General features: G+C 37.7%; 2 protein-coding genes across 6 annotated transcripts; one reads left to right on the top strand and one right to left on the bottom strand.

The window, feature by feature from the left end:
• The first annotated feature begins 1,915 nt into the window (after positions 1-1,915).
• Positions 1,916-45,889, top strand: CLGN (calmegin). Its single transcript, XM_007189334.3, has 15 exons — positions 1,916-2,070; positions 12,821-12,973; positions 15,500-15,573; positions 16,244-16,302; positions 19,503-19,644; positions 23,583-23,664; positions 25,075-25,267; positions 28,225-28,414; positions 36,879-36,992; positions 37,114-37,264; positions 38,835-39,050; positions 40,208-40,333; positions 40,554-40,713; positions 41,758-41,858; positions 43,658-45,889. The coding sequence occupies exons 2-15, from the start codon at positions 12,830-12,832 to the stop codon at positions 43,736-43,738; spliced, it is 1,833 nt and encodes a 610-aa protein (XP_007189396.2). The 5' UTR covers positions 1,916-2,070; positions 12,821-12,829; the 3' UTR covers positions 43,739-45,889.
• A 2,706-nt stretch (positions 45,890-48,595) lies between these two features.
• SCOC (short coiled-coil protein) lies at positions 48,596-92,203 on the bottom strand. 5 transcript variants are annotated; one of them, XM_057546384.1, is made up of 4 exons: positions 92,097-92,203; positions 53,952-54,023; positions 53,498-53,581; positions 48,596-48,784 (listed from the first exon to the last, which is right to left on the bottom strand). In XM_057546384.1, exons 1-4 carry the CDS (start codon positions 92,164-92,166, stop codon positions 48,603-48,605), a joined length of 408 nt encoding a protein of 135 aa, XP_057402367.1. In that variant the 5' UTR covers positions 92,167-92,203; the 3' UTR covers positions 48,596-48,602. The 5 variants fall into 5 exon arrangements, with proteins under 5 accessions (XP_057402367.1, XP_057402368.1, XP_057402369.1 ...); XM_057546385.1 differs by lacking the exon at positions 48,596-48,784 and adding an exon at positions 51,415-52,054; XM_057546386.1 differs by lacking the exon at positions 48,596-48,784 and adding an exon at positions 51,415-52,054 and having other exon boundaries at positions 53,498-53,578.
• Between the last annotated feature and the right edge of the window lie 29,693 nt (positions 92,204-121,896).

Here is a 121,896-nt window from a genome sequence, read left to right as displayed (position 1 = left end):
GCCATTGAGGATCTGGTCTCAGATAAGTCTCTGCACCACTGAGAACCTGAACTTCCTTTGAGCTGTACCAGACCCAAGAACACCACCAGCTGTATTCAAAATGACACCTGCCAGCTGCAACCTTATGGTCTCAAGTTCTCCCCTTGTCACTATGCAACCATTTGGGATCCCAACCAATCCTTACTTAACAAGCACCCTCACTTCTTGCCAGGTCCAATTATAATTCTTGATAACAACTCATGTAACTAATTATAACCCTTCGGTCTTTGCCTTTCTAAGCCTCCCTCATTCTGTAGTCCAGCAAAACACAATTCAAATGTTTAGTTTGTTAGGAGTCCTAACAAACCCCAAATAAACACCTTTTTATTTCAGTCAGGTCTCTTTCTAAAATGTTGGTTAGCAGATTATATGTCTATTTTTCTAACTATATTATTAGCTATTTGAAAGCAGGGCTCATGTAGTTGTCATCTTTGCATTCCCAATATTTTCACACACAGCATACAGAAGATAAATTGCTCAATAAATGTTTCATAAGACTCTCAGTAAGAAATACATGAAAACACTTGAGCTTTCCATTCTGAATTCCTGTGAAAATATCAAAATAGATAAATAGGTAGTCCCTCAAACAACATTCTAAGCTGAGAATAAGAATTAAGCATGTATCAGAATCTTGGAGTTTTAACAAATCTTCACATCAGTGGGTCAGGTTAATGGCCCATTTAGCTTAGATTCTCTGTTCCCAAATTTTTGGCTTTCAGCTTCCTCATTGCAAACTTTGAGTGGATCCTTCAGAAGTTTTTTTCTAACAAGTTAAATGTATTTGTTTTGAGCCACAGAATTATGTTGAATAACAGAAGTTGGAAAGCCTAAAAAAAGAAATTAAGAGGATAATACTGTTACAAAGTACCTCAAATAACTTTGCCCTTTTTAACCCATAAATTAAATGCTATCCAAACATGCTCCAGAAGATGACAGCGTCAAAAGTCTAGAAATGGTGGCCTCATCACAGATGCAATGTGAAAAATGTTCAATGATCTTGACATCTAGCCAACAATCACATCTTATGCATGGAGCACCATCAATTCCCTTAAACTGAGGCTCTTTAACGGAGGTATCACAAGTCAAATATTTTATTTTACCAATAAAATTGAAAGCGTGATAATGCCAAAATCAAAGTCAAGATTTACTATCAAATATAAGTAGTAAGAGCTGCATGACCAACACCTGTGGGGCAAAGAAACGTGATTCAATACTACGTTTATGCTGTTATTTTTATTTTTAGTGTGAATTAAAATGACAGGCTCTGAGAGAGACAGACCTGGATTTGAACTCTATTTCCACCATTTACTAGTCAAAGGCAAGTAATTACCTTCAGTTTCTTCACCTGGGTTGTTGGGACAGTTCGATGAGATAAGGAATGTAAAGCCCTTAGAGCAGAGTGAGCACAGTAGAAGATGAGCAATTCTTATCAGTAGCATTTCGAAAAGAAACCATATAGTACATTTATTACGTTAACATTTAACATATCTATATCATACACTGTCACGAAATAGCCTCCCTGCCCGTCACAATGACGTCTCATCAGAACATCTAGAACTCTACTACTAACTGGACGCTGCTCAAATGTGATTTACTCAAAATTCAGGACCTAATTATGTGCATTAGGAAGCAGAACCTCACAGTTTGCAGAGGGCAGGCGCTCTGCGGGAGGGAAAAGTTTTCGGAGGGGTAACGGTAAGGATAAGGAGGAATTCCAGGCCAGCTCCGGAGCCGGATCCACGGAACGATTGGCCGGCTGCGGCGGCGCGGGGCGTGGTCGGGAGGGTGCGTCCGACCGCGCCTGCCTCGCCCAGCGGCGCCCCTCTGCGGCCGTTGAGCCCCTCGGTGCAGGTGCGCGCGGCACTCGCCTCGGGCCGCCGCCTTCTCCCCGCCCACGGCCGCACGCGCATGCGCAGTTAGCAGTCGCTACTGGGCGGCCGCCGGCGGGATTGCTCTAGGGAGACGCGGGGACCAAGTGGCAGCGACTCGGACATCTGAGCTGCCACTGCCGAAAACGGGCCCGCAAGACAGGTGCGTGGGCAGTAAGCCACTTTCCCGCGTCCCTTTGCCCACGGGCTGCGGTGAGGAATCCGCGTCCTGGCTTCTTCCCTCGGGGCGGGGGTTCCTGGGCCGCACCCCTTTCTTTGGCGAGCCGCCAGAAGGAACCGGTAGGGGCCGGTGAGGGGGTGGGTGTTGAGTTCGGGGATGGGGATGCAGCCAGCGAGGTTCTTGGGCGGCCTCTCCCGGCCTCGGGAGTGGGAAGGCCGGCCCGGGCGGCGGGCGCTGAGGCCACCTCCGCGTCCGTTGGGTCCGCCGGAACTGCTGTGTCCACCGCCTCGCTGGGGCTGGCGCGGGGAAGGCCAGGTGTCCCCCTCAGCCCGGCCTGTCCCCGACGGTTAAGGGGCCCCAGGGAGCCGAGTCCGTTATTCCAGCGGTTGCCATTTCAGCCCCGTTCCACGCTCGATCCCCGGTGCTCGCCCCCGAGGGATGGAGAGGGGCCCCGGTAGCCTCTCGGCGCTGCTCCCTCCGCCGGCTACTTCTCACAGAAACGCGAACCAAACCAAAACAGGCTCAGCTTACGCCCTCCCCGCCTCTGTAAAGGCGAAGGGACCTAACCCTCACAGCGGCGTGTCCGGTGACTCCCGGCCGCTCCGTCGAGGCGCTGCCTGGAGCCCGGTGCGCGCGGATGGGGAGGGACCTAGAGGGTTGTGTTGAATCCCACGAAGCCCTAATGACTCGAGACTCATTATCGCCGAAAGCCTGTTTACAATGATCAGATACTTGAGCTGATTTTATTTATAGCATCTGCCTGAGAGACAAAGAGGATGGAATCTTAAAAAAAAAAAAAAAAGGTCGTGAAGAATCTAGGGGCAAGACGGGAATAAAGACGCAGACCTACTAGAGAATGGACTTGAGGATACGGGGAGGGGAGGGGGAAGGGTAAGCTGGGACAAAGTGAGAGAGTGGTAGTGTATATATGGACATATATACACTACCAAGTGTAAAATAGATAGCTAGTGGGAAGCAGCCGCATAGCACAGGGAGATCAGCTCGGTGCTTTGTGTCCACCTAGAGGGGTGGGAGACGGAGGGAGACGCAAGAGATATGGGGATATATGTATATGTATAACTGATTCACTTTGTTATAAAGCAGAAACTAACACCATTGTAAAGCAATTATACGCCAATAAAAATGTTAAAAAAAAATCACTGTAGAATTAAAAAAAAAAAAAAAAGCAAATGACAACAAAGCTCAGAAGGGAGAAAGTAAATCGAGTGGCCATGGGAAGACCTCTCTAATTAGAAGAGAGTTATTTTATACTGAAGCTTTTTGATGCATAAAAGCCATCAAAACCCTGATCTAGCCTTCTGAATTTGCTTGCTTTAAAATTTTTACGTCACTCTAGGTCTTTTAATCACTCTCGGTAGCCCTCCTTTTGGTAATTGTTTGACTTCTTTTCAGTTTACAGTTTTGTCTTTATATCTAATTGGTTTGATCTTCCAGTCACGTTTAGACCTTATCTCTAAATCCTTCGAAGATAGTCTTTATCTAGTTAATAAAGTTAATTATTGTGTGTGAATGATGTATGTTAATGGATCCGTAGAAGCTGAACAGTGCTATAAATTAACCTTATTGCTTGTTTTCAGTACCTAATAAGTCTTAGTGCTCTTAACTGCAAAGCTAGAATTGCTAACTTTAATGGACCTTTAGATCATCCAGATTAACCCTTAAACTTGACAAATGAAAAAAAGGTTTAGAACAGTTTGAAGCCCTTCCCTTTTTAATATCAGAACAGTAAACTTGGTGCCATGGTGCAAAGCTCAGTGTACTTTCTATTATGTTATTTTGTAGTTGAGCTCCTGAAGCTGCATGACAACTGAAACTTTAAATAGTGATTTTTCAAACACTACTTTTGAGACATAGTGGTGTTGGTGAGTACTCAGTCAGCCATTAAAACCGAATAGCAGAAAGGCATTTCAGTTGTAAGAAGTAGTATATAGAAAGCATGAATGTGTTAGTAGGTGAGTGTTAAGAGTAAGAAATGAGTCTTAAAAGGGCAGAATTTATACTGAGAACTACAGACAACTATTGAACATTTTTATAAATAGCTAGTAAAGTAAGACTTGTTCTTTTTTAGAAAATTCATGCCGGAGAGAAGGTGGCAGATAGATTGATTGGGAAGGCTGGAAGTGAAGAAGCAAAGTGGAAGTTTACTGATCCTTTTCGGAAACCTTGGATTCCCACATTAAGGCTGTGGCATGGATATAGAAAGATACGTTCAAGGAATATCCAAATGCACTTAGTTACCAATGATACAGGATATCAATGAGAAAGAATAGTCTTAAGACAGTGGCAAAGCAACTTGGCTGATTTGGTTGACTGGAGGTGAAGTTAATGGGAGAAGGGAATTGAGGAGATAGAGAACAGGTTTGGGAGGAAAGACCAGCCTCAAATTAATGGAGGCTTTGGTACATCCTTGAAGATGGATAGTGATTTGAAACTAAAGAGTGGCCTCTGTGCTGTGGAGATAACATTTGGGAGTTTTTAGCTAGCTTTTATAGGTAGAAGTCAAGAGTATATGAAATGTAAGGAGAAAGCCTGGGGGCAGAACCCTAACGAACAGCAACATTTACAGGAGATTAGAGAAAGAGCCCGTGAAGGTGGCAGAGCAAATGAAGAGAATCAAGAATCAGGAATAGCATCATAGAAACCACGGGAGGAGAGGGCTTCAAGGAGGCAGTAGCAAGGTCAAGAGAGAGCAGTAGGCAATAGGAATGAAAAATGCTATTTCATTTACCAGCTGAGACGTGGTTGGTAGAACTGTTTCAAAGAAGATAGAATCAAGTACAAGAATGATAAAAGTATTAGTTTTTCATTGTTGCCATACCAAACTTAGCAGCTAAATGCAGCACAAATTTATTTTCTCACAGTTCTATAGGTCAGAAGTCTGACACAGGTCTCACCGAGCTAACATCAAGGTGTTGGCAAGGCATCATTCCTTACTAGAAGCTCTGGGGAGATTCTGCTTCCTTACTCGTTCAGGTTGGTTGCAGAATTCAATTCCTTTTGGTTGTAGGACTGAGGTTCCTGTTTCCTTGTTGACTGTCAGCTGAGAGTTGTTTTCAGCTTCTAGAGACCACCTACATTCCTTGGCTCATGCCCCTCCTTCTTCCGTCTTCAAGATCTCTATGGTGGGTGGAGTCCCTCTCACTCTTCAAATCTCTTCTGCCCTCTCTCACTGACTTCCTCTTCCACTTTTAAGGGCCCATGTGATTATGTTGGGCCCACTTGCATAATCCAGAATACTGTCCCTATTTTAGGGTCAGCTAATTAACAACCTTAATTCCACTAAAAAGCCCCCTTTGCTCTGTGAGGTCACGCTTACAGGACCCAATGAATAGGGTATGGACATCTTTGGGGGGTCATTGTTGTAGCTACCATAGGAAGTTAAAAGTACTAACAGTTTATGGATACATTCTTTCTAGATGCTTTTGTTAAGGAAAGGTGATACCTAGAAACATTTACATTATCTAGCATGTGATAATTATAGTCAATAGTAAGCCTTACTGTTTATCCTTGAGTTTTGTAACTAAGAAATGCAAGTATCTTCTTAAATACCCTGAAATTTGTGTGAACACTATAAAATTGTAAAGTCTCATAGGAATGTAAGGTAATAATATGAAGTTGTTAGTTTTTATATTTTTATGTGGCCTTAAGCTGCTTTAAAATCTTTGCTGGAAAGATTTTAAAGGCCATTTAACCAGCTAACTAGATATATGTGCATAAAATATAATTTGGATACACATCAAAATATGGCTTTTAAAATATAAAGCCCACAGAAACTGGAATGGATGTCTAAAGGATGGAACATACTAACAAAATATTTAACCTTGTATTTTATAGGCCTAGAACCTCACTGCCATTTAGTGAGTTAAATTGTTAAACCTTCTAACCTTAGAGCCTTAATGAAAGGAATGTAGAGTTTGAATAGACCTAACTTTGAGTCTTGCCTTTGTTGTTTAGTAGCATTCTGTATTCTTGAGTAAGTTACTTAACCTCCCTGAGCCTTGCTTTCCTTTTGTATAATGGGGTACTAATACCTTCACTGCAGAGTAGCTGTAAGGATTGGAATTAACATGTGTGAAACACAGTAAATACTTGAAACAGCACTTCCTGTTCTCCTTGTTCCATTCCTCCCTTTTCAGTTCCTTTCTCAAGTGCAGCTTCCTTTGCCCTTGGCCTAGAGGAATCAGTCCTTTGTATCCTTTACACCTCATTTTGAATGTAACTTTCTCAAGGAGGCTTTCTCTGCCCCTTCCCCTACCCTGTAAATTCAGTTCCCCAATTACCAACTCTTACAACTTCTTTACTTGTCTGTCACTTGTTACAGTTTACGTGATATACCTGGGTTATTTGCTTAATGTCTGCTTTCCATCCCAGACTGTAAGCTCTTTGCGATCAGGGGCCATGTGTGTTTTGCTAATTACTGTAAATTCAGTGTCTAACATCATGCCTGGCACATAATTGACAACCATAGGTATTTGTCAAATGAATTTGTGAATGATGAATTTTATTATCTACTGGCTAACCTCTCTTGAATTTCTGGAAACATTAGCCACCACAAAATTAATAAATCCCTGGTGCAGCTTATTCTGAAGGATGCTCGTTTCTTCTGTGAGAAAGTACCTGCATTTCGAATGGAGTCTTGCAGCTTCTTTGGAAGAAGGCTGCCTCTTTAAGATGCCACTATTACCTACCTCTCCACCTTATTTCTGATCCTTCAAAGTGAACTTTCTATGTGCTGCATAGCCTACATAGCCAGATAATTCCAAGAATACCCTTTAATTTTGGTGAAAATTTGTCCAGTTTTATTTTTCTGATGTGGTAACCCAAAATTTTTTCATCTAATTTTTTTGTTTACTGTCTTTTCTAGTAAATTATGAATTGAGTTGTTAAAATGCAGCATGTCTACAGCAAGATTCTGAAATAACTCACAATGAGATGTTTCTTCATAGATGTAGAGTAAAAATGAAAAATATGTTTAATTCCCCCATATTAAATTAGAACATAAAACTGCAAACTTTCTAGATTATTATCTCCTTATCTATAGGAAAGCTTTAACTATGTTAAGTTTTAACAATGTTCTAAAAAACTTTAGAGGGCCATTGTTGGAAGCATTGACATACCCATTTCTCTGACATAAAACCATAGTTAAAGACATCTATTATATAAGGATTCAGTCCATGAATTTTTCTAGGAGTTAAATTCTAAAAAAGGATTTTTTCCTCCAAGGATCTTGTAGACTTTTATAGACAGTGAAAACTCCTTCATTTTATTTCTGGCCTTCCCCTAATTGCCTGGAAACCCTTTTGCCAAATTTATTGTTGCAGTGCTGCCACAACAATAAAGTCATTCTAGTTTGTTGCTTAGTAACATCTATTTCTGTCCACCCATAACCTTTTATTCTTGTCATTTATGCATTCATTCATTCTGTGAACATATATCTTTCTCTATTTATCATGTATGAGCACTCTTTGGCTAGCACTGTGAATACAGAAGTGAGAATTCTGGCTCTCGGTGGGCTTATATTTTTGTCTGTTTTCTGCTGCAAGTTTCCTCAAGCAATTCTTCTGGAACTATGTAGAAGTAGTATAAATCCTAAATAAATAAATGTATCATTATAATGTTTATATAACCATTATTTTGAAAATGATGCTATTTGGTCCATTTTAACTTTAGTGTGTAGCTATGTTTTTAAAACCCAGTGCAGAGTTAGTTCATTCTTTCTGTAATTACTGTGACCAAATACTATCCCCATATCCTGGATTTCAGCTCTGATCAGTTCACTAATCTCAGACCTTCAGTAGTTTCTGAATTTTATAGGATCAGATCCAGAATCTTTGCAACACTTTGTAGGTCTTTGCCTAAATCACCAGAAAGTTGTATTTTCAACTATTATTTCTGCTGTTATGGTTCTTTCCCCACTTTTTACTGTATTTCTTGAGATATTTTCATTGTTTCTAAGCCCTTCTGATTTAGGAAAAAAATACCCAGTTTTAGTTAACAGTATATATTAGATAAGATAATGCTCACATAGAAAATTTAAAAATCCCAGATGCCTAACATAATTTCTGGTTGCTGGTGTCCTGAGGAGTAGATGGCTGTGATGGTTAATTGTGTCTGTCTACCTGATCGAACCACAGGGTGCCCAGATATTTGGTCAGACATTATCTTGGGTGTGTCTGTGAGGGTGTTTTTGGATGAGATTAACATTTGAATGGTAGGCTGAGTAAAGCAGATTGCCCTCCCCTAGGTGGGTGGCCTTCATCCAAACAGTTGGAGGCCTGAATAGAACAATAAAGCTGATACTCCAGTGAGGAAGAGGGAACTCTTCCTGCCTGACTGGCTGAGCTGGGACTTCAGTTTTTTTCCTACCCTTGGATTTGAACTGAAACATTGGCTCTTCTTGGGTCTTGAGCCTGCTGGCTTTCAGACTGGAGCTTATAGCATTGGCTCTCCTGGCTTCCAGGCCTTTAAACTCAGACTAGCACTACATCATTGGCTTTCCTGGGTCTCATTTAACTCCATTCACCTGAGTCATGCTTAACTCCAAGAAAAATATAGTCTAGTCATGTCTCCTGACAAAAGAGAAAATAGCTTGGTGATCAGCCAGCAATCTCTCCCAGATATCTCATACTTGGCCAGAGTTACTTATATTTCAATTTGTTATTGAACCAGCCCAGAGGCAGTGCAGAGAACATAAATGAGATCAAAGATATATGCAAATGGATGTGCTTCTCCAGTGCCTCCTTTCTTCTTCATGAAGGCACAAATATTTTGTGATTTCAGCAACCTGTGTGGAGTGAGGAATACACAGGACGCTTAGAACCATGGGCTTGCTATCTTTTATACGTTTGTAAGGAGGCAAGGAGGTGGTGTCAGCACTAAAAGTTCTGTATTATACCATATAAACAAATTCTTGCTGCACTAAAACTGTATAACTTAGGACAACCATATAGCTCAATAAGGAATTAGAGGACTTGAACAACACTATAAAGCAATTGGACTTAATACACATACACAGAACACTTCACCTAACAATAGCGGAAAGAAAAATTAATGCCAGTCTTCCTCAAACTCTTCCAACAAATTGAAGAGGAGGGAATACTTACAAACTCAGTCTATGAGGGCAGCATTACCCTGATAGGAAAGCCAGACAAAGACACTGTAAGAAAACTACAGACCAATATCCCTAATGAATATTGATGAAAATACATATTTTTCTTAAGTGCACATGGAATATTCTCTAGGATAGACCATATGTTAGGCCACAAAACAAGTCTTAACAAATTTTTAAAAGTTGAAATCATTCAAAGTATCTTTTCCAGTTACAGTGTAATGAAACTAGAAATCAGTAGCAGAAGGAAAGCAGGAAAATCCACAAATATGTGAAAATTAAAAAACACACTTTTAAACAACCAAATGGGTCAAAAAAGAAATCACAAGGAAATTAGAAAATATCTTGAGATAAATGAAAAAAAAATCCCACAAGAGACCAAAACTTATGGTATAGAGTGAAAGCACTGCTAAGAGGGAAATTTATGGCTGTAAACACTTACAGTAAAAAAGAAAGATCTTAAATTAACAACCTAACTTTACAACTTAAGGAACTAGAAAAACCCAAAGCTAGAAGAAGGAAGGAAATAATATAGATTAGATAAGAGATAAATGAAATAGAGAATAGATTAACAACAGAAAATGTCAGTGAAACCAAGAGTTGGTTCTTTGAAAAGATCAACAAAATTGATAAACCTTTAACTAGATTGAATTAAAAAAAGAAGACTCAAATAATTAAAATCAGAAACGAATGAGGGGACATTACAACTGATTCTATAGATATAAAAATATTATAAGGGAATGCTATAAACAATCATATGCCAACAAAATGGATAACCTAGATGAAATGGATAAATTCCTAGAAACATACAACCTATAAGACTAAATCATGATGTTGTAGGAAATCTGAACAGACCTGTAACTAGTAAGGGAATTGAATCAGTAATCAAAAACCTCTCAACAAATAAAAGCCCAGGAGTAGATGGCTTAACTGGTGAGTTCTACCAAACACTGAAAGAAAAATACCAACTCTCCTCAAGCTCATCCAAAGCACTGAAGAGAAGGGAACTCTTCCAAACTCATTCTGTGAGGGCAGTATTACCCTGATACCAAAACCAGACAAAGAAATGACAAGAAAACTACAAACCAATATCCCTGATGACTTGTTGCAAAAATCCCTACCAAAATATTAGCAAACAAAAATCAAAAGCACATTAAAAGATTGGGACTTCCCTGACAGTCCAGTGGTTAAGACTCTGCGCTCCTACTGCAGAGGGTGCAAGTTTGATCCCTGGTCGGGGAAGTAAGATCCCACATGCCATGTGGTGCGGCCAAAATGTGCGTTCATTTTGAAGGAGAAGATATGGGGCTAAAGTGATATTAATGTTCATTATTACTGCTATTATTATTTTATGCATTTCTATTTTACTCAAATGTTATTGATAGCAAGTCAAGAAAAACACCTTTTGCTTTGTTATATGTCATGGAAGGCTCTTAAACTTTTAGAATAATGAAGCTTTTAGGGTCGTTAACAGTTAATAAGCAATGTGTAAATGTACTCATATCTGTGCCAATAAGTGAAAATTTTAAAAACCCCTACCTTACTGTTATTAAGTCAAAGTGATCCCTTTATATTTACTTTCTATCCCAGTTAACCTCTTTTTCATGACTCAAGAGAGAGTAAACTCTTCTAATTAAATTATGATTAGTATGCATCATTTTTTGTGTTGTCTTTGTAAAAATGGTGGTATTAACACACCTTTTAATATAGAATGTTCATATTATGGTAGAATAGTGTTGATTTTTTTAAACCTGCATTTTCAAAGTAAACTTTAAAGTTGTACCCAGTGGCCTTTAGAAGAAATTAAAGCTAACTGGACCATACATTCATGTAGAGTTTTGATCTCATTAAAAAGGGTTAGTTGAGCTAACCAAATGGAAAAATGCTTTTTATAGTCTGATGCTTCTTTTTTGAAAACAGCTTAATTGATATATTTTTTGCATACCTACAACTTGACCTGTTTAATGAGGGTAGTTCAATGGGTTTTAACATATTTACAGTTATGCAGCCATTACCATATTCCCATTTTAGAATATTTTCATTACCCTCAAAAGAAACCCTGTGCACGTTAACCCTTTCTTCCCACTTCTTTCCTTTCCTTAGGCAATCACTTATCTATTTTCCGATTCTATGGATTTGCCTATTTAAATGTGGTCATACAATATGTGGTCTTTTTATGACTGCCTTCTTTCACTCAGCATAATGTTTTTGAGATTCATCTGTCTTGTAACACATCAGTACTCCGTTCTGTTTTATTGCTAAACAATATTCCAGTGTATGAATATTCCACATTTTGTTTATCCATTCATCAGTTGATGAACATTTGGGTTGTTCACACTTTTTTGGCTATTATTAACAATTTTTTTTAAACATTTACATTCCAAGTTTTTGTTTGGACATCTGTTTTCATTTCTCTTGGGTAGATACTTAGGAGTGGAATTGCTGAATCATAAGGTAATTCTATTTTTAACATTTTGAAAAACTGCCACACTGTTTTCCAAAGCTCATTTTGTATTCCTGCCAGCAATGTATGAGGATTCCAGTTTCTCCACAGCCTCCCAAAACTTGTTATTATTATCTCTCTTTGATTATAGCCATTCTGGTGAGTGTAGAGTGCTATCTCATAAATTCAGTGTTTCTTAGGCAGACCCATATAGGTCTGTAGATGAGTTCTGCAGAATCTAAGAGTTCTAAGAATATACTTTTTAAAAAAAATTTTCATGTTGATGGTAATATAACTATACTCTGGATCATCTGAATGACTGACCACCTAATAACCAAGACTGCCACACTATTTCAGTATTCATATTTACTTGTTTAAAAGTCCACTGGCACCAAGAAATAAAACTTTCATTTTTAACATGCTAATGGGAATAGAGGGGGCTGTAACTATATAAATTATGTATTTCTGCCAAGAGGCAGCCAAATAATATTGGCTTCTACTCATCTCAATTAATGCTATAAGGAACAGAGGTTTTGCAGTATTTGAATAGAGAAATGGTTATACAATTGACTCATCATAGTATTATGGGGATGATAAATGCAAAAGAACTTAATTCATAGCACTCAACCTGGTTGCAATAAATCCTGTATTTGTTTGAATTTCCAGCTGTGATTTGATTTCAGTAAAATACTATCACATTTAATTGTGATAAAATTATTTTTCTGTTTTTGGTGTTTACATATAAATATATTTTGTTTTTATAATTGTAAAATTTCCACTTGTATGGTTATATACACTTCAGCAACATTATAATAAAAAAGTAACTCAAGCGAACATTTAGGAATCACAATCCTTTTTTCTTTTTTTTAGAGGGGTCCACATATTATGAGTTCATTGGTCACTGTTATCTATATCTTTAGGTTCGTGCCTTTGGCTCTTTGCTTTTAGAGGCAGGCCTTCAGCTGTAGACTCCTGTGAGATTTTGAAGTTTGTGTTATCACTTGTTCAAAGCATAATTTAAGTAAGTTTGGTAATGATTTGTTTTAAAAGCCATCCGAGAAAAAAAGAGGTATTAAGGAGAAATTCTTTCTTTGTAAATATACTTACACATATTTTTCACGACTTTGTTTTGTTTTTACTGATTACTGTCAATTTCACAGATAATCAATATGCGTTTCCAAGACTTTTGGCTATGTTTGGGTCTTCTTTTCATCTCAATTAATGCAGAATTTATGGATGATAGTGTTGAGATGGAAGACTTTGATGAAAATTCAGAAGAGATTGATGCTAATGAAAATGAATTCTCCTCAGAGGTAAGGTTATTGAGAAACAAGCTATAAATTATTCTTTTAGGGACTTCCCTGGCGGTCCAGTGGTTAAGACTTCACCTTCCAGTGGAGGGGGTGCGGGTTCCGTCCCTGGCTGGCGGGGAGCTGCTAAGATCCCACATGCCTCGCAGCCAAAACACCAAAACATAAAACAGCAGCAATATTGTAACAAATTCCATAAGGACTTAAAAATTAGGTCCACATCAAAAAAAAATCTTTAAAAAAAGTAATAAAATATTCTTTTACATGATACATAGGGGTGACTAATTTCTTAAGATTCATTTCTATTCAAATAGTCTTTAGTTTCAATATAAATAGAAAAAACATTGCCTTTTTCCAACTATTTGTTGCTGTGTTTTTAATTTGTGCATGGCTCCTAGCACAGTTTTATTACCAAATAAATATGGGGAAGATCTTTACTATCAAACTAGGAGTTCATCACTGGCTAAAGAGGACTAAATACTTTAGCTAAGGGAAAGATTTTTAGTCTTATTTCTGACACTGCCAGCCCTTTTCAGATAAGAAAAGGTAGTATAATTTTCTCCTACAAGTAAGGAAAGTAGTGTTTCTTTATTTCTCTGAGGAAAGAAAATGCTAAATAAGATGAATTAGAAAGGGGAGTGATGATGAGGTAGGCATTTAGTAAGGCTCACAGTGTTTTTGTCTCAGCATTAAGATGTGTGTCTTGAGGTAGTGACTGATAGGAGTCTGGAAAACAGGAGTCTGGAGGTTTTTGTACACTTTGACAATCCATAAGAGCTTTCACATTGAGAATATTCATATCTAATATTGAGACAATCAGAAAATTTTTTCAGAAATAGTTTTGGTGAGGAAATATCAATTATATTGTGCTAGACACTGTTTAAAGGGCCAAGGAGGATAATATATAGTTGTTACAGACTTCCTTTTAGAGTTTTTTATTTGCAAATGCAAGTGTTATTTAGCTGCTTAAGGTGAATATTCTTTCTCCTGGTAAGTTTTAAGCTCCACAAGGACATTTCTTTTAAAACCTGGTTCTGTGATCCACAGAAACTAAGTAGTAATCAAAGTGTTTATGGCTGACTTAGATACAGCTACTACGAGGGTTTTGGAGGTTAATACTTAAAAGAAATTTCAGATACCTATGACTCTTAACTATATTTGATGATAATTTGAGAAGATGATAAGAAATGGGAGGAACAATTTTTGATGCTTCTAATTTTATAGCATGAGTAATCTAGGTATGGTAAAGTACAAGTAAAGTATAAATAAAGCGCAAAATAAATTGCTGGTGATTTAAAGGGTCGTCTAACAGAAGGAAGCCTCTTGTAACACCATTGCCCATTTTTGCCAATCCATAAAAATATAGAGAACAGTAAAGTTGTAAGTTGTAATTCAGAAAACTTCATAGGAGATTGGCAATTTGGGTAGCAGAATATTGACCTGTTAGTAAGTGTGTGGGATTTTGTTTAATTACTGATTTTCCTCCCTTAGACAGGAAATGTACTATTAGGGAAGGGTAGGGACAGTGAAAAGAGTAAAAGTACTTCTGCATCCTTTTCTCTTAAGGCTGAGAGAAGAAATCTCATAATTAATCATATAGGTAAAATCATAAAGGCTGATTAAGGACCAAGATTTATCTATTACTGTAAGCAAAGTTTTATTTATTCATCATCAGTTCAAATTATCTTTTGACAATTTGTCAATAAATTTAATTTAAATTATTTTATTGGTGCATTCGGTATAGTGTAGTGGTTAAGTGTATAACCTTTGGAACCTAGGCTCATATCTTTTAAGTCCTGCAAGTGTCTAACTGTATGACAGTGGGCAAATTATTTTGCCTGTCTCCCACAGTTTCATCATACGTAAAATGGGAACAATAAAGTACTTCCCGCGTAGAAATATTATGAGGATTAAAAGAGCCATCAAATCACACCCCCGCCCCCACCATCATTATCATCATAGCAGCTAACACTTACATGGCACTTGAAACAATGCTTTGAGATAATTGCTTTTCAGTCCTTTCTCTTTTGAATCTTATTTTTCCTCTGGGTTTCTAATTTCTCAGAATGTTGTCATCATCCTCTAGTCACATAACAGTGAAATTTAAGAGTTAATTTTAAACTAACCTATGTGCTTACTAAGTTTTTCATCTTATATGTTTTTCATCTTACATCTTTTGCTTCTAATGATTTTTTATCCTCAGATATTGTCACCTGTTAGAATCCTTTCAAAGCCACGTCCACTGCGTCATGAGACCTTTGCTAATTACTTCCTCCCATCTCTCCTGTGTTCGAAGGAGTCAGTGTATTCTGTTTGCGCATAGAGTTTTTTTCCATCATGTATCTCTTATATTCTTCTGTATTTTCTTACCAGTAGAATACAAAGTTTTGAGGCCAGAGACCATGTCACCTACCATCTATCTATATTACCTATATGTGCATTCCATACTAGGTTCTTAATTAGTGAGATTATTTAATTAAAATATTTGTGAAGGTGAATAACTTTAGATTTTTAAAATCTGTTTTCTAGATTAAATATAAGACACCTCAACCTATAGGAGAAGTATATTTTACGGAAACTTTTGATAGTGAAAGGTTGGCTGGGTGAGTATTCATTCAGGAGAATTTCTTCCTTGATTTGATTAGCTTTTTGGGAGTTATTGGTTATTAGCCTATGAAAATTGCCTCTACCACAGTACCTTAAAAAAGGGTTAAAATACTTTATTTCACGGTGTAAACCAATACCTTAACACATTTTTATTATTGATATAAGTATTTAATTTGAATTGTTATAATTTATACAAAGAAAATATACAAATGAATCATGAATGTACAGTGAAAACTTACATTTCTTCATTCCTTAGGACAGATAATAATAACGTAATTTCAGATGACAAATTCAAGTTAATGTTTTATCCTAAATAATGGTAAAAAAACAATACAAGTTATTATTTATTGATCATTATATGCCAAACACTGTCCTAAGTAGGTGGGTAAGAACTATCTTTATCTGCCTTTTACCAGTGAGGAAACTGAGGCTTAGTGTACCTTAGCTATGATCATACAGCTAGTAAATTGCAGATTCTAAATTTAATTTAACTCTAGCTTTACAGGATTATGTGTAGACAGACTTCTTTAGCCTCTAAGTATTCATTTATCTTAGAAGGAAAAGTGACTATTGGGTAATCTTATGTTGTATTTCTGATATGCATTGTATCTATAAATTGTTAGTTTTATTTTTAATGATATACATTTCTTTCAACTTTATTTATAGGTGGGTCTTATCAAAAGCAAAAAAAGATGATACAGATGCGGAGCTTTCTATATATGATGGTAAAATATTTATTTAAATATTCAACATAACCAGTATGACCCAGAGTTCACTAGCTTTTGAGATTATATTTTTATTAAATATACCTGAGGCCCCATCCTGCTTCACAACAGAATCTTGTCAAAAGACAAATAGAGTCTTTTGTCTCCTTTCCAATATTTCTGGAAGTCCAGGTAATCCATACTTAAGCCACCATCCAGTTTTCTAACTCTGAACAGTTGAATTTTCACTCCACTGCGGTTAGTCTCTTGCAGGATTTCCCAGGCTACTGCTGTTCTCTACCGTTTTATCTCAAGCATGGGCCGCCTAGATCGAGTTACAGCTTTGGGCAGGGTCCTCCTAGAGGACATTTATGAGAGCTGTGGGAAATGTGGCTGCTCCTGGAGCCCACACCTCCAAGCCCACAACCATTATCACCGCGTCTCTGATAGGTTCTCTTCAGGCTTCACCGTGAAGGAGAAGTCCTGTATGCAAGGGTCATCTTTTCTTCCCCAACAGGACTCTCCGGGAGTGTGACGGAAGGATTTCTTCCTCCTCTTAGTCTAAAACCAGCCTCCTCAGTTGTTACATCCTAAAGCAGGATCAGCCTCAGTTAAGGTGACAAATAGTGGGAATTTCCTCTCTCTCAGAGGACCTCAGACCCATAAGGATGTGACCTCACACTGAGACTACAACAGGCGTTACATGAGAATAACAACAGAACAACTAACAGCATGTATAGGATGGCAGCTGTCTACTTCCGTTTCATAGTGTCTGTTTTAGTGTGAGATAAAGATCATGCCTGGATGTCTTCCTTTTGTAGTGTTCTCCATCCCAGTGTATATGCTTATGTACTCCAAAAAGAACTCTACCATATGCCCAGAACAAGCAATACTGCATTCAGTCTAAATCCGTTTAGAGAAAAGAATAATTTCCCTCGAAGAAGCAGCAAGTCTGCAGAGATAGAATGCTACCTAAAATAATACCCACGGAAATACCCGCCATCGAACAGAATGCTTGACTTAAAACATCTATGTTTAGCTTACTTTACAGTTTTTTTAGAACAGCATTGGGTAGATATTTGCTTTATGTTTGTGTTTGAGAAGTATCTGTTGATGGAGTTTTCCTAAAATTAAGATATGGTCTATTTTAGGAGTGAGTTTGTCTCTATTTCTTGCTGGACAAAAGTGACTTAGTGTTTAAATGAGTTTTTCCCCCCCCCCCAGTTAAAATTAGAACTCAAGCAAGCAGAAAACAAGCTTCTTAACACCTAAGTTTGGTCTGTAGTCTTATTAAAGAAAATTATCCGTGAAAATAATTTTTTAGCATATTAGATTTGGTATGTTTGGTTGACTGTTTTCAATTTCTTGAAAGCAGCTTTGAAAAATACAGAATCTCTTAAAGTTCCAGGTCCTGAAAATGGCATTTTGTATATAAATATTAGCAATGTCGTTTATATAGTGGTTAGTTGAGACCAATATCAGTTTCTTTGCAGGAATATTTAGTATTTCTAGTCGTTAATCACAGCTTCTGTCAAGTGCCACTTGAGTAAAACTAATTCCTATATTTTCAGGAGTAAGCAAATCTGTGTGAAACATTATGTGCTGGGTAACAGGGTTTGCATTTGGAGAAGACTTATTTAAATTTTTCAGATTAAGTTATTAATAAAAGTATAGCTGTTTAAAAAATCACCAATTCCTTAAGTGACCAACTTTCAGGATATCTTATAAAATTTTGTGAATTCTTTTTGAAATTATAGTTACATCAGAGTTCATATTACCTGGCACTGTATAGAATTTGAATAAATGATTGGTTAATGAAAAGTTATTGTTGATTTGAAGTTGGGAAAAACCTCTTGTCCTTGAAAAATAATCACCTTGTCACAGTTTTTCTAAAATTAAAGTAGTACTTTCAGATAGTACCTTTTCATAGCGGATAAATGTATGCATGTAATTATAAAAGAAGGCAACATAGTTTAAAAAATCCTTTACTATCAGTATCCTAAAATCCCTAAGATAAAGTTGTTACTTCTTAAAAGAAGACCTTTGTGATTTGGTCAAGCCACAGGTTAGTAGTGATAATACAGTTGCTCATCAGTGTGAGAGAAGAAAAACCAAATGAATTCACTTTTTTTAGAAAAGTATACTATAGCCAAATTAGGGGACAAAAAGGAAAAGAAACTTGAAAACTTTAAAAAATGAATTCTTAAATACCCAATAGTGTGTGCACAATGATAGACCAAAATATACCCCTCTCTGGTTCATGAGACTGTCAGGTTCTTGCACTGTTGTTTTTTTAGAAAGAAAAGAACGTATATAAAGTACATTAGTAATTCAAAAGTGCCCATTAATATTTCAAGTTGGCACAATACTAGAAAATAGCCAGTTTTCGCTAAATTGAGTTTTCTTGGAATAGGTGATACCTCTAATTTTCAAAACTAGAACATTTTATACAAATTAATATAAATTAGTTATTTTCTGTTTTAAAAAGAGTAAAGGAGGAAAGTCCAATCCATAACTTTGGGGCTGCAGCTGACCCATCTAGCTTTGCATTATATGCTGCCTGTGATCTAATTGCAGGAGCTTCCTGATCTTAAACATGGGAAATTCCAGCCCAGAGACGACCTAACTCAGCTTTGCTGTGCTACAGCCTAGTGCTTATCTAGTATGTATGACTTCCTTGGCCAAAAGTTCTGAGAACTGATTGGCTTAGCTTAGGAAGTGTTAACTTTAGTTTGTGTTCTTTGGGCATAATAATTTTCAAATTAAAATGTAAATCCCTACAATAACTTCTGCAAAGTAAGAAAAGTAGCTGATGATACCATAAATTTCAAAAAAATAGACTGAGGCAAACTCATTTTGTGTTAAGGATGTACTTTGTCTCCTGTGTAATTTAAAAATACAATGTTGATAGACCGTATGAGACAAACCACATTTTGTAATTTCATTGATTACAGTCTTTCAGAGAAATCCAAACTAAGCCAGCTTTAGAGGTGCTTTAATTAAATAATGTAGGGTCTGTTATTTATTAGTTTCCACAATTTTAAGAGAAAAAGGGAACATACATACATACAGGAGCAGATATTATTTTCTGATTTAAAATGTGATTTTATTTTTCCCAAAGTAGCCTTAATGGAAGAATCTTATTGGTCACCACTTCTGATAAATAATTCTTAAGTCAGTGTTTTTGGTTTTAGTTTAACTTGCTTTGTTTTGTATTTTAGGAAGATGGGAAATAGAAGAATTGAAAGAAAATCCAGTACCTGGTGACCGAGGACTGGTGTTGAAATCTAGAGCAAAGCATCATGCAATATCTGCTGTATTAGCAAAACCTTTCATCTTTGCTGATAAACCTCTGATAGTACAGTAAGTTTTATTATGTTTTTAATACTTTTTCTGACATTTATATTAGTTTTGTATTATTTGGCTTCTGAATATAGGTATAATGGGTATAAAATGGGCATAAAAAACCAGATTTTCCTTTTCCATTTCATTTGCTTAAATACACAATGCATGTATACACACAGACACCCTGAGGTTTCGAGTGAAAAGCAGGTTAGTTGAAAAATTATATAATATATGCTGTAATATGCAACATTCCACCACCATAAACTATATAGTGCATACTAAAATCACCATTTTTATTTTAACTCTTTACTTAAAATGACTTGCTATTAAGATATATTAACCTCAGTATATTCAGAATGGAACCAAAATATTGCTGGTAAACCAGTGATAAGATTCAAAGGCAGCAAATTCATTTTAAAGAGGAAGTGCCCTTTTAAAGGGCACATGTTCTCACAGACAGTCACCCCTTCCCTCCCCTGCAATATGACATAAACTAGTTCTATTGTCATGTTGTTTGCATGTGTAACTGTCGTAAAATCAAGTGTAAATTCCTCAAGCTTGTTTCACTTATACTGGTATAAAACCAAAATAGATGTGTACAAATACAATTACAAAACCAATGAAATTCATATTAAAAACAAAGAAAAGGAAATGTAGAAATGTTACTTTCTACCTTATATCAGAAGATTGGGCTGTCCGAAGTTAATTACGGTGTAAGGAAATACCATTAACTGTAAACTTAACACTCCAGAACCCCTTCAGTTTTTTGTTAACGTGTTAAATATATTCCTATGTGGTGTAACTAAAATGTCATTTTGTATTTTAGAAATTTAAAACAATATGGCATTTGGTATAATTGGCCTAATTTTTCAGCTCTGATGCTTTGGCTTAGTTGCACTGTTATTTCAATAAATTTAAAATATCAAATAATGTCAAAGAGTATACAACCATTTAAACAAATGAAAAATATTGTTATAAGTACTTATTGGGATTAATATTTGAGCTTGATATATGTCATTATTCAGAGTTTGGGGTTTCTTTTTTCTTGACAATTTTTTTTTTTTTTTTAATTTTATAGCTACTTTATTTATTTATTTATTATTTATTTTTGGCTGTGTTGGGTCTTCGGTTCGTGCGAGGGCTTTCTCTAGTTGCGGCAAGCGGGGGCCGCTCCTCATCGCGGTGCGCGGACCGCTCTTCATCGCGGTGCGCGGGCCTTTCACTATCGCGGCCCCTCCCGTTGCGGGGCACAGGCTCCAGACACGCAGGCTCAGTAGTTGTGGCTCACGGGCTCTAGAGCGCAGGCTCAGTAGTGGCGCACGGGCTTAGTTGCTCCGCGGCATGTGGGATCTTCCCAGACCAGGGCTCGAACCCGTGTCCCCTGCATTGGCAGGCAGACCCTCAACCACTGCGCCACCAGGGAAGCCCATTCTTGACAATTTGAAAGTAATCTTCTTATTCTGTTGAAGTTAGGTGAATATAATATCATTTTCTATTTTAATCCTTTGTGGCTTAAATGAAAGGGTAACGGAAAATAATATAAAGTTTAACTTCTCCAGAGTAAAATGAATCAAATTTGGTATTTTCAGAAAGTATAAATCACTGCTAGGCAAGTAAGTGAAAGATAGCTTGCAAGATTAGAAGCAAAGATAATAAGTCTAAAAAAATTATTAAAGCAGTTGTGAAATTATTATTCTGAAAAAAGAAGAGAATCAAGAAGAATGGAATAGCAGTGTTTGATATGCTTGAAAACAGTTCAAAGAAGGATAGTGAATATTTGTTATTCTTAATTTTGATGAAATGAGATAAATAAAAAGAAATTTTATATTAACTACTATAAATACTATAGATTTATGACATAACTTTACTCTAAAGCTGCTTTTTCCAAATTGTGTACATATTAATATGCATTACGTGGTCATATAAGTTTTAGAAACTAAGAATATCTGAACCTTAAAGATAAGGAAGCATATTTGCCCATTAAAGACTTTGAGAAGTTCTCTGTATGAAAACCTGTTTTTAACTTGAATATTGTGTTTCCCAAACATAATTGACCACAGAAGTTTTCTTCCCCCCTAGCAATAATTACTATTTCATGGGACAGTTTAGAAAATGCTAGTCTAAAGAAAATAGGGTTAACATATATTCTGCATTTGTCCTCATTTTTCCTATGATTTAAGATTAGCAGCAGTGAAGCTCTATGACATACATTTCACTGATCCTCGAATCCATTGTGAACTGTTTATACTAGGCACAAGTTAATGATTTGAAAAAGCTGGAAGTTTGCAGTGTATGAAATAGACATAGTGATCGAGTCTAGGCATATTAAGACAGCAGAGCTGTCTTACATTTATAGAGACAATTTACACAATTGTTCTCTCTAGTTCTTTTCACAGAACCCTTTCTCCTTGGATCACCTATACTAAAATTCTATCTCTTTTTATTTTATTTTACTTAGAGTAGCAAATATTTACCTTTAGTTCACATTATGCACCATTTCTTTTACTTTGTACTCTTCAAAGACATGTTCCATGAAAAAAAAGTTTATCAGCTACTGCTTAAAAGTATTGATAAGGCTTTGAGGAAACAAACTATTTAAAAAATGAAAAAGAACAAAACAGAACTTTTCTTCTGATCATAACAGAAGCTAACATTTTTGAGCATTTATTGGCCCATCACTGTGCATGACAACTTCTAATCATCAAAACAGTCCTTTGAGGTGTAGGTATGGGCAATATTCCCACGTTACAGATGAGCAAATAGAGACTAGAGCTTCAGTAATGTGCCTTTAGCCGAGGTATTACCGGAATCCAGAAAAAATCTCAGGTCTTCCTGACTCAAAAGTACTTGCTTGTAACCACTGTTGCAGATATCTTGAGAAATAAAGCAGAGTAGAAAGTAGGGAGGGGAAATCACTGTAATCTCCAGCAACTCAGAGATGATCACTTAAAAGTTTACTGTATTTTGTCTATTTCTTTTCTATACAAAATACATATACTAATTGGGTTCAAACTGTCAAAGTTTTGTATACTTTTTTTTTTTTTTACTTTGTCTCTAAACTCTCTTCAGAAACATTTTAAACTGTAGTCCTTCATTAAAATTATCACTGTGTCCTGTTGCTCCTCTAGTTTTCATCTCTTTTTGCTTTAATTCATTAAACCAAATCATAACTTTTTTGGTTTTCACTGTTTTTCAGTTTGATAACCGGTTTGTCACATGTAATTCATCAATTTACTGAAAATCTCTTCTAAATAATGTTCAGTAAGACTGTCATTGCCTAAACAAGACAAAACAACAACAGAACTTTTGCTGAGAATTAGAGTGTTGTAAATCTATGAAGAGACTGCCATGTCAGTTCACTCTTTTAGCTGTTACACTGTGTTTCCCCTATCTCCTGGCTGTTAAGATCTGAAATATTCCAGGTTATTGACTGAGATTATGAAATCTCTTTGCTGGTGGTGTTTAATTAAATGTACAACTTATTTAACATGGTTTCAGTGTGGCTGAACTAAAAGACAAATTAGTAGCAGACTGGATATCTAGGATCATTAGCAATTTCTTAGAAATTTATGCTGTAGCCATGACCCCCGTAGTCTTTGTTTTTAGTTTATAAAGACTATGTATAGTATGTACCTTATTTTAATTTGAAGTTTCTGTTAAAAGTTTTAGTCAAAGTATTTTATTCTTAATTCAACAGTTTTGATGAAAAAATTATTTTGACAAATTGGTTGGCTTTTGTATAGTTGATTATAATCATTCTATTTTTAATATTTTAAGGATGTGTACAGAAAAGTCATTTCTGCTTGTTCCCTATAGGTTGTGGATATGCTTTGTATGAGCTTTCTGGTAATGTAAAATGTTTGTGTTTAAATGAATTGAGAGTAATACATTAGATTTTGAAGAACAGTTAGTAATTTTTATTTATCAGCAGTATGATTCTTTTTCCCTTCATTTAGATATGAAGTAAATTTTCAAGATGGTATTGATTGTGGAGGTGCATACATTAAACTCCTAGCAGACACTGATGGTTTGAATCTGGTATGATATTTTAATGTTTAAGAAAACCTTATTAAAGTTAATAAGTATTTTTAAGGAGCAATTGACACAACTGAAATTTTCATTTTCAACTGAAATCGAAAATAACTGAAAATTTTTATCCACTGTGAGTTTATATAGCTTTTACAGTGCGCCTTCAAGTTTCATACACAGCTGTGTTACTTGATGGCCTCAGTTTTGTAATCATTACCCACATAAAAAAGTTTGCTATGTCTATAAATAAAAAATAACCTGGTGCTTATAAATGTCACTAAAAGATCAGCTTACAGTTATTTTCTTTACGAAATAATAATCACAGGAGAAGTAAGATAACGGAGCAAAGCAGTAAAACAAAATGGCCAAAGAACCAAATTAAAAAGGCGGGCCAGTTCAGGAATTGGCAGTCTGCAAAAATTTACTAAGTGAAAAATGTTTTCATAGTGAAGCAGGTTACATTAGGACCATTTGAGGTTTGGAGACATTTCTTATAGCATCCTCCTACAGGAGGCTATGTCAGGATTTCTGCATATAACAAAAATAAGATAAATGAGACATGAATGAGATATTTGTCAGAATGCATGGCTATGAAACAGATTAAAGGATTCATTTACTATTATTAGGATCGGGTAAAGGGGAAGCCATTTGTAGTCGATGGTGAAACATTTAGGTATTGTGAGGTGATGATCACCTGAAGGTACAATGGCAATAATAAAGTCAAATACCAAGTATCTTTCTAAGCACTTTATCTAATTAATTCAGTTAATCCTCAGAGAAACCTTATAAGGTACGTACTATTATTATCTTCATCAGAGGTAATGAAATAGAACCACAGGGAGGTTAAGAAATTTGCTCAGGGCCACACACAGCTGGTTTAAAGGCAACGGTAGGATTTGAACTCCAGATCCCATGCTCTTAACCAGCGTCCATGCCAAATGAAGAAAAATGACCAGTAATAAAACGGGGAGCATGTTGCTGTGTCTGTTTTTGAGTCTGAATCTCTTCTTCACGTTGTGCTAAGGGGCGCCATTTTCTGGTGTCTTACTGAATCGTAGTAATGGCTAAGTAAGCACTGTAGCCTTAAGTCACAGAATGCTTTTCTCTGTGCCGAATTTTCTTAATAAAATGTTAATAATACAGATCTATGTAGAGTAACTAAAGCATTATGATGTTGCTAGGGTGGTTCCAGCTTCTCTCCTGCATCTTGAGGATGGAAGTAGTGTGTGCACTTAAAAAACTATTTTGAAATAAAATCTGTTGTGTTTTCCACATCCTTTATTGTCAATTGTGTCAACTAATTCTTTGGTGAATTAGCATTTGATACATTTCTGTGAACTCTACCCAATGGGGTAGAATAGAGAAATCCATTAAATACTTTAATTCTGGACTAATCCCAATACTCATCTCTCTTTGAAGGAAAACTTTTATGATAAAACATCCTATACCATTATGTTTGGACCAGATAAATGTGGAGAAGATTATAAACTTCATTTTATCTTCAGACATAAACATCCCCAAACTGGAGTTTTTGAAGAGAAGCATGCCAAACCTCCAGATGTAGACCTTAAACAGTTCTTTACAGACAGGAAGACTCATCTTTATACCCTTGGTATGTCCTTTTAATTCATTCATTAATTCAAAGATATTTGCTGACTACCAGTGTTTTCGTGGCAAGTGCTTGGGAGAAACACAGGTCCTTCTGTAAAGGGCTTATCTTTTTAGGAGAATAAGACACACATACTTACAGCACAGGTAGAAAGTAAAGTGTCGTATGAGGTACAGTTAAGAGCTCAAAAACAATATTACTTTCAGTTTGGAAACTTGGAGAAAACCTAGTGAAGGCGGTTATATTTGACCTAGTCTTGAAGTGTAGATACAATGTGGAAGATAGGAGAGGAAAGGAATATTTTAGGCACCCTGACATTAGTGGTGCTGAAAGAATAGAAAACTGGAGAAAAAGGTTAAAGAGGAGGAAGCCCTTAATATTAGACTTTATTCTATAGGCAGTTGTCATTGTTGGGTCCTGCCTTGTGGTAGTTGTGGAAAAACTTTGAAAGGGAAAGCATTGAGCAACCATCTATTAACATACTTAGCTTTACTTTTGTAACTAGGAGTTTGCATATATGTTGACTAGGACGAACACTACATGGGATTGTTTCTCCTCTTTCTCCTCTTCCCAAGAACATACAATTATGGAGGTTTGTTCTGCCCATGATTACGTAAAATCACAGCATGTCAGAACCTAACAGGACAACTCCATCCAAGACTAAGATATTTCAGTTTTCTGTCCAAAAACTGCAGTTACAGAAACATTCATTTTGTCTGCCAACACAGGGACCAATTTTATTTTTAATATCAGTATTGATATCAAAGACCTTTTTCTGAAATTGGAAAATAGTACTAGACATTTTGGGGAGCATAAAGTAAACTGCAGAAATGTACAGATAATGAGAAATTATAACTAGAAAAAATGAATTTTAATTAGACTTTGTATAAACCTGGTCAAAAGCACTTTGGTAGTGTAATCAAAGGCTACAATTCCACTTTCAGGAATTTATCCAAAGAAAATAATCCAGAAGAAAGAAAATGACCTATGTGTAAAAATATACTGTAAATTGGAAGCAACCCAAATGTTACAGTAGTGGTTTTCTTTCTATACAATACAAAATGATAACTATGAAAATGTTTGGCAACGAGGAAGAGACGTTTATAATATTAAAATTGGGAAAGGAAACGAGATTCAAATTGGAGGCACATCCTGATGGCCACTAGACATATTATGCAAACAAAAAGAAAAAGACTAGAAAAAACTAATTTTTGTTAATCACCTGATAGGTACCATGCTCTGTGCTAGACACTTTGTTTACAACCGTCCTGTAAGGTGAGCAGTTTCTCTCTTATTTTGCCTTAATTAAGGTTAAGTAACTTGCCCTAGGAAACAAAAGTAATTGGTAAGACTGGAATTAAAACTCAAGTCTGACTCTTAAACATTTGCTTTTCTTACTACTATACACAAAAACTTTGTTGTGCTAGGATTATCGAGTGGCTATTTTCTTTTTAAAAAAACTTTCTGTAATACTACTGTATTTTTATAACATTATTCTGTAGTTGTTCTAAGAACCTTACAGGGTCCCTTAAAAGACTTTATAATCCAATGCCTTTTGTTGTAGATTCATTTAGAACATTGAATACAGTTTTCTAAACGGAAAGGTTTTTTGGCTAAAGATTTTGGGCAAAGATGTCTTTTCACATATGTGTAATTGTCCTGTGCTTTTTTGATTTACTATAATTTTAAAACATTTCAGATGCAAAATTTATTCAGAAAATAGTCTTTTCGGGATTTTTCTTGAGAAATGTCTTTTTTTTAATTAGAAAGGGTCTAGCACATTTTTGCATTTAAGATCTTATTCTCAGTTCTGCTTCAATCTTGACTTTTTTCCTTTGTGTAGTAATATAGTTCTATAATCTCAGCTGTAATAGAAGAGGAAATAGTGGAGAAAAAAAGAGAAGGGAGAAAATACTGAGTGTTTATTTACATTATTTGAGTTTGTATATAAATTGCAATATTTGATTTTGATATAAATAATTTGGCATTGTTGTGACTGAAACCTTTGGAGATTGTTATTATTTCAGAATTGCTTTTACAGGAAGTGGTAGCCCATTTACCTAGTTAAGTCAGGATCATCCTGACATTTATTGACAGCTCCTACTTCCTTAACTTACTAAAAGCAAATGTTAGGCAGCTCCTTTCATCTACCATTCTTTACAAAGATATAAATTATACTCAGTGACTCCCCACCCCATGTTTACAGAAGGGAGAAAGAGCTTTTATTTTGTCATTACAATGATAAGGGAGTCCTTTATGAAACTTTTGGCTTAGGGACTTTTAAAGAGCTAGATTTTACCTCAAAACAAACGTACTAGAGTGTGAGCTTGAATATTTTCAATCATCCTTAAGACATTTTTCAGTACAGTGTATGAATCAATAAATTTGAAATGCCAATGAGCTTTATAGATTTCTAGGAAATCATAAGAATGTATCAGTGTTAAATTCCTGATTTTGGTGCCTAGATTTGGGTTATATAGGAGAATGTCCTTGTTTATAGGAAAGATACATTAAAACATTCAGGGATGATACGGATGAGGTCAGTAATTTACTCTCAAGTAATTCAAGAAAAAATAAAGTTCGTTATAGCATACTTGCAACTTTTAAAGTTTGAGGTCGTTTCAAAAGATTATTTTAAAATAGTGAAGATTGGGTTGTATTCTGTAACTATGAAAGAGTGAAGCTGACTGGTCATGTGAGTCCTAAGCTGAGTTAGCTATTGGGTATTTTTTATTTGAGAAGTTAAGGAGCGTTTTATTAAATTATTATTATTACTTAAAATTTTATCTTTGGTTTTAGAAAGCATTATATCTAGTGATTTCAGTGTATTTTGATTTAATACATCGGTAATTCCTCTATTCTGGTTGAGAGAAAATTTTACCCATGAAGTTTAGGGTAGAAGATTATCTGTAACATGTCTGTCAATATGATAAGTGTAATATGTTTAAATTGGTCTTTAGTGATGAATCCAGATGACACATTTGAAGTATTAATTGATCAGATAGTTGTAAACAAAGGAAACCTACTAGAAGATGTGGTTCCTCCTATCAATCCTCCCAAAGAAATTGAAGATCCCAGTGATAAAAAACCTGATGATTGGGATGAAAGAGCAAAAATCCCTGATCCTTCTGCTGTCAAACCAGAAGACTGGTAAGCAAAGAATTCAGTAGCAAAGCGTTCTTTGGCATAAAGTAACGTGTAAGTGAAGTTTACAACCAATGAAGCTTGTTCTTTTAAACATCAGTACTACTTATTTTGACTATTTGGGGTGAAATACTTCTCTAAGACGGATTTTGCACTCCCCTGCCTCTTAATTATCTTAATTTTCATTTTAATTAATATTTTAATTTTGTTGCCCTTTTCAATATCCTATTTGTATTTTGTATGTTTTCAATGCTGTGGGGGAAAAAATTCCATGAATCTAAAACACCAACACTTTAATTTCAGTTCCCAGTTTGATCTTTATCATGTATGTGTGTGCGTACTTTACATAGTTGCGGTGTTTTCAGTTAATGATTAGTTGGCTTAAAAAGCCATATTCTCAGCATCTTATATAGGATTTACTCATACCAGTTTGCTTACCCATAAAATGTTCACTAGCTGAGTATTTGTGTGGTTTCCATTCTACAGGATTATGAATATTTTCCTTGAAAGAAATGTATTCAGTTCCAGATTACCTATAGCTTGAATTCAGATGGTGAGGGATACTTTTATATCTCTCCATTTAACTGAGATATTCTTTGTCCTTCAAATATGTTTTGTAATTTCTCCCTAAAATCTTGTTAGCTTTATTCCTAAGAAGGTTTTTTTTTTCCTGCTGACACTTAACTCTTAATTATGGTTTTGCTAAGTAGATTATCTGTCTTTATGTATTTAACCCACCCTATTGGTTATCTATTGCTGTGTAACAAATTACCAAAAAACTTAGCAACTGAAGACAACAAACGTGAACTCACCCAGTTCCTGAGAGGCAGGAATCTGGGAGTGGCTAGCTCCCCAGTTCTGGCTCAGACTCTCCTGAGGTTGCAATCGAGCTGCCAGTAAGAGCTGCCTGCATCTGAAGGCTTGACTTGGGCAGCTGGAGGATCCGCTTCCCACTGGCTTCTGTAGCCTTCGTCAGGAAGTTTCAGTTCCCTGCCACCTAGGCCTCTCCTTAGGTCAGCTCATGACACGGCAGGTGGCTCCCCTAGAGGGAGTGATCCAAGAGGGAGAGAGCACAACCACAGAAATTGCAGTGCCTTTTATAACCTAATCTCAAAAGTGACATGCCATCACTTCAGCTGTATTCTGTTTGTCATCAGACCAACCCTAGTACAGTTGGGAGGGGACTACATAAAGGTAGATGTACTAAGTATGAGTAAAAAAAAGTTTTATTCTTAGTTTACTGAGAGTTTTTTTTCCCCATGATTGGGTGTTGTATTTTGTAAAACACTTTTTGTGCATCTATTGAGATGACGACGTGGTTTTTCTCCTTTATTTTCTTAGTGTGGTGAATTATATTGATTGATTTTCTAATGTTGACTAACCTTGCAATCTCCTTGGTCAACAAGTATTGTCCTTTTGATGTTTGCTGGATTCTGATTGCATGGTTTTTTTCTGTCAGATTTATTGAAGTATAATTTTCATACAGTTAAATCCATTTATTTTAGATATACAGTTCTATGAGTTTGGAAAAATATATACAGTGATCTAACCACTACCGCAGTCGTGATGTAGAATATTTCCATCATTCCCCAAAGGCCTTTATATCCTTGTGTAATGAATTCCCTCCTTCCACCTTTAACCTGTGGAAACTGCTGATGTGATTTCTGTCCATTATAGCTTTGCCTTTTCCAGAATATCATATAAGATGGAATTATACAGTATATAACTTTTGTTTCTGGTTTCTTTCACTCAGAATGATGCTTTCTGAGATTTATCTGTATTTTTTGCTTGTATCAGTAATTAGTTTTGTTTTATTGCTGAGTAGTGTACCATTGTAGGGATGTATCATAATTTGTTTATCCATTCACATATTGATGGAAGTTTTGGTTGTTTCCAGTTTGGGGCAATTATGAATAGAGCTGTTACAAACATTTGTGGTCAGGGCTTTGTATAGACATAATTTTTCCTCTTTCTTCGGTAAATACCTAGGAGTGTGATTGTGCAATAAGTGTATGTTTAAATTTATAAGAAACTGCCAAACTTTTGCAAAGGGCTATACCATTTTGCATTCCCACCATTATGTAATAGTTCCAGATGTTATACATTAACAGCATTTGGTATTATCTGTTTTTTTAACTGAGATATAATTGACATATAATGTAATAGTTTACGTGTACAACATAATGATTTGATATATGTATATATTGCAAAATGATCACTACAGTAAGTTCAGTTAACATGCATCATTTCACATAGTTAACAGCTTTTTTTCTTGTTCTGAGAACTTTTAAGATTCACTCTTCTTAACTTTCAAATATATGATATAGTGTGGTGAACTGTAGTCACCATGCTGTACCTTACATCCCCAGGACTTATTTGTCTTATAACTGGAAGTTTGTACCTTTTGACCTTTTGGTATTATCTGTTTTTGTTTTTCTGTTTTTCTTTGGATATTCTAAAAGGTTTGTAGTGATACCTAATTGTAGTTTTGATTTACATTTCCCTAATGACTAATCCTTAATTTCCCCAATTTTCATTTACTTGCCGTTCATATCAGTTTCTTCGGAGAAGTATCTTTTCAATTTTTCCCCTGCTTTATTTGGGTTATTTTTTTATATTCAGTTATGAGAGTTCTTTATATTCTGGATACAGGTGTTGTGTCAGTTATCTAGTTCTGTATAACAAATTACCCCAAAATTTAGTGGCTTAAAACAACATTTGTTTCTCAGTTTCTTGTGATTCAGGATTCTGACTGCAGCTTAGTGGGTCCTTTGGCCCTGGGTCTTTCAGCTGCAGTTAAGATGTCAGCTGGGGCTGTAGTCATCTAAAGGCTCAACAAGGAACGGATCCAGTTTCAGTTTCACTCAAGTGGGCATTGGCAGGATTCAGTCTCTCAAGGGACTGAATTGTTGTTGGACTGAGGGCCTCAGTTCCTGGCTGGGTGTTGGCCAGAGTCATCCCTTGGTTCCTTGCAATCTAGGCCTCACCACAGAGTATCTCACAACATGGTAGCTGTCTTCAACGGAAGCAAGGGAGAGGGGAAGGGAGGGGAGAAGAGAGTGCGAAGAAGAGGGAGGTTACAGTCTGTACTGGGTTAACACTGTCCTCCAAAATTCCATGTCTACCCAGAACCTGTAAGTGTGACTTTATTTGGAATTAGGACCTTTGCATCTGTAATCAAGTTAAGATGAAGTAATACTGGATTAAGGTGGGCCCTAAATCTAGTACTACCGGTGTCCTTGTAAGAAGAGGGAAATTTGGACACAGACATACAGGGAGAACACGATGTGACAACTGAGGCAGAAATTGCAGTGATGCATCTACAAGCCAGGGAATGCTAAGGGTCGTCAGTGGCCACCAGAAGCAAGGAAGAAGCAAGGAAATATCCTGTCCTGGAGCCTCCAGAGGGAGCATGGTCCTGCCCAAAACTTTGATTTCAAATTTCTAGTCTCCAGAATTGTGAGATAATAAATTTCTGTCATTTTAAGCCACCCAGATTGTGGTGTTTTGTCACAGCAGCCTAGGGAAACTAATATACAGTCTTTTATAACTTAATCTTGGAAGTAACATACCATTACTAACTTCTTTTCATTAACAGCACGTTATTAGGTCCCACCCACACTCAAGGAGAGGGGACTTCACATGGACACGAATACCAGGAGGCAGGATCATTGGAAACCATTTCAGAAGCTGCCTACCTCAGTCTGAGATTGCCAGTGCCAGAGTCCCTGAGGCAAGAACCCTGTTAGGTGGCACCCAGATTTCGCTGTACAGACACTGCAGTAATAAATGTTACTTTAAGCCCCTAAGTTTTGGGGTAATTTGTTATGCAGCAATAGTCAATTAATATAGATATGCAGTATGCAATATTTCCTTTCACTCTGGGGCTTGTCTTAATTTTCGTAACAGAGCAGAAGTTTTAAATTTTTATGAAGTCTGGTTTGTCAATATTTGTCTTTGATGATTCATGCTTTTTGCATCTTACTAAGATAAGATGTCTTTGCCTAAATGTGACAAAGGTTTTCTTTTGTTTTCTGGACAAATAGTTTTGACTAAAACTCTGTTCTGAGTTAATTGTTGTATGTAGTGTGAGGTATAAATCAAGATTAATTTTCAAAAATATGGGTGTCTAATTGTTCCATCATCTTTTATCATCCATTTAATGTCTGTAATGATCTGTACTGATGTCCCCTCTTTCTTTTCTGATATGGCAATTAGTGTTTTTTCTTGATGTGTCTAGCTGAGGGTTTATCAATTTTATTGAGCTTTTTGGAGGACCAGCTTTTGTTTTAGTTTTTCCCTTCCATTGGCCTTTTTTGTATTTTGTTATTTCCTTCCTCTTCTTACTTTGGACTTAATTTGCTTCTCTTTTCTACCTTATTAAGGTAGAAAATAATTTCCTATGGAAGCAGCTATAAAATTTCTCTGTTTTAACTGTTTTAAAGCACTGTTTTAACTAAGTTCCACAAATATATATTATTTATGAGAACATTCAGTTCATTCTGTTTTATAATTTCCCTAGTGATTTCTTCTTTGATTCATGTATTTTTTAATGTGTTGCTTTGTTGTCAATTATTTATGGATTTTCCAGATATGATTTTCATTTTAACTCCCAAGTTAATTCTATTGTGGTCAGAAAACATTCACAAATATCAATTACATCAGGTTGGTTGGTAGCATTGTTAAAAAGCTTTTATATTCTTAATGGTTTTCAGTCTGTTCTCTTACTGAGAGAAGAGAACTAAAATCTTCAACTATGATTGTGGATTTGTCTTTATCTCCTTTGAGTTCTATTAGTTTTTGCTTCAGGTATTTTGAAGATCTGTTACTAGATCAATTCACAGTATTTCATGACCTCTTGAGGAACTGACCTTTTTATTATTATAAAATGTCCTTCTTTATACACTCTTATAATACTCTCTGTCTTGAAGTCTACTTGGTCTGATATTAAATCAGCACTCCAATTTTCTTTTAAATCATGTTTCCATTGAATATTATTTTCCATTATTTACCTGTAACCTCTATATGCCTTTATTTTTCAGGTGATTTTCATGTAGGCAGCTACATTTGGGTCTTGCCTTTTAATTTGAGTGTTTTAAACCATCTACATTTAATGCACTTAATTGCTATGGTTGGGTGTAAACCTACCATCTCACTACTTGTTTTTTCTTTGTCCCATATATTCTGTGGCTTTTTATAAAATATTTTTCCTGGCTTTTTTCGGATTGAGTTATTTTTATTTGAGTCTTCTATTTTTTTCTTCTCTATTGGCTTTTTGGCTTTTCATCTGTAGTTTGTTGTTTTGCTGGTTGCTCTAGGGTTTGCAATATGCATCTTAAACCTATTTCAGTCTACTCTCAAATAGTGTTATACCACTTCATGTCTAAGTTAATCATATAAGAGTCTTACATTTTCTCCTGTACATCCTTCATGGTATTATCATACATTTCCTTCTTTATATACTGTGAAGGCCATGCATATTTATTCTTCAATCAGTCTCTTTTTATTGGACAGTTATGAGGGGAAAAGTTCTTTTATTTACCCACATATTTACCATTTCTGGTACTCTCCTTCTGTTGTGTAGATAGAAATTCCCGTCTGTTATTGTTTTCCTTCTGCTTGATAAACTTGTCTTAATACGTTGTAGTACATACCTGTTGTCATTGCATTCTCAGATTATTTGTCTGAAAATCTCTTTATTCTCCCTTCATTTTTGAAGGATTTTTCACTATGGGATTATAGGTTGATAGTTATTTTGCAACAGCCATTCCTTATCATTGAGGCTCACACTGATTCTGATGAGAAGTCAGTTGTTCTTCTCATCCTTGTTCTCCTTTACCTAATATGTCATTTTTTTCTGTTTGGTTTTAAGATTTATTTTCACTGTTACTGGTTTTCAATAGTTTGATTTTTGTTGTGCCTTGATGTCATTTTTGTGTGTGTGTATATTTGCCTTGCTTTGGATTCTTTGAGTTTTTTGAAATGTGGGTTTATAGTTTGTATCAAATTTGGGTAACATTTGGCCATTATTTCCTTAAATATTTATATATGCCTCCCCATCTCTTTTTTGGGATGCCACTTAAATGTGTGTTAGACTGCTTTACATTTCTTACACAAGTCACCGAGGATCTATTCATTTTTTAAAACCAGTTTTTCTCTGTGTACTTCATTTTGGAAAGTGTCTATTACTATTTCTTCAAGTTCTTGTTGTTTGTAAACATTGGGATTTACCACCTATTCAGAACATAGAATGTTGCTCCTGGAAAACCAAAAGTGTTAACTTGTTAACTCTCTTTTAGATAAATAGGGGTACTGGTTAGCAGTGAAAATGTCTTTGCCTTAAGGGAAATAGTATAATAGGGAAGTAACTTGTGCAAGGTAGGAAGGATAGTACTTTTTTTTTTTTTTTTTTTAATAGTCTTCATTTGGGAGGCAGGAACACAGGTTTTTGGTTTTTTTTTTTTTTTTTGAAATTCACGTTCTTTTATTTATTTATTTATTTATTTATTTATTTATGACTGTGTTGGGTCTTCGTTTCTGTGCGAGGGCTTTCTCTAGTTGCGGCAAGTGGGGACCACTCTTCATCGCGGTGCGCGGGCCTCTCACCATCGCGGCCTCTCCCGTTGCGGAGCACAGGCTCCAGTTGCGCAGGCTCAGTAGTTGTGGCTCACGGGCCCAGTTGCTCCGTGGCATGTGGGATCTTCCCAGACCAGGGCTCGAACCCGTGTCCCCTGCATTGGCAGGCAGATTCTCAACCACTGCGCCACCAGGGAAGCCCAGGATAGTACTTTTTAAAAAACATTAATAAGTAACTTATTAGTGTATCACTTCCATGAATTCATGCTATCAGAAAAGGTAGGACTACATCCCTCCATGTGGGCTTTCTAACATTGCTTCATATTTGTTTGCCCATAAAGAGTAGGGCTGGGACATACGTTTGCCCTTAAATGAGAGAAACTGTATATACCAACCTCATTCTGATTGGTGAAATGTGTGAGAATTTTTTTTATAAAGTGCTAAAAGAGATGCACCCTTAAATTTTAAATCCCGGTTACTCTGAGCCCTCAGAGACCCTAAGATAACATAGATAACAGGCAAGTACAAGTCTTTACATACATAGATTTGATTGTTTCAGTTTGTTACTCAGTCTTTACATATATATTGTTGATTATTTCAGTTTGTTATTCAAGTTTTGTTTGGAAAATCATAATGTAGCTTCTTTTTAAAATTGTTACTTTTCTGTAGAGACGAAAATTATGTTAGTAATTCTATTCACTACTTACTGTGACTATGTTTATATACTTTAGAATTTACTTTCTAAGTGTTATTTTTTAAGGAAAATATAAAAATTACTAGAATTAAATATGGAGAGTTTTTAAAAAATAATATTGGAGTAGGGAAGACCTTTCCAAATACGACATAAAATTGAAGAATCATAAAGGAAAATGTTAATAAATTTCAACTACATGAAAATAAATGAGTTTTACATGGCAAAAAAATTAAAAAACCTCACCATGAGCTACATTTAAAATTGCATGAGAGGGCTTCTCTGGTGGCGCAGTGGTTGGGAATCTGCCTGCCAATGCAGGGGACACGGGTTCGAGCCCTGGTCTGGGAAGATCCCACATGCCGCGGAGCAACTAGGCCCGTGAGCCACGACTACTGAGCCTGCGCGTCTGGAGCCTGTGCTCCGCAACGGGAGAGGCCGCGATGGTGAGAGGCCCGCGCACCGCGATGAAGAGTGGCGCCCGCTTGCCGCAACTGGAGAAAGCCCTCGCACAGAAACGAAGACCCAACACAGCAATAAATAAATAAATAAATAAAAATTAAATTAAAAAAACAAACAAACAAACAAAAAAAAATTGCATGAGAAACTGGAAAAAAATTTTACTTCATATAGCTGACAACTAATTTCTTATTAATTTCTAATATATTCCAGGATATTAATTATAGCATTATTCATCATAGTAAGTTTTTGAAAACACTATTCTCAACAATAGATAGATTAAATAAATTATGATATATTCACAAAGTAGAAAACTATGCAACTGTTAAGAAGAATGAAGCAGATATATATTTATATACAACAGAGCTCCTAGAACAGTCTTGACATGTAGTAGTCATCTCGTATATGTTTGTTGATGAATGAGTTTTTAAGTGAACAAAAGCAAGGTCTAACATGCTCTGTATAGAATGCTATCATTTGTGTAAAAAAAGTATGTGTGTATATATATATATATACACACACACACACACACACGCATATACATATGTGCATGTGTGTATAGAACATAACAAGTAATATATATAAAAAAGTGTGTAGCAGAAGATTTAGGTGGATGAGAGAGAGGGGAGGTAGTAGGTACAAAGACAGGGTAGGAAATGCCTTTTGGTACCTTATGAATTTTGTAACATGCATTTTTAAACTGCTTGAATAATTAATAATTAGTGTAAAATACTGTATTTACAGGGATGAAAGTGAACCTGCCCAAATAGAAGATTCAAGTGTTGTTAAACCTGATGGCTGGCTTGATAATGAACCGAAATTTATTCCAGATCCTAATGCTGAAAAACCCATTGACTGGTAAGCATTCATCTTCAAATGTCAATTTCATATGTTTCTTACTTGCTTTTTTGTTACTAGTTTATATGACTGACGGGAGAGACTTGAGGTTACTCCATTTGCTTTGTTTTAATATCCTAAGGAATGAAGACATGGATGGAGAATGGGAGGCACCTCAGATTTCTAATCCAGAATGTCGGATTGGGTGTGGTGAGTGGAGCCCTCCCATGATAGATAACCCAAAATACAAAGGAGTATGGAGACCTCCAATGATAGATAACCCTAACTACCAGGTAATAACCACTTGTTCCAGTCCCATAGTAAACTTTAAAATGTTGTGCTATTTATCTAGTTATTGATAATGTTAACTTCAGGAAATTTGATTTGTATAATAGTGTGCCTTAGCTATCTTAAGAAGTCAAAGAACATAGACTCCAACTAATTTATGTTTAAAAAGTGAAACATTCCTTATTTAATTTTCTGGGGGAATAAAATTAAGAACTAAAGATAAGTTACTTTATACTATATTTTTCCTTAGTAATCAACTGATGATCACTTTGGAATAAAATTTTATTTTAGAATTAAATATAAGAAGTGAGTTCTGATCAAGAAGACTCAGGTTGTACATTTTAGTAATTAAAGTCTGTGCTTAATTAACGTGCTCCTTACTCTCTGGTATTATTAAAATTGAATTTTTTTCCCTAATATGAATCAGATATTTTTTGAGTATACCTAGTTTTGGGGGTGGAAGTCCTTATGTTATCCATTTAACCCTCTAGTTTCATCTAATTATTCATTGACATTTTCTAACATTTATTTTATATATACAGTTATATATTCTTTTTGCTCACTGTAGTTTTTCTTTATAGTATTTATCACAAAATGTCTGTTTTGGTAACTTTTTTGTTTAATGTCTATCTCCTTCATTAGACTTTAAACACCATAATGCAGGGACCATGTCTGCCTTGATTACCACTATCCTAGCATCTGGCATAGTGCCTGGCACAGAATAGACATATGTGATGGTGGAATAAGTCAGTGAGTGATCATATTGTCCAATTTATTTGATGTGGTTGAGTTTAATCATTCAAGATCTAATGGAACTTCTGTGTTGAATAATTGTTCTGAGATTCAACCATGGTTGATTATTGATGCCTATCACGAGTATATGTTGAAAGGTGCGGTTCCGTTTTTGCCATACAGTGATCTCTCTGATTTGAACAATTTTAATGATATCTTGTCTTGAATATCTTTACTAAATGTAAAAAAAAAACCAAACTTGTCTAATATAGTGTCAGTTGTGAAATTTAATTACTCAAGTTTCTGTATTGGATTTTCACTCTGCCTCTTTTTTTTTTTTTTTGCAGTTTACTTATTTATTTATGTATTTATTTATTTATTTTACTTATTTTGGCTGTGCTGGGTCTTCGTTGTGGCGCTCAGGCTTCTCTAGTTGCAGCGCGCTGGCTCTAGAGCACACGGGCTCAGTAGTTGCAGCGCGTGGGCTTAGTTGTGGTATGTGGGATCTTAGTTCCCCAACCAGGGATTGAACCCAGGGCCCCTGCATTGGGAGCACAGAGTCTTAATCACTGGACAACCAGGGAAGTCCCCTTTTGCAGAGTTTAAAGTCATTGTTCATAGGGAACATCGTGTACAGGATATATTTCATAGGGAACATCGTGTTCCGGATAAGAAGAAACAAGATTTTATTTCTAGTGAATTACTAATGAATTAATTATCAGTTAAAGTTTTCTTTTTTCCAGTTAGTATTGCTAATTTCATTCAACAGCAACTACTTCTTGAGTAACATTTATAATGAAATTATTTTATTTGAAAATGTCTTTAAATTATTTTTTCTCGCAGGGTATCTGGAGTCCTCGAAAAATTCCTAATCCAGATTATTTTGAAGACAGTCACCCATTTCTTCTGACTTCCTTCCGTGCTCTTGGTTTAGAGCTTTGGTCCATGACCTCTGATATCTACTTTGATAATTTTATTATTTGTTCGGAAAAGGAAGTAGCAGATCGCTGGGCTGCAGATGGCTGGGGAGTGAAAATAATGATAGAAAATGATAATGAGGTACAGTATTTACCATATGGTAATAATAGGATGCGGTCCTGGTTATAGGTTGTACAAATGGCCTTTAAAAAGGTAAATAAATGTGCAATAATTACTAAATGCTAAAGAAACATATTTAAATAAATTTATGTAGACAGAATATTTAACTTTACCAAATTATGATACAGCTTCATTATAAACTAATAATGAATTATATATATGTAAGTCTTCATTTCATTTATTAAATTATGATAGCATAATGGGATTGAGTGCCTTTTGATGGTTATAGAAATGAGACCACTACTACTACTAGAAATGAGACTTAATATCTTTGTCACCTATCAATTTAAGGCCTAAGTGGGAACAGTAATCTAAATATTCTTTATTCATTTTAACTACTTTTCACTTAGAGGAGTATAGAAACTTTTAAAATTTAATATTATTATGTTCCAGTTTTTTTTCCCCAAATCTTAACACTACTTAGAAAAGAATAAGCTAAATATTTCAACACAATGCATCTTGGAGAATCTATCTTTAAAACCAATTACTGTAAAGAAAAATGTGTACGTCACATTAGGTCTTTTTGGATATTAGCAAAAACCATCAGAAGAGTAAGTAAAGGTAAAGGGATTCTCATTTGGAAACTCTTTTAACTAAAACATTTGATAATTTTAGATTTTATTTTAGTAAGAGAAACAATTTCCTTCCTGAAGGTTGTGTGTAAAATTTGTTAATAAACAAGCAAAAGAAAACACAATGATTATCAGGTTGATTTTTTTTTTTTTTTTTTTTAGTAAGTTTTTTAAAAGTGCAGGATGAGTTATCAGAGAGTTGTGTACTTCTAAATGAAGCAGATAATACATCCATAAAGAGTAGTTCTATCCTAAAACTTACCAAAAAAGAAAACTGTCCTAATTCTTGCTGGTAGGTTAGCAATATTCACCTATATAGTATAATGTACCTTCTACTACAAAGTGTCAAACAGCAATGCATGCGAATAATTGTTTAAACTTTACGAAGTATAAAATGAGAAAATAAAATATTTTTTATCTTGCAAATTCATGATTCCTTAATATAAAACCACCTAGGTGAAATAAGTTTTTTGTTTTTGTAGGCTGTATTTCTGAATGTAGGTTTATAAAATCTTAATTGCCTTTTTATGCTTATTTCTTCTCTAGCCTAGTATATTCAAACAGTTGATGGCAGCTACTGAAGAGCGCCCATGGCTTTGGTTCATTTATCTTGTGACAGCAGTGCTTCCAATAGCATTAATTACTTCATTTTGTTGGCCAAGAAAAGTAAAGGTAAAGAAAATGAATTTTCGTCAACAGTAAAAAAAAAAAAAAAAAAAAATCTCTTAGTATTTAGGAGTTCTGTATTGGAGCAAGTGGCTCTTAAAAGTAATAAACTAAATTGCCTATAAGTTTTTACTGATAGTTCACTATGATATCACTTATTGCAAAAAATCTTTTTGTAAATAGTGCTTTGCTTTTAGTAAAAATAGCTTGTGTTAAACTGCGACAGAAAAGATATGAAGATGCAGAGTTCAAAAAACCAGACATATGTAAACCACAAACAAAGGGAGCACTAGAGCAAGAAGTGAAGGGAGAGAAAGCAGCCCTGGAGAAACCAGTGGACTTGGAAGAGGAAAAACAGCAAAGTGATGGTGAAATTCTTGAAAAAGGTAAGACGATGATGGTGATTTATAATGGGGACAAAGCTGGGCAAAGCTCACTTAAAATAGTAGATTAAGTGGTAAACACTAGCTGTTGCACTTGTTTATTGTCAGATTTATACCATTTGAATCCCCAAGAAGGCGTGACTGGCGAAGAGGAGTAACATCCTTGCCTGGGTTGTACCTGAGCAGACATCCAATGTATGACTTTTGTTTTCTAGGAAGAAAGAGTTGTAAAAAGTGTTCAGTTGCTTCAGAACCTAGCAGCTATGAATCCCATATGCCATAGCTTTTTGCAAAGATTTTTCTCCCCTCCAAGGATGACATGGGAGGTACAGACCATGGCTTCTGTAGAAGAGTAATCGGTTTAAGGCAGGTGATTGCAGCAACAAAATCCACACCAAGTCTCCCAAGGGCTGTTGTTTATCGGATAATTTATCATGTGGAACCAATAGTTTAATCTCTTGAAAGGATTGCTAAATCATACGTCCCCTTTCCACCCTCTTCTAAACTCCAGAAGATGTTAGAACTGAAGACAGCTGAGGCTTTTTGGTGCCTCTCCAGTGAGACTTCCTTATGCACATCTAGGTAGCAATAAAACTATTGATAGTTGTCAGGCGTCCCAAGCCAGGCTCCAGAATGAGCGCTTTATAACCTAAATTATATCTTGAACACTGTTTTTAACTTAATAGTTGATGAAACAGTTGACTTAAAAAACATACTCTCTCAAAACACACATGCACACACATATATTTACATATATGTGTGTACACACACACACACACACACAATTCTTTGGTTTTCATTTTACATACAGACTGAGTGCTTTAAAATTCTTTAAACCTGCCCCTTTCCTCAAATATGATGATTTATTTATAAAATGTGGTAAAATAAATATTTCTATTTAAATTTTAAAAAATGTCTAATGGAAGAAATTGCTTTTAAATATTGGAATTTAAATACATCCTTCCACTTTTATTTAATACTTTTAAATAGCAAAATTCTAATTTGAGTTTTTGCCTTTAATAAAATCTGTTTAATAAAAAATTCTAGAAGAGGAAGGTGAACCTGAGGAAAAGAGTGAAGAAGAAATTGAAATCATAGAAGGACAAGAAGAAGGTAATAAATCAAATAAGTCTGGATCAGAGGATGAGGTAAGCAACTCTTTAACAGAAAATAAACTAGTTTCTATGTATGACTGTTAATCCATAAAAAAATATTTAATAAAAGTAGTATGGTTTTTGAAGAATTTTTTGCCATATTTCTCCCAGCTTTCTTAAGAGCATATATATTGCTTTAAAATGTATCCATAAGGAAAGCATGAAAATACTGTAATTTATGTCGTCTTAATGCCTAATGAAACAGTATAAAGTAAGCCTTTGGTTTACAAAATATAAAGAGAGCTACGTCTGTAAAAAATGACTTCATTAAAGTGTTTTGTTGAAAGGTGTAATAAGCAGACCATCTGAATATTTAAAAAGTAATTCTGTTTATTACAAGACAATTTTCTTTTAGCCATTGTGAAAACATTCTGTCAGTTATTTACTGTAACATTTTGAAAGATTTCATTCATTGGGTAGTTGAGTACTATGCCTGGTAATGGTATTTTTCTCAAATCTTTAATAAACTAGTTTTTCATTAACTTGATATGTCTGCCCCCTTTTCCATCCTGATGTATGATAGAACTTTCCACAGTGCCTTTTTTTATAGTCAGTTATGGAATCAGAAACCATCCAGGTATAATTCAGAACCCGAGCTTTCTTCTTTCACCTAGTATATACCCCCCAAGCCTGTTTTCTCTGCTTCTCTAGCCCTCTAAGAGCTGCATAGCCCCACCTGCCAGTCACCGTCCCCAGCACTCTCAGAGCTTAGAGTTAGGTAGGGTAAAGGTCCGTTATGCCTGGACTGTTGCATGTGATGAGATAAACTTGCTATTTTGTTTATTTGAAGAAATCTCCCAGATAAACTTCTGTTGTTATTGTTTTAGTTGTTTTCTAAAGCTTATTCAGTACATATACCTGGTTACTGGTCTTAACTGCCTAGTGAGGTTTTTTTTAAATGGGTTTTGGGGCTCATTATTATGAATATCTTTATTTAGAGGGAGTTGGGTGAAGATAATTTCTTCCAGAACAGAGTTTTAAACAGTCCTTGTTTCCCGCCGTCACTCTTTTAATAATAATACTTGGAATCATTCACTGAATGTGTATTCTAGTTATATTTTGCTTTGTAAAATATTTTGTGTACCTTTAAAAGTTTCTAAATTCCATCTTTTCAGTCTTTTAATCTTCTTATATGTTTGTCAGTGAGCTAAAATAAATCAATTTTTATATAATATAACCTTTAGAAATAATTATAACTGTTTTGTATAATACCTGCATTATTTTTTTGTTATACAAGTTTAATTTATATATAAACGATTATTCTGGAAGGATAAGAATTAAAGGAGAGAAAAAGCCCAAATCATACGTTTGATGTTTCCCTTTCCTCTCTGTTAATTTTTCTCAAAGTATTAGGTACCAGAAGTTCTGAAAAAGTCTCTGTAAAACCAGCTCAGCAATTCATTACTTACAGAAACATTGTGATGTATAGTTAGTGCTTAATATCCCACAATGAAAATATCATATAACCTTTAATTAACCAACATTAAGTTGTAAATCATGAAATAAAATCATGAATTGAGGTATTAGCATTATTCCTTGTCAGATGCATATTTGACAAACAGTTATTCTAAAAATGTAATCATGGCAAAAGATAAACAAATTGAAACACATCAATTTATATACGTTTTTGATCAGTTATTAAGTAAAGGAACAAAGATAAGAGATATATATATATAAACATAAAGATGTTTTGTTAGAAACATGTATTTTAGAGAATAAGAAATACATTATTTACTACTCTCTACTAGTTGCCCACTGTATGAAAATAAACGTTTTCATATTTTTTTCCCTAGATGAGAGAAGCAGATGAGAGCACAGGATCTGGAGATGGGCCAGTAAAGTCAGTACGCAAAAGAAGAGTACGAAAGGAGTAACCTGTATTCAAGTATTTTTAATTCCTAAGAGAGAGAGTTGGCATTCTCAAGTCGGTGTGCCAGAACTGAACTTGAGTCAATCTGCACATCCTGTTTCTACTATCTAGCAATGTTATTCTTTCAGACGTTTATTTTAATCTTATTTTTCAGAAATAAAAAACTTTGAAGTTAACCTGGTGTTTGAATTTAGAATAAAAGAAAAGTGGCACATTACATGTCAAATTTTAAGAGATTAATAGCATTAGAAGTTACACAGTTTTAATAGTTTGGAGAAAGTTTTGGTTTCTACAGAGCAAAATAATATGCAGCAACTTCACTGCTATTGGAAGAATCAGTTATTGGAATTTCCCCTTAAACGGCTATACTACAGTATAACTGGTAGTTCCATAGTATAATTAAGAGTGAGTTCTGCTGTACAGAGCTAAATGCAGTAAAGTTTCTGTATGGTTGTTTGTTTCTGTCAACAATTGGAAGTGTTGCATGTGACCCACATTTACCTACTTTGTGTCAAATTATAGTTACGGTCCATTGTTCACGTAAATTATAGAGTCCTTTCAAGAGGTGCTTTGTTGACAGACAAATCAACAAAACTGAAATGTCTATGTGTCATTCATAGAATCACTGGTCAGTAGTGCAGCATACTTGCATTTGAATACAGAGATAAGAGGTTTATCAAAACGAAATGGTGTACAGATTTTTTTGAAGCTGTTACAGTTGTTTTATGCCAGAATGGCTTACTCTATTTACAAGATTGCTTATGCCTACATTGCTCTTGGAAATAAAATTTAAATATTTTTTCTTCTTTAAATGATACCCTCTTTAGTAGGTAAATTATGATTGGGGAGTCTTTCTTTTATCTGATCATTAAGAGACTAATGGCTAATCTCAGTCATCATGCTTTGTATTTTTATCTTTTTTCCGACAAATTCAAATCTATTGTCTCATCTAGCTTCAAAGCTGCCTCTATGGTAGACTATTGCTCCTCTTTTTAAAACACAGTTGACCCTTGAACAACAGAGGTTTGAACTGCGTGGGTCCACTTACACACAGATTTTGTTTTCAATTAATTCTACAGTACTACACGGTATGTTGAATCCTCTGATGCAGAATCTGCAGATAAGGATGGTCAACTATGGGACTTGAGCATCTGTGGATTTTGGTATCTGCCAGGCGTCCTGGAACCAATCCCCCATGGATACCAAGGAACGACTGTAGGTACCAAAAGTCACAGAAGTACATTATAGTAGAGCTGTATTATTCCATTTAACATATTTAAGAATTTTTCATGTTTGGGTGACAGACCCTTTGGAAGGTGATCTAAATCTTTGAGACCATGGAACTACTTTAATACCAACTATCTAGAGAACTCTATACTAGTTGGGTAATATTTTGGATTCCTTCATGGACATATACATCCCATCCTTGGGTAAGCCCGCCTCCCGTACATCCCCCTCCCCAGTAGTACATTTAAAGCTTATGTATAAGGAAAAGGAGCCTCTAGCTTCTCCTCTGACATAAAGGAAGCCAAACACAGCCAGTATAGCCACTATTCACTCCTTATTTCAGGGAGTGAACTGAAAATGAAAATAAGTGCTTTATTCCATTGCTGTGTTCTGAACTTTCCATAAATTAGTGGTGGACAATCTTAATATGTAGTTAACCATACTTTGTATTTATTTAATGCTGACTAAACTTAACACATCTTGCAGGGACTCCCTTTCTTGCTTTGTATTGGGAATGTCCAAGTGAACTAGACATATTGAATGATTCTAGATGAGAATGTTTCTGAAAGTAAACTACTACTTCATGAGATAAATCCTTTCTTAACTTTATGGAAAACTTCTTGCCGACAAGTGTCTTATATATGATCATTTTTTTCTAAAGATTATTAAAGCTTTTTTTACTTTCTTGGTTGCAGATTAATTTTAACTTTCACATTTGGTTAAACTCCATGAGCTTGTAGTGGTAAAATCTGCCTGATAGGTTTAAATTTGTGTATTAGATCCATGCAGTAGACAAAGCATAGAGTCTTCTTTAATAACGAAATGGCTTTTTCCTTTTACCACTGTAATGTGACTTTATTGTTTAAAACGATTTAAGTTTTATCCTTTCCTCCAATAAAGGAGAAAAATAAATGAATTTTGCTCTTTATTTCAGTTGGCCTTTTTAGAGGCTTTTTAACTTGACCAGGCTAAAGTAACTCTCTTTTTCTTGAACATTTTTTTAAGGTAACCTTGCTTCCACTGGTCATTCCTCTAGGAAGATACATACTACTAGAACTAGGAGCTTTTTTCAAGCGTCAGTCTACATTTGCAAGACACACAGGATGAACCTGCTTACGTGTGAAAACTAACCACTAGCAGTGAATATAATGTACCTTAGAAATTTACAATACTAATTTAGAAAACTAATAGTTTTCAGTGGAAACTATTCAGAATAGTTAAAACATAAATATATTACACTCTAGGTACCTGTGAAGCTTTTTTGTTCTCTTTTCAATTGTGGTTCTGTTTTTAACTTCAGCAGGATTTAGAGATGAAATATCATATGGTTAATATTGGATAACTACTTAAATCTCATGTAAAGGATTTATTTAAACATAATAGTAGCATTTTCTACATAAATTCTAATAATCTCTTCCGAAATTATAGCTCCCATTTCCATAGCATGACAGCTGTGAGGAGTTAAGGAAATAAAATTATCCCTAATCTGACAGGTCAGATGAAGCAGGTTGATGGGAGAGAAAATGTATTTCTGAATGCATTTGAAGTTTGTAGAGATCCAAATACATGGAAAAGCAATGATAATTTTAGAGAAAATGGGCAACAGGATAATTTTTTTAAAATGATCTTTTAACACCTAACAAACACAGTATCTTACCACATATTTTGTGTTTCTTAAATGAATAGAGTTTTACGTCTTTTGTAAAATTTTGGAGTAATTTCAAGTTTTAATTACTTAGACTAAACATTTGATAAGCCATCTATAGATAATAATAGAAAATTTAAAACAAGGCAAATACATTATACAGTCGATTACAATATATTACTTTAGCTTCTGTCATCACTCCTCAATACCCCTTCCATTATATGGTAAATTAGGTCCTAAAGCCAACATAAAGTCCTTGTTATAGTAAATATCTTCAAATACCATTAATCTCTATGATTTAAGTGAAATAGACTGTAGCTTGTTTTTAGGATAGAGTAGCTAAGAGGCAATTAAGTCATTCTTCCAATTGTTAACCTTTTATTTAGTCACATTCTCTGTTCTTTCATGATGTACAAGTGGTCTCACCAACTAAAGTAATATCTGGTCTTTGCTGGCAATTTTGATTATATCAGCATTGAAGAAATATCTGATGACAACCACTAGAGGGTGTTAAGATAGGGAAAAACAAAATTATTGGGGAAAGTAAAGAAAGACTGCATTCTTTTAGAATGCAGAATGCAGAATTCTTTTTAGAATTAAGATCAATTTTGCTTTGTTTTGGACCATGAAAGTAATTCTAGAATATATAATTCACCTTTCACTTCTCGTTTGGAGAAAGGACTTGATCAGGAATATAAATGTGACATCATAAACTGGTTGGAACTGCATACTTGGATGATTTTGGTTATTTCTCCACAAATTGTTTTATTGTTACACGTACAATTCCAAATTCCAAAAATCTCTGTAAATCTGAAGTTTTTCATGTTTGACATCAAAACTCATTTGGCAGCCAAACCTGACCTCCCTGACAGGCTACATGTAGTCTTTACTTACGTAACTTAGTATTAAATTCATATATTTCGCTACAAAAATGTTAATGTATTTGATTCCAAGTGCTGCCCCAAGCTGTACTGGTGTATGAGTCATAATACTTTATGAAATGAAAAATTCCAAATTCTGAAATATCTGGTCCCAAGAGTTCCAGATAAGGGATTGTGAGGTGTATTAACTTGCTATAAGTAAAGTCCAAAGTGAATATAAAGAGGACAAATTTTGGATGGAATACTAGTGTTAGTATTGAGGGAAGTTCTACTGGGAGACCCTGAGGAAAAGCGGTCCCTGCCAGTCATCATTCCACCAGCATTTAGAGCTAGGAAGTATCACTATTAAAAATGTATTCTGACACTGGTTGAAACAATAAGGAAGACTTTATTCAGGACTATTGCAATAGGGCCAACACTATCGCCATAGGGGAGAGAGAATGGGCTTAACTCCAGATACAGTGAAGACAGCTGGGGATTTATGATCGTTGAGCAGAGTGGGTCAGGGGAGGGTTGGTGGATGGAAAATTCCTAAGAGGAGACATCGAGGGTAGAAGGGTGCTTGCCATGCTGATTTAACAGGATTCTTGCTGAAGGCAGGCAGGGTGATCAGATTCACTTAGCAGGATTTTTACTAAAACTGGACTAGGCAGGCTGAAGACAGGGCCAAAGATGAGGCCTAGACAAAGAGGGCTCAGAAGAACCTGGGTAAAGTTTGGTCAAGGAGAGTCTTGATCAGAAGCTAGGCACAGTCCCTGCGCACACTGTTTACCACCTGTATTTCTAATACGGAAATGACATCCTGAAGATATTGCCATAATGAAAACAAAATATATAGCACTGGTTTACCGTTCATGTGACGAGCAGGCGGGGCATGTATTTCAGGTAACATTTTGTCACCTTCTGAGTTAACAGCTGTAGGACAGCAGTTGGAAAAGCCAAAATGTGAAATGAATTGGCTGGTCCTTGATGCTTTTAGCAAGGTATCACAAGAAGGAACTTACTTACCAGTGTCCAAGCAGAGATGGAAGGGAATAGAGAAGGATCACGCATATTAGGTACGTCACAAGATTAGAAAAGCTAATTGCTTCTGGACCCTGAATAGCAGAAAAAGTTCAAAATAGTTTTATTTTTGAGATGTGGGAGGTAGAAGGGGAAGGCCGGTTAAGACTTCTCTTCCAAGCGTTAAAGCAGTCAAAGGGACCCAGCCCTGCAGTGATACCTGGGTGTCGCAGTCCCAGCGCAGTCTTATTTTCAGTTGGTTTCAAAGTAGCCTCCATGAAAGAGAGGCAGGGTCCTGTGAGGATGGAAAGCAAGCAAACTTTGAGAATTTGGTCTAGGGAAGAGCTTGATTGTGATTCCTAGCCTACGGAACTGAAGCATATCAACAACAAGGTTGTTCTTGAGGGAACTGTACAGCCCAAGAAACGTGAGCTTGGCCTACAGACGATGGGCAGCAGACTCACACCAGCGCAAGTGGACTGCTTTCACAACTCCCATGAGGGGAATACTCCAAACTCTACTTCAGAGTCCTGGGTGGGGGCGGGGGAATGGACAAGGAGTAACTTTCCAGTTGCGGGAAGCCATGGAGAGCAATGGGAAAGGGCAGTCCCTGGCCAGAGATTACAGTCAGGGTCTAATCAAGGAACTTCGTCCACTATCAGAGACAGGATCTTCACAGGGTCTCTCTCCCAGGAGTATTCCACAACTGCTTTGATGTGTTTCCCTTTATTCTGTTGTCCAAATTTAGAGTTTTTATTTAGGTATCCTATCCCCACTAGACCATTACAAATGGGCAGAGCAAATAATCTGTCATCAGTTTATAGGTGGTCAGACTATTAAGAGTCACATCTACAGCTGACAGACCTTGATAGAGATCCTGGACTTTGAGCTGAGTCAGTAACTGGATGAGGAAAGGCTGAGTACGTTCTGTGTATGGGAAGAAGGCTGGGCACAGATACTAGCAAGAGAAGAGGGCTGTGGCTGAAGCTGCTGCCACCCTCATCCTCCGTCGGCTTCCATAATAAAGTCGTAGTGGGAATACGGCTTCCAGCCAGCGACTACATTTCTCAGCCACTCTTGCATCTAAACCCCACGCCCTTGGGAATGTGAGAGGACATGAGCCATTTCCAGCAGGCCCAACCCATAAACCCTGCATGTGTACCCCATGCATTTTTCTGCAAATCAGAATGGTGGTAACTAGTGTGACTTGTAAGCCACGGTTGAAAATGGCAGAGAAATCCCCAGCTCACAAAGCCTGTTTGTTAGTTTACAATGCTCACCTCAGAACCATTAGTTGGAAGAGAAACTTCTGTGTTTTTTTTTACCATTGCATCTTGTTACAAGAGCTTAGCCTAACCTAAAAAATACAACCACCTTTTCCCCTGGCAATCTTGGATCCTTTTCTTTGAATTCTTTGCTTTTATTTTTTAAATTAAGGTATAATATCCTATATTTGTTTTAATAAGAATAGTATTCCCGGATTTCCCTGGTGGCGCAGTGGTTGAGAATCCACCTGCCAATGCAGGGGACATGGGTTCGAGCCCTGGTCCGGGAAGATCCCACATGCTGAGGAGCAACTAAGCCCATGCGCCACAACTACTGAGCCTGCGCTCTAGAGCCCGTGAGCCACAACTACTGAGCCTGCGTGCTACAACTACTGAAGCCTGCGCGCCTAGAACCCGTGCTCCGCAACAAGAGAAGCCACTGCAATAAGCCCACGCACCGCAATGAAGACTAGCCCCCACTCGCCGCAACTAGAGAAAGCCCACATGCAGCAACAAAGACCCAATGCAGCCAAAAATAATACAAATAAATTAATTTTAAAAAAAATAGTATTCCCTTAAACATCCAGTAACTGGTACTTAAATAAGATATGCTACTTATCCTGTGGCTTTGAACAACCCTGATACACCACTGCACCACTGTATATATCCCAGTTATTTACACAACAATATCAAAACACATGCAATTTTTGAAACAGCTTTTTATTAAACAGCAAAGCATAATAGCAACACAGTTTTAAATGTTTAAAAATTAGGTCACAAAGGGATGCAAAATGTTTGCAGTATGACTATTGTATATTCATACAGCTAAAGTCATCAAATCTTAACACCAATACAAACATTAAGATTCTTCCATGATTAGCCTAAATTTAATAACCATAAACTATATTAGTGGATCTCTTTTCCTATTTAATATTTTAACATTAGTTGTGATACTGATTTCTTTACCAAATGGAATGTACAAACTAAGTTTTAAAAAACTGTTAAATGACTAAAACTCTGCAAACCAGTAGTTGGGTTTACAGAAAATTCTGGGAGAAGTAGTGAGATAAAATACTGAGAAAGCATCAATTAGTATACATGTAAAACTCTCCCATTTTATTCATGATTCTGATACTAATACACTTTTTAAGGGACTTTGCAAAGTTGATCATCTGGGTACTGCAAATAAACCTGAGACCAAACTTTATTCCCTTCTAGGTGTGGTTTACATAAGGTTAGCCAAACTTAATCCATTTTCTTATATATTCCCCCCTCAAATCTAATCTGTGCCAGAGATAACACAAATCTGGAGTAAAAACATGTGGAGTTGGTTACAAGTACTTACCAAGTATTGAATACTTCTACCCTATTTCTATTTTTCCTCAAAATTTTCTGTTTCAAACACACACACAACCAGAGCTCATCTTTTCAGGTATCAAGTGGATTATTCTGTGCAAAGGAAGTTTTTAACAACAAATCTTCCCAATATGATAATTCAGTTTCAAAGAAAAATCTTCATCTTTATAGCCCCCATTTTCAATTGATTAAACAGAAACCAACTATCCTATCTTATTACTAAATATAACAAATAAGCCCTAAGCTGAGAAAGTATCTTATTTTGGTTAAGTTTCAACAGAGTTCGGGCTACTCTCTTAGATGCTTAACTACTGAAATTACTTTTTACAAATGTGAAACCAATTTTTTCCTTAGGGGAAGGAAAATGGGAAGAAAGCAAATGGAGAAGAGGCACACGATGGTGGACAGGGTATATAAAGCTGTGCATTCAGTACGTGATTTTGGTCACTTTTTCACAACACGGTGGTTATTTTCTTGTATCTCTAACTATGCCTATAATAAAAGACAATGCTAAACCTATAAAAGCAAATTTGATATAACATTCATTTTCAAGTTTCATAAATATATGCATTTCTAATTATAAAGTCTCTACAATACCTTTGCACATTTTCATAGACTAACATAATACACAAACTCATGGAAGTCTTCTGTTATGCTCTTAATTTTGCTTAGATCTGACACTATCTTCATAAATACTCAGTGAAGCCACAAACAAAAGTACTATAACTTTTGGAATCTATCCAAGTTTTAAAGAAAAAAAGATCAGCAGCAATTCCATAAGACATAAGGGATATCAATCCCTTATTTTCTTTTGCTTTTTGTGTCAGTTGTTTGAAAAACACTAGAAGCTGACATGAGGTTTTCTATATATTGTCCAAGAACTTGGTTTTCTGATTTTAGCTTCAGATTTTCTTCCTTAACTGCATCTACTCTTGCAGAGAGATCTATATGAAAAATAAAAAAGCGCATTGTCAACAAAATGATGGCAATGACTCCATGTTATAAAATGCTTATTAAGATTCATTCATAAAAGAAATACCACAATCCTTAAATTTTGTTTTTAAACTCAGACTACTTTAGAAGTTAAGGTAAAGAAAGTAAACTGAGTACAAATCAATAGCCAAAATTCCTAAAAAGAGATTTCACATTAGACTAAATGTTATTCTTTGTAAACAGCATTTTTGTTAAGTAGTTAACTCTTAAAATGGTTATTTAAAAAAATACTGTTTTTAAAATGTGAATTTTGGTTCATATCATCATAAAACCATAATGTCTTTACTAGTAATATTTAAGACAGTGTAGTAGGTGAACATAACTGAATTCTCATACTGGATATATGCAGTCAGTTTCCAAGCAATTGATCGTTTTATATTTTTACATTAGCAAGAAATTCAAAAGAACAGGTCTTGATGATTAAAAAAAGAAGATACCACACCTCAGTCATTCAGCAACTAAGTTACTGGGGTGCCTTCTAAGAGACAGGCACTGTTCTAGAGGCAACAGTAACAAAAAAGGTCCCTGCCCTTAACAAGCTGACATTCTAATGGGGCTTAGGGTGGGTGGGGGTCAGGAGAAAAAGCAAGAAGGGTAAGGGTCACAGGAAGCAAAGGGCAGTTGTCCTGTGATACAGTATAGTCAGGGATAGCTATTTTGATTAAGGAAATTTCGCTAGAGACCTGAAGGAAGTAAGAGAATGAGCCACACAGATATGCAAATGACTAAGGGAAAAGATTCAAGCACAGGGGAACAGCAACTGCTAAGACCCTGAGGAGAAGCTTGCTGAAAGAACAGCAAGGAGGTTGAAGTGTCCCAGTCAGGGAGTGTGACAGGACTCTGAAAGGTAAAAGGGAAGTGAGAGACTTCCAGAGAGGAACCTGGCTTCCATTAACTGTGAGATGGGAAGCCACTGGAATGACATGATCTGCTCAATCTGATTTCAAAAAAAACACCACCACCTCTTAATTTCGTTGAAAACCAAAAGATGTTTCACTGGTGGAATTAATTTTATGCAAGACATTTAGAAAATGAAAAAACTCAGATCAGTTCCCTTATAATCCCTGAGGCTAATACACTGACTTTACTCTCATATAAGCTTTATTAAAGTGGACTTAGTAACACAGTGTAGGGACTTAAACGGGGCTCATTATGTTGGACCTTAAAGAGGGAAGCATAAGAACACTATTTGACTTCCTTATTGAAACGTATCTGTTCTTTGAAATCACCAGCCAAAGCTACAGGCAGGAGAGGAAAAAAACTACTGAAGTAGACTTTGAAATTCATACTTTTAAAAACTGTGCACAGTAACAAACAAAATTTAGCAATCTGCTTACAATTACAATTTCAATTACCTGGATGTTAGTCAAGAAAAATACAAAACGCAAGCTAACCTTCAAGGGTGTGTTGGAGTTCCAACACTTGATTAATAAGTCGTGTTTTCTCCTCCAGTTCCACCTGATTTTCAGCATCAACTGCTGTAATGAAAAGGTTCAGATTTACTATTAATATTAGCTACCATTTGTGTAGTATAGCACTTAAAAGATCTGCAAAATAGTTTATATTCATTCTTACTTGACTTATACAAGAGCCCTGTAAAATAAAAGGTTAAATCCCACATGGCAGATGAGGACACCAAGGTGAAGGTAAAATGTTTTGCCAACATCTCGTACTTAAAGAATGGAAATTGCCTTAAATCTTTTCTAAAACTAGATGGGATTATAAATAAGTACACTGGCCAAGATCAAAGCCTTCTAAGTATTGATTCTCTGCTCTTTCTATTGCTTAATAAAGCAATGTATGTGCCACAAAACCAGGAACATACAAAAAGGAAAATGAAGAACATACCATCCATGTCAGCATTCATCATCTTCGGTAACAAACTTTTGGGTCTTGGATACAAAATTCTTGATGAATGGTCTGCAATAAGAAAAAGTTAGAAACAGAGACACATAGAGTAATGAAATATAAGCTTGTTTTTCAAAAGAAAATTAAGTGACCCAGTAGGACCCTTTTCACATGCTTTACTAAGAATAAATACCCAGTGTGGAAATAAGCAAAGAATATTTACAGTTTACAAAGAGAAGTATTAAGTAAATAAGAGAAAATGTTGAGTTTCTTGGTAGTCAAAGAAATGCATAATAAAATACCACTGTATATTTCGTAAAATATTTTTCTAAAAGAAGATAATGATCAATGCTAGCAAAGTTATGGAAAAACAAACACAAAATATTGGACACAAATTTTAAACGTAATATTTTTGGAAAGCAGTACAGTAATAAACAAGATTCATAAAAACATTTAAATATTTTTTACAAAGTAATTTTACTCTTGGAAATTTAGCCTAAGGAAAATTAAGAAGGAAAAAAATTACATCCGTAAAAATCTTTACTTCAACCTTATTTATAACCCAGTAAATTGGAAACGACATAAACTGTCCATTCAGAGTCCGGTTGATTATAGTTGCCATTTCTAATGGAGTGGCTACTAAAAATAATTATGACTATAATAACATGAAAGAATGTTTATGCCATTGTATATTCACTGATGTAAATTATGTGAAAAATCTTTAGTATGGATAAAGAAAACACAGCAAATTGAAAAAGCTCTTACATTAAGGATAATGGCAGCAAGGAAGACAAATCTAAAAATATTCTTCATTATTAAAACATTGTTTCATATATACCAATTAACACTTTTTAAACGTAAAATTCAAAAGAAAAATACTAGTTATCTGAAACACTAATATGGGTTAAATGAAAAATATGTACTTGTCACCTCCTGGTTATAGTTAAAATAGTTTAATTAGGATGTAAATGAGTAAATGAATATTAATATTTTCTTCTGTCCATAAAAGGCTCCAAAATATTAAAGCACCAAATCCTTGTGAAACATGTTCTGCTCTATTGCTAACATTCATTTCACATGCAATGGGCTCAAAATTTATTAAATAATGTACCAATTACTGAAAACAGATTTGTTAACCAATCTAATTTACTCACTGAAACAACTTAGATCTTAGTCAATGTTGTTACTCTTTCAACAAGTATTTATTGAGCACCTACTATACCCAAGGCATTGCTATGCCTCCATATGCTGAACAGTAGAACCCAAACCTATTGAACAAGGATGTCTACATACCAGAACTAGAATCACAATCAAAACAGTGAACAGTGTATTGTATATTCCCTCATGACACTTCAGATGCTGGCATGAACATGGCAATAGAATGCTCAGTGTACACATGTATAAACTACCTCTCAAGTAAGATATCACTCAGTCTAAAAAAGAAAGATATTAAACCTCCTTTACACGTAGCATTATTAAAGAAGTAACACTAAAAATAATGCTTAATAAATCTACCCCAAGTCTTCTCACTTATCCAGCATTAGCGCTACTCTCCCTCACTGGTTTTAACTCTCAGGTTCTTTGTACTTCAGAAAAAGTTTTAGATAGATAGGTAGATATAGTTGCGCACACACACACACACACACACACACACTGACCCTTGAACAAGGGTTTGAACTATGCGGGTCCACTTACACTCAAATTTTTTTCAATAACTACTACTACAGAACTACACGACCTACAGTTGGTTCAATCTGCAGATGCGGAATTGCGTATATGGCAGGCCGACCATAAAGTTGTATGTGGATTTTCAATCGTGCAGAGGGTCGGCACCCCTAACCCTCATTGTTCAAGGGTCAACTGTTTAAATATGTGTGTATATGTGTATATATATCTATACACACACACACATAAATCCAAATAGACTGATTATGAAATTTTTTTTCAAATATTCTTTGTCATTAAATGCTTTGTATAATAGTATTTGAAGACCACACTTCAAAAATTATTCTTCTCCATTCAATCAATGTGTCTTTATAATTGAAGAGGAAGAGTGCTAGCAGTGAAAAGTTTATTTGGCCCTTCCCCAAGAGAAGAGCACTTTCATACCACTTCAACTATTGATACTTGTCTGGGAGGGATGACAGAGGTAACAGCAAAAAGCAAAAGTAAATGATCTTGGGAATACTCAGCAACAGCAGACTTCAACTTGGCTATCTTCCCTGCTACATGAGAGAAGTATTCCCCATTTTTTAAAAGTTTGCTTTACGCCACTTCACTTGTATAAAAGACCTACATTAGTACCTGTTTTGCTAAACAAAAGAAATCTGACGAGGATTTTCACTTTCGTGAAAAAAGGCAGAAAACAAAAATAGCATTCAGCGTTTGTTTTGCAGCGAGGTGTCAGAGGCAGCACTCACTCTGAGCAGTGACACCAAGCTCCTTCCCTGAGAACTACACTCAGCATCTCAGCCGCAAGCCGCCACAGCTCTGACCTGTGTCTGTGAGCATCCGTGTTTTATTTATTTTGTGCATCTGTTAGCAAGATGTGTCCTAAGATAATCGCTTCATCACTTTACGCCATTTCAGCTTACAAAAGGTAGGAATGCTCTACTTTAAGGTAGTAGGGGGAAACCTATATATTAAATGCTCCAGATTTCTAATATCCAGTCTTTTTAAGAATACACCTGAAACAGAATTTTCACGACAGCTGAGAAGAGTGATATGATAACACAAGTCAAAGCAAAAGATAATCACAAAATCAATGCACTCAACTTTGAAATCAGATCTAGTGTAGGGATGGGTTATACTTCTTTTGCCCGTATTTTAGTCTAATACTAAAATTAAACCCAGAAGTCTTCCATAAATGCAAAGTGTTCCAGGTTGACCAATGTAGTAGGTAAGGAAAAAGAAGCCAGTTTCTGAAATTTTGGCCACATATAACCCAAACAATAGAAAATTACTCTTAGAAAAACACGTCCAGATTGGGGTGGAAGCAAGAGCACAAAAGCAGGGCGCAAGGACAGTGCTATAGGATATACCACATAACCCAAGACAGCACTATTCACATCATAGCCCATGTAAGATTGCCCTGAGGGCTGAACAGTGCAAAACCTGCCCAACTGTATGTGGCAGCCGTGTGCAACACCAGAGTATCACCGGCTGCCTCTGCATGACAACAACAAAAAAACACAAGTAGCAATTTTTTCTTACTGTGATGTGATCAAATAGACCAGTCTCAAAACACTACTCCTGTATATATTCTAAGTCTGTCAGGACATCCAGAGTCATAAACAGATTTATTTTATATATGGGATCAAAGGGTTTGTTGAGCTCTTTAAGTCAAAGTATTTTAGCCATGGATTTTACTTCCTTCAAAATAGGGTCAATCCTCAAACTTTGCAATGCCTACATTAGCACAGTACTACATCATAATATGCACTCGACACAAGATTAAATTTTTCAACTATAAAATTCTTTTTCTCAATCTATAGTTGCTATCATATCAATCCAATTGTGTCAGATGTGCTCTTAGGAGTTCATTTTCAACTCCTTCTGCCCCTACACATAAATCCAAACCTGACATTAAAAGAGAGAGAATCCAGACCAAAGTATCTCAAGTGTGGGAACACTGAAATAAATGTGGGGTGCTAACGCTGATCTGTTTATCCAAAATCTGCCTTAGCTCTCCGCAGTGGATATGACTGTCTGGGATTCCTCAACTCTGACCTAAGCCGAGGTCAGATCTCGTAAAACTTTTCTCAAAAATCACAGTAAATTTTAGTGCCTATCTTCATCTAGCCTTGGTCAGTGGAAGAGAATCTAGAGTTATTTTGATAATTTAAGTCCAGGGAGCAAAAGTATGGAAAGAACAAGGATCCAGAAATGTGGCAAGCATTAGTATAGACCCATTTTCCATGCCCTCACAGTCAACTGTGACCAAAGGCTATCATCTTACCAAGTACACCTCTACCTTCTTTTCTAGTATGCCCAACAGTACCATGACATGCTCTTCATAAGAGGCAGTTTAGCACAGTGATTAAGAACATGGATTTAGATTACCTGGATTCAAATGCTAGCTCTCCTATTTATAAGCTCTGGACCTTAGGTAAGATTAACATCTCAGCCTCAGTTTCCTCATCTGTAAAATGAGGTTAATAACAGTATGTACCTCATAGTTTTGTTGTGAGAATATTATGAGTTGATATACATAATGTGATTGCAACAATACACAGTAGTTATTCAATAATGTTAGCTATTATCTTTTCTACCTTTTAGCTCTACTTCAGGCCACAAGAAGAATTTTTAAAAATTACCTGGTCCACTTGCCTCATTTTTACAACTAAGCCAAGGCCAAGATGATAATGGCCTACCTAAGATCACAGTAATACTTACATAGACAGAGCCAAGACTACATACAGTCAATGTCTCAGTCTAGTTTTATCCACCACTCCACCACAGGTATGCTCACATCCGAGACCTGAGATTTTGAGACTTTTCCGATATCCACCCAACCTAAACCACTCAACTTTTCTGCATCTAAAACTTATTTTCATCATCCGTCACCAACTTACTAATGGAACTAGCAAGACTATTAAACGTCACTGTGCATTAATATACTAAATTCTTTACATATATTAGCTCATCAAATCAACAGGACATGGTACTTTACAAACGTGGACCCTGTATCTCAGAAAGGCTACATATCTTGCCTTAGAGTTCATAGCCGAAGTCTGTACCAAGAATCTGAACTCAGATCTAACTAAAAAGTCCCTGCTTTTTCCATTATGCAATGGAAGACACTTTAATGACCCTAATCTAAATTTGCAAAACATTTTGCAACCCTTGATGTCAAATTTCTTTGCTATTTCTACTATCTAAAAAACTGAAGGTAAATTTCATCCACTGCAAGCTGCAACGACTTTCAACATGGCTTGTTCAAGTCCCTTCAAATTCTGACTTGTTCTGGTTAAGTCCAATTTTAAATTCCACAAAATTAAGGGACTGTTTGGCCAAATATATGATCAGAAACGAGATCCCCAGAGTGGCTAGCTATATTGAGTTTAATCAATGAATGAGTACAGGCACGGAATATATAGGCACAGCTTTGGATTCTCAGGTACGGAGTGCTGGGAACAGAGCACACCATCTGTCCTTAATATTATTACGTCATAGTACTGGAATCGATACACAACGAAAATCCTGCCTTTCAGGAATGTCTCCTGTTTCTCCTTTCCAACAATCCTAAGTCCCTAAACTTGTCCAGCAGGACCCTTGAAAGATGCCCATTGAGAAACTAACTCGGGAGCTACTTTCAGAGCCTGAAAAGATGTCGCCAGCCCTGGCTTCACCGCTCACTCGGCTCCCTCCCCGCCCCCGCGTCCTCTCCCCCGCCCCCGTCTCCGAGTTCTCGGCCGAGAAGCCGCGGGCTAGTCCAGGCATGCCAGGTCCCAACCCAACCGAACGCCCCTCCCGCAGTCCCACTTCAAGGCGGCGGGGCGGGGGGGGGGCCGGGCCGACAGAGGCCTTAGACTCAGGATCCGCGGGGAGAAGGCGGCAGGAGATCCGCGCCACGGACCGCGGGGGGCCCTCCACAAAGGAACCTCTGCGCCCAACAACGAGAGAATGAGAAAAAGAGGCTGCGCAGGGGTTCTGCAGGGAGCCAGGCCTCGGCCGCCCACCTAACGCCCAGGCCGTAGGACGCTCTTCCCGGGTCCCCGTGCGCCGGGCCGCGTACATCCCGCCCCGCCCTCCAGGCTCTCGTCAGTACCGAGGCCGCAACTTCAGTCGCTCGGGGCCAAGCCCTCCGCGACCCACGACGGCCCTCACCTGCCGTTTGAGGCGCCGGCAGGGGGAGGGATCGGGAGGATACCTCAGGCCTGGACACTCGGACCAACTGGCACCGGCAACCCCGCCCTCTCCGCCCACAGAGCGTGCGCCGAGGCTGGAGTCCCGCCCCGGCCCGGCCCGTCGCCAGCCAATCCCCACTCAAGAAGGCACGCTTGCGCATTAGCTACACGACGCCCCAATCATCCTACCTCAAACCCTCGGGATCCACCTTTTGCCATAACAAAAGGGCACTGGCATCCAATCAGGGTTGAGGTCGTTGTGGGCGGGTCCGGGAAGAGCAACAGCCAATGACAGTACAGAAGCTAAGCTGAGCGTGCGAAAGGCAGTCCGAGCGAGGCAGCTCCTCAGTCTCAGCCGGTCCGTGAAAATGGGGTCAAGAAATCCAGTGTGGAAAATTCTGACAGCTGTCAGGAAGGAGGTTGGTAAAACCTAACACTGGGCGAGAGAGAAATCATTCAAATTCAAGAAAAGGACGTGTGTGGACATAATAGAGAAAGTACCCTGGTTCTTCAGTTCTAAAAGCAGACTTTTCCATATTTTTAATTTCCCAAATCGGAAATGTCTTAAGTGTACGTCTAACGGACTGTTCCTCTCCCCATCTTCCCCAAACTATCATAAAATGCATAGTGCGCCGGACCATTTAATAATACTTTAGAATTGAGAAAATACCTTAATACTACTTTGGTGTATAGCACTTTTGCTCACTTTATCCCATTTGATTCTCACAGCAGCCCACAGAAAGAAGCTTCAGAGTAAATAAATTTCCTGCTCAAGGTCATAGACGCAGTGTGAAATGCTGTGTTTCAGGCTTTGAGATGTAATGTAATCAGGCTGGGTACCATTCACAGGTACCTAGCACTTGACACAAAGCAGCATCCTGCTGGCTTTGAATATTTGTTATTGTTTTGGCTTTGGCACATTCTCCTGAGTTGTAGAGGTGAGTCATATCTCTACCTGTTTCTTGACTTTTTACTTCTAGCACAGTTTGCTGACATAGAGCCTTACTTTTTTTAAGGAATATATAAAAAATTTTTTCCGTTCAGTGTTTGACAACTATACATTTGACTAGAACTAAGATACACACTATGAGGAAAATTTACTAGAATGCAATGCAGGAGCTAAATACATGAGAAATAAGAAAGATTGAACATAACTCTAACAGGAGTGTCAAAAAGAGAGACTAGAAAGAATGGGTGTGGTCAGTATTTAAAGAGTAATAACTAAGAATTTTTCAGGGTTGTGGAATATTTGAATTAGATTCAAGAAGCACTTATTCTTGAGCAGGATTAAAATAAGGAATTCTGTACCTGGACACATCGTGGTGAAACTGCAGAACACCAAAGACTAAGAGAACTATTAAATGCAGATTTTTTTTTTTTCTAGAAGAACAGGTTTTTTGGGGGTTGCTTTTTCCTTTTAGTTTTATTTATTTATGATTTTAATTTATGGCTGTATTGGGCCTTCGTTTCTGTGCGAGGGCTTTCTCTAGTTGCGGCAAGTGGGGGCCACTCTTCATCGCGGTGTGCGGGCCTCTCACTATCGCGGCCTCTCTTGCTGCGGAGCACAGGCTCCAGACGCGCAGGCTCAGTAGTTGTGGCTCACGGGCCCAGTTGCTCCGCGGCATGTGGGATCTTCCCAGACCAGGGCTCGAACCCGTGTCCCCTGCATTAGCAGGCAGGTTCTCAACCACTGCGCCACCAGGGAAGCCCCCTTTTAGTTTTAAATAGGGTAAAATATACATAAAAGACTTACCATTTAAATAACCATTTTAAAGTGTGCAGTTCAGTAGTGTTAGGTATATTCTCATTGTTGTGCAGCCAATCCCCAGAACTCTTTTCATCTTGCAGAACTGAAATTTTATACCCATTAAACAACTCCCCATTCACCTCTACTGCCAGCCCCTGGCAACCACAGCTTTTTCTGCTCTATCAATTTGACTATTTGAGACACCTCATGTAAGTGGAATCATACAGTATTTGTCTCTTGTGACTAACTTAGCGTAACATCCTCAAGGTTCATCCGTGTTGTAGCACGTGTTAGAATTTCTTCTTATTTAAGGCTGAATATTATTCCATTGTAAGTATATACCACATTTGGTTTATCTGTTCATCCTTCAGTGGACACTTGAGTTGTGTTTAGCTATTATGAATGCAGCTATGAACGTGGTATGTGCAAATATCTCTGTGAGACTGCTTTCAGTTCTTTTGGGTATATATCCAGAATTGGAATTGCTAGATCATATGGTAATTCTATTTTAAAAGCAACTTTTAAAAATGTGATATTAACACAAGAATAGACAAAAAGAAAGTTAGAAAGGCAAGTACCTGTACCTGGAAGTTGGTATAAAATAAAGGTGTCTGGTAAGGAAGAAATGTTGGTAAGGTTGTGGGAAAAACTATTACTCATTATTCTTGGTAGTAAAGTTGGCACAGAAACTTTGTTAATTGGCTATATAAAAGACAAATTATGGTGGTTTTAGTGAAATTGGCTATTCATATAAAAATAAGATATTAGATCCTGATCTCACACCAAAAATAAAATCAAATTCCAAATGAAGTAAATGTGAAATGTGAAAAACAAAACTCTGAACTTTTAGGAAAACACAGATGTCTTTATGACACCACCGTAGAGAAGGATTTGTTAAACCAGACAAAACAGTGCCATTCATTAGGAAAAGATTTTAAATTTTGATTGTTTTATACACAGATGAGAAGACATTTTAAATCAAGTTAAAAGCAAGCCACAGACTGAAACAATATAGTAAAGCTCTGAAAATATAAAGAATTCTGACAAAGATAAAAAAAAAATATTCAAATAACATAAACAGGCAACTCACAAAAGAGGAAAACTGAGTGGTCAGAAAGTTTTTTTTTTTTTTTCAAACATCTTTATTGAAGTATAATTGCCCCACAATAGTGTGTTAGCTTCCGCTCTACAACAAAGTGAATCAGCTACACATATACAATACGTTCCCATCTCTCTTAGAAAGATTTTTTTTTAATGTTTACCTTCACTAGTAATCAGGGGGATTGATATTAAAACAAGATAAAGGGGTCAGTTCATTAAAAAGATGCAAAATCGTAACAGTGCTACAAAGTGGCACTGAAGCAAAAACTGATAGAACTGAAATAAGAAACTAGCCTACAACAATAGTCGGAAAGTTCATCACTCCCCTCTCTGTAATTTGTAAAACAAGTATATAGAAAATCTGTAAGGATAAAGAACCCAGGACCCAAGCTTGCCTTCACATTCGAATCACCTAGGAATCTCCTAATAACTCCAAAGAACAGCCTACATCCCAGACTTATTAAATTATGGTCTCTAGGGTGGGATACTGACATGAATATTTTTGGAATTTACAAAGGTGATTTCAACAGTGTGCAGGCAAATTTGGGAACTGTTGATATAGAAGACCAGAATAAAAACTTCTATCAACATATTTGACCTATTTGACATTTATAGAACATTCCACCCAATAACTAGAGAACTTGTCTTCTTTTCAAATGCACTTGAATATTCACCAAAATGGACCATATTCTATCATAAAACAACCTCAACAAATTTTAAATGATTGTAGTCATAACAAAATATTTTCTCTGCCCACAAAGGAATTAAACTAGAAATCAATAACAAAAAGATATTTGTAGAAAACCAAGTAGTTGGAAATTAAACTACATGCTTCTAAAGACACTATGGGTCACAAGAGAAGTCACAAGATAAATTAGAAAATATTTTCAATAAATGTAAACATGTCAAAATTTGTGGGATGCAATGAAGCAGTGCTTAGAGAAATTTCTTTACCATTAAATGCTTATATGAGAAAACCACCTATGAAATAGTCTTGCAAAGAAAGTTTTTTTTTTAGTGCAGCCTGACCCAATCAAGTCCATAAACTAGAAATTTAACAGGAAATACAGAGGACAGAGAAATATGTTAAGTCTACCATCTGGATAAACTTAGCGGAATCTGACAATGGAACAAAACAACAGGACAAGAACAAATAACAAGAAACAAAGCCCTTTTCTTTAACAAATAAATCGCACTGGAAGAAAAAAGAATGGAAGGAAGACTTGTAGATAAAAAGACACTTAAAATACATTTTAAAAAACAGACCCAAAAAACCTATGGTTTATTTTGAATGCACCCTTGGATGATAAAGCTATTTTTAAAATGCAAGAAAATTATTACTATAAGTAGGATACAGTAATTCTAGAGCATTCAACTTTTTAATATTTCAGAATCAAACATATATCTTGCTAGAGAATTTAAACTTAAAGGAAGTCTTTAGACAAGCTATCTAAAGAAAACAACACACAAAAAGGTAACCATAATATTAGAAGAAGCATATCATTCACAAAATGTTGCAAATTGGATAAAACAGTGTTGCTGATAGTTATGTCCTTCAATGAATAGAAAAAAATTCTTGAAATGGCAAAAAGGTGACAAAAAAGAACAATACACCCAAGTGAATATAAAAAGGGAGTAGAAACCTTGGCAAACTAGTCATGAAGTGAACATTCATTAAATTATTTACTTACATGGTGTTTCATATTTGCGTTACATTTTTCAATAAAAAATCGTTTAAAAATAGCCACAAAATTGCCTTCTGAATAAGGAAAACATTCAAGTACAAATAGGAACCACTGAAATTGCATAGAAATATTTGATTATAAGATGGACATTCATGTGATCTGGAAGGTGCATATATTATAAACCCTCTAAATAAAAGCACAAATTAAAATATTCTTCATAGAGAATGGGGAACTCCAAATGGAAAACTACTGTTACAAGACAAAGTATTATTGAGGAGGAAATAATAAATAATAAAATAGAGAACCTCCAAGGTTGTTTTGGTGTTCTAGTCTGACGTACTCTCATCAGGCACATAAAAACTTTGAACTTGTTTTCAGTAATTAGAGGGATCTAAACATACTGTGGATATTGTAAAGTGAAATATGCTAAATGGAGGCACTTTGATAACTTTCAAGTGTAACCAGGTGTGTTCCCGCCTACTTTACACTCATTAATTTGCAAAATGTGTTTCATCTCATTCCTAAAAAAGAACTCACATTTTCCTTTTTACTTATTTTTTTTCCCTTGAAAGGTTACTGAATTCATTGGAGAATGAGTGTTGTCCTGAATATGGTGAGTAAAGAATATTTTCTGCTTGTGGAAACTTGATTTCAAGACTAGACTTAATAGTATGCTCTACTGCTATTTGGAAATTAAGTTGTTTTTGTTTACTTTTCTGAAGATTATAATTCCCTGATAATAACCAATAGTTGGCTAATTTGAACAGAATCATTTTCATTCATCTGTTCAATAGAGAAAATGTAAGAAATTACCAGTGTAGTTTTAGTGTTTCTCAGATGGAAATTCAGAAGGATTTCAGGGTCTCCATGAAATCCAGCTTTGAACTTCTTGACAAAAATGAAAATAGTAAGGAGTGATTCTGTGCAGTCTTGATGCTTATTTTTCTCTAGACAAAGTATTGTCTAATCAGTGTTTCCCGAAGATTGATGCTTATAGCTCTGGTTGAACGTGACGAATAGTTACATATTTTATCATAATAGAAAAATATGAATAATACAACTAACCCTCAGTTTGCAGATGTTGTTGTTTAGAACAAAGCTAAGTTCAAAAGTGATGTTAATTAAATGGTTAATTTAATATGGCAAAAATTGCAACGTTGGTATGCAAATGTCTGGTTTGGAAAACCCTGGTCTGTCAACAGTGCAGTAAACATTGGTTTGAAGAAGAGGAAACCTGGGTTCCAGTTCTGACTCAACCTGTATGTGTTCATTCAATTCTTCATATATTTACTAGTTTAAAAGTTTACTTTAGTGTTCCTTAGAGCTAGATGCCATAGCATATTCAGATATTTGAAATTGACAGTAAGGTTATGGGGGATGAATCACTTTACCATAGACCCCTGTTTCCTCAAATGAGGGATTGGGATAAAGTTAATTCTGCTTCTCTAATATTGTATAAAATAACTGAGGAATTTATCAAGTAACACTACCAGTGAGTTATAGCAGTTGGTTCCCCATATTTAAGAGTCAACTTTTGATGCTTTGGTTGTGTCTGACAGTCCAGCCCTTAGCACCGTACCTGCCATAAGATCTGAGAGCTTTCCTGAGTTATCTTTGAGCCACTCCATTTTAGCTTTTATGATTTGGGGTTTCTGTGATTCTGTACACATGAATCTACCACTATCAATCATTTCAGCTGAGTACCTGTTCCACTAAATTTTTATAAAATAATCTGCTTTAAAATCAAGACTAATCATTGGGCTCTTGGAGCATAAAGGGGATTCTGGTTTTCTTTTGGTTTTTTTTTTTTGGATTCTGTTTTAATAAGACAAAGTGATTCTTTGAAGGGCCTAGGAGTCAGGGTTGCAAGAAAATAACATTTCACAAAAAGAATGCACATGAGTTGCTAGCAAGTCTCTAAAATGCTCGGCTGCGGATGGATTTTCTTACTTTCGATACACAAACGTAATCCTCATAGTTTTCTGTTTCCCTGGTAACTGTTTACACTAAATAATCAACTTGGGAGAGTTCCTCTGTCAGGCTGTGTCAGGATCTGGGATTTTACACAACTCGCAAGCTTACAAGTTAGCGTGCTATGAGTTCGTGAATGCTGGGAGAGGACATTGGATGCCTGCGTCAGAGTCCAAGGCCTCTGTTCCTCACAGCTCACAGCAGCGTGAGCTTCGTGCTGGTTTGCTTCTGTTTCCCATTTCTCCCAAGCCCCCCATAGATGCCTGCACACGCAGAGGGTTATTGTACAGGGAGGGACGCTGAGCTCAGGGAAGCTATTGCTTTTACGGCAAGTGGAAGCATGCTCGCTCTTCAACCAGGGAAAGGCATTACTTCATCCCTTAGAGTTGCTCTCTGCAAACACACCCTCAGAAACGGCCTGAATAAAGGCCAGGCACGTCCTTGTGCTCTTGGCAAACCAGCAAGAACATGCAGTGACACTCAGGGCCCCTGGCCGACTGCCCCTCCCCCAAACCTCTAACCTCTTTAGTTTGTGACAAATTCCTATTTTCCTTCCTCCTTCCTTATACAATTATCTCAAGGGAAATAGGACAAAGTGTCTCATAAAGTGTTGGTGGGATGCCTGTCAGTCAAAAAGGATGAAAACTATACTAGGTGGCATTGAAGAAACATTCGTATTGATAGAAGTCAATGGCATAATCATAGTAAATAAATTTTTAAATAAATCAAGTCATATTTTGTAACATTCCCCCTACACTTTTTTCACCATTTCAGCAGACTTTGCAACAATCAGAAGGAAGGACAAACCTGTCTGTAGTTTCTTTGAAAACAAACGGTTAAAATTAATAATTGCCAGGATAATTAGTAACACTCATCACAGCAAAAGCACATCAAGGCTTCCCCAACTTGAAGCAGAGATCTGGCCAGGCTCCCTTTCTTCTTCTTTGCTAATGAGGGCAGAAAACGAGAGAGAACACCTTGCTGCTAAGGAATAGGGGCTTTGCCCATCCTGCTCAGATATGGCCTCTGTGTCTGGTCTAAACGCTGATGACAACTAATTTAAACAGTTCAAGTCCCCTTAAAGCTGTAGAAGAAATAACTCCTCAAGTTATGGAAAGAGCCAGGACTCCTTGCTACTCATCCTTGATGGTAGAATTGTGAGTTCTGGAGTTTGAAGTAGGTTTCCTTTATGCACAACATGAAGCAAGTTATAAGTAAACAGGATGTAATTTTCATTTGGGGAGAAAATTGATATGCCCTTCAGAGGCATCCTGGAGTCCATCCTTCTCACAGAAGTTTCTTCAGAGGTGATCTCTATAGATCTTTATGTTTCAGGGCATTAATTTCACTTAGAGCATTGTTTCTCCCACTTAAAAAAGTTTTATGTCAAAATACGTTTTAGTATATTTTCTAATAAGCATCATTGGCCACAACCCAACTCAGCATTTTAACATTTTCTGGTACGTATCTCTGTGGTTTAGTTTTGGATTTGATGTCAAAGGTGTATAGTCTACTCTTAATGTCACCTCAGAAAAGTATCATCAGCTTAAAAAAGCCGCTGGTTTTGCCATGCTGCAAGTGACCACCTGCAGACATGGGAATTAGAGTGCTTGGTGGTCTGTGCGTACTAAGAATATCGGAATAGAAACCCTCCTATACCCGATTCCTTAAATCCCTTGAAGAAGAACCAGCTGATCTTCATGAATGCAGCCCAATTGCCAGTACAGTGTCTACATATGTGTCTGTAAATACTGGTTGAATGAGTGAATGAATGAATTTTCTGCTTTGGGTCCTTCCTTTTTCTGTCTCATGAAAAGCAGACATGTCTGTGCTGCGTTAGAGGATGACACAGTATTTCCACAGTGTCTTTTCACTTCAGAGCTCACATGACTTTCTATTAAATTATCTCACTGCCCCTTAACACATCCCAGTGAGAGGGCAGCAAAGCCAAAGAAGTCATTTTCCTTATGGTCCAAGTGGTGGTTCTTCACACTTACAGAGCATGAGGCACACATGAACCATCACCTAGAGTGACAACTAATGTCACCTCATCATAACTTACGTCTCTGGCAGCTGTCAGGAGATACTCAGAATACACTAAAAGACACCATGAACAACATTTAGGGGCCAGAAAGAGGGAACGGCTAGTGACTTGATGGCATATATTCTCTTTGAGATGGTACGCTAGTGACCTCTAGTGGCAAAATTGATTCAAGATCAGTTTCTATTGATAATTCACCACAAAAGATTTTTCTTATATCAATCCTGTGTTTTCCATTCATGTAGTAACATTTTCTACTTGTAGAATGACCTTAGTCATGCGCAATGACTTACTTGTAGCTGTTCATATCCAAACATTATTTTCTCATTTCATAGAATCAACTTTTGAGCTGAAAGAGCTCTCGAAAGGATTTGTTGGTTTTATTTCATTATGTGTGGAAAATGAGACCCAGAGAAATAAAACGACTTGCCTGAAGTATCACTTCAGGGGTGGAACTAAAAGTCTAATAAGTCTAAGGCTCTTTTCAAACTTCAGATGACTGCAGCCCAGCTGACATCTCACTGCAACGGCATCAGGGATTCCCAAGGGAAAACTGCCCAGCTAAACCCCCTGAATCTCTGAGCCACAGGACAGTGAGCAAACAAAATGATTGTTGCCTTACAACACTAAGTTTTGGGGTATGTTATACAGCAAGAATAATCAAAACAAAGAATTTATTTAGGAAATTTCTCTGATTCTATACATAATAATGAAAAATACAAAATAATATGCACCTCTCAGGTACTAGTTAATCTTCTATTAATAGTCAAAAACATCAGCTATAATAAATCAAAGAGCTCTCAGCCCAAGTGACTACATATTCTAACTGATAGAAATATAAGTTCTCCTTCTTCCACTAAACTATACATTTTAAAGATATTTACATTTTGAAACTATGGACCCAGAAGAGGATATATGTGTTCTGCACCCTATAAAAATCAATGAGTCAGTCTCAGTCAAAAAGTATCATTGGAACTCCTAATGTGCTGCTCACTTAAGAGAATACAGAAGTCTCTCAAAGAATTTATAATCTAGTTGGTAAGACATATCGAACCCACATTAGCTAGAACAACTGTAAAGCAGGGTGGTGCTAAGTATGACAGAACTTTGCAGAGAAGAGAGAGAGTGGGGCTGGATTAGGAACACATCTGGGGGTAGGGACATGATGGAGGGACCTTCTGACTAGTAGACTTGATATTTTCCCAACTGCAATTATTATGAGAGTTGGCAGTGCTTCTCCCTTAATTTCTTTCTGTATCTCTAATACCTGGCCCATAATGAGGATGCAATATAAACATAGTGAATGAATGGCTGAATGATACGTTTGGAAGTAGTAGGAAGTAAGTTGGAAAAAATTAATAAATGAAAGAGTGAATGAATGAATCAGCTGAGGAGGACATGTAAAGCCAAGCAGGAATTTGATCCAATGGATTCCCAAGGTGGTGAGTGACATGTTTTCTAGAAAGATATATGGAGAGCTAAGTATCCAGAGTGAATCGGTAGGAAGAAACTACAGGAGGAGGAGTATATAATAACAACAGTAATAGCTAACATTACTGAGTTCTAACTATCTGTAAGGTGCTGTACTGAGCACTGGACATAAAATAATTCATTCAGTCCTTACCATAATCCTATAAGGTAGGTACTATGATTATCTTTACTTTGCACATGAGAAAACTGATATTCCTAGAGGCTAGGTTATACGACTCTATGACTGTTATAAAATTCAGTTGTGAGTGGTGGAGGCAGTGAAAAAGGAGACGAAGGGATATTACCATAAACATTTTAAAGAAAGTAGAAGCAGGATGTGTTAACAGATTAATCAACTATGGAAGATAAAAGTGAAGGAAGGGTCCAAGATGACCATGATTTTTAGTCTCGAGTTCTAGGAAAATGATAGTACCGTGTTGCAACTCTGCCACCTGGGTGGGTTACCCTATCAGACTCCAGCCCTTTTTCACCCAAGGTTCTGAGAGAAAACTAAGCCCACCTAAGGTATTCATTGCATGAAATAAAATCAATTCTCCCCTTGCATCTAGAAAGGTACTTCTTATGTGTCATCCCTGGGAGAATTGAGAAAGTAGTCACTCAGATCCTTTTCCACGTTCCAAGGTTCTTTTGAGGAATCCTGGTTGAGAAAGGCTATCATTGTTTAGCAGAAGACTTACTTTTGAAAACTGTATTATTTAGCCTATTCACCCTTGTCCTTCCCTCAAAAAACAACCTCAAACTGTATAACTTTGACTAAGGAAGTCCTGGTTCCAAAGTTCTAACTTTGAGCAAATTCCTGGCTCTGAGCTGCAGCCCATTTGATGGCCAAATCCACTGAATTTAATTCTTCTTGAACTCAGTACCTTGAACTGTTAGTTGTTTTGTTTGTTTTGCCTTGGTTTTTCTGTATGTTTTCCTTACAAAGAATTTTCTTGGAAAGATTTTCCCCTTCCATCAGTAACTTTGCCTTCTTAAAATGGTGACTCCAGGACCTAGACTTTGTAGGTTGGTGACACTATACCTCTGTGTAGAGAGCCCAGAATCTCCCAGACTCTATAGGTCTTTCCTGAAGCACTAAGTGCTTCTCTCACCACTTGGGTTTGATGTGGTTTCCCTGCCTTGTAATCCACTGAGGTTGGGAAGGGCTTACCTCATGGTGACATTTCACTGGAAGAGTCCTGTGTGTTGACCAGAACACCTGTAAACCCCTTTAGGTCAGTCACCAAGCTGATGGAAAAAGGTTTCTAAAGCCTCCTAACCATAAGTCCTTCACCTTTTATATCTTTAAATACATAAAGCTTATGGAATTTTTGGGAAGGGATTATTAGGACTGAGGTGGTGACAGAAAAAGAAAATGAATTGCTATTTCAGGTGGAACAATAAAGAACTGTGGTGGACTTTAGCTAACTACAACCCAAAGTTCATATTTTGAGCTTAGTTTTTGCATATTAGCAGTGACGATTTTACAAACTTCAAAAATCATTTGTTTAGTCAAGGGTATTAGTTGTAGAGAATTTTCCCTTGTACATCACAAGTATTTTTACTATATTTATAATATATGTAACATTTATTCCCCATTTACCAGGTGCCCCACAGTTTTACAAGAACTATTTTATTTAATTCTTACAAAATGTTTAGAAGGTAGGTACTTGGTATCCCCATGCTATGGAAGAGGAAACTAAAGCTTAGAGAGGTTAAATAACTTGCCCAGTGTTACCACAGTTTGCTGAGCCAGGACTTGATTTCAGGGACTTCAGCTGCAGAGCTTGGAAACTTAATTATTACTCACTGTTGCCTAAGGAAAAGGCATCCTCCATAAATGAATAATAAGGGAAATAACTAGCCTGTGAAGCAATATTTACATGTGAATAGTTAATAGACTTAGCAGCAATAATTGTAATGTGAAAATTATATGTGCTTAAACCTAAATTTATCTGAGCTAAAGACTTCCTCTCCATGTACTAAAATTATAAAACTAAAACTTTTCCCCAAAATCATTCAATTCAGACTAGTGAAGTATTGTTTCATCTCCTGGACCAGAGGAGCAAAAAGTACAAAGGTCAGGCCATGAGATTAGGAAGAAGGAAATAGGAAGAAGACCTTGGACAGCATAGATGTGAGGACAGCATAGATGGGAAGGAGGGAAGGTGGAAAAGAGGGAGGTAGAACAAGGCAGGGAAGGGAGAAACAAGACCAGAGATGTCAGTTGAGAGGGAGAAAAGTCAAGGTAAATACAAAGAACAGAGTGGATTTTAAAATTTGTGGAGGGAATAAGGAAGATGTGAGAAAAAAGAGAAGGCATGAGGTACAACAAATTAAAGATGCTACGATGAATCGACCTCTATTAGAATGTTGAAAATGAGACCGAATGTGATGGTGTTTTCCTTAAAACAAACGTAGGAGGAAGAGTTACAATAAGTAGTCTAGTGAAATGACAAAGACAGCTCTGCTCTGTATCTTGACCATTTTGTCAACATGGCCCATCTGGTATGTGGAAGTTAAGATCATAACCCTAACATGAATCCTGAATTTGAGGTCCATGTGGAAATACCAGTGTTTGGCTTATAAACATCCCATCTTCTGAGAGGAATTAAGGTTAACAACTTTGGGGAGCCCAGACACATGGTAATAGGAACACGTGCTGTCTACACCCACCGTCCACGTGGTGGCCATTCATTGCAGGGGAAGCACCGCTTGAGGCTCAAACCAGACACACTGAAGTGACAGCCTGAACTGAGAGCCTGGTACATAGTAGTCTCTCATTAAATATTTGTTGAGTGGATGAATGGACAAAAGAATGTGCAGCTTTTCCTTGTTGGTCATTCTTCCCTGTCTCTCTTTTGGAGACTAATTTATAAGAGAAGAAGAAATCAAGTGAGTGTAAGTGAGAATTTTAATAACTCAAGGCAGTAGGAAGAGAATCCATATACGCTTGATTAAAATACTACATATAAAAGATTTCAAGAGAGTAGGTAGCTCTTCCTCTTCTCCTTCTTTAAGGGCACGCTCAGGATTTTTAACCTACTCAATAAATTAGGAAACCATGAGTCTATTCTGATTTACATACATGCATACATAATAGTCTGATGTGAAATGGAATATTTACATAGTTTCAAAATATCTCCCACCCCCCCAAATACTTGCTTATTATTAAAAGAAAAAAGAGTAAGTCACCACCATAACCAAGGGGGCAAAGTGAACCTCACTAGTAAAGGGATAAATAGAAATTATGTACCACCTGATAGGGTGCAATGAGAAGAACACAGCATCACTTCCGATATTCTTGCCAAGTGTATCAATATTGAGGACCCTTTTATAAACTAACTGCTCTATAATCTTTAAAAGTATCAAGGTTACAAAAGTAAAGATTGAGAAATTGTTCCAGATTGAAAGAGGCTAAATCGACATGACAACTAAATGCAATGTATGATTCTAGCTGGATGCTTTTGCTGTCACGGATATTATCAAGACAACTGGTGAGACTTAAATGCACTTTGAAGATGAGGAAACAGTAATGTATGAATGTCAGTTTCCTGACTTTGTTGGTTGTATCATGATTATGAAGGAGATAGTCCTTGTTCGTAGGAAATGCGCACTAAAGTGTCCAGGGGTGATGGGGCATTGAGTTGGCAACTTACTCTCAAATAATTCAGGAAAAAAAGATCCTTCTTCACGTGCTTGCAAGTTTTTGGCACTTGAGATTGCTTCAAAATAAAAATAAAACTTAAACAAATAAGATACGACTATGCTGAAGGGTGGCATTTACAATTTAATGTCTTATCTCCCCTGCTCCCCGCCCTCTGTGCCTGGTGTGTCCTATAGCCAAATCTACCACTTTCTACATTTTATTTTTCTAATACAACTTTTTGCATGCATCGCTAAAAATGCAAAAGGCAGTAGTGATGTTTTGATAGATGTCCTTAATCCTAGCACTGGTATTTTCACATGCTTCTCAAAATCAGCACTCATGTTAGGATTAATATCTTTCTTCTATATATCAGAAAAACCTCTGTTAATCTTATCTTTAAGAAAAAAATTATTGTATAAATAGAACATGAAAATGTGATAACATAATCCCTACACATTAGTAAATACATTTTCCCAAGTTCTCGTCCCATCCTAGTCCATATACATAAATTACTTTTACATGGTTGTAATCACAGCATAGGTACAATTTTATATTCTACCTTTCTTGTCTGAGCGTACTCCAATATTGTTAGAGAGCCTCTGGGGATCTTCTTGCCCTCTGAATCTATGATTACATTTCTGAAACAGTGACCTCATAACATAACTAAGGGACCATATTTCATTGTTCAATGCCTGCAGAGTGGGCACCTTATTGCTTCCACCTTGTCAGTATAATGCAGTTATGCAATCTGGTAATTGCTGTCCTGATGCACTGTCATTTGATGAAGGCTTTGAAGTCACTCAGACCTGGGCTGCTATCCCAGCTCTGCTTCATACAAGTTCCTAAACCTTTCTGAGCCCCAGTCTTCAATCTCAAAAACAGGAATAATAATGTCTGTCACATGCTATTTGTGAGGATTAAATGAGATAATGAATGTGAAGTTCTGAGCACAGCACCTGGGACGTATTAAGTTATCAATAAATGTTATTAAAATTCATCTAAGAGATACATGACTAGTTAACAGAATGTGGGCTTACTCCAAATACTTAATTTTGTGACTCTCTTAGTTTTATTTGTGATGAATGTGGGTTATTTTTTAGATGGTATCAAATATCCAAAGAGTTCACCAGGATTTCTAAAGAAACCAACTGATTTTCCTAATTGTCTCCAGAATTGAGAACCTATAGGAAAATTAGAGTGACAGCTGACTAATCATCTTTCTCCAATGTCTGCTTTAGATTATCTGTCTCCCACACCCCAAAACAAAAAGTTGAAAAAAAAGAACCCCTTAAAAATGTAATCATTGGAACATGACAGAAATATTAAACATACAGTTTGCTTTTTAAAAATGACCAGTTAGCTGTGAATTTGCCTAATTCCTTTTACAGTCAAATGATTACATACTATGGAAAACGGATAATGTCCCAACTTACAAAATGGACCAATAAAGGAGTTACTGTTTGTGTTAGCAGGAAATATTCTACAAGTACTATTCTTTGAGAAATTCCTTGAAACATAGGCTCTCCCTGAGCAATTGTGTGTTTGATGATCACTGAGTATTTCACAGAGAGGCACTGGCTGAAAATTTTAGTGTTTAGGGGCCAACCATCATTGCCAACTGTGACTTGCTCAAATTATATATCAACTATGTTTTTGGGGGTTTTTTTTAACATCTTTATTGGAGTATAACTGCTTTACAATGGTGTGTTAGTTTCTGCTTTATGACAAAGTGAATCAGCTATACATATACATATATCCCCATATCTCCTCCCTCTTGCATCTCCCTCCCACCCTCCCTATCCCACCCCTCTAGGTGGTCACAAAGCATCCAGCTGACCTCCCTGTGTTATGCAGCTGCTTCCCACTAGCTATCTATTTTACATTTGGTAGTGTATATATGTCCATTCCACTCTCTCACTTCGTCCCAGCTTACCCTTCCCCCTCCCCATGTCCTCAAGTCCATTCTCAACTAGGTTGTATTTACAGAAATTCTGTTTTTACACTATTTTAAAGCAGAAGGGACAGGAATCCACTGTACATTGAGGAACACTGTCATAGCACAAAGAAGCTCAAGCCATTTAAAATTCTAAAATTAAAAAGGATAAGAAAGTGTTGAAAAAAAATCTTCTAAATACTTTTATAAACAAAGCTTTCTAAATAGTTATCATGACCTTAGAAAAACCCACTAACCTTTCCACCAAGAGTGCAAATGAAAGCAAAATATTCACATAGATGAAGGAATAATAGTTGTCTTTTGTCTGCTTGGAATAGGTAGTGAAGATTCTCAGGAGGGATAAGAAAGGACGAATGTATTTTCAAATGCAAGCTTTTTCCACTTTTACTAGTGTCATGCTACCAGCGAGGAGAGAACCAAGCATGTGCACAGCCAAGTAGTCTGAGCCAAAGTCATTAAGCTGACAATGAAACGTGTGTGTGGAGAAACAAGGCAGCAATGATTAAATGGGGAAGAAAGCCAGTAAGGGCTGAAAAGAGGTGACTGTTGGCTGTGTGCATCCCAGGGAGGCTGGTGGAGGGAAGACCCAGGTCGCTCTAACATAAAGTTGGCAAGGAACAAACACATGAAAAGATGCTCAACATCACTAATCATTAGAGAAATGCAAATCAAAACTACAGTGAGGTATCACCTCACACCAGTCAGAATGGCCATCATCAAAAAATCTACAAAAAATAAATGCGGGAGAGAGTGTGGAGAAAAGGGAACCCTCTTGCACCGTTGTTGGGAATGTAAATTGATACAGCCACTATGGAGAACAATATGGAGGTTCCTTAAAAAACTAAAAAGAAAACTACCATACGACCAAGCAATCCCAGTACTGGGCATATACCCTGAGAAAACCATAATTCAAAAAGAGTCATGTACCACAATGTTCACTGCAGCTCTATTTACAATAGCCAGGACATGGAAGCAACCTAAGTGTCCATCATCGGATGAATGGATAAAGAAGATGTGGCACATATATACAATGGAATATTACTCAGCCCTAAAAAGAAATGAATTGTTATTTGTAATGAGGTGGATGGACCTAGAGTCTGTCATACAGAGTGAAGTAAGTCAGAAAGAGAAAAACAAATACTGTATGCTAACACATATATATGGAATTTAAAAAAAATGGTATTGATGAACCTAGTGGCAGGGCAGGAATAAAGACGCAGACGTAGAGAACGGACTTGAGGACACAGTGGGGGAAGAGGAAGTTGGGACGAAGTGAGAGAGTAGTATTGACATATATACACTACCAAATGTAAAATAGATAGCTAGTGGGAAGATACTGCATAGCACAGGGAGATCAGCTCGGTGCTTTGTGATGACCTAGAGGGGTGGGAGGAGGCTCAAGAGTGAGGGGATATGGGGATATATGTGTACATATAGCTGATTCACTTGGTTGTGCAGCAGAAACTAACACAACGTTGTAAAGCAGTTTTACTCCAATAAAGATGTAAAAAAAAGCTGGCAAGCTATTCTCCTGGACCATTCATGGGGGCTGCCACTGAGTCCCTTCCATTTCCAATGTCAAATTCAAGGATTGAAAATGAAGGTTAAAGCCTATCCGTGAAAGCAAAACATGTCTTTCTGAAACAGCTTTTACAACAACTCTGATTCTGTGATTGGAGTACATATTGTTTCCTGTAGGGTCACTGAGAGCTTTTTTTTTTTTTTAATTTTTATTTATTTATTTATGGCTGTGTTGGGTCTTCATTTCTGTGCAAGGGCTTTCTCTAGTTGTGGCAAGCGGGGTCCACTCTTCATCGCGGTGTGCGGGCCTCTCACTGTCGCGGCCTCTCTTGTTGCGGAGCACAGGCACCAGACGCGCAGGCTCAGTAATTGTGGCTCACGGGCCCAGCCGCTCTGCGGCATGTGGGATCTTCCCAGACCAGGGCTCGAACCCGCGTCCCCTGCATTGGCAGGCAGACTCTCAACCACTGCGCCACCAGGGAAGCCCTCACTGAGAGCTTCTGAATCACTTAAAAATTATTCCTAGGGTTGAGGAGCACAGCTGAAGCTGGTTCCTCCAGTCTGCCCTGCTCTTTTAGCATCATCCTCCTTCTCTCTATGCTCCAGATTCTCTTTGAAGGCTCAGAGAGAACCTTCAAAGGGTCTCTCAGGGGAACCCCAAGAGTCTCTAAGGAAACCAGGCTCTGACCCTCAAATTCGGAACAAGTCAGGCAGGCTGGAGGCCTGTGAGGGGAAATGTGTCCAAAGTGGATCCAACCCAATTGGGGCCTTTTTGAAATGAAGGTCCCCATGATGGAAAATAGCCCTCTGGCTCCCTTCTTGACAGGAAAAAGACGTGGGGAAGGTCAGCATCTCATTAGCTCATGAGCTCAGGTAAATCAAGTTCACCCTTGATCTTTTGAATCTCCTCTGGATTTTTCTCTAGGAAAAAAAAATTAGCACAATTATGAAGGCTTTCATATAAATTTAACATAAAACATTCTTACTCCCTTTTTTGTTGTTGTTAATCTAATAAAGAAAAAACACATTGCTGATACAAGGCGATTGATGGATGGTTTTGTCTTTTAAAGGAAGAGTCAAAATATTAATACTTATGTTTTGATGAGAAAATTAGAGAACAATCTAGATTACTGAAAATATTTAGATGCTGCCCTAACATTCTGTTTCTTAAGCTTGTTTATTAAAACTAGTTTTTGCATTATGCTAGATTGTTTTATTTCAGTTAAGTGGATACCTTCTGATGGAAGATTTTTTTTCGCAGAAAGAGCACTTACAATTTCTAGCGATACATTAGTGACCCCAGAGTCATAGCACTCTCAGAAGCTACTGAGAAGCAGAGTTAATCTCCTTTTTCTTATTGAATCTCTTCTGCTAAGTCTCAAAGGCATTTTGCTGGGCCAGGGGAGGTATTCCTAATGCCACTGTCCATATTATCTTCAGCTTACAGGAAGAGATATTTCACTCGGCCAATGTCATTATGTATACTTATATGGATCCCAAATGCCAATTAAGATTTGCTGAAACTTTCTGCCATTGCTGGTGCAGTGAACACCCTTGTTCAAGTCACTAAAAACAAAAACACTTGTACCATTCTAGAGGTGATCTCTTTTGGCATCTCTAAGTATGTCTGAATGATCTTTTAAATTAATATTCATGGCCAAATTCACTGGAGGGTGTAAACTGAGGTGACGCAGGGAGCGCTTCACTGTTCCTGACCAGCACATGCGATCAACCCTCGCCTCATCCTTGTGTACTTATTGAAGGATGCCTCCACTCCAGGAGTCATCAGCACCGTATCCTCCCATGAGGTCCAGGGTAACGCGGTCAAGCCATTACCAGCAGTGCAGGGGACGCTGGAGCGTGGTGCTGGCTGCAAACACTGGCTCCATTCACCATCAGAAAAGAAAAGCCTGCTCCCTTTTCTCGGACAAGACTCCTGCTATGACTCAGTGTGTCTCCCAGCTGGGTAGCCACGAGTATGTTTCCTTCTTTAGCCCGTATTATAATGGAGGGTGAGATGAAAAGGAATACAGGCCCTTGATACCTTCTACTTGGAGTGCTAACTAATGCAGGGCGTCGTGTCTGATCTGCTGCTTGGCTGAGGGGATGGCAGATGGCCTTCTGAAAGCTTTTCAAACCCAGACTGCTTTCAGTGGGGCACGAGGGGGGTATTGTTACATTTTCCGAACGGTGGTAGGAAGAGGTACCAAATAAAAGCACACGACAATTGTGCCACTTCTCCAGGAAGCTTATTACCACCTTACAATGAGGGCTAATTGGGATGCCAAAAACAGACGCAGAAGCAGCTTTGACTATTATTCAGGAGAGATTTTAGAGAGCAGAGTCAGGAAGGAGGCTGAGGCATAAAGGAGGACAGTGGTGGGAAGAATATTGGCAGGGAAGAGGTGAGGGCCAGGATGAAGAGGAAAAAGAGGAGCTGTCTCATTTGTATCAGAAAAGAATCATGCTCTTGTTTAAAGGATTTGTTCGTATCCACCCCCCGCCCCCTTCTACCACAAGCCTCTTTATGAGGAAGACGTCAACAGTCCGGCTTACAGAGCAGCATCCACAGGGCGCTGCCGTTACCATGACAACCAACGTGGACAAATCTTGGAGCCTTTTAAGAAACTTGTGTGTGATCTCCTTGAAGTGGGCAAAGGAGGAACTAAAACGTACTGAATACTTACTGTAGGCCAGGCTGGTTCAGGAAGCTTCCTTTATTATTTCATTTAATCTTCAAAACAATTCAGAGACATACTCTTATAATCATTTCACGACCGAGGAAACGGAGGCTCAGGCATGTTACATAACTCACTAAAAGTCCAACAGACTCAAGTCCAGGCATTTCTGACTCCAAAGTTCAAGCCCTTTCTGCCACACTACTCTGAGCCAATTCTCCAAATAGCCAGGTCCTGTCCACTACCTGGCAAGTGATAGTAGGTGCTCAATAAATGTTTTCTGAAAGCAGAACTAAATGACCCAGAAGTGGAGATAGGAAAGAAACTCTTAAAACTAGAAATGATTTAGGAAAGCTGACCCTAGGAGTCTATTCTCAGCTAGGGGCCCTCATCCCAGTGTACACACAAACTCAATCAGAATTATTTGGCCAAAATGTTTTGAGTGTCTATTAGGTGCCAGACATTGGGTTAGGTGCCAGAAGTACAGACATTTTAAAACCCAGGTTCCATCTTCCAGCAGCTCACAGTCTGTTGGTGGAGGGGACCCATATACATACAAGTATAATATGCTGTGAAAAAATATAGGTAGAGGTAAGCTTGGCGTTCTCAGGAAGGAGAAAGGAAACCTTACTCAGCCTGGGAAAGTCAAGGAAGGCTTCCTGGAGGAGGTGATGCCTGGGTGGGTTCTTAAAGGATGAATAGGAATTAGCCAGGCAAGAAAGGGTGAGTTGTGTTATTCCAGACAGACAGAGCAGTACGAGCAAAGTCCAGAGGCATGAAATAGACAGCATGTGCATAGAACGTTAAGTGTTTCCTACTGAGCCCAGACTGTGTGGCAGGAAATGACACTGAAGAGATAGGTAGAGCCAGGAAGAGGGAGACTTTAAATGCCACGTTAAGTGTCTTGGACTTCAGCCAGCAGGGGATGCAAGGCATTGATCGGTCTCTGCAGGGAGAGGGAGTGATATAGGCAGTGTGGAGGAGAGATGTGAAGGGATAGAAATTGAAATAGGAAGAACAGTTGGGCAGTTGATGCTGTGGTTTATGTGGGAGATGATGAGGGCCTGATCAGGGAAGTGGTGATAGGGTTGGAGAAGGCCAGATTAATTTGAGAAACATTTTCAAGGTCAAGTCAGCAGGAATCAGTGATTTGACTGGGTTGTGAGAAATGATAATGGGACAACGACATGTGAATTTCTCGCTTAAGGAACTGGGTAGATGATGCAGCCATTCATTAAAATTATGAATCATATGTGGGAGCAGATTATGGGGTGCCCAAGGGGTAAGATGAGTTCATTTGACACCTGGGACATATCTAGGTTCTAGCAAGCAGTTGGATTATGAATCAGAAACTAAGAAGAGAGATAAAGACAAACGATAAAGATTTGAGAACAGAAGTCTGAAAATAGATTCTTCTGCAGTCATATCTGGCCTGCAGATGTGTTTTGTTTGGACTTCCATGATACTGTTTTTAAAATTAGGATTAGGTGGAAAACAGGGAAGAATCAGGAGGTTGCACCAAAAAAACCCCTGTATTTTTGGTGTCTCTTGAAAACTCTGCTTTTTTGCATTTCCATTCTTTCATGACAGCAGTCAGCTAGAATTGGGAAGTAGCTTGGCTCTCTGAGCAGGGCACATGGTCTTCGGGAGCCTCAGTCCTCACCTGGCTGGGCCCCTGGCCCAGAGGCTCAACGTTGGTTGCTATCTCATCATCACAATTGCTGTTGCCTTGCTTACAGTAGAGTTAAGAGAAAAGTAAACTTTTCTTGTTCTCTTAATCAAAGGTAGCAAAAGAAATCTAGTCCAAGAGGGCTGTGTGTTTCAAAGAAAATGATGTTGTGAAATTAATAATGTTCCCATATATTTGATTTGCAAACAAACCACGTCCTTGTTGAAAGAATTAAACTTGAAACATCACTGTGAAATAAACCATATTAAGAGTAATATCTGCTATATTTAAAAGATACATGATGACTTTCCATTTGTTTGTATCTTCTTTAATTTCTTTCATCATTGTTTTGTAATTTTCAGGGTACAAGTCTTTACTATTGTTAAATTGTCCATACCACCCAAAGCAATCTACACACTCAGCGCAGTTCCTATCAAAATCCCAATGGCATTTTTTTACAGAAATAGAAAAAACAATTCTAAAAGTAATACGAAACCACAAAAGCCCCCAAATAACCAAAAAAACTTGAGAGAAAAAAAGAACAAAGGTAGAGGCATCACACTTCCTGATTTCAGAGTAATAAAAATATATTACAGAGGTGGACCTTCAAGATGGCAGAGGAGTAAGATATGGAGATCACCTTCCTCCCCACATATACATCAGAAATACATCTACATGTGGAACAACTCCTACAGAACACCTACTGAACGCTGGCAGAAGAACTCAGACTTCCCAAAAGGCAAGAAACGCCCCACGTACCTGGGTAGGGCAAAAGAAAGAAGAAAAAACAGAGACAAAAGAATAGGGATGGGACCTGCACCAGTTGGAGGGAGCTGTGAAGGAGGAAAGGTTTCCACACACTAGGAAGCCCCTTCGCGGGTGGAGACTGCGGGTGGCAGAGGGGGGAAGCTTCGGAGCCACGGAGGAGAGTGCAGCCACAGGGGTGCGGAGGGCAAAGCGGAGAGATTCCCGCACAGAGGATCGGTGCTGACCAGCACTCACCAGCCCGAGAGGCTTGTCTGCTCACCCGCCAGGGTGGGCGGGGGCTGGGAGCTGAGGCTCGGACTTCGGAGGTTGGATCCCAGGGAGACGACTGGGGTTGGCGGTGTGAACACAGCCTGAAGGGGCTAGTGCACCACAGCTAGTGGGAGGGAGTCCAGAAAAAAGTCTGGACTTGCCTAAGAGGCAAGAGTCCATTGTTTTGGAGTGTGCGAGGAGAGGGGATTCAGAGCACCACCTAAACGAGCTCCAGAGATGGGCACGAGCCACGGCTATCAGTGAGGACACCAGAGACGGGCATGAGATGCTAAGGCTGCTGCTGCCACCACCAAGAATCCTGTGTGCATGCACAGGTCACTGTCCACACCTCCCCTCCCGGGAGCCTGTGCAGCCCGCCACTGCCAGGGTCCCGTGATCCAGGGACAACTTCTCCAGGAGAACACACGGCACGCCTCAGGCTGCTGCAATGTAACGCCGGCCTCTGCCACCACAGGCTCGCCGCACATTCATATTATAACTACTGTACCCCTCCCTGCCCCCGGCATGAGTGAGCCAGAGCCCCCTAATCAGCCGCTGCTTTAAACCCATACTGTTTGGGTAGGAACAGAAGCGTGAGGGCGACGTACACGCAGAGGTGGGGCCAACTCCAAAGCTGAACCCCAGGAGCTGTGGGAACAAAGAAGAGAAAGGGAAATCTCTCCCAGCAGCCTCAGGAGCATTGGATTAAATCCCAACAATCAACTTGAGGTACCCTGCATCTGTGGAATACCTGAATAGACAACGAATCAACCCAAAATTGAGGCAGTGGATTTTGGGAGCAACTGTAGACTTGGGGTTTGCTGTCTGCGACTGACTTGTTTCTGACTTTTATGTTTATCTTAGTATAGTTTTTACTGCTTGTTATCATTGGTGGATTTGTTTATTGGTTTGGTTGCTCTCTTCTTTTTTTTTATTACTTTTTTATTTTAATAATTTTTAAATTTTAATTATTTTATTTTATTTCATTTATTTATTTATTTATTAAAATTTTTTCTTTCTTTCTTTCTTTCCTCCCTTTTCTTCTAAGCTGTGTGGCTGACAGGGTTTGGTGCTCTGGCCTGGTGTCAGGCCTGAGCCTCTGAGGTGGGAGGGCCGAGTTCAGGACATTGGACCACCAGAGACCTCCCAGCCCCACGTAATATCAATCGGCAAACCTCTCCCAGAGATCTCGGTCTAAACGCTAAGACCCATCTCCACCCAATGGCCAGCAAGCTCCAGTGCTAGACGCCCCATGCCAAACAACTAGCAAGACAGGAACACAACCCCACCCATTAGCAGAGAGGCTGCCTAAAATCATACTAAGTTCAAAGACACCCCAAAACACACCGCCAGATGTGGACCTGCCCACCAGAAAGACAAGATCCAGTCTCATCCACCAGAACACAGGCACCAGTGCCCTCCACCAGGAAGCCTACACAACCTACTGAACCAACCTTACCCACTGGAGACACACACCAAAAACAGTGGGAACTACAAACCTGCAGCCTGTGGAAAGGAGACCCCAAACACAGCAAGTTAAGCAAAATGAGAAGACAGAGAAATACACAGAGATGAAGGAGCAAGGTAAAAACCAACCAATGCTATGAGACTAGATATCAATTACCAGAAAAAATCTGTAAAAAATACAAACACATGGAGGATAAACAATACACTACTAAATAACCAAGAGATCACTGAAGAAATCAAAGAGGAAATCAACAATTACCTAGAAACAAATGACAATGAAAACACAACGACCCAAAGCCTATGGGATGCAGACAAAGCAGTTCAAAGAGGGAAGTTTCTAGCAATACAATCCTACCTTAAGAAACAAGAAACATCTCAAATAAACAACCTAACCTTACACCTAAAGCAATTAGAGAAAGAAGAACAAAAAAAAACCCCCAAAGTTAGCAGAAGGAAAGAAATCATAAAGATCAGATCAGAAATAAATGAAGGAAATGATAGCAAAGATCAATAAAACTAAAAGCTGGTTCTTTGAGAAGATAAACAAAATTGATAAACCATTAGCCAGACTCATCAAGTAAAAAGGGAGAAGACTCAAATCAATAGAATTAGAAATGAAAAAGGAGAAGTAAGAACTGACACTGCAGAAATACAAAGGATCATGAGAGATTACTGCAAGCTACTATATGCCAATAAAATGGACAACCTGGAAGAAATGGACAAATTCTTAGAAAAGCACAACTTTCAGAGACTGAACCAGGAAGAAATAGAAAATATGAACAGACCAACCACAAGCCCTGAAATTGAAACTGTGATTAAAAATCTTCCAACAAACAAAAGCCCAGGACCAGATGGCTTCACAGGTGAATTCTATCAAACATTTAGAAAAGAGCAAACACCTATCCTTCTCAAACTCCTCCAAAATATAGCAGAGGGAGGAACACTCCCAAACTCATTCTATGAGGCCACCATCACCCTGATACCAAAACCAGACAAAGATGTCACATAAAAAGAACACTACAGGCCAATAGCACTGATGAACATAGATGCAAAAATGCTCAACAAAATATTAGCAAACAGAATCCAACAGCACATTAAAAGGATCATACACCATGATCAAGTGGGGTTTATCCCAGGAATGCAAGGATTCTTCAATATATGCAAATCAATCAATGTGATACACCATATTAACGAATTGAAGGAGAAAAACCATATGATCATCTCAATAGATGCAGAAAAACCTTTCAACAAAATTCAACACCCATTTATGATAAAAACCCTCCAGAAAGTAGGCATAGAGGGAACTTACCTCAACATAATAAAGGCCATAAATGACAGACCCACAGCCAACATTGTTCTCAATGGTGAAAAACTGAAACCGTTTCCTCTAAGATCAGGAGCAAGACAAGGTTGCCCACTCTCACCACTATTATTCAACGTAGTTTTGGAAGTTTTAGCCACAACAATCAGAGAAGAAAAAGAAATAAAAGGAATCTGAATCAGAAAAGAAGAAGTAAAACTGTCACTGTTTGCAGATGACATGATACTCTACATAGAGAATCCTAAAGAGGCTACAAGAAAACTACTAGATTTAATCAATGAATTTGCTAAAGTAGCAGCATACAAAATTAATGCACAGAAATCTCTTGCATTCCTATACACTAATGATGAAAAATCTGAAAGAGAAATTAAGGAAACACTCCCATTTACCATTGCAACCAAAAAGAATAAAATACCTAGGAATAAACCTACCTAAGGAGACAAAAGACCTGTATGCAGAAAACTGTAAGACACTGATGAAAGAAATTAAAGACGACACAAATGGACAGATATACCATGTTCTTGGATTGGAAGAATCAACACTGTGAAAATGACTATACTACCCAAAGCAATCTACAGATCCAATGCAATCCCTATCAAACAACCAATGACATTTTTCATAGAACTAGAAAAAAAAATTTCACCATTTGTATGGAAACACAGATGAACCTGAATAACCAAAGCAATCTTGAGAACGAAAAACGGAGCTGGAGGAATCAGGCTCCCTGACTTCAGACTATACTACAAAGCTACAGTAATCAAGACAGTATGGTACTGGCACAAAAACAGAAATATAGATCAATGGAACAGGAGAGAAAGCCCAGAGATAAACCCATGCACATATGGTCTCCTTATCTTTGATAAGGGAGGCAAAAATATACAGTGGAGAAAAGACAGCCTCTTCAATAAATGGTGCTGGGAAAACTGGACAGCTACATGTAAAAGAATGAAATTAGAACACTCCCTGACACCATACACAAAAATAAACTCAAAATGGATTAAAGACCTAAATGTAAGGCCAGACACTATCAAACTCTTAGAGGAAAGCATAGGCAGAACACTCTATGACATAAATCACAGCAAGATCCTTTTTGACCCACCTCCTAGAGAAATGGAACTAAAAACAAAAATAAACAAATGGGACCTAATGAAACTTAAAAGCTTTTGCACAGCAAAGGAAACCATAAACAAGATGAAAAGACAACCCTCAGAATGGGAGGAAATATTTGTAAACGAAGCAACTGACAAAGGATTAATATCCAAAATATACAAGCAACTCATGTAGCTCAATATCAAAAAAACGAACAACCCAATCCAAAAATGGGCAGAAGTCCTAAATAGACATTTCTCCAAAGAAGATATACAGATTGCCAACAAACACATGAAAGGATGCTCAACATCACTAATCATTAGAGAAATGCCAATCAAAACTACAATGAGGTATCACCTCACACCGGTCAGAATGGCCATCATCAAAAAATCTACAAACAGGGCTTCCCTGGTGGCGCAGTGGTTGAGAATCTGCCTGCCAATGCAGGGGACACGGGTTCGAGCCCTGGTCTGGGAAGATCCCACATGCCGCGGAGCAACTAGGCCCGTGAGCCACAATTGCTGAGCCTGTGCATCTGGAGCCTGTGCTCCATAACAAGGGAGGCCACGATAGTGAGAGGCCCGCGCACCGCGATGAAGAGTGGCCCCCGCTCTCCGCAACTAGAGAAAGCCCTCGCACAGAAGCGAAGACCCAACACAGCCATAAATAAATAAATAAATAATTAATTTAAAAAAAAATCTACAAACAATAAATGCTGGAGTGGGTGTAGAGAAAATGGAACCCTCTTGCACTGCTGGTGGGAATGTAAATTGATACAGCCACTATGGAGAACAGTATGGAGGTTTCTTAAAAAACTAAAAAGAGAACTACCATATGACCCAGCAATCCCAGTACTGGGCATATACCCTGAGAAAACCATAATTCAAAAAGAGTCATGTACCACAATGTTCATTGCAGCTCTGTTTACAATAGCCAGGACATGGAAGCAACCTAAGTGTCCATAGACAGATGAATGGATAAAGATGTGGCACAAATATACAATGGAATATTGCTCAGCTGTAAAAAGAAATGAAATTGAGTTATTTGTAGTGAGGTGGATGGACCTAGAGTCTGTCATACAGAGTGAAGTAAGTCAGAAAGAGAACAACGAATACCTTATGCTAACACATATATATGGAATCTAAAAAAAAAAAAATGGTTCTGAAGAACCTAGGGGCAGGACAGGAATAAAGACACAGACATAGAGAATGGACTTGAGGACATGGGGAGAGGGAAGTGTAAGCTGGGACAAAGTGAGAGAGTGGCATTGACATATATACACTACCAAATGTAAAGTAGATAGCTAGTGGGAAGCAGCCGCATAGCACAGGGAGATCAGCTCAGTGCTTTGTGACAACCTAGAGGGTTGGGATAAGGAGGGGGTGGGAGGGAGACACAAGAGGAAGGGGATATGGGGATATATGTGTACATATAGCTGATTCACTTCATTATGCAACAGAAACTAACACAACATTTTAAAGCAATTATACTCCAATAAAGATGTTAAAGAAATAGGTGATAATATTTTAAAATATATATATATGTATATTACAAAGTCATAGTAATTAAAACAGTATGGTAATGACATAAAGACATACAGACCACTGGAATAGCATATGGAGTCCAGAAATAAATCCATATATATGTCAATTGATCTTCAGCAAGGGTGCCAAGAACACACAATGGAGAAAGGATAGTCTTTTTAATAAATGGTGTTGGGAAAACTGAATATCTGCATGCAAAAGAGTGAATTTGGACCTTTATCTAACACCATTCACAAAAACCCAAAATGGATTAAAGCCTTAAATGTAAGACCAAAGCTATAAAACTTCTAGAAGAAAATATAGAGGAAAATCTTTGTGACATTGGTCTTGGCAATAATTTCATAGATATGACACCAAAAGCACAGGTAACAAATGCAAAAATAGGCAAGGAATACTACATTAACAAAAACACTTCTGCACAGTAAAGGAAACAATAGAATAGAAAGGAAACGTACAGAATGGGAAAAAATATTTGCAAATGATATATCTGATAAGGGGTTAATTTACAATTAAATATATAATGAACTCCTCAATAACAAAAAACATTAATAACCCAATTAAAAATGGGCAAAAGACTTCAATAGACATTTCATCAAAGAAGACGTACAAATGGCCAACAGGTAAGTGAAAAGATGCTCAATGTGACTGGTCATCAGGGAAATGCAAATCAAAATCACAATGAGATACCACCTAACACCTGTTATGATGGCAATCAAAGAAAGAAACCCAAAGGACAACAAGTGTTGGTGGGGATGTGGAGAAAATGGAACCCTTTTACACTATAGAAGGGAATGTAAAATGGTGCAGCCACTATGGAAAACGCTCTTGAGGTTCCTCAAAAATTTATAAATGGAGCTACCATATGATCAATAATCCCACTTCTGGATATTTATCCCAAAGAATTGAAATCAGGATCCTGAGGGGATATTAGCACTCTCATATTCACTGCGGCACTATTCACAATAGCTAAGATGTGGAATCAAACGTCCATCAATGGATGAATGGCTAAACAAAAATGTGATATATACATACAATAGAATATTATTCAGCCTTAAAAAAGAAAGAAGTCCTGCAATATGCCACAACATGGAAGAACCCTGTGAACATTATACTAAGTAAAACAAGTCAGTCACAGAAGGACAAACACTGTATGAGTCCACTTATATGAGGTATCTAAAATAGTCAGACTCAGAAATTCCCTGGCAGTCCAGTGGTTAGGACTCCGTGCTTCCACTGCAGGGGGCGTAGGTTCAATCCCTGATCGGGGAACTAAGAGCCTGCATGCTGTGTGGCCAAAAAAAATTAAATTAAATTAAATTAAAATTAAATTAAATTAAAAAGTAGTCAGACTCATGGAAGCAAAGAATAGAATGATGACTGCAGGGGCTGGGGTGAGGGGGAAAGGGGCAGTTGCTTATCAACGGGTTTAAAATTTCAGGAATGTAAGATCATTAAGTTCTAGAGATTTGATGTACAGCATTGTGCCTATGGTTAATGATAGTCTATTATACACTTAAAAATCTGTTGAGGAGGTAGATCTCATGTTAAGTGTTTTTACCACATGAAAATAAAATTTTTAAAAACAAAAAGAAAAGATACATGATGGACAAACCTAATAAACTGAAATGAGCATAGAAATTTCAATAGTTTGTTTTGGAAACTGAATGAAATAAACAGTGATATACCATTGTCTCTTTCCCACAAGTACACTGCTTGGCCCTAAATGTGTTTGAATTTACAAGCTGTTTTAGAGTCACTGGTATATAGCATGGAACCAGAGAGAGAAGGAAAGCAGGCCAAGGGCAGAATCTTGGGGAAAGACTTGTGGGAAAGGGTTCCCAAAGGAGCCTGAGAAGGATGAGGAGAGGTTAAAGGAGAACCTGAGAAGTGTGGTAGCATCAAAGCAAGGGGATCAGAAACACAGGAAGGAAGGACAGATCAATACTATCAAATGTCTTTGTCCTGCGCTGTGTGTCTGTCACCCAGAAGGGAGGCCAGTGCAACAACCGTACAGCTTAGACCAGAGAGTCCCAGACTACCTTGGTTCACAGTGCCCTTCATTTTAAGTAATTTTTTTACAGTTCTCCAAGGCCAAGAGAAATACCAAACAGTTCCACAAATTAAGTATTCAGGTCCAAACATCTTAATAAGTATTTGTGGCCTTAAAACTTAGTAATCATTTGAAAAAAAAAATACTACACCTAAGCTGAAAGAAATTTCAATTTCTTTAAAACTTCATTCTTAAGTTTTCCTTCTTAACAGCAGGAAACTCAGCATGAAAATAGATGTTATTGAAAGAAATGTAGTTCAAACTAATGTGAAATTGTGAACAAGCTGCATTTGTTTCATAATAATTTGTCTACCTATTTTTATTTATCAAAGACCAAGAACCTCTTATTAACAAGAGCGAACCAGTACTGCCACATCAAATTGATACACTTATCTCCAAAAGCCAAAGAAAATGGGGTTTCAGTTCTTTCATGCTACAAGTACATGAGCAATTTCCATTTGCCATCTTGGAAAGCTGAAGCAGCACGAATCAGAGCTAGTGCCTCAGCCCACTGCTGGTTACCACGCTGGACCATCGCTGAAGGCCCCTGGTGCCCCAGGATTCTGTGACTCGTCTGACCAGGGATGAGGAGGTCTTGAGGGCGAGCAAGGAGCCTTCAAAGCCCTCCCTCGGCTGCGACAGCTCACCACCAACCCGGGGATCCTGCTTACCCCGTCCCAGTTTATCACTTTATTCCGCGCCTACGCCTACTGCCGGCCTCAGACTCGGTTAGCTAACAACCTCGACGGTGTCCCTCTCCAAACCATTGCCAACCTTGGATTAGACACCTGAATTCAAATCCCCGCCCTCCTCTGCTTTTGTGGGCCCTGGAAGCGCGAGGGTGGCAGAAGATGAGACGCGGAGGGCAGAGTTGAGGCTGTGCTCAGGACTGGATGAAAGACATCTGTTTCACAAAGGCTCCTTCTCAGCCTCAGCGACCATCAGCTTTCAGGCCCAGCCCACGTCACAAGGCAGAAAGAATCCTGGGCGGGGGCGTCTTCGGAGCAAGCCAGCGCCCCGTATGAACCGCACCCGCCCACGGCATATAGGACGCCCCACGCGCACGCTCAGAGCTCACCGTGCCTTCCACAAGCAGAGGAGGTTTCCCCGGGTCTTTGTTTCCTTTGCTGCTGTCTGCAGCTCTGTCGTTTTTCTAAAACGCCCTGATGGGAGCATGTGAAGGCCAGCGGTACCCCACTTCTTCAACAGCCCGGGGACCTTGTACTTTTCCTCGCGTCGTAAAGGCTGAAAATGCTCCTCTTTGATTTTCAAATCCCCCAGCATGTTTACGCGGTGCCAGGAGGCCAAGCTTAACTCTGGCTGGCTGGCAGTTCGGCTAATTGGCCACACGTTAGAAAGAGGCTTTTTGAATCTGAGCATTTAGGGAGAAAGTGGAGAAGCGTGGCTGTATGAAAGCAATTGATGTTAAATATTCATGCTCTGCTCTGTTAATCAGAATCAGTAACCCCCATTGCTTAGCTGCAGTCTTGCTGGCTTCTATGACTGTGCTAAGGGAACTTGGATACAAAACAATGCCACCAACCCCCCCCACACCCACCCACCCACCACACACACACACACACACACACACACACACAAGACGTAGTTGCTTATAGGTTTGAAGTGTTTCCAGTTAACATTGTGCCACTCAGCAGTGTCTGTTTTCTTCTGGATGTTGAATGAGCCATAGTTATCCCTTCCTTCAGCGTTTTAGAACCACTGCTCCCCTCTTTTTCCTTCTCTCCTGTGGAACTCAGCAAACTTCGTCCTTGCTTAAAAACCGGACATTTTCTGCAATAATTTTTAAAGCGAATTGCAGCGTATTCTAGTTCATTTTTCAGAAATGGTAAAATTATTTCACAAAATAGAGAAGTAGTGGACTATAATTGAACAAATTAGGGTAATATCCTAGGTTGTTTTAGGTCTTCTCTCATCACTGACTTCATATTGGCAAACTGGTGCTAAGTAATATAAATGGGGCATCTGTACTTTATATATATAACATATACTTTACATATGTTGAGGTCATGTTTCCTGAGCTCCTAGGAAATAAACGTTTTATATTTTTATTTGTTGATTGAGTTTTTAAAGTATGTATAATTCAACCACAGGAACTTTTAAAATAATCACAATTTTAAAGGAAAAAGAAAAATAGCTCTTAAACATTTTTTTTTGGTTTTATTTTTGTAGCTATATTTTTTCAAGTTTTCTACAATGACTATGTTTTACCATTATCATAAAAACAATAAAAACTATAGTTTTAAAAAACTGCCGAGCAGTTGCTGAATTTTATGTTTCAGAATTCATCAGGTTCTTCCTTACCTGTGTCATCTGCAAGAGAAATGTTGGTGAAAGTACGATCCTCCTCTTCCTCTTGGCTGGACCCGTCCATCTTGTTCACTTTTCAGGCCTGTTAGTGAGAAAAATGGGGGCAGGGGAAACGGCAGTTCTCTCATGTGATCGCCCTTGTTAAATAATTAATAAATGAACACCCACGTAGGTGCTATCTGATCCTTGCACAAGCCACCCTCTTCCTGCTTTCCACCTGAGGAGTTCTTACTGTGTGTTGTGGACCTAACCAGAAATGATTAGAGACCCAAGTTAAAGAGTTACAAACCTTTACCTGAAGCTGTTGAGTTGGCACTCCTGCTGTACTCTGGCTAGATGTCAAACCTTGCCTTCAATCCAATGTCAGTTTCCTTAGACTGAATTGTCCAAGAACATTGCCCCAAAAGCCCTGGAATGAGGTTGGGAGGACAAATTGAGTTTTATGTGATTAACATATCTTTTGGACACCTACAATAAAATTCTAAGGGATTTGGGTCAGTGACCTAGCAGCATGACTTGGTCACAGAGCCTCAATTTCCTATCCTGTATCACAATGTCTTCTGTAAGGATTAAACATGAATAAAATACACTTGTTCAGTGTCAACTACAATAATGACTCCAAACAATCAGGCATATGTGAGGGAATAAGATTCTCTATGTATTAAGCTCATCAATGCCCTCTCATATTACTGTATGTTACTCCGTGAAAGCTCATTAAAATGACAGGATCTCCCTTCTCTATTTCTGGAGGAGCCAAAGAGGAGAGATGTTGGCCTTGCCAACCCTTAGGCCAAAGGCCCTTTGCTAGAGGAGGAAATTTTCTTGTACAGCTGTTTTTCTTTGTCCCCTAGTCCCCCTCAATATACATAAACAAACCCAACACTTTTAAAAAATTTTACATCATCACTCTTTGGGGGAAAAAATCAGCCAAATTTGATGAAGAATTTTAAGCAGGTATTAAAATTGAGTTACTACATGCTATATTTTGCCCTAAGTGCTTTGATACATAGGATTTTTTTTATTCATCTGAGTTCATTGTTGCTATATCAAGCAAAATGGTTGTAAGCTGCTGGAAATCCTAATGTTAAAAATTAAATTTCACTAGAATTCCTCCTAATTTTCCAATTCCATCCTACACATATTATGTGCCTATTTGATACAAGCTGGGGACTTTGGAGGGCTCAAAGTAAGAAATAGCTATTGCTGTTAATAAGCTTATTAAAAAGCGCAAAGGCAAGAGTCATTGAGGTTTAGAGAAGGTGAAGAGTATACCTGGTTGGCAGATCTTGAAAGACTTAGAGAAAGTGACATCTGAGATGCATGATCAGTGACAAGTGGCATCCAGTAGGCAAAAATGGCTGGGTGGTGAGTGCTTTCTCAGTGAAGGGACATGGGCAAAGGCTCAGAGATGAGTAAGCATTAGGCACATTTGGGAACCAAGAGTGGAAGGTACATGCAGCTAAGAGATAGTAGATAAGGTGGCATATAGGTTAAGTTCATAGCTAAGAGAGTTTTGAATTCCAGACTGTGTTAGTCCTCTAAGAATCGGACACTAAAGTGGGATTAAAAGGGTGAGAGAATACAGGGAGGGAACCAGGAAAGGCTGGGAGAGCCATCAGAACATGATGCAGAGCTGACAAAGCAGGATGGAAAGTCTAGCTTGTCCTTCAGACTAGGGAAATTTCGACAAGGTTGTCAAAGAGTACTCAAGCCAAAGTTGACCATAAGAGGCGTCCTGTTCCTCCCAGGAATGGTCTCCCTTAGCACTCCTGCAGTGCTTAGTTACTGGATGGGAGCAGCTGGTGGGAAGTGAGACCTCTGTGCAAATATGGTGATGGATTTCAGAGCACAGCAGCTGGGGCTCTTAGTCAGTTACACCAAAGTTGGAGGTCTACAAGGCATATGCTCATGGCTACCATATGAGCTGCTTTTCCTAGCAACTCTATATATAATCATGGAAGCATAGAAATACCTCTCTTGCCTGATCCATCCTCTGTCAGTCCTAGAAATAATAGCACACACTTAAGTAGTTACTAGTGCTAAGCAACAACCTCATGAAGTAGGCACTAATATTATTTCCATTTTAAAGATGAGGGAGCTGAGGCATGGAGAGAGATTAAATAAAAGACAAGCAGCTAAGTAAGGCTGGGATTGGAATCCAGGCCCTCTGGATCCAGGGTCTGTGCTCTTAATCACTATATTTATACCATTTTTCCTGGCAAAGAATTTAGAAACCAAAGTGTGCATTTGGTTTAACCTATGTATTTGGGTTTTATTTTTATTACTTTTGGCCAATTGTACTTTTTGTTAGGATTAGCCTAGGCACTTGCTTTTTTTTGTTTGTTTTTTTGCCTTCTTTCTGATTACCTTCAAGGACATTTCTCATGAAGTATCTATGTTAATGGACAAGGGAGTGAAAAGAGATAAAACTCAAGTCAGTCAGCTTTGCCACTCTTCGCATAGTCTTTGGGCAAAGTTATAATGGAGATGTTCACTTTTAACTGTAGTGGAGAATTATCTGTGGATTTAAATTATCTATGTCAAATATTTACTCCTATGTTTTCTTCTACTAGTTTTACTGTTTTAGCTCTTAAAGTTAGGTTGTTGATCCATTCTGAGTTAATTTTTGTATATGGAGTGAGGTAGGGGTGCAGCTTCATTCTTTTGAATTTAGATATCCAGTTGTCCCAACACTATTGTTGAAGAGACTATAATTTCCCCTATTGAATGGTCTTGGCATCCTTGTCAAAAATCAATTGACCATAGATTGTGGGGTTGGGGGGGGGTTATTTCTGGAATCTCAGTTCTATTCCATTGGTACTTATGTCAGTACCACACTGTTTTGATTACTGTAGCTTTGTGGTTAGTTTTGTAGTCAGAAAGTGTGAGTACTTGAACATTTTCTTCTTTAGATAATGTTTTGACTATTTGGGGTCCCTTGCAGTTCCGTATGAATTTGAAGATTGCATGAATTTGGTAATGAATTCTTAGATTTGACACCAAAAACACAAGCAACAAAAGAATTAATAGATAAATTGGATTTCATGAAAATTAAAAACATTTGTGCATTTTGATAATGTCAAAGGACATTATCAAAAATGTGAAAAGGGGGCTTCCCTGGTGGCGCAGTGGTTGAGAATCTGCCTGCTAATGCAGGGGACACGGGTTCGAGCCCTGGCCTAGGAAGATCCCACATGCCGCAGAGCGGCTGGGCCCGTGAGCCACAACTGCTGAGCCTGTGCGTCTGGAGCCTGTGCTCCGCAACGAGAGAGGCCCGCGCATCGCGATGAAGAGTGGCCCCCGCTTGCCACAACTGGAGAAAGCCCTCGCACAGAAACGAAGACCCAACACAGCCAAAATCAATCAATCAATCAATCAATCAAACATACGCATCTGATTCAAGATCCTCATTAAAAAAAAAAAAAAAAAATGTGAAAAGGCAACCTACAGAATGGAAGAAAATATTTGCAAACCACATAGCTGATAAGGTTTTAATGTCCAGAATATATAAAGAACTCTTAACAACTCAACACAAAGAGACAGACAACCCAGTTTGAAAAATGAGCAGACAAGTGCCTGCGTGTGGTCACATCTGCCGGAGACAAGTGCTGCCTGTCTGAGCCCCAACGTCTGAGGAGAGGCTCTGGGGCGCTTGTCCAGGATGGTTTTTTCCTAAATAGCACAGAGCCTTGCTTTTCTGGATGCTCCCCCGGTGGTTTACTCCCTACGTTTAAGGCATCAGGGCTGTGCCTCTGAGGTGGGAGAGCCAAGTTCAGGACATTGGTGCACCAGAGACCTCCCAGCTACACGTAATATCAAAGGGCGAAAATCTCCCAGAGATCTTCATCTCAATGCCAAGACCCAGCTCCACTCAACGACCAGCAAGCTACAGTGCTGGACACCCTATGCCAAACAACTAGCAAGACAGGAACACAACACCACCCATTAGCAGACAGGCTGCCTAAAATCATAATAAGGTCACAGACACCCCAAAACACACCACCAGACGTGGACCTGCCCACCAGAAAGACAAGATCCAGCCTCATCTACCAGAACATAGGCACTAGTCCCCTCCACCAGGAAGCCTACACAACCCACTGAACCAACCTTAGCCACTGGGGGAAGACACCAAAAACAACGGGAACTACGAACCTGCAGCCTGCGAAAAGGAGACCCCAAACACAGTAAGTTAAGCAAAATGAGAAGACAGAGAAACACACAGCAAATGAAGGAGCAAGGTAAAAACCCACCAGACCTAACAAATGAAGAGGAAATAGGCAGTCTACCTGAAAAAGAATTCAGAATGATGATAGTAAAGATGATCCAAAATCTTGGAAATACAATGGAGAAAATACAAGAAATGTTTAACAAGGACCTAGAAGAACTAAAGAGCAAACAAACAATCATGAATAACACAGTAAATGAAATTAAAAATTCTCTAGAAGGGATCAATAGCAGAATAACTGAGGCAGAAGAACGGATAAGTGACCTCGAAGATAAAATAGTAGAAATAACTACTGCAGAGCAGAATAAAGAAAAAAGAATAAAAAGAATTGAGGACAGTCTCAGAGACCTCTGGGACAACATTAAACGCACCAACATTCGAATTATAGGGGTCCCAGAAGAAGAGGAAAAGAAAGGGACTGAGAAAATATTTGAAGAGATTATAGTTGAAAACTTCCCTAATATGGGAAAGGAAATAGTTAATCAAGTCCAGGAAGCACAGAGAATCCCATACAGCATAAATCCAAGGAGAAACATGCCAAGACACATATTAATCAAGCTATCAAAAATTAAATACAAAGAAAAAATATTAAAAGCAGCAAGGGAAAAACAACAAATAACATACAAAGGAATCCCCATAAGGTTAACAGCTGATCTTTCAGCAGAAACTCTGCAAGCCAGAAGGGAGTGGCAGGACATATATAAAGTGATGAAAGGGAAGAACCTACAACCAAGATTACTCTATCCAGCAAGGATCTCACTCAGATTTGAGGGAGAAATTAAAACCTTTACAGACAAGCAAAAGCTAAGAGAATTCAGCACCACCAAACCAGCATTACAACAAATGCTATAGGAACTTCTCTAGGCAGGAAACACAAGAGAAAGAAAAGACCTACAATGAAAAACCCAAAACAATTAGGAAAATGGTAATAGGAGCATACATATCGATAATTACCTTAAATGTAAATGGATTAAATGCTCCAACCAAAAGACATAGACTGGCTGAATGGATACAAAAAGAAGACCTGTATATATGCTGTTTACAAGAGACCCACTTTAGACCTAGGGACACATACAGGCTGAAAGTGAGGGGATGGAAAAAGATATTTCATGCAAATGGAAATGAAAAGAAAGTTGGAGTAGCAATTCTCATATCAGACAAAACAGACTTTAAAACAAAGACTATTACAAGAGACAAAGAAGGACACTACATAATGATCAGGGGATCAATCCAAGAAGAAGATATAACAATTGTAAATATTTATGCACCCAACATAGGAGCACCTCAATACATAAGGCAAACACTAACAGCCATAAAAGGAGAAATCGACATTAACACAATCATATTAGGGGACTTTAACACCCCACTTTCACCAATGGACAGATCATCCAAAATGAAAATAAATAAGGAAACACAAGCTTTAAATGATACATTAAACAAGATGGACTTAATTGATATTTATAGGGCATTCCATCCAAAAACAACAGAATACACTTTCTTCTCAAGTGCTCATGGAATGTTCTCCAGGGTAGATCATATCTTGGGTCACAAATCAAGCCTCAGTAAGTTTAAGAAAATTGAAAACGTATCAAGTATCTTTTCGGACCACAATGCTATGAGACTAGATATCAATTACAGGAAAAAAATCTGTAAAAAATACAAACACATGGAGGATAAACAATACACTATTAAATAACCAAGAGATCACTGAAGAAATCAAAGAGGAAATCAACAAATACCTAGAAGCAAATGACAATGAAAACACGACGACCCAAATCCTATAGGATGCAGCAAAAGCAGTTCTAAGAGGGAAGTTTATAGCAATACAATCCTACCTTAAGAAACAAGAAACATCTCAAATAAATACCCGAACCTTACATCTAAAGCAATTAGAGAAAGGAGAACAAAAAACCCCCAAAGTTAGCAGAAGGAAAGAAATCATAAAGATCAGATCAGAAATAAATGAAAAAGAAATGAAGGAAACGATAGCAAAGATCAATAAAACTAAAAGCTGCTTCTTTGAGAAGACAAACAAAATTGATAAACCATCAGCCAGACTTGTCAAGAAAAAAAGGGAGAAGACTCAAATCAATAGAATTAGAAATGAAAAAGGAGAGGTAACAACTGACACTGCAGAAATACAAAGGATCGTGAGAGATTACTACAAGCAACTCTATGCCAATAAAATGGACAACCTGGAAGAAATGGACAAATTCTTAGAAATGTACAAGCTTCCGAGACTGAACCAGGAAGAAATAGAAAATATGAACAGACCAATCAGAAGCCCTGAAATTGAAACTGTGATTAAAAATCTTCCAACAAACAAAAGCCCAGGACCAGATGGCTTCACGGGCGAATTCTATCAAACATTTAGAGAAGAGCTAACACCTATCCTTCTCAAACTCTTCCAAAATATAGCAGAGGGAGGAACACTCCCAAACTCATTCTATGAGGCCACCATCACCCTGATACCAAAACCAGACAAAGATGTCACAGAGAAAGAAAATTACAGACCAATATCACTGATGAACATACATGCAAAAATGCTCAACAAAATACTAGCAAACAGAATCCAACAGCACATTAAAAGGATCATACACCATGATCAAGTGGGGTTTATCCCAGGAATGCAAGGATTCTTCAATATATGCAAATCAATCAATGTGATACACCATATTAACGAATTGAAGGAGAAAAACCATATGATCATCTCAATAGATGCAGAAAAACCTTTCGACAAAATTCAACACCCATTTATGATAAAAACCCTCCAGAAAGTAGGCATAGAGGGAACTTACCTCAACATAATAAAGGCCATAAATGACAAACCCACAGCCAACATCGTCCTCAATGGTGAAAAACTGAAACCATTTCCACTAAGATCAGGAACAAGACAACGTTGCCCACTGTCACCACTATTATTCAACATAGTTTTGGAAGTTTTAGCCACAACAATCAGAGAAGAAAAAGAAATAAAAGGAATCCAAATCAGAAAAGAAGAAGTAAAGCTGTCACTGTTTGCAGATGACATGATACTATACATAGAGAATCCTAAAGATGCTACCAGAAAACTACTAGAGCTAATCAATCAATTTGGTAAAGTAGCAGGATCCAAAATTAATGCACAGAAATCTCTAGCATTCCTATACACTAATGATGAAAAATCTGAAAATGAAATTAAGAAAACACTCTCATTTACCATTGCAACAAAAAGAATAAAATATCTAGGAATAAACCTACCTAAGGAGACAAAAGACCTGTATGCAGAAAATTATAAGACACTGATGAAAGAAATTAAAGATAGTACAAATAGATGGAGAGAGATACCATGTTCTTGGACTGGAAGAATCAACATTGTGAAAATGACTCTACTACCCAAAGCAATCTACAGGTTCAATGCAATCCCTATCAAACTACCACTGGCATTTTTCACAGAACTAGAACAAAAAATTTCACAATTTGTATGGAAACACAAAAGACCCCGAATAGCCAAAGCAATCTTGAGAAAGAAAAACTGAGCTGGAGGAATCAGGCTCCCTGACTTCAACTATACTACAAAGCTACAGTAATCAAGACAATATGGTACTGGCACAAAAACAGAAATATCAATGGAACAGGATAGAAAGCCCAGAGATAAACCCACGCACATATGGTCACCTTATCTTTGATAAAGGAGGCAAGAATATACAAGGGAGAAAAGACAGCCTCTTCAATAAGTGGTGCTGGGAAAACTGGACAGCTACATGTAAAAGAATGAAATTAGAACACTCCCTGACACCATACACAAAAATAAACTCAAAATGGATTAAAGACCTAAATGTAAGGCCAGACACTATCAAACTCTTTGAGGAAAACATAGGCAGAACAGTCTATGACATAAGTCACAGCAAGATCCTTTTGACACACCTCCTACAGAAATGGAAACAAAAACAAAAATAAACAAATGGGACCTAATGAAACTTAAGAGCTTTTGCACAGCAAAGGAAACCATAAACAAGATGAAAAGACAACTCTCAGAATGGGAGAAAATATTTGTAAATGAAGCAACTGACAAAGGATTGATCTCCAAAATTTATAAGTAGCTCATGCAGCTCAATATCAAAACAACAAACAACCCAATCCAAAAATGGGCAGAAGTCCTAAATAGACATTTCTCCAAAGAAGATAGACAGATTGCCAACAAACACATGAAAGAATGCTCAACATCATTAATCATTAGAGAAATGCAAATCAAAACTACAATGAGATATCATCTCACACCGGTCAGAATGGCCATCATCAAAAAATCTACAAACAATAAATGCTGGAGAGGGTGTGGAGAAAAGGGAACCCTCTTGCACTGTTGGTGGGAATGTAAATTGATACAACCACTATGGAGAACAGTATGGAGGTTCCTTAAAAAACTAAAAATAGAACTACCGTATGACCCAGCAATCCCACTACTGGGCCTATACCCTGAGAAAACCATAATTCAAAAAGAGTCATGTACCAAAATGTTCATTGCAGCTCTATTTACAATAGCCAGGACATGGAAGCAACCTAAGTGTCCATCATCGGATGAATGGATAAAGAAGATGTGGCACAAATATACAATGGAATATTACTCAGCCATAAAAAGAATGGAATTTGAGTTATTTGTAGTGAGGTGGATGGACCTAGATCCTATCATACATAGTGAAGTAAGTCAGAAAGAGAAAAATAAATACCATATGCTAACACACATATATGGAAAATAAGAAGAAAAAAAAAGTTCTGAAGAACCTAGGGGCAAGACGGGAATAAAGACACAGACCTACTAGAGAATGGACTTGAGGACATGGGGAGGGGGAAGGGTAAGCTGGGATAAGGTGAGAGAGTGGCATGGACATATACACACTACCAAATGTAAAATAAATAGTTAGTGGGAAGCAGCCGCATAGCATAGGGAGACCAGCTCGGTGCTTTGTGACCACCTAGAGGGGTGGTATAGGGAGGGTGTGAGGGAGGGAGACACAAGAGGGAAGAGATATGGGGATATAAGTATATGTATAACTGATTCACTTTGTTATAAAGCAGAAACTAACACACCATTGTAAAGCAATTATACTCCAATAAAGATGTTAAAAAGAAAAATGTGTATGACTATGCCTTCTAACAGACAAACAGTTCTCAGAGCTTTCTGAGAGTCTGCTGCCTGTGTTATAATCCTCAGTTTGGCTCAAATAAAATTCTTTCCTTCTCAAAATAAATAAATAAATAAATAAAAATAAAAATGGGCAAAGACCATGAACAGACGTTTCTCCAAAGAAGATATACAAATGGTCAATAAGCAAATGAAAAGATGTTCAATATCATTGGTCATTAGAAAATGCAAATCAAAACCACAATGAGATATTACTTCACACCCAGTAGTGTGGCTTTAATAAAAACAACAACAACAAAAATGGAAAATAAGTATTGGCAAGGATATGGAGAAATAAGTACCTTTGTATGTTGCCGGTGGGAATGTATAATGATGCAGCCACTGTGGAAAACATTTTGGCAGTTCCTCAAAAAGTCAAACATAGTGTTGCCATATGACCCAGCAATTCCACTCCACCCAAGAGAAATGAAAGCATATATCCACACAGAAGCTTGTATATGAATGTTTATAGCAGCATTATTCATAGAAGCCAAAAGATGGAAACACCCAAATGCCTGTCAATGGATGAATGGAAAAAATAGATTGTGATATATAAATACAGTGGGATTTTGTTCAACAATAAACAGGAGAAAAGTACTGACACATGGTACAGTTAGGTGAACCTTAAAAACATTATGTTAAGTAAAAGAAGCCAGACACAAAATGTCACATATTGTATGATCCCTTTTATATGATATAACTAGACTAGGCAAGACCATAGAGTCATAAAACAGGGGATGAGGGAAGGACGGAATGTGGAGTGATTACTTAATGGGTATGGGGTATTATTCTGGAGTATTAAGAAAGTTTGAAACTAGAGAGAGGTGGTGGTTGACCAGATTAGGAATACACTCAATGCCCCTGAATAGTATACTTTATAACGGTTAATTGATCGTTATGTCCGTTTCACCTCAATTTTTTAAAAAAGATTAAGAAAATCCAATCAGGAAAAAAATTATCCATGTTTTACCTGTCTATCCATAATATGAATGAATGAATGAAGTACCTTAAATCATAACATACCCAACGATTTCAAATTCAGCATAAGACTAGTCTACCATGTCTCATAGAATTAATAAGGCTAGGAAGGAGGTTAAGGTAAGGATAGAAATCTTTACTAAAATACAATCTTCCCTAAAACAGGATTCAAAAGCATAAACATTAAGGCAAATATACTTATATAACAAATCATTTTCGCTCATTTTTAAGTGTGGTGTGTGAGATGTAAGAGTGTGTGTGTGTGTGTGTGCGTGGTAATGGGTGTTGGGGGTAACAGAGCTGAAGAAAGTCTAAAATGAAGAGAATTAGTAAACTAATCAGGATTATCACACTCTGTCATGATCTCAAAATTCGGTTGCAATAATGAAGCACATTGGAGATTCCCTGGCGGTCCAGTGGTTAGGACTCTGCCCTTCCACTGCCTGGGGCCAAGGTTCGATCCCTGGTCGGGGAACTAAGATCCTGCAAGCCATGCAGCTCAGCCAAAAAAAAAAAAAAATGAAGCACATTGGAAGCTAGTGTTTACTATGGCTTTCTCAGAGGTTTTTCTAAGCAATAACCCAGGAGACATCTCTAAGGGCTCTGAGTACCAATTATGACATCTGAAGTGCATGTGATCAGGAGATTCCTGGAGAGAACCTGGCATCTCTAAAGAAGCTGCTAAGCATTCCTCTGCTGTATAAAAGATTCTTTCTTTAGGAGTAATTTCACGTGAGACTATTTGGATATTTTTGACAAATTAGTGCAAATTGGATTAATTCAGCACATTAGCTACAAAGGGGGAATGTGATGGCAGAACTTTATTTACATTATATGTAGCTAATAATAATAGCTAGTATTTGTTGAGTGATTACTCTATGCTTAACACTATTCTGAGTGTTTTACCTGTAACCGTCTTATTATTCCTCACAACAACCTTAAAAGGAAACAGACACACTTGGATGAGATAGTTTGCCCAAGACTCACAGCCAGGAGGTGGCGGAGCCAGATTCATATCCAGGCAATGAAAGTCCAAAGCCCATACACCAACCACCCTGGTGCATGGCCTCTATAATCACAGGCATTAAAATATACAATCTGATTAATATTGTATTTTTACTACTCTAGGTTGATCTTAAAGATAAAGATCAAACAGTAAAATATGTAAGAAAGGAAATAGGAAATTTTAGATTTGCACTCTTCTCTGATCTACTAGGAACTAGGTTAGCTATTAGTGTGGTATTTCAAGTAAAATTTTTTCCTTAGTTTTGCCCTGTTTTAAATAAATTTATCTTATGGTTTTCATAAGTATATTTAAATTATATGTCATTTGAATCAGGTATTGAATTTCAGTAAATATACTTTAATATGCTAACAGGTCACATCAAGAAATCTTTAACATACACAATTAGCTTTGGCAATAGGATGATAAATAGAACACAATTCCTGACTTCAGTGATGGATATTCCTTCATAAGGCATCATTCTGGATTCTTCAGCATTTGCAATAGCGAACCACAACATTCATAATATACTCATTTAGATGGGTATATAACATGTATTTAGTAATAAAATTTAATAGCATTGGTAAAAATGAAAAACATATAGTAAATTTAACGTTTTGTGATTCAGCACAAGGCCAACAAAGGGTTAAGTAATGTTAGTTAGTAGCTCTGTTCTGCCTAATGACCTTTAGGCAATCTACTCACAGAGCACAAAGATGGTGGATTTCAGTCCACTATTCGTCAAACATTATATGGCTTCAATGTGCTTCAAGGGTAAATACTATATTTCTTTCAATGCCTTTCAAGATGTCCAGTTCTGGAAAATTTTAGGTAAATTTTAATACATTTTATTTTATATATTGTGTGTAAGTTTTAGTCAGTGTATAAACTAACTAGATTGATTCAACATTCATTCAACAAATATGTATTGAACACCTGCTACGTGCTAGGTACTGGAGCTGTAACAATGAATGAAACAAAATGCTTTCTATCATAGAGCTTACCTCATTCTTGGTGGTGAAGACAATGATCAAACACACACACACATATACATACACAAATATAGAGAGAAATATAAATATACTATAGGTACAATATATACAAATGTATATATCCAAACACATGCACATACAATGGAGAGAAGCTGTGAAGTTCTATGAAGGAAAATAACGCAGGGTAAAGGGGACGGAGAGGGTTATAGGAGTGTGGTGTTATTTAATATAGTGTGTGAGGGAAGGCCTATCTGATAAGATGACGCATGAGCAGAGACTCAAGGAGTTGAGAAAGCACGTGTGAGGACATCTGAAGGATGAAAGAACAGCAGGTACAAAGACCTGGAGGTGGAAGCAAGTCTGGCATGTTCAAAGAAGGTCCCAAAGGACAATGAGGCTTGAGAGATACCCAGAAATACAGCAGAGGCCTACCCATATAGAGCCTTCCAGGCCCTTTCAAGCTCTTTGGGTTTCACTCTGGGAGGTGGGACACGTCATGCAGAGGAGAGACACGATCTCACTTAGGTTCACTTAGGATCATTCTGACTGTACTGAAGAAAACTGACTCTGGTTGGAGAGTGGGGAGGAGAGGAAGGGCAGAGGCAGGGAAGTGAAGACTGTTGCAATAATCCGGGCCAAGAGGTGATGCTGACTTCCACCTGAGTGGTATCTGGTGGTGCAAAGTAGTCCAATTCCAGACCTATTCAAATCTGGAGCCAGCTGATATTGCTGATGTGGGGAGTGAGAGGAAAAATGAGCCAAGGATGAGTCCAAGGTGTTCCATATGAGCAACTAAAAAAGGAGGTACCATTTGCCCTGGTGAAAAAGACTGTGGGAAGTGCCCCTGGGGGTGAGGGAGAAAATAAAGAGTTTGTTTTGGGGTATGCCAAGTTTGAGATGCCTTTAAACATCCAGATGGAGATGTTGAGGAAGCAGTTAAATGTGAGTCTGGAGTTCAGGGCAGAGGTCGAGGAAAATATAAACTTAGGAGTTGGCTGGGATAGATGGCGTGTAAAGCCACAGGCCAGGTGAGATCTCTGAGACAATGGTGTAGACAGAACAGAGGAGAGGATGGTTTGTGGATGTCAGTCAACACTTGGAAATCAGGAATATGAAGAGGAATCAGTGCAGGAGACTGAGAAGGAGCAACCAGCATGGGAGAAGGAGAATCCAAAGAGCTGTGTCCTAGAAGCCAAATGAAGAAACTGTTTCCAAAGGACAGAGTGATCAGCGGGGTTAAGAGCTGTTGTCAGGTCAGTTAAGGTACGAAGTGAGACATGATCGACTGTAAGATGTTTAAATGCATGCCTGGTTTCAGTTTCCCCCTACAAAAAATTTTAAGCCATGAGAAAAATCCACGGTTACAAAAATAAGGGGCTAGAGCGTGATCAGGAAATGGAACGTACAAAGAAAAAGGCAACTTGGAAAATATCAACAAGACCTTTCCAGCAGGGTAGATTGAAAACAGAGAACAGGGTGGAAAATGTTTCATTTCCACAGTTTAGTAGTGGGTCCAGAATTTCTCTTTAGGAAGAACTTAAGGTCAGCGTTCTGATTGGAAGGGGGAAGGTGGGCAACTTGGAGCCACATTTTACATGAGATAAAAAGATTATTGTTCTTATCAAATAATTGCGGAGAGAGAGGATTAAAAACTACCCTCAAGCATCCCCTTGGAGCCACCACTGCCCAGACTCTGGGGCTGCTGAAAATGTCGTGCAATTATTCCCGTGCAGAGCTGCCTGGCAGAGGAAGGTAGGGCTTGAAATCCATCCCTTATTCCTGTTCACCAAGCTGTGCCCCAGACTTCACATGTGCGCCTTTTTCTAATTTGCATATGTGCTAGCAGTGGTCCTACATGGATGCAATGGAAACTGTTCTTTCATCTCTAACAGGTACAAACTTTGTTTATAAATTAAACTCACGTATTAAGGAGAAAAATTGCCAGAACTCACTTCTCCACCTGAAAACTCTTCCTAATCTATGTTTTTCAAAGGTGAACTATCCTTATTTTCGTATCCAAATCCTGCTTAGGCATTTATTAGTATTAATGCCGTCAAGATCAGTTGCCTCTTATTATTAAAACATGTTTACTGTTGAGGAGAAAAAATAAACCCATGAATTAAATTTGACTTTAATAAAATTTCCCATGCCCTCCTAGGAACCAAGAAATTGATACTTGCTTGTGTGTGGAAACTGCAATCCTTGTCTGAAAAGCTTAATCGATTGGCTTGCTAACGTCAGTATGTTCCTAGTATTTGGGCTGTGTTGGCTTCAGTGTTTTGAATCCTTGAGGACTATGCCTATTCATAGTGAGTGACAGGAGATTTCCCGTAATTGTATATGCCATGTATACACAGGATGCCTTTGGGAGGTGTCAAGGAAAGGACTGTCAGGGTAGCAACGGTGATCTTGTAAACATGTGTCAGATGGAATTGCTATTGATAGGCAAAGGGCCTTTCAAGATTTTGTTTGGAGATATAACATAGGTAGTAAAGTGTGCAAATTGTAAGATTATAGATATGTAATATATAACCAACACCCAAATCAAAATCATTTCCAGCACCTTAGGATAAGACTTTTTGAAAACTGGTTTGCTTATTAGCATTCAGGTCTATTTTGCAGCAGAGAAAACAAAACAACCTTCAGTTACAGAACCCCTTCCAGTAGTCTACCGAAAGGCACAGTGAGAAAAATTGTGTTAAATGCATTGAGATGAAGTTATGTTGGTACAGAGGTTGACTCTAAGGTAGCACACAGCCATTACTATCCTCCACTCCAAAGTGAAAATTACTCATTTCTCTCCCTTGCTTGGTTGCAATCTCTTTGCTTTCTCAAACAATTTTCCAGTTCTGTTCCCTCTCTTCAGTTCAAAACACCTTGATTGAGTGCTGTGTGCGTGGGGCCGTAGGTACAAAGGGGAAGGAGTTATGGTCCCTGCCCTCCCAGAACTCATAGACCAGTTAAGTTTAAAGCAAAGGGTGGAAATGGGTGATTCCAACCCGAAGTGTTAACTGTGACAATAATAACAGCTAACGTTTATAGAGTATGTCCTAGTATCAAGCTTTTCTCTCAGGATGTTACATGCGTCTCCTCACTTGAACCTCATAACTATTACCATTGCTTTCCTGATGAGAGGATGAACGCCCAGAGATGCTGGTGATTTGCCCAAGGACAATATGGCTGGTGCGCATGGCTGCCAGGCTCTGGCTCCGTCACCCACATATGGATCCACTTTCCTGCAGCTGTTTCTCAAGCGTTGTGTTGGGAGCACATGCAGGGCAGGAAGGGAGAAGGGAGGTCGCTGACTCTTTTGCCTGTTGAGCTGCCCAACCAGGAGCCACATTCAGCACTACAGAAAAATATGCCCATCAGCATCTTTCTCTGACGCAGCCCTAGTCCAGCCCCTAACTTGCTATCTGACAGACTCAATTAAAAGCTGGCCACACCATTGCAAAAATTAAAAGACATGTTTTATTTTCGTATGACATATTGCAAAAATTACTCCAGAATTAACACTTGACTATTCGTTGTTGTGGCATGAATTTCTCCAAATCACAGGTAATCAATAGAATCAGGTGTCAATTTTTAAAACTTTTCTGTTCAAATTGTTGAGTTATGAGTGCTGCCCACTTATGAGTGATTTTTTTCGATCTTGAAAGCACAGTAGAAAACATTACTGTAATCTTAGGGAGCTGCAAATCGTTCACAGCAGATCAGTGTAGTGGTACCAGATTTTGAAATCCCACCTAAGGGTGGTGTTTGCACCTTCCTCTCGTCAGGACCTTCTAGAGCAGGCAGAGACTCGGGGCAAAGAGAGCAGAGCCTTCCCTCATGATCGCCAATAGTCTTTTCTCCTCAAACACGGGCAAATTATGTCCATCTGCATCCTCGTGATGTCGTCGCACTTAAGCTCCTCAGAGGACGAGGACCAAGTTTAAATTTCTAATTAAATTTCATTTATCACAGGTTAGGGACAGATGGAAATAGGATAATTACACAGAGTCTAGTAGTAGTTATGATGGTGTTCTTGTGGGAAGTGATTCCAGCCTCTTCAAGCCATCTTACATGATGTCAGGTAGGCTGTAAAAAAAGGAGGTTTGTGTAATCATTTGCAGAGAAAGTAATGGCAGGAACACTGAGTAGTCCTAACGGTAGTCAGGGATGCTTACCTCAAAAGACCCAACCACATTGTGAGCAGTGATTTGGTTTCACCAATTTAATATTATTAGATTGAGCTTTATTGGGGCTACAGTTTTCTTTGTGTCTGATTTATAATTTTGTTATGGTTTCATAGCTGTATATGAATTGTAAGCAAAAATGTATATATTTGTATGTTGATACATATTCTTAAAACAAGATGGTACGACAGATGAATGGATAAAGAAGATGTGGCATAGATATACAATGGAATATTACTCAACCATAAAAAGAAATGAAATTGAGTTATTTGTAGTGAGGTGGATAGACCTAGAGTCTGTTATACAGAGTGAAGTAAGTCAGAAAGAGAAAAACAAAATACCGTATGCTAACACATATATATGGAAGCTTAAAAAAAAAAAAAAGGTCATGAAGAACCTAGGGGCAAGACGGGAATAAAGATGCAGACCTACTAGAGAATGGACTTGAGGACACGGGGAGGGGGAAGGGTAAGCTGGGACAAAGTGAAAGAGTGGCATGGACATATATACACTACCAAACGTAAAATAGATAGCTAGTGGGAAGTAGCCACATAGCACAGGGAGATCAGCTCGGTGCTTTGTGACCAGCTAGAAGGGTGGGATAGGGAGGGTGGGAGGGAGATGCAAGAGGGAGGGGATATGGGGATATATGTATATGTATAACTGATTCACTTTGTTATAAAGCAGAAACTAACACCATTGTAAAACAATTATACTCAGTAAAAACGTTAAAAAAAAAAAAAAAGACAAGATGGTAAAAGACATCAACATTATGAGTTGACAACCCATAAGAAGTTTTACTCTTAAAAGGGGTATGTGTAGATTACTCGTGTTGGAGGAACACTGTACTGCAACCCACCCACCTGTAGAGGGAGACAAACAAACACAGGCCTTGCTCCTAGGAGCTTCCTTTAACACAGCATTCATGCATCGCTGGCAGCGGACAAAAGTGAAGAGATTGTGCACCAACATTTTTGAAGTCATGACACTATATTTCTTGCTGTTTTTTTTTTTTTCTACTCTTCGACATACTTTAATAGTTGTTACTCAGCAAATAGTATTTTTCTGCAATCCTTATCCCAATAAGGATCTCCTGGACATCCTGTTTTTCAACGTGCATGTAGTAAAGTTCATACTTTGTAGTACACAGTTCTATGGAGTTTGACAAATGCATAGAGTCATGTTTCTACCACCCCAGTACCATGTAGAGCATCCCATCACCCTAAAAATTACCCAGTACAGCCCCTTTGTACAAAACCTCTCCGTTTTCCCCCAACTCCTGGCAACCACTGACCTGTTTTCTGTCCTTATAGATGTGCCTTTTCAATAATTTCATAAAGATGTAATCATACAATATGTAGCCTTTTGAGTCTGACTTCTTTCACTTACAGAATGCATTTAAGATTCATCCTCATTATTGTGTGAGTTAAAAGCACATTCATTCCTATGGCTGAGTAATAGTCCATTGTGTGGATATATCAAATTCATTTATCCATTACTCGTTTGAAGAACATCTTGGTTGTTTTCAGTATGGGTGACTTTGAATAAAGTTATTATAAACATTCTTATATAATTTTTTTGTGTGTACATAAGCTTTTAAACTCATTTGGAGTCGAAATACTTAGGAATGAGATTTCTGGATCGTGTTGCAAGTATATGTTTAACTTTATAAGAAATGACCAAACTGTCTTCCAGCATAGTTGTGCTATTTTGCATGTTCAACCACAAGGAATGAAAGTTCCTGTTGATCTGCATCTTCACCAGTATTTGGTACTGTCAGGTTTTTTGATTTTAGCAATTCTAATAAGTATGCGGTGCTATCACATCATGGTTATCATTTGCATTTTCCTGGTAACAAATGATGTTGAACATCTTTCATATGCTTATTTGCCATTGATATTTTCTTTGTTGAAATGTCTGCTCAGGTCTTTTGCCCATTTTACAAATTGGGTTGTTTCTTTTCTTATTGTTGAGTTTTAACCAATTCTGGATGCAAGTTTTTGTGAGATATGTGATTTGTAAAAATTTTTTCCCAGACTACCTTGTCTTTTCATTTTCTTAACTGTATCTTTGGCAGAGCAAAGATTTAAGCTTTAATAAAGTCCAATTCATTAATTTTTTTCTTTTATGGATTGTGCTTTTGCTGTCAAATCTAAGAACTCATTGCCAAACCCAAGGTCCTACAAACTTTTTGCTATGCTTTGTGTTAGGTGTTTTATCATTTTACACTTAAGTTTTTCACTTAGGTTTATGATCCATCTTGAGTTAACTTTTTTGTTCAGTGTAAGTAGAGGTTTATTTTTTTGCCAATGGGTGTCCAGTTGTTCCAGCATCGTTTTTTTGAAAAGACTATATCTCCTATATCCATTGCATTGCCTTGGCACCTTTGTCAAAAATCAGTAGACTATATTTCTATGGGTCTATTTATGAATTACCTTTCACTTCCATTCTTCTCTGCGTCGATCCTTTAGCCAATACAACACAGTCTTGATTACTGTAGCTTTATAGTATTTCTTGAAATCCTACAGTGTGAGTCCTCCAACTTCTTTTTCTTTTCTTTTTCACAATTGTTTTGGCTATTCTATGTCCTTTACCTTTCCATATCAATTTTAGAATTGGCTTGTCATCTGTAAAATGCTTACTGGGATTTTGCTTGCAATTGCATTGAATCTATATTTTAATTTTGGGAGAAATGACACCTTAATAATCGTGAAGCTTCTAAACCATGAACATAGTGTATCTCAATATATTTAGATTTTCTTTACTATCTTTCATCGGTATGGTTTTCAGCTTACAGATCTTGCACATATTTTGTTAGATTTATACCTAACTTCTTAACTTTTTTGGTGTAATTGTAAGTGGTATTGTTTCTTAATATCAAATTCCAATTATTCATTGCCAGAATATAGGAATATGATTGGCTTTTGTATATTGACCTTCTAAAACTTACTTATTTGTTCCAGGAGTGTTTTTGTAGATCTTTGGAATTCTCTACATTAACAATCATGTTGTCTTCAAATAATGACAGTCTTGTCTCTTTCCTTTCAAGTTTGTATGCCTTTTATTTATTTTTCTTAGCTTGTTTTATGGGCTATGACTTCCAGCATGATGTTGAATAGGTATAGTGAGATTGAATATTTTTGCCTTATTCCTAAACTAGGGGGTAAGCATTCAGTATCTTACTCTTAAATATGATGTTAGCTGTAGGTTTTTCATAAATTCCCTATATAAGATTAAGTTCTCTTCTATTCCTAGTTTTTCTAGAGTTTTATAATGAATGGATGTAGAATTTTGTTTTTACTCCTATTGAGATAAGTGTGTGTGTGTGTGTGTGTGTGTTTGTATTTTTTATGCTGTTAATACAGTGAATTATGCTGATTGAATTTTGAATTTGAGCTAGCCTTGGGATCTGGGATAAATCCCAATTGTTAATGTATTATCTTTTTAATGTATTGCTAGATTCAATTTGCTAATATTTCATTGAGAAGCTTCCCCTTATATTTATGAAGTATCTTGGTCTGTAGTTTTATTTTCTTGCAATATACAGTTTGGTTCAGGCCTTAGGATAATGCTGATCTCATAAAATGAGTTGGGAAATATTACCTTCTCTTCTATATTCTGGAATATACTGTGTATAATTGACATTATTTCTTCCTTAAATGTTTTGTGGAATCCACTAGTGAAACCACCTGGGTTTTCTTTTTGGAATTTTTGAAGCTACAAATTCAATTTCTTTAATAGATATAGGACTATTCAAGTTAAGTATTTCTTTTTAAGTGAGTTTTAGTGGTTTCGGTTTTTCAAGAAATTGTTCCATTTTATCTAAGTTGAATTTATGAACATAAAGCTGTTTGTAGTATTCCCTTATTATGCTTTTAGTGCCTGTGAGGTCAGTAGTGATGTCCTTTTTCATTCCTGATATAGGTAGATTATGTCTTTCTCTTTTTCTTGGTCAGCCTGATGAGGGGCTTATCAGTTTCATGACTTTATCAAAGAATCAGCTTTTGGTTTTGTTGATTTAATGTATTGGATTTTGGGTTTTTTTTTTCAATTTCATTGATTTCTGTTTTCTATTATTTCCTTTCATCTGCTTGCTTTAAACTTAATTTGTTCCTCTCTAATTTCTTAAATTGGAAGCTTAGTTTACTAAATTCAGATCTTTCTGTAGCTCTTTTCTGATATCAGTATTTAATGCTGTAAATTTCTGTCTAAAGACACGTTAGCTGCAGCCTACAAAATTTGATATGTTTTATTTTTATTTTCACTTAATTCAGATTATTTTAAAATTTCCTTGGAGGCTTACTCTTTGACCCATGGATTACTTAGAAATGTGTTGCCTAATTTCCAAATATTTGGGTTTTTACCAGATACCTTTCTATTATTGATTTCTAGTTTAATTCCTTTATAGTTTGAGAATATACTTTATATATTTCCTAGTCTTTTAAAGTGTTAAAAGGATATGGTTGAGAATACTCTCTGTGCACTTGAGAAGAAGGCATTAGATTCAGTGCTCTGTAAATGGCAAATGGGACAAGTTGGTTGATGACGTTATTTAGGTCATCTATATCGTCACGGACTTTCTGCCTATTTGTTCTAACAGTTTCTGAGAGAGGACTGTTGACGTCTCCACCTAAAATTGTAGGTTTGCCTATTTCTCCTTTAAGATAATCTACTGATTTTTGCCTCATGTATTTTAAAGCTCTATTGTTGGGTGCATACACATTTAAGATTGTTATATTTTGTTGGAGAATTGACCTTTTTCATAATGTAATATCCTCTTTACCTCTGAAAGTATTTCCAGTTATGAAGTCTACCTTGTCTAAAATTAATGTAAATACTTTGTGTTTGCATGATATATCTTTCTCCATTCTTTTATTTTTAACCTAAATATGCCTCTATATTTCAAGTGGATTTCTCATGGACTGCATATACTTGGATCTTGTTTTATTTTTAGTCAATTCTGATCACTTCTGTCTTTTAACTGGTGTGTTTACATTGTTCACATTAAACATAGTTATTGGTATGGTTGAATTAAAATCTATCATCTTACTAGCTATTTTCTATTTTTTTCACGTATTTATTTCTTTTTGCCTCCTTTTCTGCCTTCCCTGGGTTTAATTCAACATTTAAAAACGTTTTTATTGGTTGCCATAGGGTTTACAATATACATTTAAAAAAATCTGAATCTACCTTCAAATAATATTATTCTGTTACACATGTAGTTCCAGAACCTTATAACAATGTATCCCCAATTTCTCTCTCCCTCTGATGTGCCATTGTTCTCGTACATTTCACTTTTACAAATGTTAGAACTACGATAATACATTGTTAATCTTGTTGCTCTAAATGGTCAGTTATTTTTAGAGCAGTTAAAATAAGACAAAAATTATTTTATAAGCCTTTTATTTACTCTATTTCTGACACGCTTCATTTCTCGGTGCAGGTCCAATGCTGTGACATATTCCTACCTTGAAGAACGTCCTTCAGCATTTCTTGTAACGTAGGTCTACTGCTGGTAGATAGGCCGCTGCATTTTTGTTTGTCTGAGAAAGTCTTTGTTGTTTCTATACTCTAGAAGGACATTTTTTTCTGGATGTAGAATTCTGGATTGACATTCTCCCCCCCCCTCTTTCAGCATATTGAAGATACCTTCTATTTTACAGTTTCTCACAAGAAGTCTGCTGTAATTCCTAGGGGAGATGAAGGAGATGTATCAGGGTAGCAGGTTTGGGCAGTAGCCGCTATTCTCCTTACCTAGCTAACACCTTTGAGGGCATTTTCTTAGGGGTCTCCCCATCTTCTTGGTGAGTACCTGACGTTCCTGGAAGAAAAACCTAAAGACGGTGTGTACCCTCCTATGTCTGCAGCCCCCTGGGACTTCACACTCTCGAGCTGGCCCACACTTGGCCTTTAGCAGTTCTTTAAGCATTTCTAGTTTAATCTTCTTACCAGCTTTTAGGGCATTTGGCAGCATCTGTCTCAGGTGAGCAAGCACTTGAATCTTATTTCTCCCTGCAGGCCTTTGTCTTTTTCTTGGTTTTAAGTTAGTTGTTTGCCTGCAATATCAGTTCTCTGATAGGTTCAGGAAAAGTTGTTAGTTTTACATTGATCCAGCTTTTTGCTTATTGGAAGGATGGGAGAAATGCTTTTTCCAGCTCTTAAGTCTTTGCTCTTTCACCAGAACCATTAGTTATGTTTTCAAATTTAAATTTCATCAGCATTAATGTGATTTTGAAAGTTTTGGAGGATTTTCGCAACAGCCCCAAAATCTCTCTCTGGGTATATTTGGAAACTACAGCTGGGAGTCACCAATGAAGAGGGTATACTAATATGATGGAATAATATTGTGTCACTAATTTATATAGATTTTTCTTTTCTGTATGTTTCTCTCAAACTTGGAGCTGATTCTGTGTTTCAGTGCCTCAAGGGAGGTATGTAGTAGGACAGGAAGAAGTAACTTCCAAGAATTTCTGGGTGTTGTTTCCTGAAGCCTGAGCCTGCAGTATAACTTAGAAGATTGGCTGAGAAAGAGCACATAGGGGTTTGTGAGATGAGGCAAAGAGGATAACACAAGGAAAAGGAGCCTTTCCCAGACTGGAAAAAATACCCCTGTACCGATGTGAGATCGAGGGAGGCCTTGGACTAGAGCAGGAGAAGGCTGCAAAAAGCCATAAAGGAGGCACCGCATACGCTACCTGGGCAGACAGGACCCCTAAGCCACAAAGAGATTCTCCTGTCTTAGGTATGACTTGAAAGTGTAAAAAAAAATAATAAACAGAAACCTCAATTAAAATAGTTGGGAGACCACAAAATATACAAACAGCTCATACGACTCAACAACGAAAAAACAAATAACCCAATCAAGAAATGGCCAGAAGACCTTAATAGACATTTCTCCAAAGAAGACATACAGATGGCCAGTAGGCACATGAAAAGATGCTCCACATCACTAATTATTAGAGAAATGCAGATCAAAACTACAATGAGGTATCACGTCACACCAGTCAGAATGGCCATCATCAAAAAGTCTACAAACAACAAATGCTGGAGAGGGTGTGTAGAAAAGAGAACCCTCTTGCACTGTTGGTGAGAATGTAAGTTGGTGCAGCCACTATGGAAAACAGTATGGCGGTTCCCCAGAAAACTAAAAATAGAATTACCATATGATCTAGCAATCCCACTACTGGGAACATACCCGGACAAAACTATAATTCAGAAAGATACATGCACCCCTATGTTCATAGCAACACTATTCACAATAGCCAAGACATGGAAGCAACCTAAATGTCCATCAACAGATGAATGGATAAAGAAGATGTGGTACATATATACAATGGAACACTACTCGGGCACAGAAAAGAATGAAATAATGCCATTTGCAGCAACATGGATGCAGCTAGAGATTATCATATTAAGTGAAGTAAGTCAGAGAAAGAAAGACAAATGCCATATGATATCACTTAAATGTGGAATCTAAAATATGGCACAAATAAACCTATCTACAAAACAGAAACAGACTCCTAGACAGAGAGAACAGACTTGTGCTTACCAAGGGGGAGGGGGGAAGGGAGAGGGAGGGACTGGGAGTTTGGGGTTGGTAGATGCAAACTATTACATTTGTAATAAACAACAAGGATAAACAACAGGAGTGGATAAACAGCAAGGTCCTACTGCATAGCACAGGAAACTATATTCAGTATCCTGTGATAAACCATAATGGAAAAGAATATGAAAAAGAATGTCTCTGTGTGTATAACTGAGTCACTTTGCTGTACAGCAGAGACTGGCACAACATTGTAAACCAACTACGCTTCAATTTAAAAAAGAAATAGTTGAGAGACCAGAAGAGGGAGCTCTCATGCTCTGTGACCACAGCAGAGCCCGACAGGAAGAAGAAAGATGATTCTTCTTTCCTGGCAAGGACTCAGCCAATGAAAAGCCATGGACTCTTTGTGTACTATCCCTCCCAACTTCCTTTTCTGCTATAAGAGTTCTCTCCATTTTTGCTGGGGAATCATGGTTGCAGACCCCAAATTGCAATTCTCTGTTGATCCCGAATAAACCCATCTTTGCTGGAGAAGTATCTGGCAATCTATTTGATTTAGGTCAACAGAAGCATCAAAGTGCCACGAGTCCTGAAAAGCCCTTGCAACCAAAGACAATGAAGTCTTCATGGAAACCTGTGAGACAGGTGGAAAATACCAGAGTACTTTACCTCCACAGACACCTTCACACTGCAGAATGTGCTGGACACCTGATGTGACCTTGAGGGAGGGAGGGGAGCTCACCAGAGTGATGGAGATTATATTTTCTCATAAGCCCAGCAATATCGGAGCTCAAATTCGAATTTAGCTGATTTCTAGAACTACAGATTTAATATTGCTTGCACTCCTTAATTTGTGGACTGAGAATCATACCTGCTACTAAAGGATTTCATGCTCAGGGACCTAGTTATTTTTCTGTTGAATATGTTTTAGATTCTAGCGACTCAAAATTTTTCCCCACTTAGATACATCTGAGGGGTTGGATGTGCCCTCAACTGTCAGGCTTCCTCCTGGGGTGCGGGGTGGTGGAGACAGCAGGGGAAAGGCACTTTGAATAAGTCCCCCAGGGGATTCTGAAACCGATTCCTTGCGCGCCCCTTCCCTGAGATTCCCTCTTCTCTCTTGTTCTATGTGCTATTTTTCACTTAGGATCCTGAAACAAAGACACAGTTTGACTCTTTTAAGCAGGAGGTGTGTTCCTATAAAGGTGTAAGTAAAGCAAACATGTTTCTGTGAAAACATATAGTGCTATGTACATAAGTTGAAATGATGACCTTTATGCATTACAAACAACTGGAAAAAAAAGTGTATTTGTGAATTTGTGGCTAGAAGAGAAAAAAAAAAAAATCCCTGTATTTCCTTCTTGGGAAGTGGTTATTGACTTGGGAAACTGTCCTCCTTCTGACCAGCCTCCCACCGAGGTCGTAAGAAGGATCCTGTAAAACACACATAAGCATCTGAATGAAAATGTCCCCAAAGTGCCCAATCAAGAGAATTACCGGACTTCTCCCATTCAGTTCTGTTGACTGAGGCCCCTGGCCCTGGTTTATCGATGAGAGCTCCTTGATTTGACCATAGCAGAGATGTGTGTTTTTTGCTAGTGTTTCTGTCAATGGGAATAAGCGTTGGGGGTGGATAACGCATTTTGGATCCCATTTTCCAGAGCTTCTGTCTGATGCCATTGTGGAAAAACACAGTTAGGGACCTGGTTATGGGGCTCACTTTCTTATTTTTGGAAATGTTTCACCACCACAAAAGGCCACAGCAACCTGATCTCTTACAGCTGCTCTACATGTTGGGTTTCTCTCTCTGATCTAATAAAATCATATTATAGCACTCCTCTCCTCTGGGGGCGGGGAGGCAAGAATCAGGTAAAGCAGAGACTTCTAAAAATCTAGGTTAAAATGTTCAAAAGCATGCTGAGAGAGGAAGGTTATTCCTTTTGATTCCACCCGACAGTGTGGGTATCACTGGAGACACACTGAGGGGAACCAGTTGCTTCCCAGAGAGGCGAGGTGTGGGCTCTCCTTGGACCTGCTAATGGAAGATGTCCTGGGAACAGAAAATGCCATCCAGAGACTGGATGAAGTGTGTTTTTGAGAGTTTGCTCCTGTGACAGGACTCTGGTTAGGACCTCAGGCTCTGGAGTTAAAAATGAGTTTGAGGGGAAAGGGGGAGAGAGATCAACTAGGAGTTGGGGTTAACATACATACACTACTATATATAAAATAGGTAAACAACAAAGACCTACTGTATAGCACAGGGATTATACTCAATATCCTATAAGGGAAAAGAATCTGAAAAAGAATATATATGTTATATATACAATATATATATTATATATAACTGAATCACTGTGCTGTACACCTGAAACTAACACAACATTGTAGACCAACTATACTTCAATAAAAAAAAGAGTTTGACATGGCAGAGAAGGGGAGGGTGGGACGAATTGGGAGATTAGGATTGGCATATATACACTACCATGTGTAAAATAGCTAGCTAGTGGGAACCTGCTGTATAGCACAGGGAGCTCAGCTTGGTGCTCTCTGATGACCTAGATGGGTGGGATGAGAAGGGGGTGGGAGGGAGGCCCGAGAGGGAGGGGATATATGTATACATATAGCTGATTCACTTCGTTGTACAGCAGAAACTAACACAACATTGTAAAGCAACTATACACCAAAAAAAAAAGAGATTGAATCCCAATTCTACCACTTACTAGTTGTGTGGCTTCAGGTTAGTCACTAAAGTATAAAAAGGGGACAAGCTAACACCTACCTCACAGGGCTATTGTGAGGATTAGATCACGGCATGCAGTACAGAGGCTGTGGAGCTAACACAGTAAATGTTAGGTATTATTAGCCACATTCTTCCCTTTGAAAATATTTAAGCTACAGTATACTACTTTGTATCATTACTCAAAGGTCATGTCCCCCTAGAAAAGGAATGTCTGTTGACATCCAGGGGAAGAATAGAGATTTGCATTTTTATTATTCCACTCACTGCGAAGAAAGAATACTACATTCTGTTCAGGGGATTTGTTGGGGTCCAGAACCAGGTTCTTTATGTAGGGAGTCCTGACATATTATGGGGACACTGACTTGTCACCTAGCCCTCAGGTTCTTGATAGAAAGTGTGGTCTGGTGCTTGATTCTCCTGGGTTCAGGGGGACTCAGACCCATTTGGTGGTAGGAGCTTATTGTAGGAATAGACAGGAAAGTTAAAAAAAAAAAAAAAAAGGCAGAGAACCATCAGCAACCATATAGCCATGACTCCTGGAGACCTGGAGGGGCACCCATGGCTATACACACTCTCAGGTCCCAGTGGCTCCTGTAGCCCTGGTTATCTCATTGCCCTCAGAGACCAGCTTCTCACTGCTCCTGAGAGTAGTGTCTCCACCAAACACCTAGCCAGCGTCTCTGCCAACTTCTGCATCTGCTGCTCTCGCTTCCCTGCCTCCTTGAGATTCCTATGCAGGAGAAAGAATTGGCCTGGCATATTTTGTTTTCCTCCAATGTGTAGGATGCCTGATATGGCGCTGAGTTCTCACTCACAGGAAGCCCTGAAATCCCAAAAGGACATAAAGATTAGGACCCCATTCTTTCATGAAATGATGACTTCCTGCCTTTACCCTTGGCTTTAATTTGTAAATTAGCAAGAGTCTTGAATTTAATGGCCGCCTCCCCCAGGATACTAGCTTAGGCTCTCAGATCTGAGACTCCTATCTCTTAGGTGCCAGTGGAAGATTTGCGATAAAAGAGAGAAATGTTTTGCTCTTATTACCCTCCATGCTAGCTCATACGCTCAATTTAAAATCCACTTTTCCAGTTTGATACTTTTTGCTTGCGGAATAAACTTCAGCTTAGCGACTGTTTAATTTGTTCAAGTAGAAGTACAACAATGAATGACAATGCATCAAATGACCTGAAGATCCCCTGGCATGAAAAGATGGAGCGTGACTCAGGGAGAGGTAACCTGAGGAGCCTCTCACCTGGACATTCCAATTGGAGGCTAGGAATAGAACCTAATCAACCATCATTTATTATGTCACCTTTATTTAGTTAACATGTAAAATGTCATCTCAATTTTACAGAAAACTCATGTGAAGGCGGATGTGACCTTCAAATAATTGTTTTTTCTTGGTAGTTCTATAGGTTGTAAAATTCCTAGCTGATATAGTGAACAGTACTTTTAAAAAAAAAAGTGGCAAAGAGGCATTCTGCTCTGTTGCAGTAACAGCTACATGTTTATGAGATGAGACAACAGAAATCCCTAGATTGAAAAGATAATTTTACTCTAAACTACAAATTAAATATATAATTATGTAATCACATATGTAAATCTGGGTCTCTTTTTACTTTCAGTGCCCCTGGTTCAAGCACAAAGGGTATTTTTAGTTCCTGTTTTTCCTTTTTTACCAAGCTTGATCAGTGAACGAGAAAGTCTTATCAATCATCTACTTGTTGGAAAGCGTGGAGCTTTTGAACCACACAGCTCATTTCAAAATTAGAAATGCCCCGACTTAGGACCCCACGTCAAGACTTTCAGGAGGCAGTTGTCACTAGATCTTAGGTCTGACATATGTCTTTGGGTAAAAGCAGCTAAGAAATGTTCCTTGAGATGGTGTGGGTGGAGAAAGCAATAAAAATGGGATTTCTATTTTTTAACAAGTAAACTCCAATTTGTATTTGCTAGAAAGCTGTGTAGCTCTTTCTCACTTAACAGTGTTCCTCCTAAAATATTTGCAAAACAAAATTATTTTAAACGCAAAGCACATTTTCCCATTGACATATTCTAAAGATGCATCCTCCTGGGATATTTTTGGTGACAGGAAAATATTTTATTGCTGCGACTAATAATCACTAACATTTATTGAGCTCTTACTACCTGCCAGGTATTGTTCTAAGATCTTTACATAATTCTCTCATTTGATTCTCCACAATGATCCTAAGAGGTATTGTCCCAATTTCCCAAATAAGGAATCTAAGGGAAAAAGTGTGTAAGTGACCAGCCCAAGGTCTTATTGTTGGGGTGAAGAAAGGATGAACTCAAGCACTGGTCCTGAGGTCCACATCCACCTTACCACACCACTGTGTTGCTACCAAAGCACCCCAGGCTCACCAGGAGGAGAGGGGCAGTTTCATAGTCTACCAGCCATTGAGATAAAAATCTACTGTAAGTTGGATGGTGGGCTTGAGGTCTCCACCATCACCCTTGATATCATTCTAGGAACTTAATCTAAGATGGCCCTACGGTTTCTCTTGGCTTTACACTCTCCCATGGTGGACACTTGGGAAATGTTAATTGCCTGATACAGATTCACTCATTATAAGGATATGAGTTATCGTGCTCCCTCCCTTGGGGTATTTACAGAATTGGTAGTTTAATTGAACTGAATGCAGATATTATGGTTTCCCAAATGCTACTGAGAAACAGTTGCAGAAATCAGACAGATGATTTGTAAAATATGTTTTACTAATGATAAAGCTGGATTGAAAAGTAAGTCTTCATTGTGGCCATAGTCAGACTCCCTAATGCTTTTTTCCCAAACCTGAAATTGGTACAACTCACCCAAAGAAGGGTTGGCCCTGCAGAACATACATACAGAGCAAAACAGCTGCATCAGCTGCCTCTCCTGTGTCCCTCCACTGAAACAAAGTGAGAGCTAGGTCTTTAGACCTGGCCGTAGCAGCAGATGGCCCTGCACCCC

The sequence above is a fragment of the Balaenoptera acutorostrata genome, chromosome 5, assembly GCF_949987535.1.
Source record: "Balaenoptera acutorostrata chromosome 5, mBalAcu1.1, whole genome shotgun sequence".
NCBI lineage: Eukaryota > Metazoa > Chordata > Mammalia > Artiodactyla > Balaenopteridae > Balaenoptera > Balaenoptera acutorostrata.
The sequence above is the reverse complement of the archived record's forward strand: the minus strand, read 5'-3'. Positions and strand labels throughout refer to the sequence as shown.

Bases quoted from the DNA above. Each gene is read 5' to 3' on its own strand.
- CLGN (XM_007189334.3), top strand. From the start codon at position 12,830: ATGCGTTTCCAAGACTTTTGGCTATGTTTGGGTCTTCTTTTCATCTCA. The intron at 12,974-15,499 runs GTAAGGTTATTG...TCTGTTTTCTAG, and splicing joins AAAATGAATTCTCCTCAGAG to ATTAAATATAAGACACCTCA. The intron at 36,993-37,113 runs GTAAGCATTCAT...TAATATCCTAAG, and splicing joins GCTGAAAAACCCATTGACTG to GAATGAAGACATGGATGGAG.
- SCOC (XM_057546382.1), bottom strand. From the start codon at position 59,961: ATGCGCAAGCGTGCCTTCTTGAGTGGGGATTGGCTGGCGACGGGCCGG. The intron at 53,582-53,951 runs GTATGTTCTTCA...TTTTCATTACAG, and splicing joins GATGAATGCTGACATGGATG to CAGTTGATGCTGAAAATCAG. The intron at 52,055-53,497 runs GTTAGCTTGCGT...TTTTTCATATAG, and splicing joins ACTCCAACACACCCTTGAAG to ATCTCTCTGCAAGAGTAGAT.